This window comes from Nuphar pumila, chromosome 6 (genome assembly GCF_984573655.1).
Source record: "Nuphar pumila chromosome 6, dmNupPumi1.hap1.1, whole genome shotgun sequence".
In the NCBI taxonomy this organism is placed as follows: Eukaryota; Viridiplantae; Streptophyta; class Magnoliopsida; order Nymphaeales; family Nymphaeaceae; genus Nuphar; species Nuphar pumila.
This window is the reverse complement of record NC_143254.1, coordinates 36,922,646-37,066,824: the sequence shown is the minus strand read 5'-3', so window position 1 is coordinate 37,066,824 and position 144,179 is coordinate 36,922,646. Positions and strand designations below refer to the sequence as shown.

Here is a 144,179-nt window from a genome sequence, read left to right as displayed (position 1 = left end):
ATAGGTCATTAGTTGTTATTAGTTATATTGTTTAATGTTTTAGTTTATTTGTTTGCTTTGAATAGCTTAATTACATATATCTTAGTTATGTCAATTCATGTTTTGCTTAGTTGTTAGCTAGGTAATTTAGCCATTTTAATTCAGGTTGCTATAATTAATTAGTCTATCATATTGTCGTGTTTTATCTCACGTTTTTAGTCATTTGAGTTAAAGCATTAGTCAATTGCATAGCCATGTCTTAGTTAGATTGTTGATTGATTGTGTTTATTTTCTAATTCATCCATCAAATTGTTATTTTAGTTGGATTCGAGTTTAGTTAGTCTGATCTAATTTATTTGATTAGTGGATTTGTTAAAGAATATCATAGTTTGTTATGCAGTTGGTTGTTTAGGTAGTTTTAAAATTTTGTCTTTTAGTGTTAGGATAGATTAGTTGTTCATGTTTAGTTTAGTTACTTAATTCAAATCTTGTATTTGTTGAATATTTTTAGTCATTAGTATTAATTTCTTGTTTAGTTTCGCCGTACTGCTTTGTTTTTGTGTTTTTGTGTTTTGCAGGAAAGCATTGGAACGTGCGGTAGAGCCCTTTTTGTGCCCTAAAAGGTCCCCTCAAGGGACCCTCAGAAAGGTCCTTAGGGAGCCCTCAGAAAAGCAAAAGTTCAAGAAAACATACATTACCTCAAGAAGAGACAAGAAGACTCAAAGCACTGAAGCCTTTCTTTTCTTTTTAGATTAGGGTTTTATTTTATTTTATTAATTGGGTTTGTAATAAAACCATTTATTTATTTTGTTTAAGCCCTTTGCGTAGGGTCGTACTCCCTTAGTTAATTATTTAATTAATTCTTTTTATTTTGGCAATAAAGAGTAGTTTAGATTGTGTGTTTGAATACGAAGTATTTTCCGTTCCCTGAGATCGACCCAGACTCCACCATTTGTGCGAGCTGGTTTTTATATTTTTGGTGTCTGGCTTTCATTGGATTTTTATTAAAAATATTGTTTTAAAAAGGGTTTTCATAAAACTCACACCAAATTTTGGCGTCGTTGCCGGGGAACGGCGTAATATTAGTATTCACTTTATTGCCTAGTGTTTGTTTGCATTTAGGTTTAGAACCACGTATGTGCATATCGTAGAGATAAGCTTATTTTTCTGCACAGCCTACCTACTAGGATCCCCTTAGAGGTGACTGTGTATGATTGGTACCGTACACATAGATTTTATATTTCTTATGCATAATCTTTGTTATGTGTAACTGCGTGGTGTTTGTTTAGTTTTTGTTGTTTTTAGTCTACTCGCTTTGTGGTTTGCGTGGTTTGGCCGCTAGCGCATTAGTTAGGTAGAAAACCTTAAGTTAGGACGTGTGCTACACCGGTCTACTCCAAGGTGTACGCAATGGCTGACGATCATCATTTGATCCATCCTTTAAGGGAGTACTTCATGCCAAATACGTATACTCCCGCCTCCTGCATCACGAGACCTGATATAGGAGCAAGCCATTTTGAGATTAAGGCCAGCGTTATCCAAATGCTACCTTCATTATATGGCCTTAGCAACGAAGACCCCTACCATCATCTTGATGAATTCCTCGATATTTGCTCGACTGTGCGAATCAATAACTTTGGAGATGACGCGTTAAGGTTAACGTTGTTTCCGTTCTCCCTCAAAGATAAAGCCAAGCATTGGCTAAAGGCTCTTGAGATGGTTCAGATTACCACTTGGGAAGAAATGCAACGCGAATTCCTTAAAAAGTACTTCCCAGTTGGTAAGATGAATCAGTTTCACAAAGCCATCACCAGTTTTTCACAGATTGAGGGAGAACAATTTCATAAAATTTGGGAGAGGATAAAGGATCTTCTCCGCAAGTGTCCCCACCACCAGGTGCCTCGTTGGCAACTGGTGCAATATTTCTATGACGGTCTTACTGAGAAGAACCGTCAAATGGTTGATTCGTCGTGCGGGGGCACTTTTATGCTCAAGAGTGAGGACGAGGCTTGGTCTTTATTTGAGACCTTGAGTGAGAACATGATGCATCATGCCTTGTCTTTACCGGTCGATAGGACCACATCTGTGTCTAGTGGTCTTAGAAAAGTTGGGATTTCTGAAGTTGGGTCTGAGTTAGATTTGCGTACCAAGGTTGACCAGTTGAATAGAAAGTTAGATCAATTCCTAGCAAACTCTTCGAGAAGTCCAGTAGGAAAAGTGTGTGGGCTTTGTGCTAGCCCTGCACGCTGTATTTCTGATTGTCCGACAACACTGCTATATCCTGAATTCGTTCAGGAGCAGGTAAATGTTGCCCAAAGTTTTGCTAGACTCATGCCTGATTCATTTACACCATCATATAACCCAGGTTGGCGAAACCATACCATTGCCCCATCCCATCAGCCCTCCCAGACACAGTTTAGACACAGTAACCCTTCACAAGGTTACTCGCATCCCATTTTTCCACAGGTTCATCCCCAGTCTAGTCTACCTTCTCCTCAAGAGCTCACATCGAGTCCATCATTCCAGCAGAAGATGTTAGAGGCCTTTTCTGATATTAAGGCCACTCTTTGTTCTCACACGCAGTCAATAGCCAAGCTAGAGACTCAAATGGGACAGTTGGCTCAGGCCTTCAGTAGGCAAAGCGAGGGGGGCCTATCTAGTCAGTCTGTTGTCAACACAAAGGAAAAGGATCCTATGTCATTTGACCTACACCCCGCAGATTCATATCCTGCGCAGGTTAAATCTGTTACATCTCTTAGGAATGAGAAGGCGTGTCACCCCATTCAGGAATCGATTCATGAACCCAATGTCATACTCATTGATGAGTCGATCTCCGCCATTAGGCCCTAGGAGAAGGGGCAAGGCCCACAACCTCTACAATCATCATATATTCACCAAGCCCCAGTCTCCCAGGCATTTAGACCGCCGATCGCTTTTAGCAAGCAAGAGGTGCAGATGCAAAAGATGCTTGACCTAGTCAAGAAGGATCATGACCACCACTTGTTTGAGGTTGCATATATCGATAACCGATCGGTTCTAGACTCTCCTTTTGAGAGTAGTCTCTCAGAGGAGACTAACCTCTGTTCTTTCTGTAGCGAGAGTCATGATATTATTTTTCAGGGTCGAGTGGGCGGGAATACAGTGCGTAGTGTCACAGATGACACTCTTTTTCATATAGAGCCCGATTGAGCCTGACTTTATGTCCATTGATCTCATGGACGATGAAGGATTTTTCCAGAGATCCGTTTGGCTGGGAACGTAAAACTTAGCGCTTTATGGGAGGCAACCCATATTTGTAATGTACCATTAGTAGGTTTAGTATTTTTCTGTTTTTAGGTAGTTTTTCTTCATGAGCGTCAAGTCTAGATCATGTATGCATTGCATTCTTTTGCATATTTCTATGAGTTATAAACTGTGAGACAGGTGGAACCTATGCAAAGCTATTCACATGTCGTATCAGGTAAGATTCCACAGTGTAAATTAGGTGACTTCTACTCCTTTTTCTCCCATTTATTTTCGTTCTCATATGCATTCACTAAGTTTCATGCCAGCATGGGGGAGTGCCACTGAGGACAGTGTCATTCAAGCATGGGGGAGGGTGTAGTTTGCACACCTAAACTTTTCATGTCTTTGTACTTGCATTTTTTTATGTCAACTCATTAAAATTAGGCTTTTAGGGAATGAGTTTGAACTTATATGACTGCTTTGCAACATCTAACGTTTTTAGAGAATTTTTAAGCCCCACAAAAAAAAATTCTAACACGGATCTAGAAAACCATGGTTGTTTATGTGGATTTCAAAGAAATGATTATAGATGCATGTTAGAGTCTATTTTGAATCACAAGTATGAATATGCACAATTTCTTTTTGAAAACTAAGTAAATGAACAATATTGCGTTTATGAGCTCAAAACGTGAAAAAGAGCATATGTTTAGTTGATTGATATCTTCGTACTTTCTAGTAGCTGGGCTTAGACACAAGTTGAAGTGTTTGCGTTTCATGTCGAAAAGGATAATGAAGGAAGTCAATTCTTTGTCTACATTTATATCTGTGGCCTATTTTGTTTGAGCAAGTAGAGCCTGAGGGGTGTTTACACCTGGTGCCCTAAAGCCATCTGGTTTGGGAGTCATCATCCTGAAAGCCCGTTAAATGGACTTTGTAGATAGCCTAATAGGTATTGGCATTGCACATGACAGAGAAGTAGACTATACATAAACTATAAAAATTGAAGGTCTAGTGACTCGAGCAATTAAGTCCGAGGGATACTTTGTATCTGGTGCCCTAAGGTCGTCTGGTCTGGGAGTCACTGACCCAAAGCTCGTTACACGGGTCACGAAAACTGGAAATTTGATATAGTGCTCAATAAAAGAAAAAAAAAATGTGTGAAAAATTGAAAATCAAGAAAAAAAAAAGAGCGTAAAAGAGAAAAGTTCATTGCTTAGAAGCAAATATTGAAAAAAAAAACTTTTGTAGAACACATATGAGTGAAAATAAGTAAATAATAACATGTATATATTTGAATTTCTGAGAATGAAACATAAATGACTATGCTATTTAGAAAAGTGAAAGAAAATATTTTATTCTGTGGTGGCAGGTAGAAGACTCTAATCATGTTTTGATAATGCAATGGCATGAAATAATTGTGAAAACAAACTCCTTAACTGCCTAATGTTTTGTGTTCTAAAATTTTTATGCGTACATGACAAAGATGTTTGTGGGTAGCATCACTGCAAACCCTCACGAGACCTTACTCGTCCACTGAGGTAACCCAGGGGTTTAAAGGGTTTGTTGCATATGCTAAATGCAACCGTGATTCCTACGAAAGTGAGTTAGGTTTTTGTTTTGATTAGTTTATCATTTTTGTTTTTGCTTCAGTTTGCTCGAGGACTAGCAAACGATAAGCATGGGGGTATTTGATCATGCATAATTTCTACACATAAATTCATATATTTTTCATGCATGATCATGTCATTAATTGCTTAAAAAATGCTTGTTTGCAAAGGTTTTCAAAGTTTTTTATCAGATATTAAATTGAGCAATATAAACCCTTTCTGAGCCTTTTTGAGAAATTAATTAAGATTTTGGAAAATACTTTCAAAAAATGAAGTTGTTTGAAATATTTGAAAAATATACAAACTCCTTTTGAAAAAAAAAATCCAAAACCTAATTAAAACAATATAAATTAGATGTTTGAGAGAAGAAAGGGGTCTCTCTCTTTGGAATTCACGCCTCCCACCTCTCTCTCTCTCTCTCTCTCTCTCTCTCTCTCTCTCTCTCTCTCTCTCTCTCTCTCTCTCTCTCTCTCTCTCTCTCTCTCTCTCTCTCTCTCTCCTTCCAGCCACTTTCTTCTTCCCCTCTCTCTCTTCTTCTTCTTCTTCTTCTTCTTCTTCTTTATTCTACTTCTTTTTCTCTCTTTCTTTCCTTCCTCTACCCTTTTTCTTCACCGGCATCTTCTTCATTGTCTATCATCAAGGTGTGTAGCGTGACGGGCATAGATCGTGAGAGGCCGCTCTCTCCCCAACCCCTCTGTTGAAGGCAAACCTCAACGGTTCGTTCTTCGACCTTGTTTTTCTGTAGATGTAGGGGCATAGCTTAGTATATTAGATCAGTTCATCATATCCCCATCAGCGTATCCAGTTAGCTTAGTTTAACATCTGAAAAGAAAAAAATAGGTGTCTTCATCTTCTTGACGTGCATGTAGATCGTTAGATTCATATAGGGTTTGTGTTCATTCATAGTGTTGATTCACAGTAGCATTAACATTTTTTATAGATTATTTGATTTTCATATAGTTTAGGTTGTTGATTTTTAGTATAGGTTAGTCAAGCAATATTTTAATCATTTTCAGTTCCATTTTTGTTTTTTTTTATCAGTTGGTCATGTCCTCCAGTATAGCTGTGTTTACAAAGTTTTTATTCAGCCGGTAGTCCTTCTTTTCAATCGTTTCAGCATATAGCGTTTCAGCCGTTTCGTGCATCTTAATTTTTAACATCTAGTTCAACGTTTTTTTTTTCACTCTGTTTTAATATTTACTTTCAATCGATTCTTTAGTCAAAAAAAAAATTTTATAGTAGGTTTAGTCGCTTTGTGTTATTTAGTGTTAGCGTTGTGTAATATTTAGGTTTAGTGTTTGTGTTAGTTCTTATTTAGTAATGTTTATATCATAGTTTTTATTCAGCATTTGTTTATTACCTACGTTAGATAATTCCATTAGTTGTTTATTAAGTATTTTATTGCATATGCTCTTTACTCATTAGTTGTTTATGCTATTAGTAATTTTAATTCATTAGCAATAAGATAGTTAGTTGTTTATGTTGTTTTGTTTACATAGGCAAAATAATTTAATTGTTAGTGAATAGGTCAGTTTGGAATTTGTCTTTGTGTGTGACGTTAGTTTATTTCAATAGGTTAGATTAATTAATGTCAATAGGATAGTTGACTACTTGGTTCAATAGGTCATTAGTTGTTATGAGTTATATTGTTTAATATTTTAGTTTATTTGTTTGCTTTGAATAGCTTAATTACATATATCTTAGTTATGTCAATTCATGTTTTGCTTAGTTGTTAGCTAGGTAATTTAGCCATTTTAATTCAAGTTGCTATAATTAATTAGTATATCATATTGTCGTGTTTTATCTCAGGTTTTTAGTCATTTGAGTTAAAGCTTTAGTCAATTGCATAGCGCTGTCTTAGTTAGATTGTTGATTGATTGTGTTCATTTTCTAATTCATCCATCAAATTGTTATTTTAGTTGGATTCGAGTTTAGTTAGTCTGATCTAATTTATTTGATTAGTGGATTTGTTAAAGAATATCATAATTTGTTATGCAGTTGGTTGTTTAGGTAGTTTTAAAATTTTGTCTTTTAGTGTTAGGATAGATTAGTTGTTCATGTTTAGTTTAGTTACTTAATTCAAATCTTGTATTTGCTGAATATTTTTAGTCATTAGTATTAATTTCTTGTTTAGTTTCATCATACTACTTTGTTTTTGTGTTTTTGTGTTTTGCAGGGAAGCATTGGAACGTGCGGTAGAGCCATTTTTGTGCCCTAAAAGGTCCCCTCAAGGGACCCTCAGAAAGGTCCTCAGGGAGCCCTCAGAAAAGCAAAAGTTCAAGAAAACATACATTACCTCAAAAAGGGACAAGAAGACTCAAAGCACTGAAGCCTTTCTTTTCTTTTTAGATTAGGGTTTTATTTTATTTTATTAATTTGGTTTATAATAAAACCATTTATTTATTTTGTTTAAGCCCTCTGCGTAGGGCCGTACTCCCTTAGTTAATTATTTAATTAACTCTTTTTATTTTGGCAATAAAGAGTAGTTTAGATTGTGAGTTTGAATATGAAGCATTTTCCGTTCTTTGAGATCGACCCGGACTCCACCACTTGTGCGAGCTGGTTTTTATATTTTTGGTGTTTGGCTTTCACTGGATTTTCATTAAAAATATTGTTTTAAAAAGGGTTTTCATAAAACTCACACTAGAAAGGCAATGGGTTAACCCCTTGCGTTTCCGACAGGGGGTTAACCCCGTGCTGTTCCGGCAGGGGGTCGACCCTGGCAGGGGGTTAACCCTCTGCCTGTTTCGACAGGGGGTCGACCCCGGCAGGGTGTCGACCCCCTGCCTTTCCGGCAGGGGGTCGACTCACTGGCGGAAAGGTTGGGGGTCGACCCCCTGCCCGAACAAGGGGTCAGTTAACCCCCTATGTTCCGTAAGGGGGTTAACCACCTATGTTTCGTAACGGGGCCGACCCCCTGCCAGAACAGCAGAGGAGTCGACCCCTTGCCGGAACAACCTCTTTTTTTTTTCATGGTGACTATTTTAAAACAACATTTTTTGTGCAGATTTTTCAACGGAATCAGCTCGTGCTCAGCCACCTGTGTTAAGTAAGTGACAAAAACAATGCAAATCGGGTAAATACCCGTGGTGAGTAAGTGATGCAAGCGTATCACATGTTATTTAATTTGTTAGATGTAACACTTTATTGTTCACACACTCACTTAGTTGTTGATATTTAGGGTTACTTTGTTGGAGTTCGGAGATCATGCTGAGCATTATTTTAATGTATGAATATTGAAGTGTTCTTATTTTTGGAGTACGGAGTCCATGCTAGGCATGGTAGTAGTTAGTAAGATATTGAAGTGTGTTTGCTGCATATACATGTTTGCCATTTGTTTGATATGAATGATTACGTTGTATTGAAATGTTTGATATAATTGTATCCATGCTTGCATGTAGTTACTTTCAATTTGATTATGACTTCCATGTGAAATTGTATAATGAAAGCATGTTTCAAATGATTGTATCGTGTCATTAATAGTTTGCACATGAAAATATTAAGTTATTAATGCATGCATCAAAATTCTTGTTATTGTATGACATCATATATTGCATGATAAATTTGATATTTTCTTCATCGTAGCATTCTGTTTGTTCTCTTTTAATTCGTTAGGCTATTATTCGTAACATCATAAGAAAATGACTGCAAACCGTGAGTGGATGTACCGTAGGATAGTGGACAATGAGTTATCGCATGAATATATGGATGGTGTTGACAGTTTTATTGAATTTGCAATGGCAAGTGTCAGTACAGTGGATCCCACAGGTCAGATTAGGTGTCCCTGCAAGATTTGTAAGAATAATCGATTTGTAGAACCTCATAGCGTTAGACATCACCTATACAGGAAGGGTTTTGTGAGTGATTATCAGAACTGGAGGTTTCATGGAGAAGAATTCAGAAACGATTTTGATGCACGGGTGAATGTGGTGCACAATAATCCATATACAAATTTGATATTTGATGCCGCAAGAACAAAACTGAGTTCTGCTATGTGTTTTAGTGATGTAAGAATTGTCGTAGATGAAGAATCACCAAACAATGCAGCTAGTAGATTTTATGATTTACTTAGAGATGCTGATGAGTCACTTTGGAACGATTGCGAGAGTCACACTATCTTGTCTGCAGTTCTTCAACTAATAAATTTGAAGTCCGAGTATAATTTGAGTCAATCATGTTTTGACCGTTTGTGCATGATTGTGAATAGTATGTTGCCCAAAGATGAGAAATTACCACAAAATTTCTATCGTGCGAAAGTTATGGTCAACGCTCTAGGTATGGGTTACAAAAAGATTGATGCTTGTCCAAATCACTGCATGTTGTATTTCAAGGAGCAAGAAAACAACATATCATGTCCGTCATGTAGGCATCCACGGTTCAAGTCAAAGACAAGAGGCAATGGTTGCACAAGATCAAAGAAAGTTTCATACAAGTCGCTCTGCTACTTTCCTATCACTCCTAGATTGCAGTGATTGTATATGTCTTCAAGGACAGCTAAACACATGAGATGGCATGCAAATAAAGTTCGACACGATGAAAACAAGATCACGCATCCTATTGACGCTGAAGCTTGGAAGCACTTTGATCGTACTCATCAGAACTTCACAATGGAAGTGTGAAATGTTAGACTCGGTCTATGTACAGACGGATTTAATCTATTTGGAGGTAGATCAATTTTATACTCATGCTGGCTAGTATTTGTAACTCCATACAACCTTCCACCAAGCTTGTGTATGAAACATTCAAATCTTTTCTTGTCTCTGTTGATCCCTGGTCCGACCTCACCTAGCCAAAATCTTGATGTATATTTAAGGCGATTGATTGATGAACTAAAAGTACTGTGGGATGACGGTGTTACCACGTATGATGCCCACAAAAAACAAAATTTCAACATGAAGGTTGTTGTTCTATGAACAATCAGTGACTTCCCTGTATATGGTATGCTATTTGGTTGGAGCACACATAGGAGGTTGGCATGTCCATATTGCATGAAGGATTCCAAAGCTTTTAGATTGAGGCATGGAAGGAAGCCTTGCTGTTTTGAGTGTCATCGTCGATTTCTACCCAACGACCATCCGTTCCGACGACAAAAGAATGTGTTTAAAGCAGGCACAACTGAAACGGAAGGTCCATCCTCAAGATTGTCTGGCATAGATATTCTAAGAAGATTGCGATACTTTCCAGATGTATTAACAGATGCCTGCAGTTCTACACCCTTCCGTGGTTTTGGGAAGGATCACAATTAGACGAAGAAATCTATTTTTTGGGAACTACCGTATTGGCCGACCCTATTGATACGACATAATTTGGATGTGATGCATGTGAAGAAAAATGTGTTTGATAATGTGTTCAATACAATAATGAATGTTAAAAGAAAAACGAAGGATAATCTGAAGGCCCGTATGGATTTAAAATTAATATGTAAAAGACCAGAATTGGAACTCAAAGAGTATAATGTCAAAGTAGTGAAACCAAAGGCAAAGTACGTGCTCGGACCTGATAAAATAAAACATGTATGTCAATGGTTGAGACAATTGAGATTTCCAGATGGATATGTCTCTAACATTGCTCGAGCTGTAAAGATTGACGATGGACAGTTATATGGGTTGAAGAGCCATGATTGTCATATATTTATGCAACGATTGATACCCCTAGCATTCCATGATATGTTAGACAAACCTATATGGGGGGTATTGTCTGAGTTGAGCAGATTTTTCAAAACATTGTGCGCATCGGAGGTCGTAGTATCAGATATAAAGAATCTCGAGGACTCTGTCATCACCACTGTTTGTCTGCTAGAAAAGATATTTCCGCCAGCATTTTTCGATGTTATGAAACATTTGATCATACATCTGCCATATGAACTAAGGGTTGGTGGTCATGTGCAATATCGATGGATGTACCCATTTGAAAGGTATATGTTTTTTTATATTTGTCTCTTTAATACAGATATTTAAAATTTGTAATGTATATTTTTGCCAGATGCATGTTCGATCTCAAAAAAATGGTTCGTAATAAAGCAAGAGTAGAAGGCTCTATTTGTGAGACGTACACTTTAGAAGAGATTTTAAATTTCTCATCTATGTACTTCGAACCTCATATTCCAACACGTTACACATGCCCGCCCCGTAACGATGATGGAGAACAAGTAACTATAGCTGACAAGCTGTCGATATTTCAACCACTTGGGCATGCATTTGGTAGTTGCCAATCAAGGCTCTTGACAGATCGAGAGCAAGACGCAACACACATCTATATTCTTTTTAATTGCTCAGCGATCGACCCATACATCGAGTAAGTATATGTAGACGCAACACAATTATAAATCTTTTTATGTTCTATATATGGATACATGGCTCGGTAATGTAAGTATTTGTGGTTTGCAGACGATTTGATCTGGAGTTGCAAAGAGAAGTTTCACATCTCACTGATGCAGAAGTACAAAAAGAACGTGAAACTAAGTTTGTGGAGTGGTTGAAACAGTTGGTAAAGAAGCTAACATAAATTTTGTACTTATAAACAACACTAAGTTACTTAATTGATCGTGATTACAATCATTGTTTATGTCTGTGCATAGGTCCGCCATGGTGATGTTAAAGATCAAGGAATATGTGATTTAGAAAATGGTCCGACCAAAGTTGTGCAATGCTACAATGGGTACATCGTAAATGGTTATCGATTCCATACAAAAGATTACGGTATAAACAAATCAACGATTAATAGTGGCGTGTGTGTCAAGGGTAGCAGCTACGGTGAAAATGAACATGATTACTACAGTGTTATAGAGGAAATAATGTAGTTGACTTACTTAGGCATAAATAACAGGGTAACTTTATTCAAGTGTCATTGGTTTGATCCAACTGCAACAAGACTCAACAAAGCTTCAGGCATTGTGGAGGTGAATCATAAATCCAGGTTTGGAACATATGAACCATTCATATTAGCCTCGCAAGCTCAACAAGTATATTATACTTCATATCCGAGTATAAAAAAGTCAGATAGAAATGAACGGTGGGCAGTTTGCAAGGTGAAGTCTAAACTATACCCTGAGTATGATCAGTTAGAGGAAGATGAGTTAGTTGAAGACAGCGATTACTATCAATTAGATGATGTCTGTGACTTTGCTTATGGTCACGATGTTGCGCATGATATGCATGTCATATCTCCATTGGTCGATAAAACATTTATAGAGGAATGTGATCCAAATGATGTACCAAATGGATGGGCAAACAATGAAGAAGAAGAAGAAGAAGAAAGTCAAACAAGTGACGAAGAAGAAATCTCAAGCTAGTGAGCAAAATCTTGTAATACAAAGCTCTATTTAAATGCATTGCAATACTTGATGTAAATGATTTGAATTATTTGAATGTATTGTAATACTTGATGCGAATGAATGAGTTGTATTGCAATACTTGATGTGAATGATTAAAAATTTTATTTAAATATATTGCAATACTTGATACGAATTATTCGAATGCATTGTAATACTTGATGTGAATGATTTGAATTATTTGAATGTATTGTAATACTTGATGCGAATGAATGAGTTGTATTGCAATACTTGATGTAAATGATTTGAATTATTTGAATATATTTTAATACTTTATACAAATGATTTGAATGCATTGCAATACTTGATATGAATGATTTAATTATTTGAATGTATTGTAATACTTGATGCAAATGAATGAGTTGTATTGCAATACTTGATGTGAATGATTAAAAAATTTATTTGAATGTATTGTAATACTTGATACGAATTATTTGAATGCATTGTAATACTTGATGTGAATGATTTGAATGTATTGTAATACTTGATACGAATGATTCGAATGCATTGCAATACTTGATGTGAATGATTTAAATTATTTGAATGTATTGTAATTTATGCAACGAATGCTTTGAATTATTGCAATACTTGATGTGAATGATTTGAATTATTTGAATGCATTGTAATACTTGATGTGAATGATTTGAATGCATTGCAATGCTTGATGTGAATGACTTGAATGCATTGCAGTACCTGATATGAATGATTTGAATGTATTGTAATACTTGTTGCGAATCATTATAATGTATTGCAATACTTGATGCGAATGATTTGAATTATTGTAATACTTGATGCGAATGACTTGAATGTATTATAATACTTGATGTTAATTATTTGAATGTATTGTATGACATATGTTATTTGTTAGAATATGGTTCGTGGAGGTTACAGTGGTCGCTCATCCAGTAGTAGTCAGGCCCAGCCTTCATCTTCACGGGCTCCTGTGATAGGTATATCATTTAACTAATTGGATGCTTGATTAGTTCAAATGCGCATTCTGAGAATTTCTAACATATTTTTTTACAGATGATGTTTCGCCTGTACAAGACCCACCTACACCAGTTGATCACACAAGTCATGAGCCAACACAGGAAGCAAGGTCTTCTTAGTCTGGCACAAGAAGACTCATTCGAATAGTGTATATCGATAATCGACCATAAGTATTTCGTTTTCAATTATTGCATATCTTATAAATATTTTGTATTGATATTTATTGTGTACCAATTCATGTGCAGCACGAGGTTTGAGTTACAAGAAGTAGTACGAGAGATTAGGAATTCACTTCTTCAACATCTATCAGGACCGGTTGCTCAATGGAAAGAGTACCCAAAGGAGGTGTTAGACAGCTTGTGGTCCTCATTCACAGTATACAGTTGTTCCTCATAGTTAATGTGTTTCATATTTAATTTTTTTAAGTAATATCTATTAACTTTCTGAAAATATTTGTAGGCTTTGAATCGCTTTGAATCGCTTTGCAACTACGGTGGAAGAAAATGATGCAAGGAAGGTGTGACAGAAGGTAGTTGTCAATCGATTTGCAGACATGCTGCACAATATGAAGACTGCAGCAAAAAAAACATCTGGCGTAATAGATGATCCACTACAGTGGAAGGGCCATGGCCCTATTACTATCAGGAGAGATTATTGAGATGAAATGTGTGATAAGTTGGCGGAATATGCATTTCGAAATCGCTCTGCGAAGGCTGCACAAAATCGAGCGAAAATGCCCGAAGCCCATCTACACACAGGTGGATCCAAGACATTTGGGTGTTACCTGAAGAAAATGGTAACTCATTAATATATAATATTAATTTTATAAGTATTGTTGCAAACTTGTGAACTAAATCTTTTGTCCTTTAACTTTGCAGGAAGCAGAAAAAGGAGGCATTGTACCATATAAGGATGTGTTTGTTGAAACACATAAACGGAAGGCCACGGGAGTCTTCGTATCAGAGAAGGCGAGAACGACAACGGTATGTATTTATTCTATTAATAATCATTGCAATATGCAAGTTATCATAATGTTATCATTAATTATTAATGTATACTTTAAACATTATTTTGTAGGAGGCATATGAGCAACAGATGATAGAGCGATATGGCGATGACGCTACTCAGCATCCATCATTTGATCTTGCAGCATGGGTGACTGCAGCATGTGAACCTAAAAAAGGTTGCGTGTTCGGGTTTGGGAGTAATCTGAACACTTCACCAGTTATTGCTTTTTCCAATTACGGCTCACATACTTCTTTCGTCGACATAAGCTCTAAGCAGCAGCCTATTCTTTCCGGTGATGATGTACGCCAGATCATTAAGGACACAATGAATGACTACTTCCATGACACCGTCGCCCCTTTCTCTAAGATGAGATCAACAATCTTGTGTTGAATAGGGGATCTTCGATTGCAGGTCCCTCTCAGGTATAATCACATATTCAGTTTTTTGTCTGCCTTAGAACACATATGAGCATAATCGAATCACATATATAATTTTTTGCCTGCCTTACAGCACATATGAGCATGATAGAATCACATATACAGTTTTTTGCCTGCCTTAGAGCACATATGAGCATGCTATAATCATATATAAAGTTTTTTGCATGTCTTAGAGCACATATGAGCATGATAGAATCATATATAAAGTTTTTTTGACTGCCTTAGAACACATATGAGCATGCTATAATCACATATTCAGTTTTTTGACTGCCTGAGAACACATATGAGCATGTTATAATCACATATTCAGTTTTTGACTACCTTAAAACATATATGAGCATGCCAAAATTACATATAGAGTTTTTTTACTGCCTTAGAACATATATCATTCATGATAGAATCACATATAAAGTTTTTTTCTTTGCCTGCCTTAGAGCACATATGAGCATGATAGAATCACATATAGAGTTTTTTTGTCTGCCTTAGAACACATATGAGCATGCTATAATCACATATTCAATTTTTTGACTGCCTTAGCACACATACGAGCATGATCGAATCACATATATAACTTTTTGCCTGCCTTAAAGCACATATAAGCATGGTAGAATCACATATAGAGTTTTTCTAGCTGCCTTAGAACTCATCGGAGCATGATATAATCACATATAAAAAAAATTAATGCCTTAAAACACATATAATTCATGATAAAATCATATATAGAGTTTTTTGTCTGCCTTAGAGCACATATGAGCATGATAGAATCACATATAAAGTTTTTTTATTGCCTTAGAACATATATGAGCATATGATAGAATCACATATAGTGTGTAATTTATTTCATTATATTTTGTTTATCAATACTGACTGTTCTTTTCTTGTGTAGGTTGCTAGCGATAATTAGCGTAGCGGAGCTGAAGGGATAGATAAAGGCAATGAAGAAGACGACACACAAAATCTTGGCGATGATTAGAGAACTGTGTTGAAGAAGTTCTATTTTTTTTTGTTTCTTAAATGTAATTGTTGAATTGTAAATAATTAAACTTGTTAATTTTAAGGTGGAACGATTAATTGTTGCAGATTCCTTTTATATGGAATTTTTTGTGTAGTTTGTTTTTTATTTACAGAAAATATAAATTGTACAGGAAATATAAATTGTATCGTTCTCGGTATTTAATTTTCAAATAATTTTTTTTATTTTTTTTCGTGTTTGCGACGAATTAGCGACGAAACCATCCGTTGCTATGCATATAAATCTAGCGACGACTTAGCGACGAATGTAAATCCGTCGCCAAGTCGAGGTCGCCGTTTAGTACCGGCGGATTGGCGGCATAATACATCGCTCGTTATTCCGTCGCAATTAGCGACGGATTTATTCTGTCGCCAGTTAGCGTCAAAAAATTTGCGACGTAAGCATACCGTCGCCTCATCGTCGCTAATCCATTGCTAAGCTGGTTAGCGACGGAATGTGATTGTCGCTAATCCACTGCTTTGTTGTGGTGGATGACATCTCTAACAATCTGGTCTATCGATCACGTCAACATAGAACCAAAGTGATTTTTATTACATTCATCATAATAGACTCATCAATGATCACGTATATTGATGTAACCAATGACATAGATCAAGTATGGATGTGAAGCATGAAAATTACATGTAATGTGATCTGAACATGCCTTTTTCCAACTAGTCCTATCTTATTCTTTAGTGAGATCACATTAAATGAGTGCAAAGTGAAACTGAAACTTGAGCCTTATATTGCAGTAATAAAATAAAACTTTATTTTATTTCAGAACATCCAAATACAAACTCCAACTAAACCAACATATTATTAAATTATATAACACCCATTCGAGCAATATGCTCGTGAAAGACCTTGGGTGGTAAACCTTTGGTAAGTGAATCTGTAATCATGGAGTTTATGCCAATATGTTTAATAGATATTTGACCATTCTTCACTATTCCTTTAACAACAAGGAACTTAATGTCTATATGTTTTGACTTTGATGAGCTCATGTTGTTGTTGGAATATAGTACTACCGAATTATTATCACAAAACAACTTTAATGATCATTCAATGTTATCTAAAATCCGTAGCTCAGTGACAAAATTATGTAACTATATTCCATGATTGGATGCCTATTAATAGGCTACAAACTCTGCCGCCATAGTGGAAAATGCAATGAGTGTCTGCTTAACACTCCTTCAAGAAATAACTCATTCAGACGTGGATCTATGACTATCTTGGCACCTAGCAAAGTCAGAATCAGAATACCCAATGATTTCTAACTGATTTGACTTCCTGTATGTGAGCATGTAATTTTTTGTTCTTTATAAATATCGCATAACCCGTTTGGCTATTTTTCAATGATCCATTTATGGGTTACTCAGATATCTGCCTAACATCCCAACAATGTATGTTATATTTGGACATGTATACACTTGAGTATACATAAGACTCTCTACAACAGATGCATAGAGAATCTTTTCTATATCCTTAACTTCAAACTGGTGTTTAGAACATTAAGTGAGACTAAACTTGTCTCCCTTAGCAACAAGGGTGTCACCTGGTTTACAATCCTTTATGCCAAATCTGTCAAGAATCCTTTCGATATAGCTCTTTTGTGATAATTCAAAAATACCTCGAGAACGATCTCGATGTATTTAAATTTCTAATACAAAAGAGGTGTCACTAAGATCTTTTATTTTAAATTTATTTGTCAAAAATCTCTTTATTTCATACAATAAGCTTATATCATTACTAGCAAGTAGTATGTCATCGACATATAAAACCAGACAAATGTATTTACCCTCACTGAATTTATGGTATATGCATTTATCAACCGCATTCATCTTAAAACCAAATGAGAGGTTAACTTGATAAAATTTATGATATCATTGACGCGAAGCCTACTTAAGTGCATAGATGAATTTCTTTAATTTGCAAACCATTTTCTTTCTATCGTCTGAGACAAAATATTTTGGTTGCACCATATATATTGTTTCATCAATATCACCATTAAGGAATACAGTCTTTACATCCATCTGATGTAGTTCCAAATCAAAATGAGTCACAAGCGCCATCATTATTCTAAAAAAGTCTTTCATAAAAACTGGAGAGAAAATCTTTATATAGTCAATTCCTACCCTTTGAGTAAACTCTTTTGCAACAAGACAAGCCTTATATCTTTTCACATTACCCTTTGAATCCCTCTTGGTTTTAAATATCCATTAACAACCAATGAGTTTCACACTTTCAGGTAATGAGACAAGATCCCATACAACATTGTTTTTCATGGATTTAAACTCTTCATGCATGACATCTATTCACTTTTGAGAGTTAGAATTATGTATAGCTTGATGAAAGTTAATTGGATCATCTTTCTTTAAGTCAGTATCACTCTCATGTTCTTGGAGAAGAATAATATAATCATCTGGAATTGCCCTTCTCCTCTCTCTAGTGGATTTCCTCAATGGCACTTGTTCTTGAGTTACTTGATGTATTTCTTGAGATGTTGAGTTTGTACTTCAAGAGTAAACTCTTGATTTTGGATAGGGAGATCTTGAACATTGCCTTGTTCTGAATTTGTTTAAATAATGTCAGAAATTGAAATCTGATCATTGTTAACAACAATTGTAGGAAGAGAAACATATTATTCTTCAAAAGCAATGTCTTTTACCTTATCACCTCTCACAAACTCAACATTCTCAAAGAAACAAGCATTTTCTATCTCAAAAAATGACTTATTTATAGGGTCATAAAATTTATAACTCCTAGACTTTTCAAAATATTCAACAAAATAGCAGCTAACCACCCTTTAGTCAAGTTTTCTTTCATATGGCCTTGCATCAGTTGAACATCCCCGAATATGAAAATACTTTATACTAGGCCTTTTTCCTGTCCACATTTGAGATGGAGTTTTGGTTACTGCTTTAGTTGGTACTCTGTTCAGTATATAAGCTGCAGTCTTTAAAGGCTCTCTTTAGGGGGATTCTGGTAAAGTAGAATGACAAATCATACTTCTTACCATATTTTTTATGGTCATGTTTCATCTTTCAGCAACACTATTCATGCTAGAACTGCTTGACATGGTATATTGTAGAACGATACCATATTCCTCGAGGAATTTAGCAAATGGTCATCAACGTTGTTCACCTAATCTATCATAGTATTCACTAATACGGTCAAATCTGACTGCTTTAATCCTTTTTTCCAAGTTGAGTTTCAACTTCAACCTTGAATTATTTGAACACTTTTAGTGACTGAGACTTTTCATGAATCAAATATAGGTACTCATAACGTGAATAGTCATCTATGAACGTAATAAAATATTATTGATCATTCCATGTAGCGGTAGAAAATGACCCACAAATATTCGTATGAATAAGTTCTAAGATGTATATTCTTCTGTCAACACTTATTTTTCTTATGTTTGTTTGTTTCTCTTTTATGCACTCAACACAAACCTGAAAGTCAGTGAAATCAATAGAATCAAGAATTTCACTTGTCACAAGCCTTTCTATTCTTTGTTTAGAAATGTGACTAAATCGCTTATGCTATAATATAGCAGAATTCTCATTGGCTAATTTATGTTTTATACCTCATGAACTTTCATGAAAGGTTTCATGATATGAGGCAACCGTGTCAAGTAAATATAGGTTATCGATTATAGATAAAGAACTAGTTTCAATAAGATTTATATTAAGAAACAACTTAAATTGGTTATTTTTAAATAAACAAAAATAACCAAATTTGTCTAATTTGAAAATAAAAATCAAATTTCGTCTAAATGATGGTATAATGTATGTTTTTTTTTCAAATCTAAATAACAACCAGTCTTTAATAATAACCTAAAAGTCTTTATTGCCTCAACTTGAACTGATTTGCCATCGCCTACATAGATGAATCTTTCAGCATCAATTGACGTTCGACAACTTAGGTAACCCTGCATAGACACACTTATGTGAATGGTAGCACCAGAATCCATCCACTAAGTGTGCTTAGGTACAAAAGTTAAATCAACCTAAGAACAAACCAAAGTGAGGAGGGTACCTTTCTTTTTATGCCAAACACGATATTTGGTTTAATCCTTCTTCATATGACCCTCGCTCTTGCAAAAGAAATAACTAAACTTTGCATCCTGGTGTTTCTTCTGCAATAGAGGGTTTACTGCAGCTTCCTTATCCTTTTTCCTTTTCTTATATTTGTCTTTAGAGGTAACTGCCAAGTGTGCACTTTCTGTCTTTTCTTGTTTCATCATTTACTCTTCTTGCACACAATGGGAAATGAGCTCATTTAGAGTCCATTTATCATTTTGGCAGTTATAACTGACCTTAAATTCACTGTATTGTACATAAAGAGATATCAAAACTAAATGCACGAGTAAGTCCTCAGACAACTCTAACTTTAGTGCTTTTAGTTTTAAAGCAAAATGAGACATTTTCATAATATACTCCCTTATGTTCCATTTACTTTTATACCTCATTGAAACAAAACTCGAAAGGAGAGTGCTTATCTCAGCCTTTTTGTTTTTAGCAAAATATTTTTTAATTTTCTCAAGGAACTTCTTGGCATTAACCTCTTTAGTCATAGTGCCACTGAAGGTTTTCGAAATTGCACGTTTCATGATCATAAGACTCATGTGATTGGATTGATCCCACTTATCATGGTTCCTTTTATTCTCAACGGAACTCCTATCTCTAACAGTAGGTGGTTGATCATCTCAAAGTGCAAGATCCAAATCCATACACCTGAGAACAAACATAACATTCTATTTTCAGTTTTTAAATTTTGTGCCATTCAAAACGGGGATTGAATTGATGTTTGCAAATATTGAAAAAAAAATATTGAATCAAGAACAAAACAAACCACAACAAGCTCAAAATCAATATACATATTCACATGCATTATCATTAATTGACATATTTAAACCATGGTACGCCCCATCACAAGATACCCAGCACAACATTAACATTTAGTCTTTTGATAGAAATGTCAACTTGTAAGTGATACTTTTATTACAGTAATCAAACATGATAATTAATCCTGTCAAACAACAAGTCTTTCTTTGGACCGACTCATTATTCACATGAAAAACTTGATAATCATCCCATATTTATTACCGAATATATATTTGAATTCAACCAAATAGTAATCTTCCTTTGGGCCGATCACTATTCATATGAATTTCAAATATACAAATATATTAATATTTCAAACAAGTCAATCTTCACAAGAGAGGTTATTTTGGTAATATATTGTTTCAATTAACTCATTTTAGAATATTAGACCCTTATTCTAAAAAAGAATACCAAAGTTTGAATATTATATGTAAAAACATGCATATGTAAAAAAAAAATTAAAATCATAATCCAAATTGGGTCAAAAAAATATTTGGAGTCAATCGTCTAAACTGACCCAAATGGCATACCTGATGGCTTGGACCCAATAAAGAAATATTTTTTTTTAAATTAAATTTTTTTATTTATGGTCCAGAACATATGTGATCATGCATATATTTTGTATTTTATTCATACTATTCTATACATGATCCATCGAAAAATCGCATTAAAAACTCATTCTTATCAGTGTTTTTAAGAAACTGCTTTAAATTTGAAAATAATGTAAAATTGCATTTTTAAACCTTTCCCTGTATTTTTTCAGTGTTTTGATTAGTTTAGGACTTTTGCAGTTTCTTTTAATTCTTTTTAATTTTTGTAAGTAGATCTGAATATTTTCTATTTATTTTTAAAATTAGGTTAGTTTAGTTATTGTTAATTCATGTTCTTGTTTTTTAATTGCTTTAGTTAGTTTTTATTTAATTAATAGCTTAAATTAGAAATTGATAAATAAATACATTAGTTATTTTAATTTTTATTATTTCAATCGAATAGATAGTTTTATTTACTATCTTTATTAGTTAGTTAAATTGTTATTTATTTTCATAAATTAATTTTTAATACTTAGATTAGAACATACTTGTTTAGATTAATTATCATTTTTATTTAAATAGATTAATTTACTCGAATGAGATAGTTATCAATTTCTATTTATTTAGCAATTTTAATTCACATATAATTTTTGTTTGTAAGTTAATTAGATTAGTTTACATTAGTTTACATTACATTACATTAATTCACTACAAGAAAAATGCTAATTAGCGACGACAATTTGCGACATATTTTTTTTGTCGCAAATTTGCGATGGATTAGCAAGAGAAAACTATTTGTCGCTAACATTCGAAATATTTGCAAAATTAGCAACGAAAACATCTTCGTCGCTAAATCCGTCGCGAATCAGCGATGGATTAGCGACAACAATTTTCTGTCGCCAAAACACTACAAAAATGCTAATTAGCGACGAAATTAGCGAGAAAATTTTTTTGTCGCTAATTAGCGAGAATTTTTTTTGTCGCTAATTAGCGACGAAAAAATTCTCTCGCTAATTTTTTATTTAAACCGTCCCACCTGAGGCGCAAAATTTTCCCTCCCCCCGTTCGATTTAAATCGTCCCCAATTGAGGCGCTTCTCAGAATGCCAGAAGCCCCACCCTTCCTCTGACAACGCGCAGTGGCCTCTCACACCGCAGAGGGCAGTTGGAAGAGGGCATTGAGCCGGCTGAACCACAGCGTGGGCAGGAGCAGAGTGGGTCGCTACTTCAAGCTCAAGGAGTACAGGTCCAGCTTCACCACCAAGATCAGGGTGGGGATGGCCACGTTCCTCACCACGGCCAACATCCTCGCCATTAATGCCAGCATCCTTACCGACTCCAACGGGCCCTGCTTCGTCTCGGATTGTGTGCCGCTCTGCAGTGATCCCTCCGTCCCCATCTCCTCTTGCTCGGGCACCAACAACACCTCCATCCTCCGCGTCGTCGTCCAACCCGACGCCTCCTGCAAGTTCTCCCCCGTCAACTCTGGCCAGTCTCCACCGCTCCTCTCGGCGGTGCCCCTCTCCAGTCTCCACCGCTTGTCCCGCCTCTCCCTCGCCGGATCCCGTCTCCACTATGACCCCTTCTCCCGCCATGACTGGCTCGCTGCGAAAGAGCGTCCCAACGCCGGAACGCGCAGGTTCTGTGAAAAAAAAATTGCTCCTTGCCGAAGAACGAGTCGGCAGAGAGCAATGTTTTTTAATTTTTTTTTTTAATTTAATGACAGATTAGCAACGAATATTATCCATCGCTAATTTAAAATAGTGAAGGACTCACGATGGATCATGTTCATCGCTAATCCGTCGCAATTAGCGACAAAAGTAGCGGTGGATAAGTTCTGGCACTACTTAGCGTCGAAAAATTCGCGATGAAAGTTATCCGTCGCTAATCTAACATTAATCTGTCGCTAAACTATTTAGCGACGGATATAGGTTGTCCCTAATCCACAGGTTTCTTATAGTGATTAGATTAATTAGTTTGTTTAACATAAAATAGATTAGATTCAAAACAATTTAGCTTATTCTCTTTTATTTATTCCATTATCATTTTTTAGCATAGTTAATCTTGATTTTCTTTTAATCAATGCTATAGTAATTTTAATTAGATTCAGTTCTTCATTATTTCCAGCCCTCACATTCAAATTCTTTTAGTTGGTTAGGTAGTTTGACATTTACATGTTCTTGTAGTTAATTGAATTCTTGCATAACCGATTAGTCTTGTTTTATTGTATCCTTGATGTAAGTTAGTTTTCTTTATTTCTAGATTGTTAAATTTGTTAAAATTCATACAGCAGTGATAGATTAGTTGTTATCTTGTCATTTAGCTAGTTTGTCATTTAGTTAGTTCATTATTATGGTTAGTTTTAGTTAATGGTCATGATTTCGTTCTTGTTTCTTGTCATTTAGTAATTAATTAGTTAGTTAGCAAATTAATACTTGATTTCTTGATTCTTTAATAGCTAGATCTTGAAGTTAGTTCCAACATGTTAGTTATAAATTAAATTAGTTAATTTTTAGTTTGTTACTTATTCTTGTTAATTAGTTATTCGTTAATAGTTAGTTTTAGTCAAGTCTTGATTTTCGACTAGTATAGTTTTCTTGTGTTCTTAGTTAATTTGTTATTAGTTTGTTACAAATTAAAAAAAAATTTATTTAGTTAGTTTGTTTATTATTTTGTCTACTAGTGAATTAGTTTGTTACATGTTAGTATGTTATAGGTTAGTTAGATTCTTATTTTATGATTTTTGATCAAACTAACATTGAATCTTTACCTAGTTTTTCTTTATTTCATTTTCGTTTTGTGTTTGTGTGTTACAGGAAATTGGTTATATGTGCGGTGAGCCCTCAAACGAGCCCTCAAAGACCCCTTTGATGTCCTTAAAAGGTCCCCTAAAGGTATATTTGAGCCTTCAAAAGAGCCCTTTTAGCCCCTCAAAGGCCCCCTTAATATAACCCTTATCACGTGAGGGAAGAGTATATGAACCTATAGATCCAGGTTATTGTCATACACTTATAGCTCTGGGTTCATCTGAAGCAGTAGCAAATTAAGAGACTAGAAGCTCAAGCACTGAAGACCCTATTTTTCTTGTCTTTTAGATTAGGGTTGTTTATTTTATTAATTTGAATTTGTAAAAGGCCTGTAACTAATTATTATTTTTTAAGCTCTCTACAGAGGACCGTACTCTCAACTGATTAGTTAATTAATTATTTTTTATTTTCAAGGCAATAAAGAGTAGATTTTTGTGAAATACAAAATTTTCTCCCATTCCCTGAGTTCAACTCGGATTCACCACTAGTGTGAGCCGATTTGTAGTATTTGGTGTTTGGATTTTACAAACATTTTTTTATCAAAAATATCTTTTAAAAATCTATTTCATAAAACTTACACCAACATGTGTCAAGGGTCTAGGGTTGTCGGGTCAAACCAGATCTGACTCGTGGGTTAGGTCAAACCTGACCCGACCATGGTCAGGCTCCGCAAGACCTGACAGGTGGGCCGAACCCATCCTCGCCGTATCTAGGTCGCCCTTGCCAAACACCGAGCGAACATTTGGCCTATCAAGGGCGACCTGATGAGGGCCAAACGAACCTTTCGGTCGTCGAATCCCAATGGTGAAGGGTTGATTGGCCCTCCTCCAGTTGTGCGCAGCCTAACGGCATAGGGAGGGCCATTCGACCCTCCTTCGCTTGTGTGCAGCCATACGATGTGAGGAGGGTTGTTCAGCCCTCCTTCGGCTGCACCCTGTCGCCAAACGGAGGAGGGGCCATCTGGCCCCCTTCCTGAATACCGTGAGAGATCGGGGAGGACCGTCTGACCCTCTCTCTCTCTCCTCTCACCTTGTGTAAGCACCCGACGGTGCTTGCACATAGCCGGACAATGTCCGACAATCTGCTCATTGTCTTTTGGTGGTCTGTGGCCACCGAAGGGGTGCGTCATCCCTTTCGATTGGTCATCGGTCCCATCAACCCTCAAAAAATGCCACCGACTACAACAATGAAGAAGATTTTTTTTATATATATAAACGGTCCCTAATGCCGGCAGTCAAAAGGAAAAAAACTGAATCTAATGGGATTCCAGAGACCCAGGAGAAATATCAAGGCAAAATCAAATATTTCAATGATTTAACAAGAACAAGAGGCTCTGATACCAATTGTCGAAATTTGATTTAGGGAAAACATCTTTATTTGTCCCTAAATTTGTTCATGCTAAATCATTAAAAATATAAAAAATAAATAAAGCACCCTAATCCATCATAGCACCGATAGATCTTGATGTGGTTAGATCTTCCAAAACCTCTATAGGTGGTCTTTTCTTCTTCTCTAAACCTAATGAGAAAAAAACAATTTTCTTTCTTGATGGGAAGGAAAAAGAGAACAACCACTATATATGGTTTTAGAGACCATAACCTAATTGTAACCACCCTATAGTCTTCTTTTCAATTTAACCCATCATAAAATCAAAAATTGATATATGAGGGCACATATAACGTATCTATACATTATTATAATCATATTTTATAAGATGTCATATGGCCCAACCGTATAAGATCACTTTAAATGGGCATTCACATTAGACAGTTTATAATGAGTGATTAATTACATATGTAGGCCCACATAAAATATCTAACAAAAATACTTTCAAGTTTTAACTATAGTTAGCAATACAACATGTGAAACGACAAACACTAAATATATTATTTGAAAGGTCTCACATTCAAAAAAGATGGCTGAGAAAAATGGCATAAAAGAATCACTAAAAAAATGGGCAAACAATACATACGGGTTTAATCACGTTTTAATTTTATAAAATAGGGTAAATATGAGAAACAAGTTAGGGTACGGATACAAGAACAATGGGATTTTTTTATAAAGAATGTCAACAGTCACTTTTTTGTGCACTTTATTCTTTAATGGGGTTGAGAATTCAGATAAATAATTAAATGAAAGATATGATAGAGAGGCTAATAGCCAGGAATATAAACGGGTTGGACTCGGATCAGATCTTATCAGATGTTAGATAATTGGACTCAAACTCAGATGAAGCACGCTTATATTAAACCCGGATCCTATTATGTCATATACCATAAAAATCTGACACATACATATAATTAGGTTGTATCTTGTCGAGCTCGAATCTTGTTTTTCTTACTTGATCCAACTAAAGGGACTTAGATTTAATTGAATACCTAGCCCAAACCCCAACAATTTGCATGCCTACTAATAGAGTCATGATTTTGAGCACAAATCACAAATATCATGATCTTATTGTGATATTAATGCAATACTAAAGCACTTTATAAATTTTTCATGTTCTTCCAATTATTCTTTTGTTTAGAAATGGATTTTAGGTAGGGGTGTCAATGGGTCAGGTTTGGTTCATACCCAGGTGAAACCAGACTTGAACCAGATTTTTGGGTATGGTATCGGGTCCAGACTCAGATCTAATCAGGTCAATTATAAAAGAAACCATACCCAGACTCCATAAGAACTACATGAACCAGAGCCAGACCATACCTGATAAACTAATATTTTTTATCATTTTTACATTGAAAATTTATGGGTCTTAATCAAAACTCAAGTCGGGCCCAGGTCTGGTATAAAATTTCACAAACTATACCCGGGTCCATGTATTAATCAGACTTTTGAGTCCGGATCTGGGTCTTAATTGGGTCTTCTTATTTGTCACCATACCCAGTCCCTACAGGGTTTGGTTCAGGTAAAACCCACCTTATGACACCCCTAATTTTAGGAAAAGGGTGTGTTTGAACTATCTTGAATCATAGATGTGAGATCCTAAGATCTTAGTTTCCTAGCTTTCTGGTCTGACCCATTCTCCTCCAAGATAGGATCTTTGTAACAAATATCGCGATATTTATAAAAATATTGCGAGAAATTGCCTGAAAGCTTAAAACAACAATTTCTCACAAGATTTTCAAACTATGACAAATATCGCTATATTTACCATTTTAGCAGATATTTATCACGAGGTTTTCATTTTTAAATATATTTTATTTATATTTTCTTATAAAAAATATTTTTTTAAATCTTTTAATTTATTTTTTATTGCCAAGATTTGCCAAAAAAATGCGAGATTTATGAAAATTTTCAAAATCTTGGAAGTTTTTGACTCATGAGAGTTTGTCGTTTTTAACTTTTGTCACTATGGATAAGATTTGCTACGTGAACAATCAGACTGGACAACCCTGGATTTATGTGGTTTTGGTATGTGGGCCCCATGCCAGATCTACATCCAGCCAAGAGATCTGAGGACAATCAAAAGTGCCCCAAATATCATCTTGATATGGGCCGATTTTCAAAGTGGAAAACAAAAAAAAAGTTTTATAGAAGTTGACAAACCAGCAATTTCAGTAAGTGCGTATGACAATAATCAGTCAGAACTTGCTCTGATGCCGTTCATCCATGCGAACGACATCCCAAATACCAATACCATGGATGGACTTTGTATCTTATAGATGGGTCTTACATTTTTTTCAGAGCCATTGATGCTCTAGATGAATGACATCTAAAGTTTGCAAGATGAACGGCTGAGAAGTTCAACATATGGTTCATTGCATGGATGAAAGGCATCACCGACAGATCTCAGTCTGACCTGATACTCACTAGGACTCGGCATACTCAGCTAATCACCATATTCAGTGTAGTGGTAAGATCAAAGCTGACTTCCATGTGCCATTCCTTTTGATTGCCAAAATCTGAAGACTTCACACTAGTGCGTTGATTAAATCACATCATTTCATCAGAAGTTAGTGAGTGGAAAAGTGCATAAATATGACTCAAACCAAATATCTTATCGAGAAGCTACTTTTGTTGGTGGCCATCAAAACAAAGTGAAAATCAAATATGTTATTAGAATATGTGATCTTTATGCATGATCTCACAACCATTAGAATGGCAGCAAATGAAAATAATAAAATGCCATTTAGGGCACGTTTGATGGCATGTCCGTGTGTCGCGCAGGACACGACACATCCAAACCAACCACCTCCCATGATGGTGAGAACAAGATGGGGGACGTTCATTAAAAAAAAGTCGGAGGAGAGGGGTCTCTCTCTTTTTCTCTCCTTTCTTCTTTGTTCCTCTCCCTCTCCCCTTCTTCGTTCTTCTTATTCTTAGTTTTTCATTCTTCGTTATTCATTTTTCGTTCTTCTTCTTCTTCTTATAACTTTGATTAGTTTTTGTATTAATTAGGGTTTTTTCTTTGATGTGTATTGTTTAGAAGTTTTTTCTTTCATTTTCATTGATTAGGGTGTTTTTCTTTGATTTTCATTGATTAGGGTTTTGAATCAAATTTCTTAAATTAGAGTGTTTAATTTTATTAGGGTTTTTTGTTTGATTTTTGTTGATTAGGGCTTTGAATCAAATTTTTTTAATTAGGTTTTTTTATAGTTAATTTGATTATGGTTTTCTCTGATTTGATTATTGTTTTTCTCTTTGATTTTTTATAATTAGAGCTTTGATACATTTTTTTAATTAATGTTTTTTATAGTTAATTTGACTAAGGTTTTTCTTCTATTTGATGATGGCTATTTTTTTTTATTAGCGTTTGAATTAAGACTTTTTCATTTAATTTTATGGTTAAAATTTTTTTATAGTTTAGGGTTTTTGGTTTATTTATGATTTATTATCTTGCATTTTAAGGTTTTATGTTTTAATAGGGTTTGATAATTTAAAATGTATTGTTAATTTGATTTTAGAGTTTGATATTTTTATGACAAACTTGCATAATTAGATGTAATATGACATTGATTAAATAATTTATAGTTGTTTTGTCAGCATAAAACTTCGAGGGCTTATCCTTCGACCCTAGGGAGTTGCCAAGCTTCGGCTTATGCAGGAGGTGACAAGCATGGGATTTGAACTTAGACGGTCCGCCAAAAAGCCTAGGCTCCATCCCACTGTACCGCCAAATCCATTGGGTCTTTATGTAGATAGAGAGTTGATGAAAAAAGTTGTCAACCCTTTTTCTTTTTCTTTTTCTTTTTTTATGTGGGAAAAAAGGCACCAATCTTTTGAAATCTAGAGGTGCAATGTTGACAATGCCTTTTTTTTATGTTGTTAGTAAGTAAAACTCAACGGGTATTTGGTTGGTCCTAACTGGTGCTGTCATAGACTGAAAGAATAGCTGCTCTTGGTTGGTGTGCTCTTTAAATCTTCCTGAGTCTCTAGAGTTGTTAGTGGGTGAAGTTCTTAAAGGACTCATAATTGAATCAAGGAGCCAAGACACAAGTCTAAACCACCAAGGTGCCAACAGACCGAAGACAGGTCCATCATGTCATTTTTTTGCTTTTTGAAATAAAATTAATTTTTCAAATCAAATACAATTTCTTTTCAATTTTTATTATGAGATTTTGTTAGGTAGTACACTATACCAATAGTGTGATGCAATACATTTAAAAGGGCATACTAAAATATTTAAATGAGGTTATAATTCTAATTATAGAGAAATATTTATTACAGAAATGCCATAATTATTCACCTTTTATAGTTGAGAATACTATGTTATATTATATATAAAACATTTATTATATATTTACAGTTTACAATTATATTATATTTATGTTGTAATATATAATTATATCATGTCTTATATTATTTTATAATTAGGATTTTAATATTATTTGTATATATATAGAAAATTGGTTCATTCTATACTTCACATGCTCCGCAAAATGCTAATTTTGGATTTTTTTCTATGATGAAGTTAGCCACTCGAGCGAATACCCGTTATATATGCAGGTGGTGGCCCCATAAGTAGGGATGGCAGTGGGGCGGGGCGGGGCGGGGGACAAGGTCTCCACCCCCACCCCGCCTCAAGATTTTATCCTCCACCCCCGCCCCGCCTCCCTGCTGGGATGGATTTTATCCTCCACCCCCGCCTTCATCCCCGTTTCATGTCCTCCATCCCCGGTTCAAATGGGGATGAGGCGGGGCGGGCAAGGATATTGCGGGGAAAAGTGGTGGGGGCGGGGATGAGGCAGGGACGGGGCGGGGCGGGGAAAAATGCGCGTCCATCCCCGCCTCCACCCCCGGACGGGGGATGGATTTTAACCTTCGTCCCCGCCTCCATCCCCGTTTCATACCCTTCATCCCCGGTCCAAACGGGGCGAGGCGGGGCGGGGCCCCACTTTCCCTCAGTCCACTGCCATCCCTACCCATAAGGGCTTGAATGTTAGTGACTCCACCCTACGGCTACCCATCAATCTTGGATGTTTTAAGTCATGTTTTTCAAATCAAACCTTACAAATGTGTTGAACATATTTTATTTTCTATAAATCAATGAATGGTTTGTGTTTTTTAATAAAATTTTGATTTTATGAGCATTAAAATTTATAAGAATTTTGAATCATTGATTTTTGAAACCTTATAGAAACATGCTCATGTGTCATACTCGAGTTACCTAAAAGTTGATTCTTCTTCTACTAATGAAATTTTAAAACTATTTTTTCAAAGTGTCTCAATTTTCAAAAATATTTTTTCAATGAGTCAGGGTTTCTTAGAATATTGCTTTAAACTAAATTAATTTTTGAAAATATTCTTTCATTGAGTCTGAATTTTTAAAAATATTTTCAATGATTTAGAATTTGCACAAAATTAATTTATAAAAATACTTCTTCAAAGAGACGGGATTTTTAAAAATAGTTTTTTCAATGAGTCTAGGTATTTTAGAATAGTTTTTTGCAATGAATGAATTTATGAAAATAATTTTTAGTGATTTCGGATCTTTAAAAATATTTTGAATGAGTCAGGAATTTTTAATATATTGTTTTGTGCTAAATGAATTTTTAAAAATATTTTTCAATGAGTCTAGATTTTTTAAAATATTGTTTTTCTCTAAAACAATCTTTAAAATTTTTAGTGATTCTGGATTTTTTTAATTATTTTTCAATGAGTTAGGATTTTTCAAAATATTTTTTAATGCGAGCATATGAGCCTAAAAGAGCAACAGAGATGAACGAGTTTGTGAGCATTAGATGAGATGAACAACTCATATATGGCTTGTTAAGATGACAAGCCTAAACGAGCCAAGCTGAGATGAACATGCATTGTTCGCACTTGTTTTAGTAAGGTATGTCGAGCCAGCTCATGTTGGATTAGTTAGCTAAATGAGACGAGTACAAACAAGTTTGGGATGAGCTGAACTACAAGTGGCTCAATTCATTTACCAGCCCTAATAATTTATGTTTATGTTTGATGAGATAAAAAAAATAATCTCATTGGTTGATTTTGTTACTATTGTGTTAGTGAAGAATGTTGTTTTTGTGGATAAGTGTGCCATATTTCAACTCTCCAAAACATTCTTTTAAGGGCAAAACATCAAGCAAATGAATTAGAAGACTTTTTTTTATATTTGAATTGTAGCCGATGCCTAAGTGATTTCCTATTTTGGGAATTCTTATTCTTTTTAGATACTTTTGGTGCCTGACCCTTGTTTTCTTGCTTCTCCTACTGAAGACAAGAGGATAAAACCTGGGCAAATAGCTTTATGGCTTAGATTTTAGGGAATTAACAAAAGTAACACTCCTTTGCTATGGCTCAGCACCACTAGAATTTAAAAAGATCAAGCCACTCACGATCCCATAAGTTCAAGTCGAGCTCATAGGATCTCACGAGCTGAACAACCTTCATGATCCTATGAGTTTAAGCTCGAGCTGAGCGAAAACTCAACTTGTTTAGTTGTTAGAACTGTTTAGAAGACGAGTATGAACAAATGATCATCATGACAAAGATAAGCGAACACAAGCCAAGTTTGAGTTATTCAAAGAGTTTAACGAGCCTAGCCCAAACACCTTGTGTTTGGGTCGTTTACCATATATATATATATATATATATATATATATATATATATATATATATATATATATAGAGAGAGAGAGAGAGAGAGAGAGAGAGACCCATAACATCGAATGGGTAAGACATTGGACGCACGTCGAACACGTGACATCGATTTACATAGAATTAGCGGCAGTCGTGACCTTTGCTAATGTGCTAGGTGGAAAGACACCCACCACTAATTGCCCATGATCAATAGTTGGCACTCATTTGATAAAAATAGATGAAATGTCCATCCACTGTTAAGGGTTTATATATATATATATATATATATATATATATATATATATATATATATATATGCTGTGTTAAATGAAACATGCTAAACAACTTTTTGGGTTTTTGTTTTATTTTTAAAATCTGGCTGTACATATGTGATTTATGTGCTTGTTTTTATAGGAATCAGTTGTTGAAGTGTTCAATTCGGACACATGGGTGGGTTTTTATGAGGTTCGAAAAAGCAATGGTCCAAAATTTTTGTATATTTTTAAGCTCCAAATATAAATTTTTTTATCGAAAACACATGATCCACAGGTGTGGATTTCTAGTACATCTACCATGCCCAACACATTTATGGGCTCAGAACTGCGAAAAAAATATTGAAAAAGCCAAAAATACTTATTTTAGCATATTTCATTTAACACACACACACATATATATATATATATGTATATATATATATATATATAGGGTTTATATTTGGTACAATCGATTAAACTTACAATCTTGTTTGAATATCATAATGAGAGTTGTTTTGACACAATTTAACATCATAGATGTGTTCAACATGATCTATTTAGTAGGAATCGATTCTTGGATCATGCTTTTTTGACAAAAAAATATGTTTTTATGAGTTAAAAAATTGATGCTTTTTATATCCATTGATTTTGGGATATCTAGAAAACCTCTATATAGGTCAGATTTAGACAATCAAAAAGCCGGTTCCACTAAACAAAACCTATACATCACAACTATGGTGTTAGATGTGAGAAAAAAAACTCAAACAAAGGGGTTCCACCCCCATTTGCTAGGTCACTTGCACCTATAAATAACTATAGCAAATCTTAACACCCTCTCTCTCCCCCCACCCACCACCACCACCACCACCACCACCACCACCACAGACACACACACACACCAATTGATATTTTCTGCAGTTGATTGTATTTACAATTGTCTTAGCACACAATGTTTTTATTTTTTTACTTTTTTTTATAAATGTGATCTACATGTTTTTAATAATTAGGTTTGACTTTGTTTAGCCGAATTCATGTGTGTATACAGGGAGGGGGGGGGGGGACTGTCCAACAAAAGAAAGGTCTACATCTATAACTAATGACTATAAGACAACTCTCTTTCTCCAATGCATGAGCATCTCATTGATTGAACCTCATATTTATTTTTTATAATTTATTTAGTAATAAATATGCTTCACACAAAGACTTTACCACAAATAAGCATGTTTTTCAAAACAAAAAAAATCAACTCACAATGCATTTAAAACTTTATAATACAAAGTATTATGGCTGCTGATTTTTAGCATTTTCAAGAACACATCTAAACATAGAAAATTCATAATCTAAAGCATGTCGCTCACTAAATTAATGATAAATATTCAATATGTAAAGTCTGATCGATGAAAAAATTGATCAAATGGCATTGATTATAGATTTTGAACCTTCCTTTTAGTTGGATGGTCTTCCTTCTCTCTATATATTGATGGCTATCTAATTTTTAATTTATTTTATATTTGAATAATCACTTATGGTGTAAACAATGAGCTGCTTCTGCTCCACTAGTGAAAAAGGTTGGCTGCTTTCAAAATGGTGTAGTCTTTAATATTAAAATATTATGAACTTAGATACAAAATTTTGTTTTCTGTTGGACCAAACAGAGGTAACAGCCGCCCAAGGAAGGGGGCCACTTGAAAATTGATAGTTTTTAAGGTAGCGTAGGTGGAAGTACGGGTGGGCTTTTGGCCCGGCCTGGCCCGAAGCAGGCCGACACGGGCTGGCTCGCGGCCCGTGTACATATATATTTTATATATAATATAATATATTATATATTATATAATATAATACAATATATAAATAATATACATTATATATAACACAATATTATATATTATATAATAAGCTCGGCCCGATTAGGCCTATGGGCCTAGTGGGCATACTCTGTGCCAAGGTTTTCCCATCGGCCAGTCTCAACCAGGCCTTTGACCCGGCATGCCATTGACCGGGCCAGCCGGTCCGCCCGGCCAAAGTCCACCCATATGTGGATTAACATCATCCTATATATATGTATATATATATATATGCCTTTATTTACTATTGTTACCATTACTTACAAACGTCCCTTATTTTCATTTTGTAATTTTTTTTTCATAAAACGAAACTTACAGATGTGATTTATGTGATTTGTTTAGTGGGAATCGGCTTTTGAATCATCCGATTAAACACATAAAAGGTTTTTATATAGTTTAAAAAATCAATGACATACATTATGCCATACTTTTTGGGAATCATAAAATCATATTTTTTAATCGAAAAACATGATTCAAAAGTTGGTTCCTATTATTTAAACATGTTGAATCCATCTATGAGGTCAGATTGGATCAAGACAACTTGCACATAAGAGACCAAGAGGCGGTTGCATGCAATGTTACCATTATTATTATTATATATAAGAAAATAAAAACCCTCTCACTAGAAAACCTTTCAAACCTACCCACTAAAAAATATTTTCTTAGATTTTTTTTTGTGTTTTTTCGAAATTCTGACATACAGACCTGATCTATGCACTTGTCTTTATAGGAATCAGTTCTTGTAGCATTTGATTCGGATGAAGGGATAGGTTTTTATATGGTTTCAAAAATCAATGTCCTATAATTTTCATAAAATTTTGAGGCTTTAAATACCCTTTTTCATAAAAAATGCATGATCTAAGTAAGGTCAGAATTTCTAAAAATTACGGAAAATCTGATAAAATGTTAGGTTTTATAAGTTCTCTAGTGGGTATGTTTTCAAATATGTAAGGTTTTATATATATACATGCCCACCAAATATGTGGTATGGAAAATGAAAGCTTGTTTGATCTTATGTCCCTAGGCTATTTTGGATGAAAATCACACTGACAACATGGTGATGAAACAAACTTTGGATGCGGGAGCGAGTCCATTGCGTAAAAAAAAAACATTATAATTTTCGTAACATCCCCTGTTACTTTTAGAACATGGACGCGGAGAACGGGGGAGGAGGTGTTATGAAAAAAACAGGTCAGGGAAGGGGTCCCCCCGAGTTGCGTGTCTGGTCGAGACGTATCTTTGTGACTTATCAGAGGGTATTAAAAAATAAAGGCTATGGTCCCCGACGACACTAGTCTTCGTAAGATATGGAAGACCATGAAGCATAAAACAAGCAATCCTAAATGCCGAATATGGTGTAATGCACGAAGCTCTCAGAGTATTAGGAGCCACATACTCGATAGTGCGTCCACATTCACATACGGGAGAAACTATGAATTTATTTTGTGCAAACCATGCAGTAACACTTCCTTACAAGGCCAGGGAAAGAGGGTATTTGTTGGAGTGGTCCAAAGATCTAGGGGCGTTGGTGACTTCAAGAGGTGGGGGGCTTCACAGGAAGGTGGTAGGGATGTCTATTAGCGGGAGTGCTGCTGTGGGGAGGCCAGAGATTGAGGGGATGATGGGTGGCCTTGAACACCCACCAGTGAAATGTAGCAAGGACGGGAGGTACGATAGGGAATTGGATGTTGCAGTCAGGGTGGTTCAGTTGGCTTGCTCTGTCTGTCAGAGGGTTCAGGACAGGCTGGTTCAGAACAAGGAACAGGTCAAGTCCAAGGAGGATGAGTCCCTTGTCACTGTTGCAGGTAACCCAAATCTTTTGCTCTTCTACAATCCTTGTATCTTTTGATTCTGTGATGATGGTGTTTCTTAATTTGTCTTATGGTTGGTGGTTTTATGTGGTGGGCGTGATCTTTAGACAAATGGGTTTCTTCCATTTTCCTTATTGATGCATGTTGAATGCTTAATTATCTGATTGACCTTTTCCATCTTCGTGGTCTCCACCCGGAATTTGAAATGTTTTCTTGTTATTTTTTTTCATTTTATTTAGGTTTTGATTTGGGTTTCTTTTAATTTGTCTTGGGGTTGGTGGTTTTATGTGGTGGGCATGATTTTATGCAAATGGGTTTCTTCCCTTTTTCCTTATTGACACATGTTGAATGCTTAACTATCTAGTTGCTGTTTTTCCATTTTGGTGGTTTCCACTCGAAGTTTGAATTGTTCTTGTGCTATGAATTGTTTTCTTGTTATTTTTTCCATTTTATTTAGGTTTTGGTTTGGGTTTCTTTTGTTTACCGGATAAGGCCTTTTTAATTTGTGATCGGAAAGTGTTTGTGTCGTAGACTAAAAGAAAAAGCCTTATACGGAATTTGCTTTTTGTGTATTTGATTGGGGAATATTATTGATCTAAATAATTTTTGCTGTCCATTGTGACTATTTGAAACATATGTAGGATGTAGAAAGTGATAAATTGCCTTGATAAAGGAACCTGCGCGTTGTTATGCATGAGTCATGTCTTAGATGCTTGGCACAAAAGAAAACATTTTTTCTTCAATTAATCCATGCTAGTTTTTTGAGTCCTTATGAGGAAGTTTTTGCCTGATATAAAGATAATCTATTCCATTTGTTTTTTCATTTGAGATTTGCCTGGGATGACAGACTAAAATACCATGCTTAGTTTATTGCAAACATAGAGTAGTGATACTGAATACTGATACCATTAATTTCATGCCTAATCTGCATTTCTCTGTCAAGAAATTATTTGTGGATGGTTTTCTTGTTATTGCGGATTATCTTGACACTTTAGAGTGCTTGTTCCTACTGATGTCCAGTGGCATGTAACCTACTACATTTTAGTTTCATGCATGTTAGAAGGCAAGGATTGTAAAAGAATCAGAGTTATTTTTTTTCTTTGGATGAATCTCATAAAGCTTGCACATTGTTCACTCTGGAGATATACATATATAGATAATCTTGTTCAAAGGAAATATCCAAATGTTTACATTTAAGGTATCAATGTCTTCTAGTTGGGATTCTCTAATTAGTAACTGGATTTTGTTTTCACTTTGTATTGATCCCATGAAGGGTTAGAGTGGACTGTAACTCAAAGGCACATAACTAGCAAAAGTCCTTTGCCTTCTCGATTATCTCATCAAGTTGAATAAATGCTGAACAACTTTGTTCATGTGTATGTCTATTGCTTTTACTTTTTTTTTTCAAAACCTCTTAGAAACATCCTACCTGTGTAGAAGCGTAAAACTGAATGCAAACATGTGACTCTTTATCTGCAATACATCTGATATGTGACTTGTTCTTCTGCTTTAATAACTTCAAAATTTTAAGCCTGTTTGATCTTATATAAGAGTTTCTATAGGAATTTAAATAAGGTAGGGCTACTTTTCATTTACTTAGAAAAGGTAGATGAGACAGTGCTGAGAGAAATCTCTGCAAAAAAGTGCTTCTTCATGTGTCTTCTCATATATGGTACCATAAAGTTGTGTATTTTCAATAAGTACCAGTGCCCTTAAACATGTGAAAGATTAGTTGATAAAAACTCTGTTATTCATACTGGATATATTTAGAATTTGAATTTTGCCATCTGCCATGGGATTTGGCATAATGAGTTTGATTGGATCTGGTTTGGCCATAATTGCAGTTGTTGAATGTTGGGCACACATTGATGCATGACAATTGGGGGATTGGCATACACTGGTCCCATTAACATACGCACAATTTGTGGATTTGGCATCGAAGTACATTGAGTGTGTGGTTTCATTCCTAGCACCAAAACCTCATCATACCTAATAATGCAACTTAGACTCCTGAATTATTGATTCAGATCACTTGTCCAAACTCTGAATGTTGTCTTCCAGTTTTGGGTGAAACATTAATTCTTTTCGCATTCACCTTCTTGTTGTGCCTCTTAGTTCTGTGCCTCTTCCACAATGTTTTAGTGACTCAGCAGTGCCCGACAGTGATTCGGCGAGTCAACTCGGTGATTTGGCCGAGTCGTGCTAACTTTTAAATGTATCAAATCAAATAGATATACAGGTAATTATATATATATATATACATGCTATACAATTACATAAGTATACTTACATGTACGTTATGCAAAATATATATTGTAACTCATACAATATATGAATAAATATATAAAATAAAGTACATATACGTTTGACTCAGCTGAGTGATAAGTTCACCCAACCGAGTCATGGCTGAGTCATATGAAAAGTCGGTTGACTCGGTCGGGTCATGTGGAAAACTTGGTTAGACAAGTTTTTTGACCAGGTAAATGAACAAGTCAAGCTGAGTCAACCGAATGGGAGTCTTAGTTATCAAAGGTGGTAGGCGGTGAGCCCCTAAAAAGACTAGTCAGGGACTAGGTGGACTAGTAGGTACCCTAATTAATTTTTTTAAAAAAATACACAAATTATGTAAATAAACTGCTAAAATTAATAACATACATGTATATGACATAAAATCATTCAACAATGAGCAATAAACAAAACACATGTCGTCGAACACTGTAAAGCAATTATATTAAATAACCTGCTCAAAAAAATTAAAAATAAATGAAAAATTGAATGAACAAACCATACAACTAACAATGTGAATAAATATTATACAAAAAATAAAATCATGCATACAAAAACATTAACACTAGATAAATAGGAAAAAGAAATAAACAATTGATTAAACAAACCATGCAACTGAATGACAATATTAAATTCACATCCAAGTCATACTAAAATGTCATAATTTATAACTGAACTACTAATATAGTTCATGATAACTAAAAACATCACATTTAACCAACGTCTCATATTGCTAATCTTTATCTCTAAACTATAAATTGTCAACCAGAAATATAACTCAGAAATAGTCAAACAGATTATATATGAATCACACACACAAATATATATATATATATATATATATATTATAATAACTGAAATACAGAATATATAATATATAACTGAAACACAAGATTATCAGTTATATATATAACTGAAAAAACAGGAAGAAGAAAACAAAGGAAAAAAGAAAAGGGAAGAAGGAAAAAAAGAACAAAAAAATGGGGGGAAAAAGTGGTGGAAGAAGAAAAAGAAAACCAAGAGAGGGATGGAGAGAGAAAACCGAGAGAGCGAGAGTACCTGATTTAGTCTTCTTCTCGCCGCAACAAACTGAGAGAGAGAGAGAGAGAGAGAGAGAGAGAGAGAGAGAGAGAGAGAGAGAGAGAGAGAGAGAGAGAGAGAGAGAGAGAGAGAGAGAGAGAGAGAGAGAGAGAGGCCCTTGGCACAATTGATCAGGTGGTCAACAAAGTAAAAAAAATGACAAAACTGTCCTTAAGCCTAGTCAGTAACAGCTTAGGCGGCGAGCTAAGCGGATCCTAGGCAGTAAAAAAGGGCTCCGCCGCCCAAACCCAAAAGCCCAGGTGGTGGGGCTGCACCTAGGTCAACTAGGCAGAGCCTAGATGCCGCCTTTGACAACTAAGGTCACAGTTCACTTGGTGAGTTTTTAAACATTGCTCTTCCATACTCCCCCTTTGGTCTAGCTATCAACAAGTGATACCAGTTCTCTAGGATTGTTCTTGCTCAAGGCATGGATTCTTCACTTATTCAGAAATGGCTGTTTTGCAAAACACAGTGATATTGGCTTGTTAAAAGGCTTTTCATTGGATGCCTAGTTAAGATTTATATGTCTACCAGAAAGCGCGACATGGTAAGTAGCAGGTGCTCGTATTGAATACGTGAATTTAATAAATCACCACAGATTTCTAGCAACGTTGTGGAAGTGGCTTCATAGTGTACTCATGAGATTTCGTTAGAAAGAAGGACATGAACTTATTATTCTCATCAGGTTTTGGGTCACTGAAACCAAGATGTGTGTCACGAGATACCTATTAAGTTATTAACTCTTCTTCTTTGGGGTAGGGTAAGAAATCAACATATATATGCATAATTAGTTTACTGTTGCTTTTATAGAACTTCAACTCACCGATAAACATAGCCACAGATGTAGAACAATTTCTATTTTTGTTATTATTTTTTTAACTTGAAGCTAGCGCAGGTTGTCAGAAACCCACAGCATGTTGTGACTAAAGTGTCTGGTAGCTGTGGATAGGGATGGACAACATGAAACACTGGTCATCTTCTATAGGACAGATTGTAGTCCAAAAGAAGTTAAATTTCAAACCTTTCATATGATGAACTTCAATAGCATTTCAATTCATTGTCAATGTTATGATGCATTCTGATAGTCTGAGAAGACTTTGATCAAGTGAAAATTCTTGTGATATTCAGTTTTAGGTGCAGTTTGCTTGTTATATGGGCTATGTAGTCAAAAGCGCCGATTAGTCTGCCTAGTGGCTAAGTAAAGCGCGTAGGCTTTGCAATTCCTAGGTGGGCACCTTAAAAGGTACCAATTTTGCTGAATAAACACCGACTAAGGCGCCTAGTCGGCAACTAATCTGCCTCCACCTAGGCATGAGGGCAGTTTAATTATTTATTATTCATATATATATTGTTATTTTTTTGTATATATATATATATATATATATGTGTGTGTGTGTGTGTGTGTGTGTGTGTGTGTGTGTGTGTGTGTGTGTGTGTGTGTGTGTGATTTGTTCTGTGAAATCATGAACATATGCTTAGTTATTATATTTATATATGTGCGTGTGCTACTTTGCTTTTGGGATTTTTTCTGTGAAACATTGAAACATGCATAATTAATTTTAATTGATTATGTTTTTTATATATTTGTATGTTACTTTGTTAAGTCTGAAAGCATGCTTAGCATTATGAATTATGTAATATGTTATTTATATATGTATGTGTTATTGTGCTTTTGCGAAAGGTTGAAAGCATATTTTGTTTATTATACTGAATATGTTATGAATAATTGCAAATATATATATATATATATATATATATTTGTGTGTGTATAATTATATATATGTATAGTATATTAATATATTTTGTGAAAGCATGTGTAATTTTTTACTTGTAAAGAAATCATCTTATTAGTAAAAGAATTAAACATATTTTTATGTACTTTTTAATATTTAATTGGGGTACCGACTAGTCCTCGACTGGTCTTTTTAAGGGTCTACGCCTAGTGCTTTTGAGTACATAGCATATGGGAGGAACAAGTTTCCAGTGAAACTGCTTTGTTCAATTTTATGTGTGATGTACAATTGTTGTGGTGACCTACCTCTGGTGATGGCTGTTCTGAATGTAGGAAATGACTGAAGGAATCATTCTTAAGTTATGCTTTTCCTTAGGCTGATGTAGCATAAACTTGATCATATATTATTGTGGATTAGAGAGAGAACTTTCTGTGGCAAAATTTAGTTTCTTTTTGTTGGGATGTGGTTAAGAACTGCTGATCATTGTTCAAGTCATGTTTTCTTCTGAATATTTATGGTAGCCTTTTGGGCTTAATGCATATGCATGTTTGTGTGTTTGTGCTTGTGTGCACAGGCATGCACTTTGTGTAAAAAATTATCAAAATTCCTTTAATTAGTTAGGTGTCAAATATGTTCCTAGGACATTAGAATTGTATGATAGATATAATCTAACTAGCGATTTCTCTTATGTGCAAACATGAAGTTACTTTTCTTTTCCTTGCTGGCATATCTTTATGAAATTCTAAAGCATCTTTGTTTTGTTATTTATATCTTGGGACCATATTTGGTACAAATGATTGTAGGTACAAATGCCTATTTTTTTTTCATTTTTTGGTTGTTTTTCATGAAACTAACCTTGTAAATGTGATCTACATGTTTTTCTTAGTGGGAATCGGCTCTTAGATCATCTGATTATGACACGTAGGCAGGTTTTTATAGGGCTTCAAAAATTAATGGTCTACAATGTGTGATACTTTCCCGGGTCATTAAATCTTGTTTTTCCATAAAAAAAACACCATTCAAAATCTGATCCTATTTTGGACATGCTGAATCCATCTATGAGGTCTGATTGGATCAAAAGAACCTGTGCCATGGAGATCTAGAGGCATTTGTACCTACAACCTTTTGTAATAAAACATTACCCTTGTCTCTTTATGTGACACGTACATATCTTTCGTTACTCTCCCTTTCTCTCTCTATATATATATGTGCGTCATAATAACAATTCTGAATACCTTATCTTGCATGCTCTCTGACTTAGACCGCTCCAATCATCATAAGGCAGATCTAGGCTTTGAGATATGTTCTTTATGGTCTGTTTGCTATTCTGGTAGGTTTGGTCAAACACAATTGGTAATAAAATATACTTTTAGAAGATGAAATATCAGCAGCCCTAGTTGGTCTGATAGGAAACTCCCTATAAAATAGATCTTAGCTATCTATATGACAGAATAATGTATATATGAAGTGGAGTAAATAAAGAAAACAAATTTTTAGTGCCTAGATAATGACATAAAAAGGAAAAAATTATAATATATATGAAGTGGAGTAAATAAAGAAAAAAAATTTGTGCCTAGGTAATGACATAAAAAAAGAAAGATTTTGGCAAAAGACTATAAAATCTAGTAACGTAATGAAAATTATGCTATTTCAGAAAAGATTCTATTATGATCATATGATCATATATTTATGATTGATTATACTTTCAGAATATCTTGATAAAGTATGTTTAGAGTTTTTCTAAGAAAAGATAAGAACACTATCATGATAATTTCAAATATATTGGGGATATTTGTCAGTGCACTCATGCACACAGGCATACACATGTAGACACACATACAACTAAATGATCAAATGCTCTTAATCTGTTAACTAAGTAATTAAGTAAATAACAAGTAATTGAAAAAAATGTTCTTTGACCATGATATTACTGCAGACTAGGTCTCACAGATTCTTGGTTTTGTCTCCCATCTCGTATCCCCTTGAGTACATGTTATGTTGAAAAACATCATAAAACTGGTCACATCAATCTGTTTACAGCTGTGTCCATGTGACTGAGCTGCCAATTTGTCCACGTCTGACACTTTTTTTTTTTTTTTGAAAAAGATGCTGGGGGTTTACCTCGAATTTCTTTTAAGTTAAATATAAAAGATTACAATCGATCTCCCATGACAGGTAGCCAATCCGGTGGCTTGTCCTTCCAAAGAATATTATCACTAGAACAAAGCATGAATAGAATCTGGCCCATGGCCAACAAAGGTGCTTTACATAACACCTTATCAATATGAAAATGATTGATAAGCATATCAACAGTGGGAAGACGCCCATGTCCCTCCAATGCAGCAGAAATAACAAGACACCATCTATGATTATTAGAGATCAAGACAATATGTGAAGGCTCAACTTCAGATAAAGCACTACATCCATGAACTTCAATTGGCACATATGACTTATTCCTTTTGAGACCACCAATCAAAAGAATCTTGTCCTGAGAATAAACAGCATATACAAGAATATCATATGCTCTAAAAGATGCAGAAGCAAACCACACTACAGGGAAGCAATCATCCGCCATCCAAAAATTGCTAGAAATATATCACATTTGATAAGAAGTTGAACTTGATTTCTAAACTCATCCGCCCACTCACATGAAGCAAAAAAATCGATGCATGCCCTCCACATAAGCTTAGGAATGACCTGATAAAAATTGTATATATATATATTTATATATACTATTACGTAAATATTTTTATATAAATATATATATTTTTCCTTTATTTTTCTCTTTTTCAATAGATATATAACTAGGTTAGGATAGTTTAATTTTTAATTTTTTGTTTAAATTGAACTAGTCAACATTTGTTGACTAGTCAACCAAAAGCGACGGGGAGGTCCAACAACTCTATTTAGAGCCGTTGGGCCTTTCCCAACATCTCTTTGGAGCTCCTCTTGCTTGTGTATATATAGGGGTGAAACCCACCTCCATTGGTAATGCTTCTTGCATAAAGGCTATCAATAAAATATTATTTATTTTAGCCTCTTGTTATTGCCCCTTGTGTGGGTTTTGTGAGTGAGCCCATTTATGGCTTTTTGTGTGTTCGCTTTAGCATTGCAGTGGATCTTGTTGGAAGTTTTCATTTCTTTACATGATATCATAGCAAGGTTCGCTCTTGATTCTTGAGGATTGTATATTGCCTCGTTTTCCATGCTCGTGAGAGAAAAAAAGAATTTCTTGCCGATTCAAGTACTCGTGTATTCGTGGTGGTGTGCTCGTACTACTATTTTCTCCTTTCTTATCTATTATATTTTTTTCTTTTCTTCTCTTTCTCTCTACTTTGTAAGGATGGATGACAATGATAAAGTCACCATTGTACCCATGAAACTCAATGCTACTAATTTTGTAATTTGGTCTTCAATAACGAAGCATTATATATGAGGAAAATGATTATGGGGATTAATTGATGGTTCCGATCCGGAGCCTAAACTAGTCCTCACAAAGGTAGAGAACAAAAAAGAGGTGCCTCTTGCGGATGGTGAGAAGACTAAAGCACTTGCCATTTATGAAAAAAAGTGGAAAGAGTGTAGAATGGGGTATGCCAAAATCATGTATTTGTTAATCAATAGCGTGGATATTAAAAAATGCTCTAGTCACAAAATTTAAGCATGCCAATAAAGCTTGTGAATGCCTTAAGAATATGTATTCTCTTAAAGATATTGCTCATGTGTGCAATCTTCAAAATAAAGTTCGGACAATGACTCAAAAAGACAAAAGTATTAGGGAATACTATAATGAATTGTCCGAACTTTGAGAAGAATTATCTATTCTTGAGCCTAAGCGACATTGCGTAAAAGATATAGAGCTTCGACAAAAGCAATTTGATGCGGAACATTTCTATCAATTTATAAATTACTTGAGGCCACAGTTTGAAAGCACCAAATCGACTCTTCTTTATAGAGGAAAAATACCCTCTATTATTGACACTATTGAAGAATTGAGTATGGAAGAGAATAGGCTAAAAGGGCACTTTTTGAAAAATGAAGACGACCCATTTTGGCAAAACTACATGTGCTCCTACAAGCTACCTCATTGGAAATGAGGAAATGAGCATGATAACAAGCCTTATTGGAAACAAGACAATGATTATGACTGGAAAAAAATTATTTGTTATAACTGTCATGAACTCAGACACACTAAACCTCAATCCCCAAAGTTTAGAACAAGAGAGAAAAAGCGGGTGGCTTCAGTTGGCTCTTCAGAGAAAACTAATGATGCACCCGTATCAATGTCACAACTTATAAAAATTCTCCAACCACTTCTCAAAGGGGTATCTTTTTCAAATGAAGCTTCAACTGGAATAACAGTTTCATCCTTCTCCGATCTTGGTAAATCTCCTTGGCTTCTTGATTTTGATGCTTCCTTTCATATTATCCCTAATAATAAAATTTTATTTGAATGTCATACCAACTCAAGCATGTCAAATGTTTTTTAGGTCGATAGTATATCTCTTGAAATAGAAGGAATAGAGAATTTTGAAAAGATTTTACAAAACCCCAAAAAATTTACCATTCCAAAAGTTAGATATATTTCTAAATTAAATTTAAATATCTTATCAATTTCATAAATATCTGACCATGGATATAATGTCTCCTGTTGGGTATAGGATCGCCAGTTAGGAAAGCTGATTGGGGAAGACCATAGAAATGGAGGTCTCTATTATATGGATTTTTTAGAAATACCCAAGGATACCTTTTGTTATAATGTTAAGAAATCAGAGTTGAATTTATGGCATAAACGACTTGGTCATCCTAATGTATCCAAAATTCAACACTTTTCAAATTTGAAAAAAATTTGTAACTCTAAAAATTTTACATGTAAAGACTGTGTTCTTGGTAAAATGAAGAGATTATTATTTCATGAAAGAACTTTCTTTTCTTCTAAACCGCTTGAGCTGATACATTTAGATGGTTGAGGGCCAGCACCAGTTATATCAAAGGGTGAATGTGCATACTATATAATTTTTGTTCATGATTTTTCTAAGTATACTTGGATCTACTTTCTCAAACATAAATACCAGGTCTTCTCACATTTTTAAATATTTCACGACTTGGTCAAAAATAAGTTTGAAAATGATATTTCTATTTTTCGCGCAGATTTAAGGGAAATTTTTTTATCAAAGAAATTTAAAGGTTATCTAAAATTGCAAGGTATCACACGCCAAAGATCTTGCTCTTATACACCACAACAAAATAGTTTGGCTAAACGAAAATACATACATATTATGGAAACAACCAGAACTCTACTATCAACAAATCAAGTGCCAAAAGAAATTTGTGCTGAAGCAACCCTAATGATGCAATTTTTTCAATAAATCATTTTAAAAATATATTTTCAATAAAAATGTTTGTGCAAATCGTGCATCAAATAATAAAAACCGGTTCGCACTAGTGGTGAAGTTCGGGTCGAACTCAGGGAACGAGAAAAGCACTTTTGTACTCCACACAATACTACTTTGTTGCCTTCAAAAGAAAATTAATTAATTAATTAAAATAAATAAAAGAAAGTGTTGCCCTCTATGGAGGGCTTACAAAAGAATAACAAACGATTTTATTACAGACCCAAATTAATAAAAAAAATAATAAAAATCCTAATCTAAAATAAAGAGGAAAAACATCCTTCTATGCTTGAGCTTCTTGTCCCTTCTTTGTTTTTCTTTTTTCTTGTTGTTGGTGTTTTGAGGGCTCCCTGAGGGGCCTTTTGAGGGGACCTTTTTGGGACCTCAGAGGGCTTTTTGGGGTTCACTGTGTGAAAACTGCTGCAAGGATTGAGAAATGAGAAGAGAAAAAGAAGAAAGATAACTCGGGTACCTGTTAAGAATCGGCCGCCACGCTAATCTCTCTATTCTGCTGTTAAGTTTAATAGGGTTACAACTTCTTTTGCATGGACAAAACTGCCCTGCATTAGTAATACAAAATACATAAATATACATGTGATATGGATCCTTCAATGGATCCATATCTGATCCATATTCTAATACCCTCCCTCAAGTTGTGCATGGGATTGAACCATGTGCAACTTGTTCTTCAGATACCAAAAACGATTACTTGTGAGGCCTTTTGTGAACATATCGGCGACTTGGTCTTCTGAAGTCACATAAACTGGTTCAATCTCTTTGTCTGCTATCTTTTGTCTGATGAAATGCTGGTCAATCTCAATATGCTTAGTCCGACTGTGATGAACAGGATTGAACGCAATTTGTATAGCACTTCTATTATCACACATAAGAGTCGAACTTGAGATATTCTCTCCCATCTCTGTAAGTAGATGTCTAATCCAGGTCACTTCTGCTGTGGTAGCTGCCATAGATCTATACTCTGCCTCTGTACTAGATCGTGCCACAACCTTCTGTTTCCTGCTACTCCATGAGGCTAGATTTCTTCCGATAAAAACACAGTATCCTGAAACAGACCTTCTCTCATCTGGGTCCCCTGCCCTGCATCTGTGTAAGCCACTATGTCATGTTTCGGTGTCCCCCATGAAGATTGTACATATGTGAGTCCATCACCTACTGTGCCTTTTAGGTAACGAAGAATACATTTAACAACATCCATGTGACCAGTCTTTGGCTCATGCATGAATTGGGATACCTGGTTTACAGAATATACAATGTCTGGTCTAGTAAAAGTAAGATACTGTAACATGCCCACTAAACTGCGATACTTGCTTGCATCATGGTATAACTCACCATCACAAATACTGAGCTTTTGACTGACAACACTAGGTGTAGGTAGAGGTTTGCAATCTATCATTCCTGCTTTGGTAAGAAGATCAAGAGTATATTTGTGTTGGGTTAATGACATTTTTCCATCCTGTCTGTCCACCTCTACACCAAGGAAATATCTCAGTTCTCCAAGATCTTTCATCCTGAATCGCATACTCAGCAAATCTTTAATTCGTCTAATATGGTCTGGAGCATTACCAGTGATCACGATATCATCAACATATATAAGTAAAAAAACTATATTGGATCCATCTCTGTATATAAATAGCGAATGATCTAGTTGGGAGCGGAGGAAACCGTGGTTCTGAATCTCTAAGGAGAAGCTTTCAAACCACGACCTGGAGGTTTGCTTTAAGCCATACAAAGCTCTGCTCAATTTGCATACATATTCTTTTGGGTCTCCCTCTGCATAGCCTTGAGGTTGCTCCATGTAGACCTCTTCCTTTAAATCCCCGTGAAGGAATGCATTTTTAACATCAAGCTGACTAAGAGTCCACCCATGTTCAATGGCCAGGCCAAGAATAATACGAATGGTTCCCATTTTCACTACTGGGCTAAATGTCTCATCATAATCTTGACCGTATTCTTGAGTGAAACCTTTGGCAACAAGACGTGCCTTGTATCGTTCAATGCTACCATCAGGTTTATATTTAATCTTATATACCCATTTTGAACCAACAACATTTTTATCTGGGGGACGACCAACTATCTCCCATGTTTGACACTCATGAAGTGCCTCAATTTCCTCATTCATTGCTTCAATCCATTTGTTGGATTGAATAGCTTGACGAAATCCAAGTGGTTCCTCGTGTTTTTCAATCTTGGATAGAAAAAGCTGAAAATCCATAGAGAAGTTATCATAACTCACCCATTTTTCAATGGGGTGCCTTATCCTGCCTGATCTTCTTGGTCCCTCTTTGTTACTGGACAATGCCACCTGTCCTTCTATAGGTACATCAGTTTGTTCTCTGGGCCTCCTGGTATAGACATTTCCTTTATATCTTTGACATTCTGTTCCTGATGCCTCATCTGAAACTATCTCATCGTTTATGCTTCCAGGAGCCAAAGTAGTATGTTCTGCAGCATGTGAGATGAGTTCAGCACTTAGCCATGGATCATACCAATTGACAGATGCGTCAATATGTTCATAATCATGATCTGCTTTATTTTTCAGAAAACTATTTTCATCAAAAATAACATTTCTAGAGATTCTGATCTTCTTGTTGGCAGGGTCATAGCACCTGTATCCCTTGTGTTCATCTGCATAACCTACAAATTGGCATATAGAAGCTTTGTCCTGAAATTTAGTTCTCACGGATTTATCAATATGTACATAACACATGCAGCCAAAAACTCGTAACTCATCATAATCTGGATGTACTCCAAAGAGAACATAATAAGGGGACTGATTCTCAAGAATAGGCATAGGGAGACGATTTATCACATGAGTGGCAGTATGAAAAGCTTCTGTCCAAAGACTAATGGGCACGTTAGAGCCATGCATCATGCTCATTGCACTCTCCACAATATGTCTATGTTTACGCTCAGCAACTTCATTTTGCTGTGGAGTGTATGGGCAAGAAACTCTACGATGTATCCTATTATCTTGAAGAAAATCTAAAAATTCTTTGGAGGAATACTCACCACCCCCATCACATTGGAGAATTTGAATATTTTGAGAGAATTGGGTATTAACGTAGGCATGAAAATGACGAAAGATAAGGGAAACCTCTGATTTGTGTTTCATAAAGAATATCCAGGTAAAGCGAGAAAAGTTGTCAATAAAAGATACGTAATATTTACTTCCAGAAGAAGAAGGATTGGGGGTTGGGCCCCAAACATCAGAACATATTATCTCAAAAGGCATGGAGGCTCTTTTATTTATTTGATGAAAGGGAAGTACATGACTTTTGCAAACCTGACAACTGGAACATATCTTATTCTTCAACGAAGGTGGAACAGACTCTGGAAGAAATCCATTGGACACTAATTTTTCAATAAAGACTTGACTACAATGACCAAGACGAGAATGCCAAATTTCTGGCTTATTACATTGAGATATACTTAAAACACTTCTAGAGACGTGATCGGAGTTGGAAGGCTTCAGAACATTGGAGGCTGGATCTTCATTGAAGATATACATGTTTCCACGTCGCTCTCTTTTAGTGAACGTCTTCTTCGTTTGAAGATCCTTGACAAAGACAGAAGTAGGAGTAAATTCAACGGATGAATTGGTAGAATCAACAAGCTTGGAAACATAGACTATATTTTTCTTTATATTTGGTGCATGCACAACATCAGATAAAGGAATGGACAAAGATTCAGACAAAGGAATGAAGACGTTGCCTACGTTTGAGATAGAGTGGTGAGTTCCATCTCCAGTTACAATATTAGATTTTCCAAAATAAGGGATCAAGGTAGAGAACTTACCTGCATTGCCAGTGACATGAGCAGCTGCCCTAGAGTCGACATACCATATTCCATCATCATTCTGCTTCAGGTTCAAGTTAGCCATAGCTGACAAGAGAAGATCCTTAGCATCATCACTGACACGAAAGGTACCCGCAGATCCTGATGTAGCAACATTTCTATTGTTTTGTATTCTATTGCGATTTTGAGGATTCTGAGGATTGAACCAACAATTGGCTTTGATGTGGCCACGTTTGTTGCACTGGTAACATGTGGGAACATTCCTTGTCAGACTGAGAGTGACATTTGGTGTAGGTAGCAACCCACGTCCACCTTGGATTTGTACTCCCCTACCTCTGTTGCCACGCCCTCCTCGTGTACGATCAGCAGTCATCCCGGTGGCAAGAACATCATGCATAGACGATTGCCCTGTTGAAGCATCAGAAATGCTTTTCAAGGACATCTCATACTGGAACAGTTTAGCACGCAAATCTTCAAAACTAGGTAACATAGGCAAGCACAGTAAGGAAGTCACAAGGACATGATACTCTGATCCCAAGGCATTCAGGGTCTGCTGCACTTTTTCTTTATCGGACACTGGATATCCAACAATGGCTAGTTGATCTGTGATGCTTTTGACTTGATTTAAGAACTCAATAATAGTCATTGTCCCTTTTTTTAAAAGTTGGAATTCGCGCTTGAGAAACAACACCTTAGCCTCTGATATTTGAGCATAAGTCTGAGCTAGATTCTCCCACAATTCTTTAGCTGTACAATCATCAGGAATAGAAACAAGTACTTCTTGTGTCAGTGTAGAAGTAATGTACGCGACGAGAGCTTGATCGCGCTTCATCCAAGTAACAAAAGTAGGATCACGAACAATGTTTGGTAAGTTTCCATCTTCTTTTGCTTCTTGTGGAATAAATTTTGGAGGCATTGGAGTAGAGCCATCCAAGTGGCCTAAAAGATCTTGGCTTCGGATGAAGGGAGTGATTTGACGTTTCCAGGTCAAATAATTATTGGTATTCAATTTTTCAGAAACTAGCTGTCCAAGAAAATTGGAGGAAAGCCCCGAGCTGACTGAATTGTCCATTTGCAAACTTATGATAGAGAACAGTTTTGTGGTAGGGCCCGGCACGCAAAGGAGATTATGTCACTGATGGCTAGAAGACAAGGGTGCAGCTTTATTCAGATGAGACAAACTTGATGGCTAGAAAACCAAGAAAACCAAGTGCAGCTTTATTCAGTCAGCAACCTTGCGTGAGACAAACTGGAAGACACGAAGTTGGAGAACACAACTTTGATGAGAAGGGGAACACAGCTTTTCTCTGTCCCGATGAAGGCTCTTTTTATTCCCAGAGGGGTCGATGCTCTGATACCATGTGAAAACTGCTGCAAGGATTGAGAAATGAGAAGAGAAAAAGAAGAAAGATAACTCGGGTACCTGTTAAGAATCGGCCGCCACGCTAATCTCTCTATTCTGCTGTTAAGTTTAATAGGGTTACAACTTCTTTTGCATGGACAAAACTGCCCTGCATTAGTAATACAAAATACATAAATATACATGTGATATGGATCCTTCAATGGATCCATATCTGATCCATATTCTAATACACTGAACGTCTGAACATTCTCCTGTAAAAATAAATAGATGAAATACAAAAATACGAGAGAAAACTATAAGAAAATCACAAGTTAGTTTTAAGAAAAATCACAAAAACACTAAACAACTATGAAATACACTACACTAAAAGACAAAATAATATAACTAATTCTATAACCTATGTCACATGGGTGCGGGTGCGAGTGCGGGGGTGCAGTACTTTAAAAAACCTTGGGTGCGGGGGTGCAACAGGGCAAAAATGTAAAAATAAATAAATAAATATATATATATTATATTATATATATATAATTTTGAAGTTTTAACAGTTAACATTGTCATAATATCATTCATCATGCTTGCAATATATCAACCTAAATATCAATCAAATAAGTAAAGCAATTACATAAATCAACCTAAATATCAATCAAATAAGTAAAGCAGAAAAGAACTAAATTACATACCAAAAGTATATCCTACAATGTATATGACAATGAAGTAATGGATCTTAATAATTTTCTTCTTTATCATCAAATGCATCATTAGAAGGAATACTCAGCTAAATCCGTGTTTGTCATGTTGAAATCATGCTCTCCCTCGAAGTCACTCTTCTGGGTTTACATCACAAAATTTGGATGTTTCTTGTCTGCGTTACAAGCCCAATTTGAAAATGTTAAATACAATACAAGTATATTTAAATAAAAAACTAAGAAATAATCAAATAACTAAGAGAGCAAATTAGTACTTGTATTCATCATTGGTTCACGAAAGTAGTCGAAGATTTGAATGAACATATACTAAATCCTCTGCATGCTTGTTGGTGAGTTTGTTTATCTTCATGTTGTGAATTTGAGAATATGTGCTCCAATTTCTTTCACTAGCAGACTGCGATAACAATCTTAATGCAAGACGTTGGAGAAGAGGTGTTTCTGATCCAAATGTTGATCACCATGTGATAGGATCTATATTATCCTCCTCTCTCGCGAATAATGCCGGTTCATATAATCTCGAAGATGAAATTTTTTTAAACTCTTGTGTGACTTGATTTAGAAGATATGCTTTTGGAAAAAGTCTTATCATACACATTTCTATGTCTTGATAGCTCTGGGTCTAAATTTGGAGGGACACGACCAATACCACATGCCCGCCACTTATTTGCATAATATTTTGGATTAAGAGAATGTGTCATGCAATGCAAATGAGTGTTGCCCTTATCCCATCTTCTGACTAAAATTGAATGAATATGGTTAAAAAATTCTGAATCATCCAATGTAGGATTTTTTTCTTCATTCTTGAAAACTACATCTTGTATTTTTCAATCATATTATCCCATATTTCATAAACTCTGTGAAGCATGGGCTCATTTTTATCAGCTTCTCTTAACATTTCCCAAAAAGGTTGCGTAAATTAAAGGAAGTATACCCACTTTATCCCAAAACTCATCATCAATAATGAATTTCCTAATTTCTTGAGCCTTGATATCATCATCAACATGATAGAATGTTCAATTTTCATCAGTCACCATGCTAACCAAAGCATTCTTCACTTTTTTAATCATCTTCACCATCACAATGATGAACGCAAAATGTGTTTTAGTCAAGGTTTTAAAACCCGTGACTCGGAACTCGACTCGTTCTTTATTGACTCGTGACTCGGCGGGTCAACTCGGTGACTCAGACCGGGTTTTGTTAACTTTTGATTTTAAAAGAAAAACAATATATAATTTGTCTGAAACCATGTTTTTGAGTAAACATAGTCTCCAAATGTCTGTAAGAATATAAAAACAACTGCAAAGAGCTATAGAGGTTTGCTTGAATAATTGAATTTGATATCTATACAAGCACTTTGACTAATTCATGACTTGAATTAGAGGATTTGGTCACCATGAGTTCAGTCTGCTACTACCTAAGGTTCCTAAAATGGCCAATCATATATGCTAGCTTGTTTTAAAAGTTTTAATTCCCTCTCTAACAAATCCATAAATGTAAAACAGGGATATATGTGCATATTGAAAGTTTACAGAATGCCCAATATCAACATAAATAAGCAATTTTCTCATGTATAAAACTATGCAGAAAATATATTAATGGCACAACTATAAAAAGACTACTAATATTTGAATATGTACAATGCTTGTTCACATAACAAATGGATGATTTAACCTAAATGTGACTTCCCATAGGCACAGTTGACCCACCATATATAGTGAGAATCATTTCTTTAAAATATTTTGCTAGAATAAGTTGATAACACAGGGTGAACAGTAGTTCGAACAACATGGTGATTTTATTCTATGGATTTAAATGCTTTTTTATCTTTAAATGATTTTTATTTTTTTTATACAAAATCTGGGGGTAACCCTTGTTAAAATATATGTACTTATATATTTCGAAACTGTAATTTGAAACTCAAAAAACAAATTTCAAACATCCCAAAACTCGCCCGAGTCAGGCCGAGTCAAGCCGAGTCAGGCCGAGTCAAGCCCGAGTCAAGCCCGAGTTTTGGCAAACCGAGTTTGCCTTGCCGGGTTGACTTGCTGGAGGGGCGAGCCGAGCCGAGCCGAGTCAACGAGTTGACTCGACGAGTTTTAAAACACTGGTTTTAGTGACCTTCAACAATTTCAGGTCAGAATGCCTATTAAATATAGCATTAGCACGATGGTGGTTAACAACAAAATTCCTAATGCTTTTGACATTTCTTTATAAATCTTCAATCCATAAACATAAAACATATGCTTGTAAATTTTCTTTTTCTTTGGGGTTGCAGATGCTCTTTAGGGCCAGATTTAAGTTGTGTGCTACACAGAGAGTCCAAAAAATATGATGGTACTCACTCTCCAAACTCAACGCTGCACTTTTATAAACTGGAGTGTTGTCTGTAATAATTTGTACTACTTTCTGATCACCCACTTCTTTTATGACTTCTATAAACAATCCCTTCAAATACTATGCATTTTTATATTCCCCAGGTGCATCAACTGCTTTCAAGAATATTGAGCCACTAATCGAACAAACAATAAAATTGATCAGTGGACGCCTTTGAATATTTGTTCATCCATAAAAAATAATAGAAACTCCATTTTGCTCCCATGAATATTTTTTAATCTTCAGCAACCTCTCCACATTTGCCCTCTCTTCTGCCAGAAATGTGGTTCGTAGTTTTTCTGAGCTTGGAGGCACATAGCCACTCAAATCACAATTTACCAAAGATGTTACTAAATCCTTCAAATAAGGATTTCTAGCCGCATTAAATGGGAGTGAACTAGAATAAAAATATCTCCCTACTTTTCTATCCATATCCTCCCTTCCATATGTATTGAATGCTGCTTGTATCGTACCTCTACCTCCTACATTGACTTTTTTTTTTCAGCATATTCTTGGTGGCTTCCAAATGACACACTAATTGCATAAGAATCACTCATTGTCTTTCTCTTCTCAATTTCTTCTTGTATTTTCTTGTATTGTCTTCGCATTGCCTCATCAACTTTTCTGCATCCTGAAATGCTATGTCCTGGTATTTTCAACAAATGAGCCTTCACTCTCGTGTAAGACCCAACAAAATTTCTTTCACGGAACTTGCATCGAAATCTCTTGTTTTTACTACCTCCTTCTCTAGTTTTTGCAAGCTTATCTACATGTACCCATACTGGCCCTACATCATCACTCCCTGAAAACACAAAAAAATATATTAAAATCAATTATGTAGACAATCAAGATTTATAATATCGAGTTCAACTCCCGGCTCACAAAGGAGGGTTGAGGAGTAGGCTCGGTCTGTCAGGCCGAGCCCAGCTCCCGGCCCGTCCAGGGAAAACGAGGAGGAGGAGGGGAAGGGTTGGGGCCTCGCCCCACCCTTGACTGTCGGAAAAACAGGGACCAGGTAGGACTCACCCCCCCTCTCCTGCGAAAACAGGGAAGCAGGGAGGGGCTCGACCCCTCCCCTGAAATTAGAGGGAGCAGGGAAGGGGGCTCGGCCCCTCCCATGCCGAAAATAGGTGGGCCGTGCAAGAAAAGTAAGTTGGTATCTAAGGCGCGCAAGCAACGTGGTTCTAAAATCCTAAATACATAAAGCAAACAAGCAATCCTAAGTTTTGCAGGAAAGGAAACTAACAACCCTAAATATCATGAAATAGGCAACAATTTGGGTACTCAATTCTTAATTCGCCGTTACTCAACAACGGCGCAAAAAATTTGATGCAACTTTTTCAATAAAGCATTTTAAAAATATATTTTCAATAAAAACGTTTGTGCAAACAATGCATCAAATAATAAAAACCAGTTTGCGTGCAGTCCTGGTCAAACTCAGGGAACGGGAAAAGCACTTTTGTACCCCACACACTACTACCTTGTTGCCTTGAAAAAAAATAATTAATTAATTAAAATAAATAAAAGAAAGTGCCCTCCTCTACGGAGGGCTTACAAAAGAATAACAAACGATTTCATTACATACCCAAATTAATAAAAATAATAATAAAAATCCTAATCTAAAATAAAGAGGAAAAACATCCTTCTATGCTTGAGCTTCTTGTCCCTTCTTTGTTTTTCTTTTTTCTTGTTGTTGGTGTTTGGAGGGCTCTCTGAGGGGCCTTTTGAGGAGACCTTTTCGGGACCTTAGAGGGCTTTTCGGGGGCTTGTTTTGGGACTCACTGCACGTCTGAAAATTCTTCTATAAAAATAAATAGACGAAATACAAAAATACGAGAGAAAACTACAAGAAAATCACAGGTTAGTTTTAAGAAAACTCACAAAAACACTAAACAACTATTAAATACACTACACTAAAAGACAAAATAATATAACTAATTCTATAACTAACATGAAATAACTATGAATCAAACTAGCTAGAGGACAAATTAACATAGCTAATTAACTACTTAAAAGAAACAAACTATGAAATTAACTAAAAACAAATAACAAGAAAGAAACTAAGCTAATTAATTTGGGATGAAGGCGTTGTTGTTGTTGTAAACTAAGCTAATTAATTAGTTATCAAAAGAAAACGTGAACCATAATGAAATAAACTAATTTAATGTGAAATACTATCCTTACCGAATTTAAAAAGAAAATTTAATTGACTAATTAATCAAACAATAAATCAACCTATCTACGAAAATCCATAGTTTAAGTGCAAGAATATAAAATCAGTTAACGTGATTAAACTAAATTAAATTAACTAATTAATTTTTAACTATTCTAATGACATAAATTGAACTTAAACTAATTGAATTGCTAAAAAAAATACAAATTTAACATGAAATTAAAACTAACTAATTGCAAGAAATAAACTACCCAAATTGGCTAAACTAATTCCATTCAGGGAAAATGATAATCAATTAATACTACACCAACAACAACAACTACGCCTTCATCTCAAAACAATTGGGGTCGGTGATATGAACCAAACAAGAAAATCATTCTGGGTCTTCCACATGAATCCTTCTCCTGCAATCATTTCTATCTAATGCCATGTCCTCGGTGTGGTTGAAAGCATTTATATCCTTTCCTATCATCTCCATCCAAGTCTTCCTAGGCCTACCCCAACCTCTTTTAACTAATATATTTTCCCATTTCTCCATCCTTCTAACTGGAGCATCATTAGGCTATCGCCGAATATGTCCAAACCACCGTAAACGATTCTCTCTCATCTTATTTTCAATGGGTGCAATGCCTACCTTCTTACGTATCTCTTCGTTCCGAATCTTATCTTTTATTGTATTTCCACCAGAGTTACCAGTCGAGGAAGCGGGAGCGGGAAGCGATACGGGAAGCGGGAGCGGGAAGCGAGGCACTTTAAAAAATTTAGGAAGCGGGGAAGCGTGGGACCACTTAGAAGAAAATTCCGAACCGTCTCGGAAACGACCTAGGAAGTGAACCGGAAGCGACCTAGGAAGCGAACCGGAAGCGAGGGGAAGCGAAAAAAAATGAAAAAAATGGGGGAAGCGAGGGGGAAGCGAGGGGGAAGCGTGGGGGAAGCGTGGGGGAAGCGTGGGGGAAACGTGGGGGAAGCGTGGGGGAAGCGTGGGGGAAGCGTGGGGGAAGCGCGCTTCCCATTTATGGGAAGCGCGTTTCCCATAAAAGGGGGACGCGCTTCCCATAAAAGGGAAGCGCGCTTCCCAAAAAAGGGGGACGCTTCCCCTCACGCTTCGGAAGCGCGACGTTTCGCGCTTCCGAAGCGCGCTTCGGGGAAGCGCGCTTCCCCTTTTGCCTAGGCGCTTCCGGTAACTCTGATTTCCACACATCCATCTAAGCATACGCATCTCGGCTACACTCATTTTTTGAATATGATGTCTCTTGGCAACCCAACATTTCGTACCATATAGTAAAGCGGGCCTAATAGTCGTCCTATAAAACTTTTCCTTCAACCGCAATGGCATTCTACAATCGCACATGTAAAACCCGAAAATTTTTGTTACAAAATATTTTAAAATATGCAAATTGGGCCTAGATCCACATTTCGGATCTAGGACCCATAAAGGGGTAATTAGGAATACATAATATCAAACATGATTTAATAACATTATTAATAATAAATAGATAAAATTTTAATTATAAAATTTATTCATTTTTTATTAATCCGAGGATCTACAGTTGGATCCATTTGGATCCAACTTGTGGATCCATATTGGTTGGGGCCGGGTTACGGGTCTCGGGTCCGGACTTGAGCCGCGCCCTGTAGCAGCCCTTTTAAAAGAAAAGGGCAACCCGATAAGGGTTGCCCAATAATGCTGTAACATAAAAAGAAAGGGGGGCAAGGGGGGGTTACGCAGGGCGTAACCGACCCCGCACCTCTCGGTAGAGGAGGGGTTTTGGGGCCGATAAAGGGGAGTGGAGAGAGGGTTTTGCTCTCTCCACTCAGTCTCTCTCTCTTTCTTTCCTCCCGTCTCTCTCTCTGTCGAGTTGGGTGTGCATCGGAGAGGTGGAGGTCGCCGGAAAAACCTGCGGCTAACAGCAGCCGAGTCTTTCTGTCACGGCAGCAGTGAGGGGCTTCGTCCACTCACAACCGTGAGTGGAGCTTTAGCCACCACCGAAGGCCGAGGCTAACAGCAGCTCGGTACACCCGCCACGGCAGACCCCGATCGCCGGAAAAGCTTCAAAAAAAAGGTACGGGTCTTCTTGGAATCGAGGTGAGGGATCGAACATGGGTTCGATTCCATGTGGGGGTTTGAGGGTAGCAGTGACCTGTTGTTGGGGGTTTCTTTGCCTAACCCTGAACCGGAAATCCCAAACCCAATCGATTTGGGGATTTTCTTGTCTAAACCCTAACCTGCAAAATCCCCAAATCAAATCGATTTGGGGTTCGGCTGAGGTATTGGATAGCCCCAATCGTGGGGTTTCCGATTTCTATGAATGGATAACCCCAGGTTTGGGGGTTTCCTATTTTGGGACTCGATAAACTAAATCCGAAATCAGTAGTTTGGTTCAATTAAATTTTTGTTTTAGCGTGATGCCCAGTTTCAACATCATTTGCTACAAAAATCTTGGATTTTATTTGGGTAATAAATTTGTTATAGTTTCCTGAGTTGTTGGTTCATGCTAGTCATCGATTGATTTGAGATGATTCACATGCATTGTTGGTTCCATGTGAATCGATGTTTCTGGAGAGGTGTTTGAGAATTGTATATACAAAACTGATTCTGTGCTTATTATATACCCATTTCGTTGATTTGATTTTGATAGGCCTTAAACTCGAATCTCTACTGAAACAAATAGAAATGAAGTCTCTGGTTTTTGGTTAGAATTGATATAGTGAACTTTACCCTACCTTGCATTTTCTTGATCTGAGTTCAATTGGTATATTGACATATTGTTTACATGTATGGTGTTAGCTCTAATGTTGAAACGATTTTTAGTAATGTCTAACATTTCTATAAATGGGATCTGTTACATAATGGCATTGATGTATGCTAAGGCATTTATGGAACTTTACCGAGAACCTGTTATACACAATGAGATCAACCTTGAGGAGTGAGCCTATTACCTTTCCTCTCTTGTTGCTGTCATCTAGCCCTCTCTTCTCTGATCTTTCATATGAGAGGTCTTATTTTGGTGCAGGTTATCACCATCCAACTTGCATAAACGGTTAATTGTTTATAAAATGTGCTTTAAGAAACCAAGAATTTCATTCCTTCCTTTTCCCCTCAACCCAATCTCCCCCCGCCTCTCCTTTGCATGTTAGTTTGGTATGGTCTTCACTTGCTGGCTTGGTGATAGTGCTTAAATTGTAATATATCTATAAGAACTATTCATCACTTTCTGCCATCACTAAAAGATTTTGTCATTGTGTAACTTATGTGGTTTTTCTTTTGTTTCATCTCATGCCCCCAAGTATTAGTCCTCCAATATTTTTGGGCACACAGGCACACTGTGATTGCATATAATTGCTTAGGTTTGATAAAAATAATGACTATTCTGATCTAGTTTTTGATGAACCCAAATAACATTGTACCAAGAAAATTCATTAGCAGTCAGAATTATCCGGTATATCAGAGGGATGTTAGTCATTTCTGCCACTCACCAAAGATACTAGGAAATGCAAATAATTCCAGAAATGCCAGTGGCCGTTAACATTTGTAAAAAAAAAAATGGCAATAACTTAGGAAGTCTAAGTTGATTGCAAGCACTTTTGGAAGGGCAGTTGGTATAGGCGCATACATGATATGAATGCGTGCAGTATTGAAATTTCATTTTCTATATATCCGGGTGATGTTCGTGTGTGCAGATGTTAACACGTGTTGTGAATGAAAAGTTTCAGGTGCCTACATTTATGGGACATGTTTGATTATCGTGCATCTATGAATTGGTTTCCAGTACATCTGCATATATGAAATCAATGTGTGTTTGGCATGAAAAATCATGCATAAATGTTCTCATGTACTTATGAATTATGGCCGAATGTATGTGTGTTAAGTGGTTACATGAAAGCACTTGCACATGGATGGTGAACACGTGCATATGGTTGGGTTATGTTTACATGAGTGCACATGTTTTTGGCGTTTTGACCTAGTGTTATAATTAAAACACTACTTTTGTTTTATTATGTGATGCACCGATGGCCTAATTGGACCATCATCGGCCTGAAGAGCCGTGGGTTTGGTTTTCTTTCTCATATGTTTTTAACTGCATCACTTAAACCAGATAAGATGGTTTGACACATTACTACACTGTTCTAGTGGTTTATACGGGCAGGAGTCTCGTAAAGGTCCCCGCAAGGGAGGATGCGAGTTTTTACTTTACTTTTGCATATGGTGTTGCAAACTTAAAGAAATTAACTTAAATAAAAATATAATGAATAAGAACAATGTAATATACCTTCTAGGATATCTCATCTGGAGTACGAGAATCTTAGATATCCGGTCTTTGGGAGACTGTGAGGATACAAAAACTCCGTGTGTTGAAATTCTGTCCCCTGAACCCGATATTGAGGTTCTTTCTTCTGACCACGGTTTTAGGGAGAGTCCGCCACTTTACCTGGGAGTGGTATGTTTGACACAACTGTTGTTTATGGTACCAAGGAAGTGGTACATGTGGGCGTGGGGTGTCCCTTGTGTCCTCGACATTAAATGTGGATGTCTAATGTTTCGAAGGTGATTCGGTCGAGGGCTAAGTTGGAACCCAGTAATAAAATACAAATTGTGTTAAGCTACTCTGGAACCTACTTGACCTCGGGGATTGTACCCGTTTGGTGTATCCGCGATCAACGGTAATTAAAAAGAGGAACTTAAGGTTGCGTGCATTTAATAGGGCATGCATATGGAAAGATGAAACTTAAATGAAAGATAACAGAAGAAATCATGCATTGCACATAATCATGCATTTTTCTGTTATGCATTAGATCATGCATGTTTGAATCATTCTTTATATCATGACATGATTTGGTGGTAGCATATGATTTACTTCTTGAAATCATGCTGCAGTGTTTGGTTATTTAGTTCTTGATATATGGTACTGCTTTACTGTTCTTGACTGGTGAGCATATGTAATTGTTGGTAGGTATGAATATTTGAATGTTGCAAATTTTATATATGTACGTTCTCAAATCATTGCATGAAATCTTATCCATATTCTTTGTCTCACTTGGTTTCTTTAGAAGTAGCTGTGCTCAGAATTTCGGTTCTGACACCCTACTTTGTTGGTTTTTCACAGGACATGGTGAACAGTGAGGCTGGACTGACTACTGGGGATGGATGAGAGTCATACTTGCGCTTGTCAGTTTCAGCAGGTGACATAGTGGCTCTATTTTCGCTTCTTTTAGTTCTTTCGAATTTCTGCAGTTGTTACTTCACTTTTGAGTTGTGTATGAGACTCTTATTGGTTCATTAATAAAAGAGTTTTTTTGTTATGGATGATGATTGCAACTTCGTTTGTGGTAGTTGGGCTATCCAATGAAAATTGGAACTGTGAGGACCTCGGATCTCTGGGAAGGTTTCCGCATTGAAAAAAAAAATATTCCGCATTTTTAAAGGGTATGGATTGGGGTCGTTACATGTTTGGTATCAGAGCCCACCACAAAGACTTGTAATTTTGATCATCTTTTGAGTATTAAATTTTTATTTTTGGTATATGAGCCCTGTCCTGAAGCATCGACAAGTGTGACTCGTTCTCCAGAGCAGTCCTCTTCACTGGTAAAGCCATTTAATACTTTACTTAAAGTATGTGAATTTCATGTGATTGATTCCAATTATAGTGTAATAAGTCTTGGTGTGATTACGTGAACGATTATTGTTCGTGATCAACCCTAAGGGGGTAGGATAAGTAAAAGTCTAATTTGTAGAAAGGATGTGCGTTGTAGATGTCGCATTATACCTGTAGAGGTGCTTCGTCCTCTACTGCTGCTCCCGCGAACTGGCAGGAACAAAGAGACTTTATGATGGAGGCCATTCACACCCTGACCGAGACTATGACGACTCAGGCAACTCAGACAGCACAGGCGATGCAAGTGGCTCAGGCTATACAGGCGGCCCAAGCGACGCAATCGGCACAGGCTGCGTAGGCAGCCGCACATGCAGCATCTCGTGATCCTCCTGTCGATATTGTTCCAAACGCGGGTGGCGTTTCCTTCGAAAGGTTTCTGAAGTTGGACCCGCCTACCTTTTCAGGGAAGACCGACCCAGAGGCAGCCGAGAGCTGGGTCGAGGAGATCGAAAGAGCGTTTGACGTCTTACCTGTCCCTGAGGACAGAAAGACACCATTTGGCACGTACCGTCTGAAGGGCGATGCCAAGAAGTGGTGGGACACCCTGCGAAGGGTGAAGTTCGCCGATTGGGACGAGATCCCCTGGGAGACGTTCAGGGAGGAGTTTCTGGACACATATTTCCCCGCGTACGCCGATGAACAGATGCAACGGGAGTTTCTTGATCTGACTCAGGGAACCATGAGTCTGGTAGATTACACTACCAAGTTTCGGAATCTCGAGAGGTACTGCCCGACTCTTTTTAAGAATGAGAAAGCGAGGGCGGCAAAGTATGTGCACGGACTAAAAGATGGGTTACGGACTCGCGTACTGTCAGGTCGGCCTCCTACTTTGACCGATGCGATTGAGTCAACCACTGTTCTGACCAAGGACTGGGAGAGGTTTATGAGTGTATCACAAAAGGGAGGCACAAATGGAGGGGATGCTTCGGGCGGAAAGCGGAAGGACCCACCTACAGGCGGAAAGACTCAGGGTGGCAAGAAGCAGCGGGCCTATAATGGGCAACAACAAGGAAATGCCCCGCCAACATGTCGTAAGTACGGCAAGAATCATCCATTAGGTTTTTGCCCGTTCTTCAAGGGAAATTGCTATCAGTGCCGACAGCCAGGGCACATTGCTCCTTTTTGTCTGAACAAGCCAGTGGCTCAGGAAGAACAACAACCACCACCACAGCAGCCACTGCAGATACCTCAGCCGCAACAAGGTCAGCGGAGGACTAACGGGAGGGTTTATGCCGTTACGACTTCTACTCAGGATGATCAGACTGATCTGGTCTAAGGTATCTCTTAGTGTTGATCATTTGGCTCGTGTGATAATTGATTTTAGTACTACTCACATTTAGTACGTTCTAATTTCGCGGACGAAATTCTTTTAAGGGGGTAGGGATGTAAAACCCGAAAATTTTTGTTACAAAATATTTTAAAATATGCAAATTGGGCCTAGATCCACATTTCGGATCTAGGACCCATAAAGGGGTAATTAGGAATACATAATATCAAACATGATTTAATAACATTAATAATAATAAATAGATAAAATTTTAATTATAAAATTTATTCATTTTTTATTAATCCGAGGATCCACAGTTGGATCCATTTGGATCCAACTTGTGGATCCATATTGGTTGGGGCCGGGTTACGGGTCACGGGTCCGGACCCGAGCCGCGCCTTGTAGCAGCCCTTTTAAAAGAAAAGGGCAACCCGATAAGGGTTGCCCGATAATGCTGTAACAGAAAAAGAAAGGGGGGCAAGGGGGGTTACGCAGGGCGTAACCGACCCCGCACCTCTCGGTAGAGGAGGGGTTTTGGGGCCGATAAAGGGGAGTGGAGAGAGGGTTTTGCCCTCTCCACTCAGTCTCTCTCTCTTTCTTTCCTCCCGTCTCTCTCTCTGTCTCTATCTCTGTCGAGTTGGGTGTGCATCAGAGAGGTGGAGGTCGCCGGAAAAACCTGCGGCTAACAGCAACCGAGTCTTCCTGTCACGGCAGCAGTGAGGGGCTTCGTCTGTCACAGCCGTGAGTGGAGCTTTAGCCACCACCGAAGGCCGAGGCTAACAACAGCTCGGTACTCCCGCCACGGCAGCCCTCGATCGCTGAAAAAACTTCAAAAAAAAAAGGTACGGGTCTTCTTGGAATCGAGGTGATGGATCGAACATGGGTTCGATTCCATGTGGGGGTTTGAGGGTAGCAGTGACCTGGAGTTGGGGGTTTCTTTGCCTAACCCTGAACTGGAAATCCCAAACACAATCGATTTGGGGATTTTCTTGTCTAAACCCTAACCTGCAAAATCCCCAAATCAAATCGATTTGGGGTTCGGCTGAGGTATTGGATAGCCCTAGTCGTGGAGTTTCCGATTTCTATGAATGGATAACCCCAGGTTTGGGGGTTTCCTATTTTGGGGCTCGATAAACTAAATCCGGAATCAGTAGTTTGGTTCAATTAAATTTTTGTTTTAGCGTGATGCCCAGTTTCAACATCATTTGCTACATAAATCTTGGATTTTATTTGGGTAATAAATTTGTTATAGTTTCCTGAGTTGTTGGTTCATGCTAGTCATCGATTGATTTGAGATGATTCACATGCATTGTTGGTTCCATGTGAATCGATGTTTCTGGAGAGGTGTTTGAGAATTGTCTATACAAAACTGATTCTGTGCTTATTATGTACCCATTTCATTGATTTGATTTTGATAGGCCTTAAACTCGAATCTCTACTGAAACAAATAGAAATGAAGTCTGTGGTTTTTGGTTAGAATTGATATAGTGAACTTTACCCTGACTTGCGTTTTCTTGATCTGAGTTCAATTGGTATATTGACATATTGTTTACATGTATGGTGTTAGTTCTAATGTTGAAACAATTTTTGTTCTATAAATGGGATCTGTTACATAATGGCATTGATGTATGCTAAGGCATTTATGGAACTTTACCGAGAACCTGTTATACACAATGAGATCAACCTTGAGGAGTGAGCCTATTACCTTTCCTCTCTTGTTGCTGTCATCTAGCCCTCTCTCTTCTCTGATCTTTCATATGAGAGGTCTTATTTTGGTGCAGGTTATCACCATCCAACTTGCATAAACGGTTAATTGTTTATAAAATGTGCTTTAAGAAACCAAGAATTTCATTCCTTCCTTTTCCCCTCAACCCAATCTCCCCCAGCCTCTCCTTTGCATGTTAGTTTGGTATGGTCTTGGTTTTTCTTTTGTTTCATCTCATGCCCCCAAGTATTAGTCCTCCAATATTTTTGGGCACACAGGCACACTGTGATTGCATATAATTGCTTAGGTTTGATAAAAATAATGACTATTCTGATCTAGTTTTTGATGAACCCAAATAACATTGTACCAAGAAAATTCATTAGCAGTCAGAATCATCCGGTATATCAGAGGGATGTTAGTCATTTTTGCCACTCACCAAAGATACTAGGAAATGCAAATAATTCCAGAAATGCCAGTGGCCGTTAACATTTGTAAAAAAAAAATGGCAATAACTTAGGAAGTCTAAGTTGATTGCAAGCACTTTTGGAGGGGCAGTTGGTATAGGCGCATACATGATATGAATGTGTGCAGTACTGAAATTTCATTTTCTATATATCCGGGTGATGTTCATGTGTGCAGATGTTAACACGTGTTATGAATGAAAAGTTTCAGGTGCATACATTTATGGGACATGTTTGATTATTGTGCATCTATGAATTGGTTTCCAGTATATGTGCATATATGAAATCAATGTGTGTTTGGCATGAAAAATCATGCATAAATGTTCGCATGTACTTATGAATTATGGACAAATGTATGTGTGTTAAGTGGTTACATGAAAGCATTTGCACATGGATGATGAACACGTGCATATGGTTGAGTTATGTTTACATGAGTGCACATGTTTTTGGCGTTTTGGCCTAGTGTTATAATTAAAACACTAATTTTGTTTTATTATGTGATGCACCAATGGCCTAATTGGACCATCATCGGCTTAGAGAGCCGTGGGTTTGATTTTCTTTCTCATATGTTTTTAACTGCATCACTTAAACCAGATAAGATGGTTTGACACATTACTACACTGTTCTAGTGGTTTATACGGGCAGGAGTCTCGTAAAGGTCCCCGCAAGGGAGGATGCGAGTTTTTACTTTACTTTTGCATATGGTGTTGCAAACTTAAAGAAATTAACTTAAATAAAAATATAATGAATAAGAACAGTGTAATATACCTTCTAGGATATTTCATCTGGAGTACGAGAATCTTAGATATCCGGTCTTTGGGAGACTGTGAGGATACAAAAACTCCGTGTGTTGAAATTCTGTCCCCTGAACCCGATATTGAGGTTCTTTCTTCTGACCACGGTTTTAGGGAGAGTCCGCCACTTTACCTGGGAGTGGTATGTTTGACACAACTGTTGTTTATGGTACCAAGGAAGTGGTACATGTGGGCGTGGGGTGTCCCTTGTGTCTCCGACATTAGATGTGGAGGTCTAATGTTCCGAAGGTGATTCAGTCGAGGGCTAAGTTGGAACCCAGTAATAAAATACAAATTGTGTTAAGCTACTCTGGAACCTACTTGACCTCGGGGATTGTACCCGTTTGGTGTATCCGCGAGCAACGGTAATTAAAAAGAGGAACTTAAGGTTGCGTGCATTTAATAGGGCATGCATATGGAAAGATGAAACTTAAATGAAAGATAACAGAAGAAATCATGCATTGCACATAATCATGCATTTTTCTGTTATGCATTAGATCATGCATGTTTGAATCATTCTTTATATCATGACATGATTTGGTGGTAGCATATGATTTACTTCTTGAAATCATGCTGCAAGGTTTGGTTATTTAGTTCTTGATATATGGTACTGCTTTAATGTTCTTGACTGGTGAGCATATGTAATTGTTGGTAGGTATGGATATTTGAATGCTGCAAATTTTATATCTGTACTTACTCAAATCATTGCATGAAACCTTATCCATGTTCTTTGTCTCACCTGGTTTCTTTAGAAGTAGCTGTGCTCAGAATTTCGGTTCTGACACCCTACTTTGTTGGTTTTTCACAGGACATGGTGAACAGTGAGGCTGGACTGACTACTGGGGATGGATGAGAGTCATACTTGCGCTTGTCAGTTTTTGCAGTTGTTTCAAATTTCTGCAGTTGTTACTTCACTTTTGAGTTGTGTATGAGACTCTTATTGGTTCATTAATAAAAGAGTTTTTTTGTTATGGATGATGATTGCAACTTCGTTTGTGGTGGTTGGGCTATCCAGTGGAAATTGGAGCTGTGAGGACCCCGGATCTCTGAGAAGGTTTCCGCATTGAAAAAAAAAATATTTCACATTTTTAAAGGGTATGGAACATTTCATCCACCCAACGTTTATCCTATGATTTGCATCTCCATCAATTTCTCCATACTTAATGATAGATCCCAAATATTTGAAACAATCATCCACCGGTATTTCTTGCTCATTAAGCTTCACTACACTCCCATCACTATTTCGTTGCTTACTAAACCGACATTCCATATATTTTGTCTTACTCTTACTCAACTTAAAACCTCTTGATAATCAATTAATACTAATTAAATTAAATCTAATTGCTGGAAATATAAATTCTGAAAATAAAAATAAACTAAACTAATTACTGAAAACAATAATTTTATCTACTTTAATTTGCTGAAATAAATAAATAAAAGAAACAGTTAGCTATCTATTCTAATTTACCGAACAAGTAATCTAACTGTTCTGCAATTAAAAGAAATAGCAAAAATCAATCAATGCGACTAATTAAACATGTTAGAATACACTAACTAAGAACTAAACAACTAATTAATTAGTTAGTAACTACATAAAAATGCCAACTTTATATGAACCATTTTTTTTAAATAATGAGAAAATCACAAATACTAAAGAAAATGCTATTCAATAGAAACAATTATTCCACTCTAATTCTAATTAAACTAATTAACTAAAACACAACAAGTAACGTGAAGAAAACTCAGAAATTAAATTAAACACACGATTATCTATCTTGGCACCCAAATCAAGAAAAATGCTTATTTGATTGTTTTCTATTTTTTTTCTTCTTTTTCAAAACGATAAACAATGGCTATATGATATGCTAAAATTAAATCATGCAATATGCCATGAAAATAATGAAAATCTAACTACAATACATGCTATGAAACTAAACTATGGAGAAAGGGGAAGAAGAAGAAATTAGTTTTTACCTATGCAATCGAACGAACTCTACTTTCTCTCGACAGAGGGGATGCGAAAAACCAGCGACGATGAGGTTTAGAAGGAGTAAAAATCATAGGAAGCAAGAAGAAGGAGGTCGTTAACCAGTCGATCGAACAAGGAGGAGAAAGGAAAAAGGGAGGCAGAGAGGAGAGAGAGAGGGGGGCGCATGCTACACACAAAAATGTTTTCTCTGGTCCTCAAAGATTCTATTTATAGTGTGTATTTAGGTTTTGAGAAATTATTTCAAAAAGAGTCAAATAAATTTTTAATATTTCCAAAAGGCCTCTCTTTTAAAAAGTAATTTCTAAAAACTTAATTATTCTTCCCTAATTACTCCAAGAAGGCTCAAATTTGCTCAAATTTCAATTTTGATAAAAACGCGAAAACCTTCACAAACAAGCATTTTAATTAATTATCACATATGTTAATGCATGAAAATGTATGAATTTATGCATAAGAATTATGCATGATCACCTAACTGCTATGTATCTTATCAATAAAATGTCTTTTTCTTCTTTGCGAAATATAATACCAGTTGAAAAACTCTTTAAAGTATCACTTGATTATGCTAAACTATGAATTTTTGGGTGCAAATATTTTGTTTTTACTAACAAAAATGATAAACTCTCCCCTCGTGCTATTCCTTGTGCCTTCTTGGGTTATGCAGATAACAAAAAAGGTTACAGGTGCTTTGATCTTAAAAATAAAAAATTATATGTTTCATATAATATGACCTTAGAAGAAAAAAGTTTCATTGACTTTGAAATGGCGAATGAAGTAGATGAGTATTCTTTTTTATTTGATTTAAGTTCAAGTCATGAAAAATGTGATTATGAATGTGACCTGGATAATGGTCTTGATATAATAGATGAATGTGATATTGATAATGGTCATGATGATATAATTATTGAAGAGCAATCTCATAGGAACAAAAACTATTTACAATATTCTGGGCGTTGGGACCTTAACCAACCGTGCGCATTGGAGAAATATGTTGAACAACCTTAAGTTCATACTAGAAGGTCATTTAGGATTTTCAAACCACCTAGAAAGTTTGTATCTTATGATTCTTTTTCTCCAAAATACAAGACATTTATTGCATTAATTCATTTATATGTGGAACCTTCAACCTATACTCAAGTTAAAGAACATTTTTGAATGGGTAGAAGTCATGATAATAGAGTTAGAAGCTTTAGAAAAGGCTAATACTTGGACCATTAAAGATGTTTCAAAAGGAAAAAAACCTATAGGTTGTAGGTAGGTATACAAGATTAAAAAAAAGAATGATGAAACTCTTGAAAGATATAAAGCCAGATTAGTTGCCAAAGGATATTTTCAAGAATATGACATAGATTACAATAAAACTTTTGCTCCAGTCACTAGAATGACAATTGTTAGAACTCTAATAGCATTAGCCTCTGTTCGAAAATGACCTATATTTCAAATGGATGTTAAAAATGCTTTTCTTAATGAAAACCTAGTTGAAGAAGTTTATATGAAGGCATCATCAGGTATAAGTGTTTCTAAGGGTAAAACTCTTCGTTTGGAAAAAACTCTTTATGGACTTAAACAAGCACCACAGGCTTGGTATGACCGGTTTAGTCGAGTTATGCTTGATATTGAATTTAGAACTTGTTTAACTGACATGGCGCTGTTTATTAAGATTTCTGATGCAGGTATTCTTCTTCTTCTTCTCTATGTGGACGACATAATCATCACCGAAGGAGATAAACATGGAGCTGAAAATATTAAAAAACTTCTTAAAAAATATTTTGAAATGACTAATTTAGGCTTCTTAAAATATTTCTTAAGAAACAAAGTTGCTTTATCTTCTAGAAGATATTTATTATCTCAGTCTAAATTTGCTTTTGACATTGTCTTCATGTCTAGCATCACAGATGATAAGAGAGTATATAGTCTTGAGATTGTCAACACCAAGATGCAAATTGATGATGGAGAACTTCTTGAAGATCCTACTCCTTACATACAACTTATTAGAGTACTCTCTTATCTTTCAATTACTAGACCTGACATAACACGCGTTGTACACACAACTAGTCAAGTTCAGCATGCTCCCACTTTTGTTCATATGAGAGCAGTTTTGCATATTATTAGATGTATTAAGATTTCTCATAGGTCTCTTTCTATCTGCTTCATCTTCTTTAAATTTAATTACTTATACTGATGTTGACTGAATAGGTGATCCCAATAATACACTCATCCATAGGTTTTTGCGTTTTCTTAGGTTAATCTTTGATTTCGTGATGATGCAAGAAGCCACATAAGGTTTTGCTTTCATCAACTGAGGCTCAATATTGGGCCATGACAACTACAACGATGGAGATAGCCTGGCTCAGAAGGTTGTTGGCTGATATGGAAGCTCAAGTGACAGGAGCCTCCCACATATGTTGTGACAACAGGAGTGCAATCTACGTTGCCAGCAATTGTACTTTTCATGAACGTACTAAACATATCGAAATTGATTGTCACTATGTTCGAGAGGAGTATCTACGTGAGACCATCGATTTGCCTTATGTTACATCAGAATACCAGTTATCAGATTTCTTCACTAAACCTCTTGTGGCTCCCCGTTTCCACTTTCTATTAGACAAACTTTTGGTTATTGTACCGTAAATTTGAGGGAGAGTATTAAAAATTATACATATATATTTGTAATGAAGTATGCGAAAATATAAAAAATGCTTAAAGCATTCACAATGTCCTACAATGGACACATACAAGAGAGAGAACAAGAGAGAAGTCCACTATGGGACAATACAACTAGTCTTAAAGGTAACACATAAAAAAAATATGAGCTTTACTAGAGAGGAGATCTAAAAGCATAAAAATACAAGGGGAAGCCCCTATTTATACAAAGTGAAAAGGGAAAAAGGAAAAGGGAAAAGGGAAAAGGGAAAAGGGGAGCACCATTGGGGGCTCCCCATCGAGTTGTTGGGAGCCCTCAACGGCTCTATGTGGGGCCCCTTTTGCGTGGAATAAAAAATAAATAAATAAAAGAAAATACAAAAATTAAAATGAAATAAACTATCCTAAAATAAATAGTTGTTTCTAAAACAACTTATGAAAAAGATGAAAACCCCTATCGGGTATTATATATATATATATATATATATATATGTATTTTAACACCCCCCATCAAACTTTACGAGGTGATGACCGAAAGTTTGCTAAGAAGAAAAATGAAACAGAGAGTAGGAAGTGCTTTAGTGAAAATGTAACGCCCCGAAATTTTAACCCAAAATTTTAAGATTTTTTTTTTCAATGTCACAGCGGAAACAAGAAATACTATAGGGTTAAGTATTTCGGAACATTACAGTGGAGATAAAACCCAAAATATTTGTTTTATTTCAATATCAATGAAAATTAACATTAGAGTTTTAGAAGCATAAGAGGAACCCAAGCAATCCCTGGAACAATAAATCCAAAAATCTTGATCCGAAGCCTCATCCTGCAGCCGCTTATAAACCCTATTCTTTAGCTGAAAAATAGTAAATTGATTGGAATTAGACTACCATGTCTAAGTAGGAAAACTGTAATTTTTTTCTTGCAGGTATATCATGTGTCTAGCATGTGATGTGAGTGTCAAGTGTGAATCTTTAACATACACCAAAGCACATAAAGCAGACTATGTAATAGCAATAACAGACATACATCTAAGTAAATAAGCAGGTTATACAACAGCTATAATTAAGCAAGTAAAGCTTTTATACAACAACAATAACAGTAACATGCACAACTTTCAGGTAATGGTCACAATATGAATTCAATTACTTCATATCCACACATTTCAGGATTTGCATTTCATCACAATTACTTCATATCCACACATTTCAGGATTTGGATTTCATCACAATTACTTCATATCCACACATTTCAGGTTTTGCATTTCATCACACGCTCAGAACATAAAGCATGCTAGAAAGAATATGAAATTACCTCTTTAGTAACTCCACTCACTTGATACCTAGCTATTCTAATTGTTTATCTTTTCTTATCCCGTGGGTACACACGGGCCAAGGCAACCATCATAGAAGAGAATGTTCGGGGGTATATTATTCAAAGTTGTTTTATTAACCCGAACATTCTAACTGAGACTGAAAATCCTAAGGGAGCGGCCAGTGACCGAGAGAACCTCCCAAAGGCCAAAACCAAAAACAGGATGCATCCCTAACTTCTGCAGAAGAACAAAGAGCTACCACCTAGGACACATTGGTAGTCTGGGTCCCCCCCAACTCCGAGGACTGGTGACCAACGAGTCACTTTAACTCGAAACAGATAAACATGTCCCCGGAGTTTTGTATCACCTACCCTCTCCAAGGTAAGCCCGAATCTGAGTGGGTTAATCTTTTCATTTAATTTATTTCCCGAAGTACAGGGCATTTCCCCAACTTCCTTCTACTACCAGAGCAGTAGAATTCCCAATCTTAGTCATTTTACCAAGGTGTATAGAACAGTCCAAATCCTTTGTCATATTGATTGCATAACCCACTCAAAGTGCTTCGGTGCCTTTAAACCAGTCAAGCACGAATGCCCCGGTGCCTTTAAACCAGTCGGGTAACAACATTATATTTTCATTTTCATGTGGATTCACATCATAACTTCGATGGTCTATGCATGACCCTCAACACACTGGCTTGACATTCATATGTCCACAACAAACTAACCCATAGGTTCGGTTATCAGATCATCATTCATCATCATTATTATTATTTATTTATTCTTCAATAGCAAATTGCCACAACGTACCATTAGGTTTTGACTTGTAACATCCCAACACAGGGTGACTTGTATTAAAAGCTCCGCCAAACAAACAAAGACACTGTTGGTGTCGTTTATTGAGCATCCAGTGTAATCCTAGAGATTTGGTAATACAACTAGATACTCTTCTCCAAATACATTCTCATTTGAACATTCCACAAGATATACAGCTTAGTTGGCATTTGATACTTTCAGCAAATATGTAGTGTTAGGCAATAGTACTTCAGAAAGATATACAACTTAACATGCATAAGAACATTGGAGAATAAACATCTTAATGGCCATTTGAACCTTCTAGATGATATACACTTAATATGCATTTGAACATACTGAATTATGCAGCTTAATTTAACAATAAAGATTTTGTCACTTAATATGCAATTGAACAAACTTATCATCAGCTAAGTACACACATAAGGTATGGCTTAATATACAATCGAACATCAACCTTATATGTGATTAAATCTCCGGATTTGAAAATCACATATTTCTCCATGGTGACCACAAGGATTGATTTTACTGAAAACGTACCTGTACCAGTCGTGGCTTTACCAATAAGATCCATTTTTTTATATATATATGTCCTATGACAACCACAAAATACAATACTATGCATTTAAACCAATATTTCCACGTGTGTAATGTTCTTACAATCTGATCAGAGATTTACCTATTTATCAATGCGGAGTACTTTTTGCATTTTCTCTATAGAAGCAGAGTACTGTATTTAAAGTATGTATTATACTGTGTATTCATAATGTAGGTGCAACCCATGACCCTTTGGGGAAGGCCACTGCATCTTGCCATATACCAGCACAACACCTATATGATGCAGATACTTGCTGCATCATCTCTATTACCGTACTGACTTGCTGTATTCACACAAACGCCAACTTTGAACACTTTCCATGTGGAGAGGTAGCTTGACCACAATCTAGGTACCCAGATTTATTTGGCAAGATTTTGTGAAACAATATACCCGATTATAGGTCATGCACGACTATTAAACCAACAATCCACAGAATCAAAAGACATCCTCTAGGTTGAGTTGTCACTTAATGGAATGGAAAAGTATGCAAAGTACCCAACAGAACATAGTAACACCGTTACAACATAGCCTTGAGCACTTAGAAGGTGTAACCGGAATCAAGATCCTATATGCAAATCATTTATGAAAATATCTTTCCATGACAAACAGGAACCTGTCGGACAGAGGTATACGACCTGCAATTTCAGGATATATATATATATATATTCCATTAACATGCATGATTAATAGTATTGAATACACAGAACCAGAGTCATGAATAGTATTAGACAAACGTAACACTCAATCATATGCACCAAACTTACATCAGGGGACTTATTCATACTCAGGGACCTATATAATACTGTTTTCAGAAACATCCACGTTCATAAACAGGATGTATACCAGGAATGCAGAGGAAATCCTATCATTCCAAACCAAAACCTTCATTCACAACACTAGGCATATAAAGTACCCAAAAAAAATGACACAAGAGGGATTTCACCTAAGATCCATACTTACTGAAAAGTAAATTTGGGTAGAGCATGCTTACAGAACCAATCACACAACTTACGTTATGCAGAAAATAGCAATTTGAGAAATTAAAACTTTTGAGAGAGACGTATATACAGACTCGGTCACGCCGATTGGCTCTGCAACAACTCATTCCATTATTTGCAACATAATATACTACAGAATCATTTAACCCCCCCCCCCCCCCCCCCCCCATTTTTTTTTCAAAAAAGGGGAAACCCACCCTTAACAGCAAATCCGAAAACTGAGCAAAAGGAGGAACTCGATTTGGGGTTTTCCGCGGTAATCTAAATCCCCAACTTGATGGATTTGGGGGTCCGGCCAACCCACATAGCATGCATGACCCCATATTATACTAGAAAGAAAAATACAGTACCCTACCTCTTTTTGAAGCCTTTTTCCCTTTTCGTCGACTTTCCTATCATTGTGCTATCGATCAGCCATGACTCCACAGAGTCTCTTCCTTGAATCATGAAAGAGAGAGATAACGAGAGTACACGAGTGAAGGGGAAATGGCAGCGATGCTGCTGGCGGCTGGAAAGGAAACGGGAGGGGAAGCGAGGGTGTTGGCTGAGGCCATCGGTGAGCGAGAGGGCACAGAGTGCAGGGGTGAAGGCCTCCCCTCATCCTTAGGCGTTGATCAGGAAACCCCAACAGAAAGAGGAAGAGGGAGAGCGGCGCAGGGGAAAGTTTTAAAAGAAACCCCTGGCCATGCGAGCTTTAACCCTAACGGGTTGGCAGATCCGGGTCGGATCCAGATCTGACCCGGGTCCAAATGTGTGTGTGTGTTTTCTTTACTTAATGCACCAGTGGGGTGCAGGCTCAGTTCGACTGGGTCCGCAACCCACGAACCCCATGCATTTGGGCCCATACGGGTCCAACCGCAGATCTAGATGTATATATATTATTATTATGTTTTTATTATTATTATCATTTATTTTATATTATACATAGAGAGAGATATATATTAACACTCCCAATTTGGGTACGGTTTTGGTTTGGCCACACTCATGACCCTCAACCCAAATCTTTTAATGAAACCACCTAGTTGGGCAATTTGGATCCGTCTGAGGATTCAATATATTATAAGCTTTAAAATACTATATTCTTAATACAATTGGTTTATTTTTTTCGATACGATCTTGTGGGTCTTTCATAGGTTAATATAGATCCATTTACGTTATCCAAAAATTAACATAAATTAATATGGATCCAAGATCCATTGTGCTTCGTCAATCCTTTTAATAAATTCGGATCCAGAAATCCGAAGTTTTGATCATACTCTGATTTAGAACTAGGGATCCAAATGAATTATTATGGATCCAGCTAAATGTACGTTGATCTTTATGGTTTCAATACAAGGATCCAGATTAATATTGAAATTCTGATATCGAAGATCCAAATGCAATATTGTGGATCCGAACATCGCCTTAAGCTATACCAATTCCCACTAAAGTGTTGTAGAAATTTTCTCATTAAAATCCAATTTACTTCAAGGATCCAAATAGGTTATCCAAGATCCAATTACGAATAAATAATTAAAACAATAAAATATTCGTGTATCACCTTAATGACTTAAAATCTAAATTTATTTATCTAATAAAAATCATGGGTATTACAGAAAAAGTCTTGCCAATTGATATCCTGATATGACATATGGTAGGGCAACTGTTCCTCTTAGATATTCATCACGAACATAGTGGCAGTCCATCTCTATATGTTTGGTGCGCTCATGGAAGGTGTGATTGCTGACGATATGAATTGCACTTTTGTTGTCGCTACATAGCTTCGAAGCAAAAGAGATGTCAACACCCATATCTTTGAGAAGACTTTGAATTCACACAAGTTTCATTGTAGTAGTTGCCATAGCCCTGTATTCAGCTTCGGTAGACGACAACGAGACTTTCTGTTGCTTCTTGCATCTCCATGGAATTAAGAAATCTCCTAAAAAGACAAAAACCAGTAGTTGAGTTTCTATCATTAGGGTTACCTCCACAATCTGCATCGGTATAAACAAGTAAATTTAATGAGGAAGATGATGATAGAAATAGCCCTTTAGAGATGGTATTTTTTATGTATCTGACGATTCGTAGCACGACACTCATATATACAGTTGTAGGAGCATTCTGAAACTGGCTAGCAGAGTGAACGACATGCACAATATCTGATCTGGTGATAGACAGATAAGTGAGAGAACCAATAAGTTGTCGGTAGGGTATAGGATCTTCTAGAAGAACCCCATCCTTCAGTCATAATTTTGCATTGATCACTTCAGGAGTCTCTACCTTCTTGTCACCTGAAATTCCAATTTTAGTACATATATCTGCAGCAAGCTTCATTTGTGAAAATATATATCCTTGAGGAGAATATGCTACTTCAATTCCTAGGAAGTATCTTAAGAATCTTAAATCAGACGTATCAAAGCTATCTTTTAACATGTTTTTAACATTTCAAATACCAATTGGATCATTTCCTGTGATAATCATATCATCAACATAAAGTAAAAGAACAACAATATTAGCTTCTGCACTTTTTACAAAGAGAGTAGTGTCAGTATAAAATGAACAAAAACCCAGTTTAATCATGACATCACTAAATCTATCATACCAAGCCTTGGGGTCTTTCTTAAGACCATACAATGCTTTGAAAAGTTTAAGAGTTTGACCTTGTCTAATGTTGTACCCCGACGAAGGATCCATGTATACTTCTTCGTTTAATTTTTCATTAAGAAAAACATTTTTTACATCTAATTGATATATAGGTCATTTTTTAGTTGCTATAATTATTAAGGTTCTAACATTAGTCATTCTTGCTACAGGTGCAAAGGTTTTCTCATAATCAATTTCATATTCTCGTGAATATCCTTTAACAACTAATCTTGTTTTGTATTGTTCTAAGGATTCATCACTTTTAGTTTTAACTTTAAAAACTCGCTGACATCAAATGGGTTTTTGGTTTGGAGGAAGTTTAGCTATTTCCAAGTGTTAGCTCTTTTGAGAGTATCTAGTTCAATTTTCATGGCTTCGATCCAATGGGCTATATTTTTTACTTGATGATAATGTGCGGACTCATGGTATGAATGCAAAGCTATTAGACAAGCCCTATAATTTGGTGTAAGTGATTCATATGATACAAACCTATTTGGTGGAATAGATTTTCTAGAAGATCGTCTAAGGGAGGTTTCTCCTATAGATTTATTATTTTGAAAATATTTTTCTAGTGCACTTATAGGTTTATCTTGTTCACGCCGGGTATAAACATGTAGATTTTTATCAATGATGTCATCACTACTTGGTGATGTTTCAATATTAGATACTTCATGATGTGTATCATTCATAATTTCAAAATGATTCAAAGATTCATCATACATATCTTCCGTTGGGGAAAGATCATACAAGAACATGTTGTCGATTTCATCTTTCTTATCAAGTATTTTAAAACCATTTTCATCTTCTAAGAAGGTCACATCTTTTGAAACATAAAGTTTATTATTTTTATAATCAAAGCATCTATATCTTTTTTTATTTTTATTATATCAAAAGAAAATACATTCAATCGTTTTAGGAGACAACTTGTCTCTTTTATGCAGGAGGACAAAGCATTTGTAACAAAAAATACAGAGGCGATTGAAATAAGGTGTAAATTTAAAAAGTCTTTAAAAGGAGAGATATTTTTCAAGTTTGATGATGACATACGATTTATTAAATATGTGGAAGTTAAAACGACTTCGGCCCAAAAATTCTTAGAAACATTTTTGGAGATAAGTAATGTTCTAGCGGTTTCTATCATATGCCTATGTTTTCTTTTCACTAGCTCGTTTTGTTGTGGAGTTTTAGGACATAATCTTTGATGACAAATTTCATTATACTTTAAATAATTTTAAAAATCATTAGATAAGCATTCTCCACCTGAATCAGATCTAAGAATGGATATACTACTTTGAAATTAGTTTTGAATTTTTATGCAAAATTCTTTAAAGAAAGAGAAAACTTTCGATTTAAGATTAAGAAAATAAATCCACACATATATAATAAAGTCATCAATGAATGTTACATAATATGAATAACCACCTTTAGATATAACCGGTGATGGACCCAAAACATCCGAGTGCACCAATTCAAAAGGTCTTGTTAAAACAAAAGTTCTAGTTGGAAATGAAATAAACTTCATTTTTCTAAAAATGCAATCTTTGCAATTTATATCTTTTTTTTTACAAAATTTGTTTCCAAAAGAAAAAAGATACATTTTAGAGTAACTTGGATGTCCAAGTCTTTTATGCCAAGTTTCAATACTTTTATCTTGGACATAAGTACAAAAAGAGTTTGTAGGAGGAGACAAATGATCCATATGGTAGAGGTTTCCCTTTCTATGGCTTTGCCCAATCTGCTTCTCGGACTGGAGATCCTACACAAAGCGACCCTTAGATGAGAAAGATATTTCATATCCATGGTCGACAATTTAGGAAACCGAAAAAAGGTTTAGGTTTAATTTTGGAACCACTCTTACTTTTGAAACAAAAAAGTTTTGAGTTTTTAGAATCTATTGTTCCTATACCTTTTATTTTTAGAAAAGTTCTATAGGCCGTAAAGACAAAAGACATTTTTGAATTGGTGCAAACTTTGGGAGAGGGTGATTAAGTCTAGGTTGAGGAAGGTTGTCATGATATCAGAGAATCAATTTGGTTTTATGCCTGGAAGATCAACTATGGAAGCTATACATCTTCTTAGACAACTTATTGAGAGAAATAGAGAGAGGAACAAAGATTTGCATATGGTTTTTATTGATTTAGAGAAGGCATACGATAGAGTACCTAGGGACGTTCTCTGGTGGACAATGATGAAGAAAGGTGTTTCTCTCAAGTACATTAGTATAATTAAAGATATGTATGAAGGAGTAGTAACCAATGTCCGCACTTGTGGAGGGGTGACAACCAATTTTCCTATAACGGTTGGGTTACATCAAGGATTTGCTTTAAGCCCTTTCCTATTTGCTATAGTGATGGATGAGCTTACGAGATCAATTCAAGAAAATGTGCCGTGGTATATGTTGTTTGCTGATAATATTGTTTTGATTGTTGAGTCTAGAGCTGGGGTTAATGCTAAGTTAGAATTATGGAGATAGACATTGGAAGCAAGAGGTTTTAAGTTGAGTAAGAGTAAGACAAAATATATGGAATGTCGGTTTAGTAAGCAACAAAGTAGTGATGGGAGTGTAGTGAAGCTTGGTGAGCAAGAAATACCGGTGGATGATTGTTTCAAATATTTGGGATCTATCATTCAAAAGTATGGAGAAATTGATGGAGAGATAAAGGTTGGGTGGATGAAATGGAAAAGTGCAACTGGAGTGTTGTGCGATCGTAGAATGCCATTGCGGTTGAAGGGAATGTTTTATAGGACGACTATTAGGCCTGCTTTACTATATGGTACGGAATGTTGGGCTGCCAAGAGACATCATATTCAAAAAATGAGTGTAGCTGAGATGTGTATGCTTAGATGGATGTGTGGAAATACAATAAAAGATAAGATTCAGAACGAGGAGATACGTAAGAAGGTAGGCATTGCACCCATTGAAAATAAGATGAGAGAGAATCGTTTACGGTGGTTTGAACATATTCGGCGAAGGCCTAATGATGCTCCAGTTAGAAGGATGGAGAAATGGGAAAATATATTAGTTAAAAGAGGTCGGGGTAGGCCTAGGAAGACATAGATGAAGATGATAGGAAAGGATATGAATGCTTTGAACCTCACCGAGGACATGACATTGGATAAAAATGATTGGAGGAGAAGGATTCATGTGGAAGACCTAGAATGATTTTCTTTTTTTGTTTCATATCGCCGACCCTAATTGTTTTGGGATGAAGGCGTAGTTGTTGTTGTTGTTTGTTGCAAACATCGGTTAAAGCATTTTCATGAGGAGTCATATGAAAAGATGATCCAGAATCTAGAATCCAAGAATACGTACCTGGTGGAGATGTAGAGGCAATGACGACACTCGATGTAGAGGATGTAGACTTGAGTAATTGATGAAGAGCCATGGATATTTGACCAAGAGTTTCTTTGAGATCCCCGTTCTTGCCTTCATCTTCCTTTCTGGTGATGAATTCTTCAATGGAAGCCATCTTAGGCTTGAAAGTTTCATTTAATTTTGGGTAAGCGGGTTTAATATGACCCGGCTCGTAGCAATAATGACATACGATCATCTTTCTACCTCCATTATAGTTTCCTTATTTTCCAAAATGTGATGGTTTATATGTTTTGACATTGTTGTTGGGTTTAGATACGACAAGGACTTTATCTATACTTTTACTCATGCCAAGCCGTGTTTCTTTTTGAGTGATTTCGGCAATGACATTTTCCAAAGGAGGAAGAGTGAATCTATGGAGGAGTGGGGATCTTACTTGTTTAAATTCGGGATGAAGCCCAAATAAAAATTGAAACAATCTTTCTTGTTTCACTTGCTTTTGTCTAAGTTCAACATCCTCTAAGAGAGTCAATTCATTCCATAGTGGATTTAGAGCACTATAGTAATCTTGAATGCTCAAATGCCCTTGCTTAGTGGTTCTTACATTTTCTTACAAAAAGTAAGCTCTTGCAAGGTCTTTTTGGATTTACATACCCTTCATAAAGAACCAAGCCTCATTGCCTCGATGAAATTTAGCTATGTTTGCACATACCTTGAGTTCAACGTTATTCATAAACCACATTAAGATTTTTGCGTGATTGCTTTCCCAATCTTTCACTTTTCTTTGGTGTTCTTCAATTGCTTTGAGGCGAGCATCTCCCTCAAGAGATTTTTCTTGATCTCCTTCGATCTTGGTAAGCTTTAATTGGGGTTCCGGAATAAAACCCATTATATAACCTCAAAGTTTCTTTCCTTTGAGATTATTCTCCATCGTCGATGCCCACATCATGTAGTTCTTGCCATTGAGCTTGAAGGATAAGTCGATTTTGGATTCCATTGCACCAACAAATTATGAGAAGAAGAATGAAGAGCTTTCAACTTTCAAGAACCGTATGGTTCTAATACCATGTAATAAAGTATGCGGAAATATAAAGAATGCTTAAAGCATTCACAATGTCCCACAATGGACAAATACAAGAGAGGGAACAAGAGAGAAGTCCGCTATGGGACAATACAACAAGCCTTAAAGGCAACACATAAAAAAGAATATGAGCTTTATTAGAGAGGAGCTCTAAAAGCATACAAATACAGGAGGGAAAAGCCCCTATTTATACAAAGTGAAAAGGGAAAAAGGGGAGCAACATTGGGGGCTCCCCATAGAGTCGTTGGGAGCCCTCAACGGTCACATTTCTGACTGTTGGGGGCCCCAACAGCTCTATGTGGGGCCTCTTTTGCGTGGAATAAAAAATAAATAAAAAAAGAAAATATAAAAATTAAAATGAAATAATCTATCCTAAAATAAATAGTTGTTTCTAAAACAACTTATGAAAAAGATGAAAATACCCCTATTGGGTATTATACATATATATATTTATATCATATATATATATATATATATATGTAGGAATACATGTATTTTAACAATATTTATATATATATATATATATATATATTTATATAAAAATATATTTTTCTCCTTTATTTTTCTCTTTTTCAATAGATATGTAACTAGGTTAGGATAGTTTAATTTTTATTTTTTGTTTAAATTGAACTAGTCAACATTTGTTGACTAGTCAACCACGTTTCTCTTTGAAGCTCCTCTTGCTTGTATATATTAAGGATGAAACCCCCTCCCATTGGTAATGCTTCTTGCATAAAGGCTACCAATAAAATATTATTTATTTTAGCCTCTTGTTATTGCCTCTTGTGTGGGTTTTGTGAGTGAGCCCATTTGTCGCTTTTGACGTGTTCACTTTAGCATTGTGGTGGATCTTGTTGGAGGCTTCCATTTCTTTACATGACCCTCTTCTCAGGAAGGTCACCATCATGATAGGCTTTGTTATGCATCTTTCATAAATTCCAGCATAGAATATGAAAAGTCATGGTCCAACATGATTTGACCCAAGGCATTTCAAAACTAATAGACGTCCACCATTTTAATTCAGCGATAAACCTCATATGCGGAATTCTACTTTTTCCAAACAATTGTCATACATATTTCCAAATACTCTGAGTGACTGACATTGCATGAGAAAAAACGGATGATCGTGAGATTCCTCCTCATTGCAACAAAGCGAGCATCGATTTGGTAAAGAAATACCAAATCCTTTTAATCTATCTTGGGTTAAAAGCCTATTGTAACATGCTAGGAATATAACCCAAGAGTTTCTGGGAGGGACACTTTTTATCCAAACCAGATTGGACCATTCACAGCGATTGAAATCCTTCCTAATAGAGTCCCACAAACAACACCTGGTAAGCTCAGCAGCACTTTTGATTCCCTTCCCACCATGAAATATCAAGTACTTGAACTTGAACTTTTCAAAACGATGAAAAGAGATCATAGGTTCAATAATGAACATTTCGGGATGGGCAGAGGGCTTCGCAAAGCCTCGAAGATTCCAAGATATAATCTTCATAAAGAACTAGAATTGATCGGAGCACTGCCTCTGCAAGGCCTAAGATTAGTGTTACTTACCCCTATCGGATCTGAATTGGAAGATCCCTTCTTAGGTCTGCCAGGTTTCCTCTTAGTTACAGAAATCGAAGGAACATCTCCACTTATTGTGGGTGTTACCTCTCCAACCACAAGCTGCATATCACCTTCGGCAGAGGGAGGCAAAATCGCAAACCTACCCTGTTAGTCTTCATCTGACGCTAGTTGAGGTAAAGGCATCATCTCCAATACCGGGTTGTCGCACACATCTGGTCCAGTCACACTTTTAGGATCCAAGACAAATCCCACTTCCAAAACAGGAACATGAGAATCAGCCACTGGGAGTGGTGTTAATATATATATATATATATATATATATATATATATATCTATAATACCCGATAGGAGTATTTTGGTCATTTTATATAGTTATTTCTAAAAACAACTATTTAAATAGGTAGTCTATTTTTATTTTTTCTTTTCTTTTCTTTCTTTAATATGCATTGGGGGTCCCACAATATAGTCGTTGGGACCCCCCAACGGTCATAAATATGACTGTTGGAGGCTCCCAACGACAACATGTGGGAGCCCCCAATGGCTTCCTTTTGCCCATTCATTTTGTGTATAAATAAGGGTGTTCTCCCCTTGTATCTTTAAGCTTTTGAGAGCTCCTCTTCAATTAATCTATTTACTTTTTATTTGTGTAGCCTTTTTAAGGCTTGTTGTATTGTCCCATAGTGGACTTCTCTCTTATATATCTCTTGTGCCTTTGTGTTTGTCCATTCTTGGACATTGTGAATGCATTAACATTTTTATATTACATTTTCGCATACTTCATTACATGGTATCAGAGCTATACGGTTCTTGGAGTTGAAGTCGTGACAACGCTTTCTCTCTCTTTCCTATCGTATCCTATCCGTGCAATGGAATCCAAGATTGATCTCTCCTTCAAACTCAATGGCAAAAATTACATGATGTGGGCATCCGCAATGGAGAATAATCTCAAAGGAAAAAAACTTTGGGGTTATGTAATGGGTTCTATTCCGAAACCGCAACTAAAGCTCACCAAGATAGAATGAGATCAAGAAAAAGCTCTTGAGGGAGATGCTTGCCTCAAGGCCATTGAAGAATATCAAAGAAAGGTGGAAGATTGGGAGATCTATCATGCAAAAATTCTTGCATGGTTCATGAATAATGTAGAACTCAAGTTATGTGCTAATATAGCTAAATTTCATAGAGCCAATGGGACTTGGTTCTTTATGAAGGGTATGTATACCCGAAAAGATCTTGCAAGAGCTTATTTTTTGCAAGAAAAAGTAAGAACCACCAAACAAGGTGATTTGAGTATTTAAGATTATTATAGTGCTTTAAATCTTTTATGGGATGAATTAACACTTTTGGAGCTTAAGTGGGTGACCATTGAGGATGTGGAACTTAGGCAAAAAAAAATGGAACAAGAAAGATTTTTTCAATTTGTATTTGGGCTTCGTCCCAAATTTGAGCAAGTAATATCTTCCCTTCTACATAGATCCACTCTTCCTCCTTTGGAAGATGCTATTGCCGAAATTACTCAAGAAGAAACTCGGCTTTGCATGAGTAAGAGATGAAGTCTTAGCTGTGTCTAAACCCGGCAACAATGTTAAAACATATAAACCCCCACACTTTGGGAGACAAGGTAACTATACCAACAATAATAACAATGGTGGAGGTAGAAAGATGATTGTTTGTCGTCATTGTTATGAGCCAGGTCATATTAAACCCGCTTGCCCCAAATTAAATGGAACTTTCAAGCCTAAGGTTACTTTCATCGAAGAATCAACCACCAAAAGGAAGATGAAGAAAATAATGGAGATCTTAAAGAAACACTTGGACAATTTTTCATGGCTCTTCAACAAATTCTCAAAGCTACCTCTTCTACATCGGGTGCCACCATTGCCTCCACATCACCACCCGGTACGTATTCTTAGATTTTGGATTCCAGAGCATCTTTTCATATGGCTCCCCATGAAAATACTTTAACCGATGTATGCACCAATTCAAAAATATCTTGTGTCTCTACGGCCGATGAAACTTTTTTAAAAATAAAGAATATAGGAACACTAGATCTCAAAAATTTTCAAATTTTTTTTGTTTCAAAAGTTAGAGTTGTTCCAAAATTAAACCTAAACATTTTTTTAGTTTCTCAAATTGCTGACCATGGATGTGAAATATCTTTCTCATCTAATAGTTTCTTTGTGTATGATCTCCAGTCCGGGAAGCGGATTGGGGAAGGCCATAGGAAGGAAGAACTCTATTTTATAGATTATTTGACTCTTCCTTCAAACTCATTTTGTACTTATGTTCAAGACAAGAGTATTGAAACTTGGCATAAAAGACTTGGATATCTAAGCTACTAAAAAATGTATCTTTTTTCTTTTAGGAACAAATTTTGTAAAAAAAAGAGATATGAATTGAAAAGATTGTATTTTTGAAAAAATAAAGTCTATTCTATTTCCAACTACAACATTTATTTCAACAAGACCTTTTGAATTGGTGCACGTGGATATATGGGGTTCATCTCCGGTTATGTCTAAGGGTGGTTATTCATATTATGCAACATTTATCGATGACTTTAGTAGGTATATATAGATCTATTTTCTTAATCTTAAATCAGAAGTTTTCTCCATTTTAAAGAATTTTGTGTAAAAATTAAAAATCAATTTCAAAGTAATATATCTATTCTTAGATCCGATTCAGGTGGAGAATACCTATCCAATGATTTTCAAGATTATGTAAAGCAAAATGGAATTTGTCATCAAAAATCATGTCCTAGAACACTTCAACAAAACGAGCTAGCGGAAAGAAAACATACGCATATTGTAGAAACCGCTAAAACACTACTTATTTTTAAAAATATCCCTAAATTTTTTTGGGCCTAAGTCGTTTTAACTTTCACTTATTTAATAAATTGTATGCCATCATCCAATTTGAAAAATGTCTCTCTTTACGAAAAACTTTTCAACATGGCACTCGACTACAATCGCTTATGTGTTTTCGGTTGCAAATGCTTTGTACTTTTATATAAAAAAGATAAGTTGTCTCCAAAAGTGATTGAATGTGTTTTCCTTGGATACGATGAAAATAAAAAAGGATATAGTTGCTTTGATTTCAAAAATAACAAACTTTATATTTCCAAAGATATGACATTCTTAGAAGATGAAAATGGTTTTGAAAATCTTGATAAGAAAGATGAAATTGACTATATGTTTTTGTATGATCTTTCTCCAACGGAAGATATGCATACTAGTGATGATTCATTGAATCATTTTGAAATAATGGATGATACACATCATGAAAACTATAATATTGAAACATCCCCAAATAGTGATGATATCATTGATAAAAACCTTCAAGTTTATACCCGGTGTGAGCAAAATAAACCTATTAGTGCCTTAAAAAAATTCTTTCAAATCAATGAGTCTCTAGAAGAAACCTCTCTTAGACGATCTACGAGAAAATCCATTCCACCAAATAGGTTTGTGTCATATTAAACTCTAACACCTAATTATAGAGTTTGCTTAATAACTTTACACTCCTATCATGAGACCGCACATTATAGTCAAGCCAAAAATATACCACATTGTATTAAAGCCATGAATATAGAACTAGATGATCTTAAGAAAGCAAACACTTGGGAAATAGTTAAACTTCCTCCAAACAAGAAACCTATTAGTTGCTAGTGAGTTTTTAAAGTTAAAACTAAGAGTGATAGAACTTTAGAACCAATATAAAGCAAAATTATTTGTTAAAAGATACTCACAAGAATATAATATTGACTATGAGGAAACCTTTGCACTTGTGGCTAGAATGACTAGTGTTAGGACCCTAATAGTTGTGGCATCAACTAAAAAATGACCTATATATCAATTGGATGTTAAAAATACCTTCCTTAATGAAAACCTAAATGAAGAAGTCTATATGGATCCTCCACCAGGATTTAACATTGTACAGAGAAAAACTCTTAAACTTTTAAAAGCATTATATGGTCTTAAGCAGGCTCCCAAGGCTTGGTATGATAAATTTAGTGATATCATGACTAGTCTGGGCTTTCGTTCATGTTACACTAACACTGCTCTCTTTGTGAAAAATACAAGAATTAATATTGTTATTCTTCTACTCTATGTAAATTATATGATTTTAACAGGGAATGATCAAATTGGTGTTTGTAATGTTAAAAATATTTTAAAAGATAATTTTGATACGTCTGACTTAGGATTTTTAAGATATTTTTTAGGAATTGAAGTTGCATATTCTCCCCGCAGATATATACTTTTTTAAATAAAACTTGTTGCAGATATATGTACTAAATCTAAAATTTCAGATGATAAGAAGGTGAAAACTTTCGAAGTGATCAATGCTAAATTAAGACTGGAGGATGAGACTCTTCTTGAAGATTTTACACCCTACAGGCAACTCATTGGCTCTCTCACCTGTCTGATCATTACCAGACCAGATATTGCTCATGCCGTCCACTCTGCTAGCCAATTTCAGCATGTTCCTACGACTATCCACATGAGTGTTGCGCTAAGAATCATCAGATATCTTAAGAATACCATCACTAAAAGGGTTATTTTTATCGTCATCCTCTTCATTAAATTTACTTGCTTATACTGATGTTGATTGAGAAGGAAACTCTAATGATAGAATCTCAACTACTGATTTTTGTGTATTTTTAGGAGATTATCTAATTGCCTCGAGATGCAAGAAGCAACAGAAAGTCTCGCTTTCCTCTACTGAAGCTGAATACCGGGCTATGACAACTACTACTATGGAACTCGTTTGGTTACGAAGTCTTCTCAAAGATATGGGTGTAGACATCTCCGGTCCTTCGAAGCTATGCTGCGATAACAAAAGTACAATTTACATTGCCAACAATCACATCTTCCATGAGCACACCAAACATATAAAGATGGACTGACATTATGTACATGATGAATATCTGAGATAAACAGTTATCCTGCCATATGTCACATCAGAGTATCAGTTAGCGGATTTCTTCACTAAAGCTCTTCCTGCTCTTCGTTTTATTTTTCTTCTTAGCAAACTTTCGGTCATCTCTCTGTAAAGTTTGAAGGGGATATATATATATATAGGGGTATTTTGGTCATTTTACATCGTTGTTTCTAGAAACAACTATTTAAATTTGTAGTCTATTTTTATCTTTTCTTTTCTTTTCTTTTCTTTCTTTAATATGCATTGGGGGTCCCACAATATAGTCGTTGGGACCCCCAACGGTCATAAATATGACCGTTTGGGGGCTCCCAATGACAACATGTGGGAGCCCCTAATGGCTCCCTTTTTGTGTATAAATAGGGGTGTTCTCCCCTTGTATCTTTAAGCTTTTGAGAGCTCTTCTTCAATTAATCTATTTACTTTTTATTTGTGTAGCCTTTTTAAGGCTTGTTGTATTGTCGCATAGTGGACTTCTCTCTTATCTATCTCTTGTGCCTTTGTGTTTGTCCATTCTTGGACATTGTGAATGCATTAGCATTCTTATATTACATTTCCACATACTTCATTACAAGTGGGGCTATAGGTTGAGGGGCCAACTCGATCTGCAGCTGATTCTCAACTTTTCTCTTCTCCTGAACAGGATTTTTAATTGAAGTCAGATCAGGAACATCATCAGCTGTGGGAACCACTGCAACCACGGCGTCATGAACGTCACCAGCAACATCTTCTAATGAGAGAATAGTGAATGGGTTGCTATCCTTGGAAGCGTCTTTAGGCATCCAAACCTTGGCATCTTTTTTAGATCGAACAGGCTTCTACCCTTCATCACCCTTCTTGGTATTAGGATCCTTAGAATTATTTTTTGGGCAGCGATCAGTCACATGAAGGCGTGATTGACAAACCCCTCACACTTTGGATGAAGATTCAAACTCGAATCGTAGATCGCCAGAATACAAATCTCCCAGCATAATAGGAAGTGTATCACACAAATCATAATTAACTGGAAACTCAATAAGGATCCTAGCGAAGTGAAGCCTGACCTTAGAGGATGTGCATTCATCAACTGTGATCAATTTGCCATCAAGTGCATGTATCATTATCCCACATTGCAGGAGCTAGACCAAGAACACAAACCCATATACAAATAGACTGCAGCCCGTGAAATTTAGGAATGCGAACACCGCCCCACTGTTCCATAAGCAGTGTCTTTCCCACAAGATTCCAAGGGCCTCATTGAAGGACTGAATTAAGATCGTCATGACAACCAAATCGAACTAGAAACTCGCTATCTGGCAATGAAGAAAAACTCTGGTTTCGAATTCAATTTCCATCGCTTGCATAGTTCAGAAGTATAATATTTGCACTCCATGGGACGAGTATCCCATTTACAGATAAGAGAAAATTTGAAACATTTAGCCTTCTCATCATAGATGCTTTGCGGAACACGCAGCATCTTTTTGCCATCAACAATGCAAATCGGAGGCAGATCTGACTTACCGAAGGACGAACAGCCCACGATCTGAGCCCAAGAACGTGATGATGAAACTAGAAATGCTTGTATTCAAGGGAACGTGGGCTCCATCAAGGCCAACCTGCGCAGAAGCATGAGCACCATCAATGCTAACGTGTTGTGCCTTATTCACCAACACTGATGGAGGTGGATCTTGATGGGGTGACGCTGTGTGAGGCGCTGCAGCACTTGCTCCTGCAGGGACGTCCTTAGGGTGAACGTTAATGGTAGAGGAAGGGCGATCACTGGGAGCCAGCAAGGGTCTGCCATTGATGGCCTCAGATGTAGTCTTGGCAGCATGTTGAGGGTTGCCAAAACTCAAAAAACTTTCCAAGATCTGAGGATCTTGGAAGGAAGGAATGCAGGAAGAGACGCTGCACCCAAGATCTATTTGATGCTACACCATGGAAGGATCCACCTCCCCCATAGATGGAGGCGGAGGGAGGGTCTCACTCACTTTGATGGAAGGTATTAGCACCCATGTCTGACACTTGAAAACAGCAACGCTGATACTAGCACATCTTCTATGCACTCCATTTTTAGTTTATACTTTATAGTGATTATTCTTTTTACTTATGCCTTTAGGCCTTCATGTTTTAGATTGAAATATATATTTTATTTTAAATTTATTAAAATTGCATAAAATTACAACCATTTAAATACTCACACAGTCACACGACTCACACCTAGTTTCTTAAGACCTGACCTAAAAAGGTGCTATCCTTGTGCACACAAGTAAAGGCACCTCTATTGCTAATTTGAAATCAACCTCTTTCTATAGGTAAGGAGTAGCTTGATATGTCTGGCTGACTTTCTTTCCCTTTGCTGACATTTATTGAGAGAGCAGAATTTATGTTCCACCTATTTTCCTTCTTTTTCACCCTTTTTTTTGGTCCGTCATAATTCTATTCAACTTATTATTTGATACACTTATAGGAAAATTAGTAGTGAATAATAATCTTACGGGGAAAATGTTTTAACAAAATAGATATCTTGATATAGTTAGGCAAACACCACTGTGAAACCTTATTTATCTCGTGGAGATTTTTACTGGGAAGAAGAAAAGTGACTGCAGATGTTTGAGAAGGAGGCTTTATACTTTACTCGTAATGGAACAAATTGGCACAGTAGTCTAGTAGGTCAGGCAAAATTTAGGCACAGCTGGACCCGATAATTAAGCCTCCTGGACCAGGTTGGCCCATTATGCAGCCTGTTATAACAAGTGGTTGTAATTAGCTTGATGGTCAAGCCTAATGCTAGGCCCATTTGGTAAAAGAATCGAACTTAAGTTGTTTGGCTTAAGACCTTGACCTGATTGGGGTTGACTTGCCTGTTGGGTCTGATGTGGCTCAAAATTTAGGCCTTGAAGGCTAGATAATCTCACTTTTAGTCATGTTTATTTAGCGATGAGGCTGACAGCTTCAACCTGGATCACTTTTGCCATATGTTGCAGCAGTATTCTCACTCTTATTTCAGTGAACATCATGGTTTATTAAATATTCCTGCTGAAGATGCAGTTTGGGTCGTATGTTGATTAAAGACACTAGCATTTGATGATCATAGATTTGTGGAACTCTTTGATGTTAAACAATCTTAGTACTACTATTTGTTGATATTCACTTGTCATATATTGCTTATCTGCTGCCAAGAACACACTGCTGCACGTGTAGCTGTGGTGGTGATGTTGAAGGGACTTGTGGGACTCTTGTGCCTTTATTAGTTTCCTGAAGTATGCCAATCATGGAAGTTGCAAAATATTGTTATTTGGTAGGCTATAATTAGTAGACATGTTAAATGTATTTGATGGCATAGATATCTTTATTCATGGACGTGATATCATGATCATACCATAGATTGTGCATTAACAGTCATTTATTCCCCAATGACATAAAGAACTGCCTTTTTTTATGCAAGGGGCCTTTATATTGGTACCATCAATTCTGCAGTATGTTTAGCTGATTTCATCAAATCCCTTTTGATTGGCAGATTGGAGTGTGCAAGCAATTGTTAGTTGGGTACTGTCAAACTGCTTTGGTGGTGAAAGCTTATCAATTGTTGCTGAAGAAGATGTAATAGCCCTCACGAGACCAGATGCTGCAAAATATTTGGAAGCTGTAGTCGATACTGTTAAGGAGTGCCTAAATGATGCTCCCCGTTTTGGATTGAAGGGTCCAGAGAGAGGAGCATTGGGAACAGATGAGGTTATTGAAGCTATTAGCAGATGCAACTCAAAAGGTGGTCCAAGCGGAAGACACTGGGTCCTTGACCCAGTTGATGGTACTTTGGGATTTGTACGTGGGGATCAGTATGCTGTAGCTCTTGCTCTGTTAGAGGAAGGAGAAGTGGTCCTTGGAGTCCTTGGTTGTCCAAACTATCCAATGAACAAGGAGTGGCTCAGTTATCACCATCGCTATTATCGGATGATGGCTAGAGTATCATCTCCATCATCTGAATCCTGGCACCAAGGTTGTGTGATATACGCTCAGAGAGGCATAGGTGAAGCTTGGATGCAACCATTGGCCTCTGAAATGAATAAAAATTTGGGATCGAACTTGGCAAGGATGATTCATGTCTCATCGGTTGAGGACCCAGCATTAGCAACATTCTGTGAACCTGTTGAAAAGGGAAATTCAAGGCACTCGTTTACTGCAGGACTGGCTCAAAGCGTAGGGCTAAGGTGCCCTTTCTCTCTTCTTATTTGTGCAGTTTCAATTTTTGCATTATATATCTTGTTTTTCAGTTCATTTTAAGGTGATTGATTCCTTCCAGAAAGCAGCCACTGCGTGTGTATAGTATGGTGAAATATGCGGCCATAGCTCGAGGGGATGCAGAGATATTTATGAAGTTTGCAAGGTCTGGATATAAAGAAAAAATATGGGATCATGCTGCTGGAGTGCTAATCATCCAGGAGGCTGGCGGAATGGTCACTGATGCTGGAGGTAACCCTCTGGATTTTTCGAAAGGAATGTATCTAGAAGGTCTTGATCGGGGCATCATAGCTTGTTCTGGAGCCATAATGCATGAGAAGATCATCAAAGCTGTTGATGCTAGCTGGGATTCATCCAATCTATAACGTTTTTTATTAGTCTGAGTTGTGAACTCAACATTAGATTCGATATAGACGGGAATTTTCTTGATCCACCAGGCAAGAAAAATGACTTCTTAAGCATAGCTTTGGATGCTTTCTGTTTTGCAGCCTATTGCAGCTTCACTTTCATACTAATCTCTTTGCTTATTTTGTTGCAGGAAATTGATATTCAGACATCTCTCCTGAACAACCATGTATTGGAAATCACTTCTAATCATACTTGTATGGAAGTGCTGGTACTACCAGAGGGAGTTCATATCATTCTTACAATTCACAGCAAGCTAAACGTGTAATTTTTCCCTCTGTGTTATTAAGCTGTTTCTGTTTTTTTACTGTTTGAGAAACAGTTTGATACTCTATGTTGTAAGAGTCATTGTTTATGATGATCAATAATCCTCAAAACAATTAAAGGATTACACTGTATAGTTCACCATACTTTCATAAGGATGTATTTCAAAATCTCCTTGTCTAAATAATGGCTATGAATTTGGCCTTCTCTAAAATTTTTGGATTATTGAACTTTTGTGATGTGTTCTAGTGTTCTTTATTTCAGGGGGTAAACATAATTGGTCTTATCTCTGTGATTTTAGTTTGCCTCTCCTTCTGGATTCAAGTCTACTTATTCTTGGTCAATTGTTTACAACATATATATGGGTTTCTAAATGAATAGAAGTAATATTTCTTATGAAATTGTGGCTTCTGTTTGCTTGCTTGGCCTGCATTTTTTTTAAACAAGTGCGAAAACAAATTCAAAAATCCGGGGCCTTTACAGTTAAATACAATCACCACCGCAAGGGATATTATACTTATCTTGCATACCAAATCAATCTAAACTTTATTTATTCAAATGCATATAGTTTGAGACATAAGTAAATAAAAGTAAAGAAAGCAAAAAAAAAGAGTCACGTCGTCCCAAGAATCTGTCATGCAGTCGTGTAGTCTCCTCGTGACTCTTCTCAAAAGCAAGTCCTCCCCATTAGGCGTTTGAGGCTGCGAAAAACATAAAAAGTAGGGTATCAGAATCCAAAGAATCTTGCATACAAATCTCTCTAGTGAAACAAACAGGTAAAAATAACATAAATTAGATTAATGTAATATTTTAGAGGGACATAAATATAACATATTCATAATTCAACTAATTGTTCATGCAATAGGGAATAATTATTAAGCATGATGAAACATTTAACAAATAATATGAACCATAATTTAAGCCTTAAAGATATTCAACATGCATTAATGAACAACTTTATGCATTCACTAATATATCATCATTCAAGGAACAAGTAAATATGCATGATGTAATACATAACATGAATATGGATGATTTCAGTACAATGCATGAATAATTTATTATTATCTTTTATCAGAATTTTTTTTCATATATATGTTTTTATTAAATACACACAATTTAAGTTTTTCTTTTTAATTACCGTTGTCCGTGGATACTCTAAATGGGTAAAAGTTTTTGAGGTCAAGTAGGGTCCCCAAAGTAACTTAGCACACAAGTTATATTTTATTACTGGGTTTCAAACTTAGCCCTTGACCGATATCAAAAATCAACATCATTCATTGAAACATCGAAAATTAACAACCAATGTCGGGATACTATGAAAATCAACAACCATAATGTTATTTTTCTTGGTATACCAAAATAACAGTTGTATCTACACACCATCCATAGGCAAAGTGACAGACTCTCCCTAAAACCGTAACCAGGAGAAGAATCTCAATATCAGATTCATGGGCAACAACAACACACACAGAGTTTTAGTATCCTCACGATTTTTCTAAAACTGTAATATCCAAGATTTTTTACACTATGAAAGAGACATCAAGGAAACGTAGATTACAATGTTCTTTAATTTCTTTTATCTTGTTATTAATTCATCTTTTTTAATTTGCAATTCAACATGCAAAATTAATAACATAAGCTCGCAAATCAATATGCAAAGCTCTTCACGGGACCACAACCCGTGATAATATGAAACAATGCAATAAGACAATAATACTACCTTTGATTTTTGTGATGCATTTAACAACTAAAACAAAGAGCAACACATGCTCAAGGCTTACACAACTCAGGATGATCCATTTGATCATCAATGCATTCATATGCAAAAATCATGAATAACATGTCAGTATGCATTCTTTCAATGCATATTCATGTATACAAATTTAAAGATGTGCATGAAATAATAAAATTCATAAGCATATGCATGAGTGCACATGTATCCAAGTTAAATGCATGCTTCCATTCAATACACATTCATGTCCAGTTCATGCTTTAATTCACATGTTCATGTCGCATGCAAGCTTTCATGAAATACACATTTTAATTAAACATGTGAACATTCAAGTAATAGCGCATGTGCCAAACACATCAACTTAATGTAAGTATGCGCATAAGATGCAGCCTTACAATATTACCTTGATTCAACATATCATATCAAGTAAAAAGTTTCATTTTCTAGCATGTATTAAAATGCACCCACTCAATAAAAATCTGGAATTTGAATTGCACCACACAATAAATTTTTTTTTTTTAGGCAACTGGGCCTGGCACGTAGCCAAACCCACCCAGCCGACCCAGTTGGATGGGTCAGTTTCTCAGCCCAGTCGACTGGGGCTGACTGCTCATGTCTTAGCCGACTGCAGGTCGGTTGGGCCCAGCTGTTTTAAACTTTTTTTGTTTTATAAAGAACCAATTGCACCCAGCCGACCCAGTCGGCTGGGGTTCGGTTCAGGCCCAGCTGGGTTTGATCTGGACAGACCTAGCATGTCCTGGCAGGGGACTGCTAGGTCTGCCAGGTCCAGTCGCAGGCTGGACCTGCTGGGTCTGGTTCAGACCGACCAGACCCTGAGACCCCAGCCACGCCTGGCAGGGTCTGGCATGTCAAGCCAGATTCGGCTGGCCTGACAGCCAGCCCACCAGGGAATGAAAAAAAAATACCTTTATATATAACCCCCCCTTTTTTTAAGAATACATTTATGTTCAGAAAAAAAAGTATTTAAGCATGCACATAGATGCTGGTTTATGAGCAGCTATGCTTAAGTATACAGATTCAAAGCCCAAAACACATATCCACGCATATTCACGTGCATCATATAAACATGTTCAGATTTTCATGAGTTCTTAAACCGATAGACAATGGGTATGCAGACTTGCAGTTATGTATGCATGTATAAACAAGTCATTTTCAAACATACAAGCCAATGTTTCTTTTTTTACACCCCGTATCCAAGGTTTTACCATTCATAAAATATGGGCCAGATTTGCACATGGTACAAATATGGCAAATCTGTCTCGATCCAGGGATCCATGAACACAAACCTCAATATATATACATATTCCCTAAAATAAATCCTAAAAAAGAGAAAGGTATAACACCCATCTTAGAGTAAATATCTAGATTTACTCTTTTCCCATGGTCTTTCACTAAAATCTCGCATGAAAATCTCATTTATGCTATTTTTTCCCGTTCGTATCAAGAGAGAAACCCGTACCATGAGAAGAAAAATGATGGTAGATATTGAAAAACATGGATGAATGGCTAGAGAAGATCGAATCTCCTCTTCTTCTTCCTCTCTTTTCTCTCTTTTTCTCTCGCTTTTCTTTTTTCCCATTCCTTTTTTCTCTCCTCTTTTTTTTGACTATTTATAGGTTAATTTTGAAAATTTTATTGAAAAACATAAGAAGATTTGAGAGACTCAGAATCTATTTTAAATAAAATTTTAAAAAATCAACTCAAGAGTTCCAAAATTTTCGGAAAACCCTTAGAAGAAAGAGTTCTTAGAAGAGAAAACTCTCTCTTCTCCAGCCCATCTAGATTGGTCCACATAGTGCTAGATAATCTCTGGAGACTCCACAACTCTCACTCCAACTTCATCTCAGCACATGGGGATCTACATGGTCGGCCATACAAAGCTTCGTACAAAGCCATACCAATACTGACATGAAAGTTGTTATTGTACGAGAACTCTATAAGCATCACATGCTTGTCCCAATCGCCTGCTCAATCCAAAATACATGCTCTCAACATGTCCTCGAGCGTTTAGATCGTACACTCTGTCTGTCTGTCCGTCTGGGGATAAAAAGTTGTGCTGAACTTCAAGGTAGTGCCAAGGGCCTTCTAAAGCTGATGCTAGAATCGAAACGTAAAACGGGGATCTCGATTTGACACTATCAAACGTGGCACCCCGTGAAGTCTAATGATCTCATTCACGTACATGTCTGTTAGGCTCTCCAAGCTCTGACTGATCCTGATAGAAAGAAAGTGGGCACTCTTCGTCAGTCTGTCTACGATCACTCATATAACATTGTGTTGTCGTCGGGTTCTCAGCAATCCTACGATGAAATCCATCGATATATCATCCCACTTCCACTCTGGGATATCAAGAGGCTGCAGAAGTCCACCAGGTCTTTGGTGCTCGATCTTCACCTGCTGACAGGTGAGGCACCAGGACATAAACTCTACGATGTCTCGCTTCATCTCATTCCACCAGTAAGTTCTCTGAAGATCTTTGAACATCTTGGTGGAACCAGGGTGAACAAAATATCTAGATATGTGGGCTTCACTCATTAGCTCCTCCCACAACGCCTTCGGGACCCACCATTTGTCTCCGAACATGATGGTTTCATCCTCCTCTCAATGAAAATGTGCCTCTGGCTTCTACACAACCTCTCAAAATCTGGATCGGCTGACTGAAGCTCCTCGATCCGATCTAAAATCTCTGGTTGCGCCTGCATCCCAGCACAAAGGATGCATCCTGAGCCATAAAAAAAAGGTTGTCATCTAACAAACTCCTCGATCAGATCAGACTGGCTGTCATGACTGACACCTTCCTGCTAAGCACATCCGCCACCACATTCGCCTTACCAGGGTCGTAGACGATGGAGAAGTTATAGTCCTTCAGAAACTTCAACCACCTACGCTGCCTCAAATTCAAATAACGCTGAGTGAATATGTACTTGAGGCTCTTGTGATCAAACATGACCTCAAATTGCTCTCCATAAAGGTAGTGGCGCCAAATCTTCAACATGAAGACCACTGCTGCCAACTCCAAGTCTTGCATGGGGTAATTCTTCTCATGCACCTTCAGCTGTACGCCATAATTTTTCCGTACTGCATAAGGACACAACTCAGTTCGATTTTTGAAGTATAGTTGTATACAATGAATCCTCCCATCCCAAAAAGCAATGCCAACACTGAGGTTGTAGTCAACCTCTTCTTCAGCTCCCGAAAGCTCTCCTCACATTGAGATGACCACTCGAACTTCACTGCCTTTTGCAATAATAAAGTCATCGGGACAACTATAAGTGAAAAGTCTTGGATGAATCAACGGTAGTAGCCTGCCAATCCCAAGAAACTTCTTATGTCAGACACCGTATTCGGCTGCTCCCATAACAAAATGACCTCCACCTTGGTTGGATCGACCTCAACGCCCTTTTAAAAAATCACATGGCTGAGAAACATCACTCTATTGAGCCAAAACTCACACTTTGAGAACTTCACATAAAGCTGATGTTCTCTCAGTGTTTGTAATACGATCCAAAAATGCTCTCGGTGCCCCTTTACACTCTTCGAGTATACAAGAATATCATCGTGAACATTATGACAAAAGAATCCAGCTATAAACTAAAGACCCGATTCATAAGGTCTATAAACGCTGCAGGGGCATTGGTGAGTCCAAAATACATCACCAAGAACTCATAATGCCAGTATCTGGACTTGAACGTAGTTTTCGGAATATCCTCCGCCCTGATCCGCAATTGATGGTACCCCGAACAAAGGTCGATCTTCGAGAACACCTTTGCCTTTCTTAGCTGGTCGAATAAATCATCAATCCTAGGCAATGGGTATTTGTTTTTCACCGTCACTTGGTTTAACAAGCGGTAATCAATATAAAGTCACATCGAATCATCCTTCTTCTTAATAAAGAGGACCGATGTACCCTAGGGAGATACACTCGGCCTGATAAAACCTTTGTCAAGAAATTTTTGCAACTGCTTCTTCAGCTCCACAAGTTCAGCAGGTGCCATGCGATACGAAGCTTGAGAAACTGGTGTCATACCAGGCACTAACTCGATCGAGAATTCAATCTCTCTATGCGGTGGCAATCCTGATAAGTCCTCAGGAAAGACGTCCGAAAATTCACGAACAACGTCTAACTGCTCCAAGGGTACTGTTTGACTGTCCTGTGCGAACACATTGGCCAAGAACACCATACAACCCTGATTGTGGTACTTGGAGATCTTCAAAGCGGAAACTAACTTTACCTCACTCGTCGGTCTAGTTGAATGAAATAATAATATAGACAAATCAGGATGCTCCAAAAGGACTTTCTTGCCCCGACACTAGAGGATAACATTATGTCTCGACAACCAGTCTATACTCAGAATGACATCATAAAATGTCATACTAGTATGACCAAGTCGGCAAACAATTTCTGCCCCTCGATCATCACACAGACTGCAGGAAAGTATTTCTCGTAAAAAGAGGTTGCACCCATAGGTGACATCATATCAAGAGCCTTATCAAGGCTAGATGAATCTAAATCAAGTAAATTCACAAACGATGCGGCTATGAAACTGAGTAGCGCCAGAGTCAAACATAACACGTGCATAATGATATGCAACTAGGAAGATACCTTTGATCAAATCAGGCTGATCGTCCTGTATGGCTGCTGTAGCAGCGTAGACTTGTCCATTTGTCCTTCGCTATCCCTGCTGTGCCTGCTGATGCTGTCCTCCCTGACCCGTCGGCCTGTTCAGGCAGTAAGTTGCAATGTGCCCAGGCTATTGGCACTGGTAGCAGACTCCTCTGAATATAGGACAAGTGCTCTGAGAATGGCTCTTGTTGCACCGTCGGCACACAATTGGGGCCTTCCCCTATTGTTGCCTCTGCTGGGGTCGACCTTGTTGGGTTTTCTGCTGAGTTCGCTGCCTCTTACCCCTGCATCTTGGCGCCCACAGGTGGGTTCTTCCTTGCTCTGCCCGCAGAATCACCTTCATTGTCGCCTCTCTATTGTGACCCATCCTTGTACCGCTCCCATTCCTCGTTCAGGACGGTCGCCAACTCTATTGCGCTGCTGAGAGTGGTAGGTCGACTCATCATCACAAGGACTCGAAGCCTGTTCTTCAGCCCACGACCGTACTTGGCCGCCTTCGCCTTGTCGCTGCTGAATAGGTTCGGGCAGTACCTCTCCAAGCTCCTGAATTTGGTGGTATATTTCACCAAACTTATACCTCCCTGGGTCAGATCAAGAAACTTTTGCTGCATTCGCTCCCGCGCGTAGGAGGAAAAGTACGTATCCAAAAACTCTTCTCTGAAAACATCCCAGGGAATTTCATCCACTCCATCGTACTTTACCCTTCGCAAGGTGTCCCACTACTTCTTGGCATCACCCTTCAGGCTGTGCCAAAAGCGGTTTTCCTGTCCTCGGGGACAAGTAGGACATTAAATGCTTGCTCAATCTTCTCGACCCAGCTCTCAGCTACCTTTGGGTTGCCTTTTCTGTGAAGGTTGACGGATCCAACTCCAGGAATTTCTCGTAGAAAACCCCACCGAGGTTCGGGACAACCTCGGGAGGATGGATGCAAGTGGCTGCCTGTGCCGCGTGTGTCACCTGTGCTGCCTGATCTGTCTGCATCGTCATTGTCTCGGTCAGGGTGTGGACATTCATCATGGAGTCCATCCGCTCCTGCCAATCCGCGGGAGTACAATAAGAAGTCGAAGCACGGGTACGGTAATACGCCTATCACGAAAATTTAAAAGTTAACCCTGATTGATCCTACCCCCCTAAGATTAGTTTCGTACATTGACAATAAATACAATTATTACACGCACCTCAACATTTCTTAATTCATATCACAAGATTAAGAATTAAATCATGAGTACATAAGAAATTTGCATACTTTCATAAAGGTACCTCATAGCCTTATCGATGAAGGAGACTACTCTGGAGTACAAGGCACGACTTGCTGACATAAGTTTCTTTTTGTTAAAGGAAGAATGCATAATAGAGAGATATCTATAAAACATATTGGCACAAATTCTATGATTGTGGATCCAGTTACCAAGGTTTACCACCCAAGGTCTTTCATGAGCATACTGCTCGAATATGTGTTATATTATTTAATGATATGCTGGTTTAGTGGAAGTTTGTATTTAGATGTTGTATGATATAATAAAGTTTAATTTTACTACTTCAGTATAAAGTTTAGGTTTCAATTTCATTATGTACTCATTTGTTGTGATGTCACTAAAGATTAATGCATGACTAGTTGAAAATAGACATGTTTTAATCACATTACATGTAATTTCTATGCTTCACATCTATACTTGATATATGTCATTTGGTTGTATCAATATACGCAATCATTGATGGGTTTAATTATGATATTTGTAATCAAGATCACTTTGGTTCTATGTTGATATGATGAATGGACCAGATTGGTAGAGATATCAATTGATAATACAATATTTTTGAACTCATAAGGTTACAATGTGTGATTATAAGGTTACGTATGTGGCCCAAGTGAAAGATTGTTAGATAAATCGTGTGGGCCTACATATGATTAATCACACATTATAAATTATCTAAGATTGAGGCTTGTATAATGCGATCTCATACGGTTGGGTCATATGATATCTCATAGAGTATGATTATATTATGTATAGAGACTTCATATGCCCTCATTTATCAATTTTTAATTTTATAATAGGATAAATTAAAAATAGACTATAAGATGGTTACAATTAGGTTATGATCCCAAAATCATATATAGTGGATGTTCTCTTTTGCCTCTCTATCAAGAAAAAAAATTGTCCTTCTCTTATTAAGTTTAGAGAAAAAAGAAATGACACATATAGGTGTTCTAAAAGATGATACCCGTAAAGATCTATCGAAGCACCAATGGATTTAGGTACACTTTCGCATCAAGTTTCATTTATGATCTTTTTAATGATTTAGCACGAACAAGTTTAACGATCAAATAAAGTGTTTTATCGAATTTTTAAATCCATAAATAATGAAGCCTTGAAACCACATTTAGTAACAATGATTTTTTTAAATCTGATAAGATTCTACAACTTTTGGCTCATATTAATTTATGACATAATTTTGAAAACACAATAGAAATCATGCAATGATCGATCTTGATGAAAAACAGAAGCAGCGACATATGCATTGCATCAATTGCATTACTTATACAAAATTAGGGGAAAAAATCCTATACATAATAAAACAGGAACATATGAAAATAAAATTGAGAAAAATAAGCTTAAAACCCAACTTCACAAAAAGAAAAAAAATCCTAAAACACAAAAGCCCTAAAACCTTAATTATTGAAATGCAACTATCTAAGAAAAAGCAAATAAAAAACCTAAATACTCATCTTTATGAACAATAATCGTAATTTCATATGTTAATTGAAAAAAACCATAATAAAAAGTTTAAGTCAAATGCTAATTAAAAAAATCACCAAAAAATCTAGCCCTAAAAAAAATCACAGAGAAGAGAAAGTCTTGCCGTCTGCCGCGGAGAGTCGAACCGCGGATGGGTAGATATAAGGCACCGGCCTGAGAGAGAGAGAGAGAGTTGGGGTGGGCTGCCTTTGCGTCATCAAGCCCACCTTGACCCGGAAAACCTCTAATGTGCGGTCCGGATTAGGCCCCCTGGACCAAGTTGACAGCAACTTCCCTGCCGTGTCCATCTCAATCATCTTCCTTTTATATAGGAAAAATATGCATATGGCTATGGAGGCTTTAAGGTCATCGAAAATGGCACGTTTCATTAGTTTGACAACTTGCATTCTCATGTTGCCAACTTGGTCCAAAAGAAGATTTGCTGTTTAGCCAACTTGTGGCACAAACGATAAGACCAACATGAGAAAACTTCACCGAATGCCCTTCAAGAGAGGAAACAACAGTGACGAAATGAGAAACCTTTCACCCGATTCGATGAGCGCCACATATTAGATAGGGTATATATTTCTTATGAACTACTGTACCATACTGTCTAGTCACAAGTCATGAACTCAAACTCTGCCTAGCAAATCTGACCTCATATAATTATTCAGCGTGATTTGTTTGTTAGAGCTTGTAACTTGGATTGTATCGTTTTGAAGTAAAAAAAATATGTTTTCGAGTAGGTGAAATTTTGGTGCATTATGAATTTTTTATTTTGTAAAATTTTGAAAAACCTATTTACACCTCACAATTGAAAGGCCCAATAAATTAGGATTTTCTTATTAGGTCAGAGCAATAAGATCATTTATTATAAAGATGATAAGCTTCACAACAATGGTTTAGAGTTAGTGAACAAGATTTTTTTTAAAAAAACAAGCCAATTGATTTAAAATTATCAATTCTTTTCCAAAGATTAGCCCTTTGTCTCTTTGTTGTCACGTCAAGAATGTTTTTTTGCATAGATGAAGAGATGTCAAACCATAGTATTTTGTGTACCACTGGAGTTTGAACCTGCAACATCCCATCACAAGGAGGCGTGCACTGTCAGCTTCTAAAGTGGGCTCCACCAATGGTGACATGGCAAATTTGTTAGACTGTTGAAAGGAGCCACTTGGGTGACAACTACTATATCATGCATGCACATGGTGTGGATTTATTGTTTCACTGGTAGAGAAATTTCAAGTTGAGCAGCAAAATTTTCATGGTCCCTTGCATCATCATGCATGTCCCAACGTGACTTATAACCCCCATGGATGAACCTAGGATGGTTTTAATGACGGTTCATGCAACAAAGATGGATCACTTCTCATGTGGAACGTGAAAGCATTGTAAGGCATGTGGTAAGTAGGTAGGTTGGATCCTTTCATTGAAAGAATGGATTGATTGAAGGTTATGCGTGTAAGGTTCCTTGGATCTGATCCATCTCCTACCAACATGGACGTTGGACCATGACTTATTTGCCTTGTCATTAATGCAAAGCAGCGTTTGGCCTGGACATCTCCTCCTGGCTCTACATACCTGTTGCTTACTTACTACCATGGCAAACTCCATCTAAAAACTATATGGTGACATGGATTTTTTTTTTTTTTAAATTTTAAATCAATAAAAACCATTTTTTTTTATAATTTAACATATACAACTGTATTGACATTGAAATATTATTAAAAGATAACATAAAAAAATAAAAATTGTTAAAAAATGATATTTTTATGCGTCCGAGTCATAGTGCGCCCTCTAAAATGTCGTGTCATTGTGACATAGACGGCCATTGTTGGCTAACCAGGGGGGCTCATATTTGCGGTTGGAAATAAGGAACTTGTAGCTCTAGATCAATCAGCAAGGCTTCTGTCAGCCAGTAAACAATGGGCCCCACTTGCCTGTCCCACAGTTCCTGATATTCCCACAGCCGGTATACCGTGGGACCCAGACGATGTGAAATTCTGAATGCATGTACTCATTGGGCCAAGGAATTTTCTAGCATTTGCTCTTATTGTGAAATGTCAAGTTAATGGACTTCACCAAGTTTTTTGTGGGACCAATGCAACCACAACCACAATATGTCACATGCATACATGGCCCACACTTGCACCCACACATTACAAGGGTTGGGTGGGGCCCTATGTGAGGTTTTATTTATGATCACTTTGGGTTTGGAGCCTGATTCAATTCATGGTTGGTATGGATTACAGCAGTCTCTTATTGTCTTGAACCTTTCATACACACATTTTGCTATCAGTAATGAAGGGACCTATGTAAGTATTATAATCCTTTTTTTTAGAGTAATATTGTAGTATAATCCAACTTGATCATACTAGTCCAATTAACTAGGTTTGAGTGTGCAGTATCCATATCCAAAACTGAGCGCAAAACATATGAATCTTAGCCATAGTGACAAATATCATGATAATTTTTTAAAATATCACGAAAATATGTGATGTTTTAATTTTGCCTATAGTCTTAGACTGTGGCAATGTTTAGGGCCTGTATTAGGTAACCATTTTGAATTAAGCTACTGGATCCAGATATAGGCCACATGAAAAGAAACTGAATTTAAGAACTAGTTGTTATTTTGTTGGGTATTATGAAAGATTTAGGGGTTATAAATTTTATGACTGTGAATACGTTATTTTTTAAGACAAAATACACTTGTTTCTTTGAAAATACTGAGTTTTTTTTTTGGGGGGAGGGGGGGGGGAGAGGGGTGCTAAGCTAAAAGACATTATTTTGAAGAAGAATTTGTTTATCTTCCTACAATTGTTGATAATGATCGAATTTTTATTTTTAATATTATTCAAACAAATCCAGAATAAGGTAATGTTCAAGATTCTACCTATCTAGAATCAAGATTTTACTCATAGAGTACAAACTCAACAACCTGAAGTAACTCAAGAACAAGTGTCTTTAAGAAAATCTACTAGAGAGAGGAAAAGGTCAATTCCAGATGATTATATTTTCTCTAAGAACATCAGGGTGATACTGGCTTAAGGGAGGATGATCCAATCAACTTCCACCAAGCTATACAAAGTTCAAACTCTTAAAAGTGGATAGATGTCATGCATGGGGAGATTAAATCCATGAAAGATAATGACCTATGAGATCTTATCCCATTACTTGAAGGTGTGAAGCTCATTGGTTGCAAATGGATATTTAAAACAAAGAAAGATTCAATGGGTAATGTAGAAAGATATAAGGCTCATCTTATTACAAAAGGATTTACTCAAAGGGTAGGCATTGACTATACAAAGACTTTCTCTTCAGTTTCAACGAAAGACTTTTTCAGAATTATGATGTCACTTATGACTCATTATGATTTGGAGCTACATCGGATGGATGTAAAAACTTCATTCCTTAATGATGACATTGATGAGACAATATATATGGTGAAAACAAAATATTTTATCTCAGGCGATGCAAAGAAAATGGTTTGCAAACTAAAAAAATTCGTCTATGGACCTAAGCAAACTTTTCGTACGTGGAATCATAAATTTCATCAAGTTATCCTCTTGTCTGATTTTGAGATGAATGTGGTTGATGAATGCATATACCATAAATTTAGTATGGGTAAATATATTTTCTTAGTTTTATATGTTAATATTACTTGCCAGTAATGATATAGCCATATTGCACAAAATCAAAATATTTCTCACAAAGAAATTTGAAATGAAAGATCTTGGTGACGTCTCTTTTGTATTAGGGATTCAGATATATATAGATCCTTGTTGTCTTTGTTGTCACATCAATTTTTTTTTTCATAGATGAAGGGATGTCAAATCATAGTATTTTGTGTTATGAAAGGCAAACTGCCACTTATTATTCGACGTACCACTGGGGTTTGAACCTGCAACATCCCATCACAAGGAGGCGTGCATTGTCAGCTCCTAAAGTGGGCTCCACCAATGGTGACATGGCAAATTTGTTAGACTGTTGAAGGGAGCCGCTTGGGTGACAACTACTATATCATGCATGCACATGGTGTGGATTTATTGTTTCACTGGTAGAGAAATTTCAAATTGAGCAGCAAATTTTTCATGGTTCCATGCATCATCATGCATGTCCCAGCGTGACTTATAACCCCCATGGATGAACCTAGGATGGTGTGACGGTTCATGCAACAAAGATGGATCACTTCTCATGTGGAACGTGAAAGCATTGTAAGGCATGTGGTAAGTAGGTAGGTTGGATCCTTTCATTGAAAGAATGGATTGATTGAAGGTTATGCGTGTAAGGTTCCTTGGATCTGATCCATCTCCTACCAACATGGACGTTGGACCATGACTTATTTGCCTTGTCATTAATGCAAAGCAGTGTTTGGTCTGGACATCTCCTCCTGGCTCTACATACCTGTTGCTTACTTACCATGGCAAACTCCATCTAAAAACTATATGGTGACATGGATTTTTATTTTTATTTTTAAATCAATAAAAACCAATTTTTTTTTTATAATTTAACATATACAAATGTATTGACATTGAAATATTATTAAAAGATAACATAAAAAAATAAAAATTGTTAAAAAATGATGTTTTTATGCGTCCGAGTCATAGTGCGCCCTCTAAAATGTCGTGTCATTGTGACATAGACCGCGATTGTTGGCTAACCAGGGGGGCTCATATTTGCGGTTGGAAATAAGGAACTTATAGCTCTAGATCAATCAGCAAGGCTTCTGTCAGCCAGTAAACAATGGGTCCCACTTGCCTGTCCCACAGTTCCTGATATTCCCACAGCCGGTATACCGTGGGACCCAGACTATGTGAAATTGTGAATGCATGTACTCATTGGGCCAAGGAATTTTCCAGCATTTGCTCTTATTGTGAAATGTCAAGTTAATGGACTTCACCAAGTTTTTTGTGGGACCAATGCAACCACAACCACAATATGTCACATGCATACATGGCCCACACTTGCACCCACACATTACAAGGGTTGGGTGGGGCCCTATGTGAGGTTTTATTTATGATCACTTTGGGTTTTTGGCGCCTGATTCAATTCATGGTTGGTATGGATTACAGCAGTCTCTTATTGTCTTGAACCTTTCATACACACATTTTGCTATCTGTAATTAAGGGACCTATGTATGTATTATAATCCTTTTTTCTAGAGTAATATTGTAGTATAATCCAACTTGATCATACTAGTCCAATTAACTAGGTTTGAGTGTGCAGTATCCATATCCAAAACTGAGCGCAAAACATATAGAATCTTAGCCATAGTGACAAATATCATGATAATTTTTTAAAATATCACGAAAATATGTGATGTTTTAATTTTGCCTATAATCTTAGAATGTGGCAATGTTTAGGGCCTGTATTAGGTAACCATTTTGAATTAAGCTACTGGATCCAGATATAGTTCCTACACGACCAGGATGGTTATTGTTTTTTTTAGGAGTTCTTCACTACTGAGTAGGCAACCAAGTAATTGCTAGTTGCTACTTGTTTCTGTTTCAAATTCTCACTGTTAAAAGTTGCTTACTATCAAAGAACTTCAAAAAGATGTTAAACATTTAGACAGGGACAGATTGCAGAAATTTTTAGCACAATACCATAACTTGCAGCGAACTAAAAAAATATAACAAACATGGCCGATCTACTGTTTTATTGACAGTTTTGCTTTTGTTTTATTGAAATCATGGTGCCTGATTTTTTTTCTAGCAATAACTTACATGACCTGACTTTTTTAGGTCACACAGCTTACATGACATGCGCCTGATTTTTCTAGGCGACAACTTACGCATGGTAACTTTTTCCAGGCTATAACTTAGACAAGTAGTTTGATAAGGGTGCCACAATTTTCAGACAATAAAAGGGTAAATTTGTCAAAAAAAATAATAATTAGCCAGATTTGCATATTTTGAATAGGGATGGCAGTGGGGCGGGGCGGGGGACAAGGTTTCCACCCCCGCCCCGCCTCAAAATTTTATCCTCCACCCCCGCCCCGGCTCCGCGGCGGGGATGGATTTTATCCTCCACCCCCGCCTCCATCCCCGTTTCATACCCTTCATCCCCGGTCCAAACGGGGATGAGGCGGGGCGGGGTGGGGCGGGGATATTGCAGGGAAAAGTGGTCGGGGCGGGGTTGGGGCAGGGATTAGCCGGGGATTAGGCGGCGATCGTGGCGGGGACGGGGCGGGGAAAAGTGCACGTCCACCCCCGCCCCGCCTCCGCGGCGGGGATGGATTTTATCCTCCACCCCCGCCTCCATCCCCGTTTCATACCCTTCATCCCCGGTCCAAACGGGGCGAGGCTGGGCGGGGCCCCGCTTTCCCCCCGGTCCACTGCCATCCCTAATTTTGAATCATGAAGTGTGGCCATGTTGTTCATATTTTTTGGTCACATGCCAAAAGTGAGTGTCATCTATGTCTTTATCAGTAAAAACTTCCAATTAACCACCAAGGTTTTAGTCCTTACAAATATGCTGACAAAGTTCTCTAATTTCTTAAATACCCCCAAATTTTTTTCACCCTGGTTAAGTAGATAGCCTTAAAGGTGGCTATCATTCAACTCAAAATTGCACTTATGAAAATAACTAAAAGTTCATTTATGTTCTTACCTTTTCACTCATTCTTGACCCAAATTTCGAACAACAAAAACCAATCGAACGATAAAAAATTTGCCGTTTCGAACAACAAAACCAATCGAACGATAAAAACCTAGCCTTGTTTTTGGTAATCTTTAACACAGTTCGTTTAACTCCATAATTGACAATACCTAAGTTTGAACTAAGGGTGGTAGAAAAAGGAAGACGTCTGTTTAAATATGGGAAATGTATGGGAGTCATTTGAAAAGTTTAAAAACCATGCTAGGTATGTCAAATTTAGTAATAATTTTGGGGGAAAATTGAAATTACCCTAAAAAAACCTTATGAAAAGGTGGTATGGTACCTGCTGCTGTATTGATTGTAACAACAAGGTTTGATTGTGTTCTTGTTGGGACATGGATCACAAAAGTTAGATCCAGATGTAAAATGGATAAAAACAAACTGGACCTAAATCCTAACCTTGGTTGGATCGAAGGGTCAAGATCCAGGTTCAACCCTACTTGGACGGTTCCAGGTTTTATCTAGTAAAATACAGTTAGACTCGCACCCTAATCAATCGGGCATATTATCTCGGATATAGATGTTAAAATAATATCCGAATGTATATTCTGATTGGATTCAGACCTACGTGTGTTGGATCTGGATTTAAAATTCGGTTTTGCATTTACATTCATGTTCGACTCAAATCTGATCTGTTTTTGCATTCTTTACATGCAAAACCCTTTTTTTTTTAACATTTTTAGTTCGCATGAACATTTAGGGTAACTTACATATAAACACATAATATATGGGGCCTAGGATGGGTAACTTACATAAAAATTAAACAAGTTCTAAGGGGTTTGGCTGCTTAGGATGGGGCCTAGGCGGTTAGGGGGGTGGTCTAAGTTCAAATCCCATGAGTGTCACCCCTTGCACAAGCCAAAACTTGACGACTTCCAAAGGGTGAGGGGTAAGCCCTTGGAGTTTTTACTCTACCAGAACAACGTAAGGCGGGCAGGCATAGCACTAGGTCAAGACTTTAGTAAACATAGGTTTGCCACATACGTTAGGCACTCATACATAAATTACCCTAACTTTTAAAAATTGGATCAGAGCTCAAACTCCTTTACCACTCTGGATACGATCCACATTTTTGGTTTGGATTATGACTTGCTGGTATTTGAATTCGGATTCGGATCTACCACGTCCATTTCAGTCAATCGTCGGACAACCAGGTGTCGGACGTACCTAGCAATAAAGACCGTGCTCAATTGGGTTCGGATTACGACTTGCTATGTCCATTTGAGTCACTATCACCCACATGGCACATGGCACATGGCACATGAACTTAGAATGCCCCCAACAGCTACAGATCGCGTGCCTAGCAATAAAGTCCAGGCTAAAAAAATATTATGTTTTAGAGATTCAGCCACGTGTAACCTCAACCAATAAGAGCCGTCCATCAACTTCCAGGAGCCCCCCCGTCCTCTCCCTTATAAGGAGAGCACAGTTAGCCGAGAGTTCGACACTCCCAAAACACGAGAGAGAGAGAGAGAGAGAGAGAGAGAGAGAGAGAGAGAGAGAGAGAGAGAATGGTGTTCTTCTGCTGCTTCGTGGACCAGAAGAGGACGATGGGGAGCACCAAGCCTGCGGCAGGGCTCTGTTCGCGTTGTGGATCCGGGGCACGGGTCGCGGATATGAAGACCTCAACCCGATTTCTCACAGTCCCCTTCTACTGTCGCACCTGGAGGGCCATCATCTGCTCCTTCTGCGGCTCCATCCTCAGGTCCTATGCCTGAATCACCACCACCACCACTACTATTTCCTCCACCTCTTTGGCGATCTCGGCGGCCACCAGGAGTGAAGTTTATGGAGATCGCAGAGTTGGAACTGCAAAGGGATCTTCAAAGTTATAATGGTGTTCTTTAATGGAATCAGTGGTTAATTAACCACCAATATTGGAATATGTAATCAAACAAAATATGTATGATCTGAGATTTTCATAGTTTTTTTTTTCTAAAATTTTACCATGCAGTCTAGATGGTTGGTTTTTATAGAAAAGACTCTTTAGATATTCGGATTACCATGTATAAGAAGGATCTTTTAATATTTAAAAATCAACGGTTCAGATTTTTCATAAATATTCAAGAATACAAAAATCACATTTCTTGACCCGATTAGGATGATCCAATAGTCGATGCCAAGCAAATGGACCACGCAGAATGCATTTGCATGAAAAAATATAAATCATTGCATGAAAAAATATTGGCAAATAATTGCTAGTACCATATACACCACTAAAATCTATCATTTTTTAATGTTTTCTCTTTCTTTTTTTTTGTATTTATGAAGCCTTACAAATGTGATCTACATATATTGTTTAGTAAGAAAAAAACATGTTTTGAACGGTCCGATTGTGGGGAGTTGGTAAATGAAGTTGGAATTGAAGACGGATGGAGAAAGGAAATGAAAATAGTGTGGAAACTGCCTGCCTTTTGTCTGAAAAAGGATGGATCCATGCCAATGAAACAAAAAAAATAAAAAACGGAAAAATATCTGCAGCCAAAAACTCACGAGAAATAGATTTAAAAAAAAAACTCACATTTTGGCCAAAATATCGGCAATTAAAATATAGACAAATAAATTTGTATAAAAATGCAAATAAAAAATTTTCATGATTTTTTTTCGATAAATAGTTGATAAAAACATAAATATCACGTTTAAAATGTGTTAATTATGTTTCTACGGAAAATCATGCTATTTTCAAAATATCGCAAGAAATTAAAGCTTAAAACTTTTAGGTAATTTCTTGCGATAGTTGTTTGAGTTTTTCATAAATCTTGTCACACGGGTTGGGATCCACCAGGTAATTAGGAATTCGGATCAGGTACAAGGGATCTAATTAGACGCCATTCATCGCAAAGATGAACGACACCCGAAAGCCCACCAAGTCAAAAGTGTTCTAAAGAAATCCTAACCGTTCGTTTTTGCATCCGCCCATGTTGTTCATCTAGAAAATGGACGGCATCGGTGGGTCTTGTGTGTCATTCATCTTGGGAAACATTGGTCTAAACAGAAACGGATCATGCATGATGTGATCCAACGGCGTTTAGGAGAAAAATTCAACAAGATCACGTGGTACAATTTACAAGCTTTACATGTGAGTTTAAATAAGACCTGCAGAATATATTATATAAAAAAATGAAAATATAAAAACACTAGCAAACTCATTAATATCGTATGAAAACATGGTCAATAATTTAAAAATATCTTTTTTTTTGTACAATAACAATATTCTTTGAAAATATTGTGATGAAATTGTAATGTTTTCAAATTTCCAGCAACATCTTTTTTAAAGGAAAATATTGGCAATATTTGTGACAATGGTTAGCCGGTCTGGATATGGATTTGCAATCCATATCTAAATTTGCACTAAGCTTCTTGATAGATTAAGTACACAAAATACTTAGAGCATATGACAACCGTAAATCTAATCATCACCAAGTCTTATCCCAACGATATGAGGTCAGCTTTATAAGTCTTATTTCTATATTCCTTTTAATTTAATAGTCTCAAGACTTATAGTCTTTTTTTTTTGAAGTCCAGGAACCCTCACCCAGAACCGGGTGATTTAATGGACCCGTCCCCAGCGAGGCAAATCCCCTAATGGATCCCAATTGGTGTAAGGTTAGGGATGCAAACATGTGGTTGAGGTTAGGATAGACCCAGCACTAGATCCAAAGTTTGAAGAGTTGGTACAGTTCTGGACCAAGATCCAACTCAGATCTTGCAATAAAGTTGTAGGTGTGGTTCAAAAACGAGACCCTACAGCATTGGATCCTGTGAAAAAAATGAGACCCTCAACTCCTGTGCTGATAGTAGGGGTCCAAGTGGTTTTTACACTGGCTGGATCATAAATTCATAATAGAGCTGATAAAAATCCAAATATTGGGTAGCAAATCTGACTGGATCCAGATTCTAAGTAGATTTGATGTAGTAGAATTGAATCAGGACACAAATTTTGAATGATAAGGCTAGATTAAACAAGAAAAGGCTGAAAAATGGATCAGATGTGGAGAACTTTCAAATTGGTAGAATTTTATCCAGATCTGATTATAGATACGACAGATAACACTACAAGAAAATTTTTAATTAGCGATGGACATTTGCGACGAAAATAATCCGTCGCCAAATTGCGACATATTGGCTAGAGAAAACTATCTGTCACTAACATTTGCGTAATTAGCAACAGAAAACTTCCGTCGCTACTTGACGATGGATTAGCGAAGAAATTTTTTTGTCTCAAGTTTCTTCGCACTTTAGCGACGGATCATCGGCAAAAATTTTCCGTCGCTACTCTGTCGCCAAGTAGCGACAAAGTAAAGACGAAATTGTTTCATCGTTAATCCGTCGCTAATTTCTCCCATAAAACCCTAATGCGAGCCCCTTTTTCTTTTCTGTTTCATCTTTCGCCCGCTCGCCGCCCGACGACCTCCTCTCTCGTTCCCTTTCCCGTTCTCTCTCTCGTTGCTCCCCCTCTGTGTTTTTCTACGAGCCCCGTCCGACGACCTCCTCTCTTATTCCCTCTCCCGTTCTCTCTCGTGTTGCTCTCCCTCTGCATTTTTGGTGAGCCGACAAACCGAGCCCGCGATGACCCTGCCAGTGACATCTCATCGATTCCTCCGGCAGGTAACCCTTCTGCTTTCCCCCTTGCTCCTTTTCCTTGAAATAAGGGTCGATGGCGGTCCGACAGAGGGCCACCAACCTCTGGTGGAGCCTCCCCCTTCCCCCTATAGTTGTCGGAGGGTCAGCAGAGGCCCAACAGCCTCTGTCGAGCCCTCCCCACCCCTCTGTAGTCGACAGGGGTTGGCAGAGGCCCCAATCGCCTCTGCCAGGCCCTCCCCTTGCCTCGATCTTCGACAGGACAGGGGGCTTCGCCTCCTGTCCTCTTGACTTCTCCAGCAGTGGGGCTCTGACCCCCTGTCCTCATTATGATCGGCATGGGGAGAAGCCCTCTACCCTTTTGTTTTCCTTGGCAGGGGGTGGCTTCGCCCCCTGTCCTCGATAATTTTGACAGGGGGAGAAGCTCCCTGCCCTTTTATTTTTTCTAGCAGGTGGTGGCTTCGCCCCCCTGTCCTCGATAATTTTGATAAGGGGTGAAGCCCCCTGCCCCTTGTCTGTTTTCTCGGTAGGGGGCGAGACCCCCCTGCCTCATGATTGATTCCCGGCAGGGGGCTCAACCCCTGTCTCCCGATGCTTCCCTTCGAGGGGTCCCACCCCTCCTGTAAATGTTCCGACAGTGGGTTTCTCTCCCTACCTTGAACTTACTGCTGGCAAGGCCAGCACCCCTACCTGTCTCGCTTTCAGCAGAGGGCTGCATCTCCCTGTTCGGGCTCATGTCCAACAGGGGGCGTCACCCCCCTTGTCATCGGGTAATAAACTTTATTTTAACACAGTGTCCCCTACATATTTTGCAACGGATTTCACTTGTACCCTGCGGCCCACGGTGAGTAAGTGACAAAAGCAATGCAAATCGGGTAAATACCTATGGTGAATAATTGATGCATGCGCATCAGAGGTTATTTAATTTTTTGGAAGCAACACTTTTCTGTTCACACACTCACTTAGTTGTGGATATCTAGGACTGCTTTGATGTACTTCAGAGATCATGCTGAGCATGATTTTAATGTATAAAAATATAATTGTTCTTATTTTTGGAGTTCGGATTCCATGCTAGTCATGGTAGTAGTTAACAGGATATTGGAGTGTATTTGTTGTAGGTACATGTTTGACATTATTTTGATATAAATGATTTGAATGTATTGCAATGTTTGATGAGATTGTATCCAGGCTTTCATGAAGTTACTTTCAATTTGATTATGACTTCCATATGAAATTGTATCATGAAAACATTCTTCAAATGAATGTATCATGTTATTAATGAGTTTGCACATGAAAATGAATGATAAGTTATCAATGTTTCAAACATGCTTCAAATGAATGGTTTTGCACATAAAAATATTAAGTTATCAATGCATACATCATAGTTCTTGTGATTGAATGATTATATATATATATATATATATATATATATATATATATATATATATATATATATATATATAATCATTACATCTACCACGAATGCATGATAAATTTGATATTTTGAATGTCAAAGAAAAAATAAAGAATATTTCGAAGGCCCGTATGGATTTAACAGTAATATGTAAAAGACCAGAATTGAAACTCAAAGAGTACAATGACAAAGTACTAAAACTAAAGGCAAGGGAGGTGCTTGGACCAGATCAAATAAAACAGGTATGTCAATGGTTGAGATAATTGAAATTTTCAGATGGATACATCTCTAACATTGCTCGAGCTGTGAAGATAGACGAGGGACAATTATATGTGTTGAAGAGCCATGATTGTTATGTTATTATGCAACGGTTGATATCCCTAGCATTCCATGATATGTTAGACAAACCTATAAGGAGGGGGGGTATTATCTGAATTGAGTAGATTTTTTGGAACATTGTGTGCATCGAAAATCATAGTATCTGAGGTAAAGAATCTCAAGGATTCTGTCGTCACTATTATTTGTTAGCTAGAGAAGATATTTCCGCCAACATTTTTTGATGCTATGGAATATGTGATCATACATTTGCCATATGAACTAAGGGTTGATGGTCTTGTGTAATATCGGTGGATGTACCAATTTGAAAGGTATATATATTTTTATATTTTTTTCTTTAATGCTATTGAAAAATTTATTATAATCCAAGATGCATATTATTGACATATGTATGTTTGACCTAAAAAAAAAGGTTCAGAATAAAGCAAGAGTAGATGAATCTATTTGTATGGCATACACTTTAGAAGAGATTTTAAATTTCTTATCTGTGTACTTTGAACCTCACATTCCAACACGTTACACATGCTCACCTCATAATGATGATGGATAAGAATTTACTATAGCTGACAAACTGTCGATATTTTAACCACTTGAGCATGCCTTTGGCAGTTGTCGGTCAAGACTCTTGGAAGATCGAGAGCAAGACACAACACAAATCTATATCTTTTTTAATTGCTCAACGATCGACCCATACATCGAGTAAGTATACTTAATATGTAACACTAAGTTCTATATGTGTGTACATGGTTCAGTAATATAAGTATTTGTTAAGTGTAGACGATTTGATCTAGAGTTGCGAAGAGAACTTTCACATCTCACTGATGCAGACATACAGAAAGAACGTGAAAATAACTTTATGGCATGCTTGAAAGAGTTGGTAAGGACGATGATATGTATTTTTTCCCTATAAACAAAAATAAGTTACTTAATTGGTCATGATTATAGTCATTGTTTATGCTTGCAGGTCCGCCATGGTGATGTTAAAGATCAAGAAATATGTGATTTATAAAATGGTCCGACCAAAGTTGTGCAATATTACAATGGGTACATCGTAAATGGTTATCAATTCCATACAAAAGACTACGGTGTAAACAAGTCAATGATGAATAGTGGCGTGTGTGTCAAGGGTAGCAGCTACGATGAACATGAATATGACTACTACGGTGTTATAGAAGAAATAATGGTGTTGACTTACTTAGGCATAAATAATATGGTAACTTTATTCAAATGTCATTGGTTTGATCCCATAGCAACAAAAGTCAACAAAGCCTCAGACATTGTGGAACATATGAACCATTCATATTAGCCTCACAAGCTCAATAAGTTCACTATACTTCATATCCGAGTACAAGAAAGTCAGATAGAAATAAATGGTGGGTACTTTGCAAGGTGAAGTCTAAACTATACCCCAAGTATGATCAGTTACAGGAAGACAAGATAACTGAAGAGGGTGATTACTATCAATCAGATGATATGTATGCCTTCTCTAATGATCACAATTTTGCACATGGTATGCTTGTTATATCTCCATTGTCTGATGGTACATGCATGAAAGAATGTGATCCAAATGATATACCAAGTGGATGAGCACTCAATGAAGAAGAAGAAGATTACGAAGAGGAGAAAAAGGAAGAAGAAGAATATGAAAGTCAAACAAGTGATGAAGAAGCATTTTCGAGCTAGTGAAATACAACTTGTAATACATACCTCTATTTGATGTGAATGATTTGAATGATTTGAAATATATTGCAATGACTTGAATGATTTTAAGGTATTGCAATGTTTGAATATATTGCATGAAGTTATTTTCGATTTGATTATATATCTTCGATAGGTATAGAGTTATGATTTAAATGTATTGCAATGATTTGAATGTATTACAATATTTAAATATTTTGCATGAAGTTATTTTCGATTTGATTATGTATCCATGGAGATATAGAGTTGTGTAGCTGATCCAATTGTATTGCAAGTTAAGGATAAGTTATCCATGATTAGCAAGTGATGTCATATCTTATGTTTTAATGTATTGCAATATTTGATGTGAATGATTTGAATGTATTGAAATGTATTGCAATGATTTGAAGGCATTGTAATATTTGAATGTATTGCATGACATTTTTTATTTGTTAAAATATGGTTCGTGGAGGTCACAGTGGTCGAGCACTCAATGATAGCCAGTCTTAACCTTCATCTTTATGGGCTGCTTTGATAGGTATATCATTTAACTAATTGTATACTTGATTAGTTTAAATATGCATTTTTTGAATTTCTAACTCATTTTTCTATAGATGATGTTTCGTCTGCTCATGACCCACCTACACCAGCTATTCATACACATCTCGAAACAATACCGGATGCAGGGTCTTCTCAGTCTAACACACGATGACTCATTCAAATAGTGTATATCGATAATCGACCGTAAGTATTTCATTTTCACTTATCTTATAAATATTGTATATTGATAGTTAATATATACTAATTCATGTGCAGCGCGAGGTTCGAGCCACATAAAGTACTACAAGAGATTAGGCAATCACTAATTCAACATCTACCAGGATCAGTCGCTCAATAGAAAGAGTACTCAAAGGAGGTGTTGGACAGATTGCAGTCCTCATTCATGGTATAGATTTGTTTCTCATAGTTAATGTGTTTTATATTTAATTTTTTGTTATAGTCATGTCTACTAACTTTTTGAAATTATTTGTATGCTTCAAATCACTTTGCGACTACGATGGAAGAGCGGGACGTGAGGAAGGTGTGGCAGAAGGTGGTTGCATGTCGATTTGCAGACATGCTGCATAATATGAAGACTGCAGCAAGAAAAGCATCTGGCGGGATAGATGATCCACTGCAGTGAAAGGGTCATGACCCTCTTACTATCATGTCTGATTTTTGGGATGCAATGTGTGACAAGTGGGTATCATGTCTGATTTTTGGGATGCAATGTGTGACAAGTGGGCGGGGCATGAATTTCGAAACCGCTCAGCGAAGGCTGCACAAAACCGAGCAACGATGCCCGATGCTCATCTACACACAGATGGATCTAAGACTTTTAGGAGCCACCTGAAGAAAACAATAACTCATTAATATATATATATATATATATATTGTCAAAATTATAAGTATTGTTGCATGCCTGTTAAATAAATTTTTTATCATTTAACTTCACAAAAAATAGAAAAAGGAGGCATTGTGCCATACAAGGATGCGTTTGTTGAAACACATAAATGTAAGACTATGGAAGAGTTCGTATCAGAGAAGGCAAGAATGGCAACGGTATGTATTTATTATATTAATAAACATTGTAATATACAAGTTATCATAAACATTATAATTCTTAATTATTAATCTACACTGTAATCATTATTTTGTAGGAGTCATACGAGCAATAGATGGTAGAGCGATATGATAATGACTCCACTCACCATCCACCTTTTAATCCTGCAGCATGAGTGACTGCAACAGGTGAACCCAATAAGGGTCGTGTGTTCGGGTTTGAGTGTAATATGAACACATCACCAGTCGTTGCCTCCTCCAATCATAGCTCTCAGAGTTTTCCCGCCAGCATCAACTCCAAGCATCCGACTGACCCGCCTAATTCTTGGGATGGTGTTTGCCAGCTTGTTAAGGACACAGTGCATGACTATTTACATGAAGTAATTTTTGACGTTGTCCGTAATGAGTTGTGCATTTTTTTTTGAAACAGAAGAACTTCGTCTGCAGGTGCGTGTCAGGTATGAAAGTTTCATGTCGTTAGATTTCAAGCTAGTATATGCATGATTTCATGACATATGAGCATGATTTCATTACTATAAAAGTTCTTGACTGCCTTGTAACACATATATGCATGATTTCATCACTATTAAAGTCTTTTTACTACATTAGAACACATATAAGCATGATTCCATCACTATGAAAGTTTTTTCACTACCTTAGAACACATATATTCATGATTGAATCACTATTAGAGTTTTTTGATAACCTTAGAACACATATTTGCATGATTGAATCATTATGAATTTTTTTCTGTCAGCCTTAGAACACATTCAAATTCTGTTAATATCCTTCACTTTATTGCTAGCTAGACTATGTGTAATTCACTCATGTTACTTTGATTGCCTTATCTTAGGTGCATTGCATATAATTTATTTCATTATATTTTATTTATCAATACTAATCTTTCTTTTCTCTAGTAGGATGTTGGAGATACTCAACGTAGAGGAGCTGAAGGGGCAAATTAAGACAATGAAGAAGATAACGCACATAATCTTGGCGATGATTAGCTTCATGTGTTGAATTTGTTATACCTTGTTGTTTCAAAATAAACTCTTTGTAAATGTTCACTTGTAAATAATTAAAACTTGCCGAGGATTATACTGGATCAATAAATCGTTTTAGTTGCTTTGTATATATATTTATGTGTACTTTGTTTTTTATACACAAGATATATAAATTGCATCACGAGATTTTTTTTCTCAATATTTATATTTTAAACAAATTTTTTTATTTATTTTTTGTGACGGATTAGCGACAGATTTTATCGGCCTCCAATTTAGCGATAGATCAGAGGCAAATATTTAACCGTCGCAAAACTAAATCGGTTGATGTTAAAATCTGTTGTAATTCTGCCAATACAATAGCAATAAAATTAGCGATGGATTCATATCTGTTGCAAACCCAAATCTCTGCAGATTAATGACGACCTTGCGATGAATCATAGCATTCGCTAATTCCTCACAATTTAACGACGGAAGTAGCGACAAATATGTTTCATTGCTAATTAGTGAATAGAAATTTATGATGAAAGTTAGCCATCACTAAACTCTACAGCGACGGATTGACGATAGATTGGCAACAGATTGCGGCCGTCGCTAATCCACTGATTTCTTGTAGTGTAATGTGGATACAAATTTGGATCCAAATGTAAAAAATTTGACGTATTAAGTTCAAAATCCAATTGTCAGGGTTATGCATCCTCCTAATTTCCTGTTACGAATAGTTTGAGTTTTCGTGTTTCTTCGTGGGTGGTATATGAATTTTATGTTTCTTTGTGGGTTTGAACCATAGTGACAAACGTTTTTATAGGCAAAATCTCATTTTTCAAAAAAATCGGTAGAAATTGAAACTTTTTCTTAAATCTTGCATTTTTTCTGCAAAATCTTGGCAATAAAAAAATTAATTTAAAAACATAAAATTTATTTTTTATAGGAAAATATTAATACAAATTATTTAAAAATAAAATAACATGATTTTTTACGATAAATAGCCGTTTAAAACATAAATATCATGTTTAAATTGCGGTCTTTTTGTTTTTTTCATAAATCTCACGATATTTTGAAAATCTCACGAGAATTTACTGTTTTAAACTTTCAGACAATTTCTCACAATATTATGCAAGATTTTCATAAATCTTGCCATATTTGTCACTATGGTTTGAACTGATTTCCCAATTTTTATATTTGGAGAACTCATGTTTGGGCATTTTGTTGGATGAGATTTGTAAAAAATATATTTTGTTTCAACTTTTAAATGTTGCTTTCACTTCTTCTCCCCATGTTTGCCACAACAAGGGCGCCCTGGTTGGGTGCTCATTTTTGGGTTTTATGTTGCCTTTTCTTTTATCTAGCAGCAGTAAGCATTTACCTGATATTTGCAAAGTTACGATACAAGAAATGTGAATTTGACTGGTATTTGCAAAGTTACAAGATTTTTGTTTTAACAAAAGGTTCACAAATTACCAATGGGGGCTCTGATTGTCTAGCGTTGCAAGTGTTAACCCCAAATGGCATGGTTGCATAACTGGTAGGGTCTACCTAACCCCAACTTTGTCAATAAAAAAAAGGAAAAATAAAAAAAAAAGTTCGCAAATTTGGATATGCGAAACTCGTAAGTTATATGTGAATTTAGTATAATATTACAAAGTTTCAAGGTGATGTGATCCACACGAGGTTCGCAAATGGTTGTGCAAATTTTGTACCATATATTCAAATTTATTATTTTATTTGTAAAGTTATGGGGTTTCAAATCAACACTATGTTTGCAAATAAAGCTTTTGCAAAAAACTGGAGGTCCGCAAAAAAAAAAGTGTGAATATACATTATGTGAGAGTTAGCGATAGATGATGAGTGAAACGGTAGATCTCACGAACTTTGTGAGGTTCACTAGTGCGAAGGGTAAAAAATCCTAAAGAAATTACCAATTAGTGGTTTTGGACATGGGAAAATTTGAAAACATTTTGAAAAAAGTATCATTTTTATCATACAATACCGTTATCATACAACTCCGCATGTGTATAACTGTTTAGTTATACACTGCCGATCCCAAGCCCGGATAAAGGAGGAGGGTTGCGGTAGGCCAGTGACAGCCAACATAAAAACTTAGTCATACCCTATGAATATGAACCAATATGAGAATTCCGTTGGGGCGTTCCCTACTGAGTGACGCGTGCGCGTTACTCTATAGGCCCGGAGGCAGTGATAAATGGGCAAGGGTTGCTAGGTCATCGCCCAGAAGCGACGCGTCACACCGGCGCCCGGGTGTGGTGTCAAATAGACAAGGGTTCCCTCACTTTGTTGGACGGGTGGGGGTAAAGAAGTTTGTCCAAGACCATAAAATTAGGTTAGCCACTTGGAACATAGGGTCTTTAACTGGTAAGTTGGTAGAGTTAGTATATGTTATGTGTAGGAGAAAGATTGATATTTTATGTCTACAAGAGACCAAATGGGTAGGTGAGAAAGTAAAAGTGATAGAACGTTAGGGATATAAGATTTGGTATATAAGAATAAATAGGAATAGGAATGGAGTAGGGATTGTTATGAGTCATGAGTTTATAGATAATGTAGTTGAGGTTCGTAGGAAGGGTGATAGGATTTTACTTATTAAATTAATATTAGGTACGGATATTATTAATATTATTAGTGTTTATGCACCTCAAGTAGGTTTAGATGATTCCATTAAGCATTAATTTTGGAAAGATTTAGATGGAGTAGTACAAGGGATATCTTATGGAGAAAAGCTTTTCATCGGCGGTGACCTTAATGGACATATAGGCATTAGTAGGGATGGATTTGAGAGTATCCATGGAGGCTATGGTGTAGGAGAAAAAAACGAAAGTGGAGAAATGATTTTAGATTTTGGTTTGTCCTATGATATGATCTTAGCAAACACTTGGTTTAGAAAGAGAGAGTCTCACCTAATAACATTTAAAAGTAGGGTTAATACGAGTTAGATAGATTTTTTCCTACTTAGAAAGAGAGATAGGGGTTCTTGCATCAATTGTAAGGTTATATCGGGAGAAAGTGTCGCTACACAACATAGAGTCTTAATTTTAGATCTTAGAATTAGACAATGCTGCAAAAGGGATAGATATATGATAGATCCTAGAATTATGTGGTGGGCACTGAAAAGAGCTAAAGAAGGAATGTTTGTAGAGCAGGTAGTTAAGGAAGCTGATTGGTGTCTCGAGGAGGATTAAGAATCAATGTGGAATAAGATAGCGGGTGGCATGAGAAAGGTGGCTAAAGAAAGAGAGAGAGAGAGAGAGAGAGAGAGAGAGAGAGAGAGAGAGAGAGAATGGTGTTCTTCTGCTGCTTCGTGGACCAGAAGAGGACGATGGGGAGCACCAAGCCTGCGGCAGGGCTCTGTTCGCGTTGTGGAGCCGGGTCGCGGATATGAAGACCTCAACCCGATTTATCACAGTTCCCTTCTACTGTCGCACCTGGAGGGCCATCATCTGCTCCTTCTGCGGCTCCATCCTCAGGTCCTATGCCTGAATCACCACCACCACCACTACTATTTCCTCCACCTCTTTGGCGATCTCGGCGGCCACCAGGAGTGAAGTTTATGGAGATCGCAGAGTTGGAACTGCAAAGTGATCTTCAAAGTTATGGTGTTCTTTAATGGAATCAGTGGTTAATTAACCACCAATATTGGAATATGTAATCAAACAAAATATGTATGATCTGAGATTTTCATAGTTTTTTTTTTTTCTAAAATTTTACCATGCAGTCTAGATGGTTGGTTTTTATAGAAAAGACTCTTAGATATTCGGATTACCATGTATAAGAAGGATCTTTTAAGATTTAAAAATCAACGGTTCAGAATTTTCATAAATATTCAAGAATACAAAAATCACATTTCTTGATCCGATTAGGATGATCCAATAGTCGATGCCAAGCAAATGGACCACGCAGAATGCATTTGCATGAAAAAATATAAATCATTGCATGAAAAAATATTGGCAAATAATTGCTAGTACCATATACACCACTAAAATCTATCATTTTTTAATGAAGTTGGAATTGAAGACGGATGGAGAAAGGAAATGAAAATAGTGTGGAAACTGCCTGCCTTTTGTCTGAAAAAGGATGGATCCATGCCAATGAAACAAAAAAAATAAAAAACCGAAAAATATATGCAGCCAAAAACTCAGGAGAAATAGATTTAAAAAAAAACTCACATTTTGGCCAAAATATCGGCAATTAAAATATAAAAAAATAAATTTGTATAAAAATGCAAATAAAAAATTTTCATGATTTTTTTTCGATAAATAGTTGATAAAAACATAAATATCACGTTTAAAACGTGTTAATTATGTTTCTACGGAAAATCGTGCTATTTTCAAAATATCGCAAGAAATTAAAGCTTAAAACTTTTAGGTAATTTCTTGCGATAGTTGTTTGAGTTTTTCATAAATCTTGTCACACGGGTTGGGATCCACCAGGTAATTAGGAATTCGGATCAGGTACAAGGGATCTAATTAGACGCCATTCATCGCAAAGATGAACGACACCCGAAAGCCCACCAAGTCAAAGGTGTTCTAAAGAAATCCTAACCGTTCGTTTTTGCATCCGCCCATGTTGTTCATCTAGAAAATGGACGGCATCGGTGGGTCTTGTGTGTCATTCATCTTGGGAAACATTGGTCTAAACAGAAACGGATCATGCATGATGTGATCCAACGGCGTTTAGGAGAAACGTTCAACAAGATCACGTGGTACATTTTACAAGCTTTACATGTGAGTTTAAATAAGACCTGCAGAATATATTATATAAAAAAATGAAAATATAAAAACACTAGCAAACTCATTAATATCGTATGAAAACATGGTCAATAATTTAAAAATATCTTTTTTTTTGTACAATAACAATATTCTTTGAAAATATTGTGATGAAATTGTAATGTTTTCAAATTTCCAGCAACATCTTTTTTAAAGGAAAATATTGGCAATATTTGTGACAATGGTTAGCCGGTCTGGATATGGATTTGCAATCCATATCTAAATTTGCACTAAGCTTCTTGATAGATTAAGTACACAAAATACTTAGAGCATATGACAACCGTAAATCTAATCATCACCAAGTCTTATCCCAACGATATGAGGTCAGCTTTATAAGTCTTATTTCTATATTCCTTTTAATTTAATAGTCTCAAGACTTATAGTCTTTTTTTTTTGAAGTCCAGGAACCCTCACCCAGAACCGGGTGATTTAATGGACCCGTCCCCAGCGAGGCAAATCCCCTAATGGATCCCAATTGGTGTAAGGTTAGGGATGCAAACATGTGGTTGAGGTTAGGATAGACCCAGCACTAGATCCAAAGTTTGAAGAGTTGGTACAGTTCTGGACCAAGATCCAACTCAGATCTTGCAATAAAGTTGTAGGTGTGGTTCAAAAACGAGACCCTACAGCATTGGATCCTGTGAAAAAAATGAGACCCTCAACTCCTGTGCTGATAGTAGGGGTCCAAGTGGTTTTTACACTGGCTGGATCATAAATTCATAATAGAGCTGATAAAAATCCAAATATTGGGTAGCAAATCTGACTGGATCCAGATTCTAAGTAGATTTGATGTAGTAGAATTGAATCAGGACACAAATTTTGAATGATAAGGCTAGATTAAACAAGAAAAGGCTGAAAGATGGATCAGATGTGGAGAACTTTCAAATTGGTAGAATTTTATCCAGATCTGATTATAGATACGACATATAACACTACAAGAAAAACTTTAATTAGCGACGGACATTTACGACAGAAATAATCCGTCATCAATTTGCGACAGATTGGCTATAGAAAACTATCTGTCACTAACATTTGCGTAATTAGCGATGGAAAACTTCCGTCGCTACTTGACGACGGATTAGCGACGAAAAAATTCTGTCTCAAGTTCTTTCACACTTAAGCGACGGATAGCGACGGAGTAAAGGCAAAATTATTTTGTCGCTAATTTCCTCCGTAAAACCCTAATGCAAGCCCCTTTTCCTTTTGAGTTTCATCTTTTGCCTGCCCGCCGCCTGTCGACCTCTCGTCGCCCGCCCGACGATCTCCTCTCTCGTTCTCTCTCTCATTCTCTCTCTCGTTGCTCCCCCTCTGTGTTTTTCGGTGAGCCCCGTCCGACGACCTCCTCTCTCATTCCCTCTCCCGTTCTCTCTGTTGTTGCTCTCCCTATACGTGTTTCGGTGAGCTGACGACCCCAACCCGCGACGACCCTGCCAGTGACCTCTCGTCGGTGCCTCCCACAGGTAACCCTCCCTCTTTCCCCCTTGCTTTTTCCCCTTGAAATAAGGGTCGTCAATGGTCAGACAGAGGGCCGCCAACCTCTGCTGGAGGCTTCCCCTTTCCCCTATAGTTGCCGGAGGGCCAGCAGAGGCCTGACAGCCTCTGTCGGACCCTCCCCACCCCTCTGTAGTCGGCAGGGGCTGGTAGAGGCCCCGATCGCCTCTGTCAGGCCCTCCCCTTGCTCTGATCTTTGGCAGGATAGGGGGCTTCACCCCTGTCCTTTCTAATGCCGACAGGGGGCTTCGTCCCCTGTCCTCTTGACTTCTCCGACAGTGGGGCTCTGGTCCTCTGTCCTCGTTATGATCGGCATGGGGAGAAGCCCCCTACTCTTTTGTTTTCCCTCGCAGAGGGTGGCTTCGCCCCTCTGTCCTCGATAATTTCGATAGGGGGCGAAGCCCCCTGCCCCTTGTCTATTTTCTCGGCAGGGGGCAGGACCTTCTATCGAAAAATTTTGCCTCGGCAGGGGGCGAGATCCCCTGCCTCATGATTGATTACCGGTAGGGGGCTCAGCCCCTGCCTCCCGATGCTTCTTTTTAGGGGGTCCCACCCCCTGCCTCATGTGAATGTTACGGTAGGGGGTTTCGCTCCCTGCCTTGACCTTACTGCTGGCAGAGGCAACACCCCTGCCTGTCTCGCTTTCAGTAGAGGGTTGTGTCTCCCTGTCCGGGCTCGTTTCTAACAGGGAGCGTCACCCCCTTGTCATCGAGTATTAAACTTTATTTTAATACAGTGTCTCTTGCAGATTTCGCAATGGATCTTGCTTGTGTCCCGCGACCCGCGGTGAGTAAGTAACAAAAACAATGCAAATCAGATAAATACCCATGGTGAGTAAGTGATGCATGCGCATCACAGGTTATTTAATTTCTTGAATGCAACACTTTTCTGTTCACATACTCACTTAGTTGTGGATATCTAGGACTGCTTTGATAGAGTTCGGAGATCATGCTAAGCATGATTTTAATGTATGAAAATAGAACTGTTCTTATTTTTGGAGTTCGGATTTCATGCTAATCATGGTAGTAGTTAACGGGATATTGGAGTGTATTTGCTATAGATACATGTTTGACATTATTTTGATATAAATGATTTGAATGTATTGCAATGTTTGATGAGATTATATCCATGCTTGCATGAAGTTACTTTCAATTTGATTATGACTTTCATATGAAATTGTATTATAAAAATATGTTTCAAATGAATGTATTATGAATGAGTTTGCACATGAAAATGAATGATAAGTTATCAATGCTTCAAACATGCTTCAAATAAATGGTTTTGTACATGAAAATATTAAGTTATCAATGCATACATCATAGTTCTTGTGATTGAATGACATTATATATATATATATATCAAATCATTATATCTACCATGAATGCATGATAAATTTGATATTCTGAATGTCAAAGAGAAAATGAAGGATATTCTCAAGGCCCGTATGGATTTAGAAGTAATATATAAAAGACCAAAATTGGAACTCAAAGAGTATAATGACAAAGTACTAAAACCAAAGGCAAGGGACGTGCTTCGACTAGATCAAATAAAGCAGGTATGTCAATGGTTGAGACAGTTGAGATTTTCAGATAGATACGTCTCTAACATTGCTCGGGCTGTGAAGATAGATGATGGACAATTATATAGGTTGACGAGCCATGAATGTTATGTCATTATGCAATGATTGATATCCCTAGCATTCTATGATATGTTAAACAAACCTATAAGGGAAAGAGGGGGGGGGGTATTATCCGAGTTGAATAGATTTTTTAGAACATTGTGCGCATCAGAAATCATAGTATCTGAGGTAACACTATAAGAAAAATGCAGATTAGCAACGGAAGCTATCTGTCATAAAATTCGTCACTAACGTGTTTAGCGCCAGATTCACGACAGATAGCGTCTATCGCATAATCCTAGTCGCTAAATTGCGACGGTATTTATCTATCACCAATCCGTCGCTAATTAGTGATGGCTTAGCGACAGAATTGTTCCATCGCTAATCCACCGCTAATTAGCGATGGCTTAGCGACATATTATATCCGGATATAATCCATCGCTAACTTTTGGTCGACAATTTAGCGATGGATTAAAGTCTGTCGCAACCCATCAAAATTGCACTGCATATATCAAATTAATTGCACTGCATATATAGGTCGACAACTGATTTTAATTGGCGACAGATTAGCGACAAAAATATCCATCGCTAATTTAAAAAAAAATTAAAATATGAAACTCGAGAAAAATAATCGTCACAACCCATCAAAATTGCACTGCATATATCAAATTAATTCAATAAATAAACAATGCAGAATAATTTTGATAAACAAAAATCTAAACCTATCATAGCAACTGAACAATACCTATTAGGTTAAAGAAACAGTTGAACCATATCTCTGACTTTTGCTCTAGATTCAATAAAATAAAAAATGGTTTCAACAAACAAAACTTAAAACTATCATGCTACACAATACCTGTTGGGATCAAGAAACAATTGATCCATGTCTACAACTTCTGCCTTGGATAGCCGAGCAACAACTTCTCTCTCTTGGATAAGCTCTCCATTTCCTATAATCAGGATAGCAATTCTAACATTCTGCCATGGAAAAATTCACCAGCCTTTCCATGTCATTGCTAATGAGGTTGTTGCTTATTCAATCCCTCTATAATGCAAGAGAACACTCCAAAAGTAATAACTCTGGAGAAGAGCATGAGGTGCACCCGAAAAGGCGACCAGAAAAGTAAACACAAAAATATGCTACATAACAGTACATGTAAAGGTGAATGCACTGAACTCTACATCATGCAGTTGTGAGGTCTCTTGAAGTACAACAAATTTTCTTAGCTTTTGCAGCTGGAAAACAAAAACTCTGAGCTTGGCGAATAATAGACACTCTTTCATGAATGGCAAGTGGAAGGTTGCTAGTAATGAAAAATATAAAGATAAAGCTAGCTCCCACGTGCTGCCACATCTACAAAGTCTTGGTGTTCTGTATCAAATATTGTACAAAAAGGCGGAAGCGGTTTAACACAACTGTTTTTTGGAAAAGATTTTGTTTCGGACAGTGATGCCACTTTGGTCATGAGGTCACTTTTTATGTAGCGGAGCTGCATCCTTATCATGTTCCACTACGGCTGACCATCCATCTCAACATTTTTTTTTAGATGGAAACCACGCTCATCTTGAGAAATACTTAGATGGATACTGCATGCCCACCATAAAGCAACATCTCTCTCTCTCTCACACACACACACACACACATATGTAAATATTGCCTACTAATGAGTAGAAATCATATTTTAATTCAAAAGATTTCTGACTTTTTGTAGATCAAATAGTAGGAATATGATTTACATGGTTTGTTTAGTAAGAAACTTAGTTTTGAATCATGTGATTATGACAAGTAATTAGGTTTTTAAAGGAGTCCAAAAATCAATGGCCTACAATGTGCCAAAATTTCACAACTCAAAAGATCATATTTTTACATCAGAAAAGTATGATCCAAGGCTTGATCCCTAGCAAACAAACCATGTTGAACACATCTATGTGGTAAGATTGAGTCGATACAACTTTCACCTATGATTTCTAGATCATTAGTTGTGTACCTTGGTTAGTAGCCAATATTTTACCCTATATATAATATATTATGTTCAGCTCATAAAGTTCTCATTTGAACTCGTAAAATAGACTCGGCAAGCTGAATATGAACAATTGGTACTTGGCTCCACACTACTCTTATAAGCTAGTTAGGTATCAAAAATATGTATTTTAAATATATTTTACACAATTTTTTTATAAGTATTTTTTGTAATTTTATTTCTTCTAGTTCTAAACCAATGTATTTTTTCTATAAACAAGCCAACTTAAACTTGGTTTGTTTAACTCATGTTAATTATGAGTTGAACTCAGCTTTACTCATCACAAGAATGAGCCAAGCTTGAACACTTCAAGCTCGGTTCGTTCAACTCATTTACAAGCATTAACCAGTATTTTAGCCCCAAGGGGTTTGGCATTATGACCCTAGGTTTTACCAAAGCAAGTGGCTCCTACATTATGACCTTTTGGTGAAGCAAGTAGCTCCCTTGGGGTAAAGGGTGCACCACAAATTTACACGGTCCGTAAGTACTGCAGTTGTTCCTTAACACGATCCTCAATGGCTAATAAGCTACTGTAAATTTATTTTCCAACAGAATTTTCATCCAAAGCCACCCCATATTTTTACCTTCATCTTAAACGTTTAAATAGTCTGCTTGATATATTTTTTTTGGATAGGCAAGCTGGGGTTAGGAACCCCCTACCACTTTATTAAAAATCAAATAACCACAAATACATTTTATTTTTGCTGTATCAGAGGGTGGTCTGCTTGTTATTTCCTTCACCTAAACTGCATTTTCCTCACTTGGCGCCCTCAGTGCAATCTATTTGATTGCATCCAAAGGATCAATAAATTGAACATTTCCATTTCAGTTGAAATGCAGATGAGGTAATCCGTAGTAGGGGTGGCAATCGTGTCGGGTTGGCGGGTCAGCATACCTCAACCCGAACCCGACCCGTTTATTAAATGGGTCGGTTGTGGCAAACACGAACCCGACCCGTTTAATAAACGGGTAACCCGACACGACCCGCCAACCCATTTAATAAATGGGTTGGGTCGGGTAAATGGGTTCTCAGGTTGGCGGGTCGGGTTGACAGGTTAACGGGTCGGGTTGACGGGTTGACGGGTCGACCTACCCGCCTAACCCGTTTATTAAATGGGTCAGCCGGGTTGGCATACCCCAAACCCGAACCCGACCCGTTTAATAAACGGGTTACGCGGGTCGACCCGTTTATTAAACGGGTTGGCTTAAGCCCAACCCGAACCCGCCTAAGAGGCGGGTTGGCGGGTCGTGTCATGTTTTGCCACCCCTAATCCGTAGTGATTCACAGAATATCAATTTTCAAACAGAAATAAATGTCGAAAAGTTTCTAGCTCATGACTAGTCACCTGGAGATAGATGATCTCAGGCTTCAGCTCATGACAAACATAAATAAACCTTAACAGAGTTCACCAGACAGGAACTTAATAGCCGACCATCTATGTCACAAGGACCCTCCAATTTACTACCATGTTGTGTCCCCTTATGGACTACTCTTAACAGGAAATTACACAAAAACAACGTGTCCTGTGTCCTTTTAAGCGTGTCTAAGTGACATACCTGGAGGTGATCACTTGGCAAGCACAATACCTTGCTTTAGCGCAAATCAACCAATGTTTTGTGTCGCCCAACATAAGCCATGCTACCTATGTGCTTCAAAAGGATCACAAAGAAGAACATCTTTGGCAGAGAATGCTTTGTGGTAGCACTTTTCTTAAAGTTTTTTTTGAAAGATATTTTTAATGAAATTGTCAGTGTAAATTATGCACCAAATTATAAATACCGGTTCACACTAGTGGTGAAGTTTGGGTTGAACACAGGTAAGAAGATTAAAAAAAACTTTTGTACTCCAAATAAAAAAACACTTTTATTGCCTCGAATAAAATAAAAGAACTGTAAACAATCGCATAAAAACCTATTACAATGGTTCGAGCATAAATAAAAAATATACAACCTGAAATAAAATAAATTCGGCCTAATGCCCTATTCTAAAGAAAACAAAATCAATCTTCAGGCTCGCCTAGCTTCAACCCTTAGCTTAGAATATCTTCAAACTAATTTTAATTAGTTTAAGAAAAATCTCTTTTGAAAAACACATTTTTTAGGAAAACTCGTTTTGAATTTTTTTTGGACTTCCATAAAAAATCATGTTTTGACTTAATTTTTAGTATAAATAGAAATTTTCCAGCAGCAGCCCATATTTTTCCTCCTCTGTAGCCTACGCCCCCTCTCTCTCTCCTCTCTGTCTCATCTTCTTAATTTCTTTCTTTCCTTTTTTTGATCGATTGGTTGCCTACTTCTTTCTTCTTGCTTCTTATGCTTTTCACTTTTTCTTCTAAACTTCATCGTTGTCGGTTCCTCGCATCTCCTCTATCGAAGAGCGAGCGGAGTTTGTTCGATTGTAGTGGGAAATACCATATTCTTCTTTTCAACCCATCCGTCGAAAGTAAATCGTATGGTTTGCTTTTTCTTTCTCGTTTCATCGTAGTTTTAGTTTTGTATATCATAAATCATATCATTGCATATAGTTTTGTTTGATCATTGTATATTCATCATATTTAGATTAGTTTTTTTTTAGTTTCATCATCTAAAAAAGAAAAGAAAAAAATATACAAAATAGTTTAGTTAGCCGATTTCTTCAATTTTTGTATAGAGTAATAGTATTTTAATTGAATCGATGTATGTAGTTAGGTGTTTCCCCACAACCACCATAGATTTCACTTAGATTAGATCAAGTTTAGTTTATATTTAATTTAGATTAAGTTTTTGTTATTCGGTAAGTAATTAGATTAATTAATTAAAGTTTTTTTAATTAGTCGATTTAGGTTTTTATAATAATTTTTTATTCTTTTCATTTTCGGTAATCAGATCTAACTTTAATTCATATGTCCATGATCAATAGGTTAATCAGTTCATGTTATTTCTAATTCCAGAAATTTTAAGTTTATCACTTAGAGTACAAATTAGTTTTTAATTCATTATTCATCATTTTTAATTACATAGTTTATTAGCCGAGTTAGATAAATTGTAATTAGTCTCTTTAATTAGTTGTTTTAATTCACATCAATTATTATTTTTACAGTAATTAGATTCATCTGGTAATTAGCCAATTTCATTGAATTAGTCTAATTTGTAAAAAAAAAATAGTTTAGAATAGATTATTGTAACCAATTTAGTTTTTCATCCAATTATCGTTAATAATCAATGTGTTGTCTTTTGATAGTTTAGCTTAATTAAATTTTTTGTAGATAACATTAGTTCAGACTTATTAAATTAGATTAGATTCACTTACGTCAATCTCAGTTTGCTTTGATTTTTTTAATGTTTTGTATGTAAAGTAAAATAGTTAGTTGATTTCTTGCCTTTTGATTTCAATTCATTAAATTACATAATTTAAGTTAGTCATTAAATCAATTAGATTAGTGTTAGTTTTTTACAAGATAGATTTTTTTAAGTGTTTGTTTAAGTTTATGTTTTATTTTATGTCCTACAAAATAATTGATTTTATTTAATTTAAGTAGTAGTTAATTTAATTCACATTTTTCTTGTTCCAATAAGTAGTTGTTTTATTTGCTTTAAGTTAGTTACTTAGTTGTGTAGTCTATTAGTTCCATAACTCATTAGTTGTTATAAATTAGTTTCTTGAGTGTTAGTTAGTTAGTTTTGTTATTTCGTCTTCTAGTGTAATGGTTAGTTACATGTAGTTAGTTTACTTCATTAGTTTAATTCATGATTTTTAGCTAAAATTAACATTAATTTTTTATGAGTTTTTGTATTTTGTTTTGTGTTTCATCTTTTAATTATTGTAGGAAAGCGTTCAGACGTGCGGTGAGCTCTCGAAAGTACCCCTAAAGAGTCCTTTGAGGTTCCTAAAAGGCCCTTCAGGCCCTCAAAAAAGTCCCCAGAGAACCCCTCAAAGAGTATAAACAAGTAAAGAAATAAGAAAACCAAAGCTCAAGGCAAAAACAAGAAGCTCAAGCACTAAAGACTTCCTCTTTCTTTTAGATTAGGATTTATTTTATTAATTCAATTTGGGTTTGTAATAAGACACTTTATTTTTATTTGTTTAAGCCCTCTGTAGGGGCAACACTCTCTCTCATTCAGTTAATTAATTTTTATTTTCAAGGCAATGAAGAGTAGTTTAGTTTTTTGTGGAATACAAAGTATTTTTTCCGTTCCTTGAGTTCGACCTGAAATTCACCACTAGTGTGAACCAGTTTTTATGATTTGATGCACGGTTTGCACAAACATTTTATTGAAAATATTATTTTAAAATGCTTTATTGAAAAAGTTGCATCACGTATGCTATGTGGACAGTCTAGGTTCAAATCCCATGAGCATCACCCCTTGCATAAGCCGAAGCTTGGCAACTCCCTAAGGTTGAAGGGTAAGCCCTCAAAGTTTTACCTTGATAGAACAATGACCGTAAGTACAGTAGGCTATATAGTAGGCTAAGAAAGCACGTCTAGGTCTTTGCGCTTGGGCAATTTCTCCGGGTAAAATATCAAATATAGGACTTGGCACATCTTTCAGTCGACAACAATGAAAAGTATGGATGAACCTGGCTCTTGGGTCAAATGAAAATCATATTTTTTTTTGCCAGTTTAATACCAAGATAGAGAAAGAAGTAAATACAGATACATTGCAAAATTCATGAGATCCAAATATCTTAAGACCTCAAACCATATTACTCTAACTAGTATCCTCTAATCAAGATTAGCAGCGATTCAGACACTTGGACATGTTCATGGTATGGTAGAATGTATATAGTCGCATTAATCAAATAACATTTACACGTAAATTTTACTGACAACCGTCCCAAGCAGGTGTGTAAACGTTAATTGTTTCCTACAATACAAAAGTCTAATGAGGGAAAGAAATGAAGAAAGAGGTAAAATCAAACATTTTCGCTATCCTCAAAATTTGGATAAAAATTTGACTGCAAACCTACTCAAATCCGTTTAAATCCAGTTAAGATTATCATAGATCCAATTAATTATAATTGGATCTAGGAGCATCTTCAGTTGGATTTTTCATATGTAGATCCATTTGAAAACTTTTTGTATAAACTAAGAAACCATAAGATCTATATACTCCTTTGACTTAGGCCTTCTTTGAATCGGCTCCCACCATATCCAAATCTTCCCAATCCATCCATATCAGATTTTCATGCACGAGGCTATATCAATTCAGTTTGATCGGGTCAAGAGGAACTAAAATAAAACACAACCAAATACAGACTCAAAAGGCAGAGTCTCCTCTAAACAGGGAAAAATGACACATGAAAAGCACACGCAGACACCATTTACACAACAATGCATCCTTGTTTTGGCTTCAATGGTGTAAAACTTCACAAGTGCTCCTCCTTTTCCCACTAGGCATAGTTTTCCATTAGCTTTGACTTTGCAGCGAAGGATGTACAACCCAAGTATCGAACTCATGGCATTTTTCAACTTGAATGCCTTAAGTGTAGAACTCTAAGGATATGTTTGATGCCTCGTCCAAGCTTAGGCGGAACAAATACACGTAACAGACAAAATGCATGTTTCTCCAACAACTGTACACGTTTGTTTCGACTGGACAAGAAATTGTGTTCCTTGTGTTCAAGGTTTATTTTATGCCATGCGAATATCATAAAAACATGTGGATAATGAGCTAGATAACTTCGTTTTGTATCGTACGACTAGATTCGCCCAACCATATGAGTGTTTTAACATGTTTATTATGGATTTTGGATTTGGATACGGATCGTAAATTTAAAAACTAAAAACTATTTAAATTTTAAGTAATTTGAGAAAAAATAAGAATTATATTTTTTGATATATAAATGATTTAATCAATGTCATATTACATCTAATTATGAACATTTGTCATAAAAATATCAAACTCTAAAATCAAATTCACTATAACAAACAAATTAACTATAAAAATCAAATTATCAAACCCTATTAAAACATAAAACCTTAAAATATAAGATAATAAATCACAAATAAACCAAAAACCCTAAACTATAAAAAAATAAATCATAAAATTAAATTAAAAATACCTAATTCAAACCTAATCAAAGATAGAAAACAGCCATCATCAAATACAAGAAAAGCCTTAGTCAAATTAACTATAAAAAGCATTACTTAAAAAAATAATGTTTAACAAGGCATGGCTACTGAAGAAGGAGGAGGAGAGGCGAAGACAAATGAAGAAGGAGGAAGAGAAGGAACAGAATATTCCTCAGTATGAGGAAGAAAAGGAAAGGCGAATGAGGGAGAAGGAGTTTGAGGAAGCTAAGGAAATGCAAAGGCAGGAGAAAGAGAATGAGAAAAAGAATGAAAGGCAACAGAAGGAGAAAGAGGATGAAGAAGAAAATGAAAGAGAAAGAAAGAAGTAGGAGGAAGAATTCTAGGAAAGAAGGAAACAAGAACTGGAAAAGAAAGAAAGGCAGCGGAAGAAGCAGGAGGAGGAAGTGCAGGATAGGTTAAGGAAGAAGCATGAGGAAGAGGCGAAAAGGGAGAGAAAAAGGAAGCAGAAGGATGAGGAGAAAAAGCAGAGTGAAAGGAAGGAGAAGGAGGAGCCTAATTAAAAAAATTTAATTCAAACCCCTAATCAAACAAAATCAGATAAAAAACCTTAATCAAATTAACTACAAAACATGCTAATTTAAGAAATTTGATTCAAAACCCTAATCAATGAAAGTTAAAGAAAAAACCCTTAATCAATGGACATCAAAGAAAAAATCTTAATTAATAAAAAAACTAATCAAAACCCTAGGAAGAAGAAGAACGAAAAATGAAAAACTAAGAACGAAGAACGAAGAACGAAGAAGGGGAAGAGATAGATGAACAAAGAAGAAAGGAGAGAGAGAGACCCCTCACTTTTTTTTTAAATGAACGTCGTCCCCAATCCTGTTCTCATCATCACAGGGGGTGGACCCGACGTCCGGGGCAACACACACGGGACATGCCATCAAACGTGCCCTAAATGGCATTTTATTATTTCCATTTGCTGCCGTTTTAATGGTTCTGAGATCATGCATAAAGATGATTATAATCATGTGAAGTCTTCAGATCTTGTCAATCAAAAGGAATGACACATGGAAGTCGACTTTGATCTTACCACTACACTGAATATGATGATTAGCTGAGTACGCCGAGTCCGATTGCGTATCAGGTCAGACCGAGATCTGTCGGTGATGCCTTTCATCCATGCGATGAACCATATGTTGAATTATTTCTCAGCCGTTCATCTTACAAACTTTAGATGCCATTCATCTAGAGCATCAATGGCTCTGAAAAAAATGTAAGACCCATCTATAAGATACAAAGTCCATCCATAATATTTGGGATGCCGTTCTCATGGATGAACGGAATCAGAGCAAGTTCTGACTGATTACTGTCATACGTACTTACTGAAATTGCTTGTCAACTTCTATAAAACTTATTTTTTTGTTTTCCACTTTGAAAATTGGCCTATATCAAGATGATATTTGGGGCACTTTTTATTGTCTTCAGATCTCTTGGCTGTATGTGGATCTGGCATGGAGCCCACATAGATTCGGATCCATGACCCCCAAAACCACATAAATCCAGGGTTGTCCAGTCTGATTGTTCACGTTCTATATATCTCGGAGGAGGATGGGTCGGACCAGAAAGCTAGGAAGCTGAGATCTTAGGATCTCACATCTGTGATTCAAGGCATCAAACACACCCTTTCCTAGAATTAGGGGTGTCAATGGGTCGGTTTTACCCAAACCAAACCCTATGTATAGGGTCTGGGTATGGTGACAAATAAGAAGACCCAATTAAGACCCGGATCCAGACTCAAAAGTCCGATTAATACATGGACCCGGGTATAGTTTGTGAAATTTTATACCAGACCTGGGCCCGACCCGAGTTCTGATTAAGACCAACAATTTTACAGTGTAAAAATGATAAAAAAATATTATTTTACCAGGTATGGTCCTGGTCTGGTTCATGTAGTTCTTATCGAGTCTGGGTATGGTTTCTCTTATAGTAGACCCGATTAGACCTAAGTCCGAACCCGATACCATACCCGAAAATCTAGTCCAAGTCTGGTTTCACCTGGGTCCGACCCAAACCCGACCCATTGACACCCCTACCTAAAATCCTTTTCTAAACAGAAGAATAATCATACATGAAGAGCATGAAAATTTTATAAAGTGCTTTCTTATTGGGTTAATATAGCAATAATATCATGATATTTGTGATTTGTGCTCAAAATCATGACTCTATTAGTAGGCATGCAAATTGTTGGGGGTTCGGGCTAGATATCCGATTAAATCTGAGTTCCTTTAGTTGAATCCAGTAAGCAAAACCAGATCCGAGCTCGACAAGATACAACCTGATTATATATGTATGTGTCAAGGATACAGGTTTAATATAATTAAGCATGTTTAACCCGAGTTTTAGTCAAATTATCTAACATCTGATAAGATCTGATCGGAGTCCAACCCGTTTATATTCCTGGCTATTAGCCTCTCTGTCATATCTTTCATTTGCTTATTTATCTTAATTCTCATCCCCACCATAGAATAAAGTGCACAAAAAGTGACTCTGGTGACATTCTTTTTATAAAAAAATCTCGTTGTTCCTGTATTCTAACTTGTTTCTCGTGTAAAAATTTTCTTTTACCTCGTTTTATAAAAATTAAACCCGTAGGTATTGTTTGGCGATTTCTGTAGTGACCTTATGCCGTTTTTTTCTCAGCCGTACTCTGATCCCCTCCTTTTTGTCTATGACAAAAGGAGAGAAAAACCCTGTCTCCAACATGGAGAAAAATACTCTTTGACATTTTTCAATACTCTTAGACATTTTTGTAATTTTTGAATGATGAGTGGAAAATTATGTTTTTTAAACTTTTTCACCTTGAATTTAAGGCTCCATAAGTATGCTGGTACTCGTAAACATGTTCATGAATCATCATCAAGTTCTAAAGCAATGACAACCCTCATGCACCAGCAGCATTCGATCCTAATCCTTTCAACTTGATACAAGACCCTGCTGACCACATGGGTAACCACCACAGTGGTAGCATATTCACAAATATCAATCATATTTTCAGAAGACCATAAAATCCACCATAACCGTATTTCAAACTCTAAAAGTTATGTATGCCGACATTTTTGGGCATTTATTAAAAGTTTTGAGGAAGGGGACAAATGAGATAGCTGGATGGTTAAGGATGCAGTATCATAACCAATGAGTCTTAGGATCGAATCCCATGTGGTTATATCCCTGTCCCTTAGCTTGCCCATAAAAAAAGTGTGAGATGCAGGCTGAAGCTTTAGGTTCATAATCTGAGACCAACTTTAGCTTGTAACCACACCATCCCACTATGATGCAATTCATTGGAGTTACCCTAAGAGTAAATGCAAAAATCAAGCCTGACACACAAGAGTACAAATTCAGGGACATTTTTGAAATTAAACATAAAGGAAAGAAGATTTTGGTGAAAAGAAAGGATGCTTTTGCAGCTGGAAACAACAACTCTGAACTTGACAAATAATAGACACTCTTTCATGAATAATATAAAGATAAAGCTAGCTTCCACGTGCTGCCACATCTACAAAGTCTTGGTGTTCTGTATCAAATATTGTACAAAAAGGCAGAAGCGGTTTAATACAACTGTTTTTGGAAAAGATTTTGTTCCGGACAGTGATGCCAAATATGCAAAAGCTTTGGTCGTGAGGTCACTTTTTATGTAGCGGAGATGTATCCTTAGCATGTTCCACTACGGCTGACCATCCCATCTCAACATTTTTTTGAGATGGAAACCACGCTCATCTTGAGAAATACTTAGATGGATGGCTGTAAGGCAGGTTGCTGCATACCCACCATACAGGCACATCACACACAGAGTAAATATTGCCTACTAATGAGTAGAAATCACATTTTAATTCAAAAGATTTCTTACTTCTTGTAGATCAAATATTAGGGATATGATTTACATGGTTTGTTTAATTAGAAACTTGTTTTGAATCATGTGATTATGACAAGTAATTAGGTTTTTAAAGGAGTCCAAAAATCAAGGGTACTATAATGTGCCAAAATTTCATAACTCAAAAGATCACATTTTTACAATCAGAAAAGCATGATCCAAGGCTTGATCCCTAGCAAACAAATCATGCTGAACACATCTATGTGGTTAGATTGAGTCGATACAACTTGCACCTATGATTTCTAACTCATTAGTTTTGTACCTTCGTTAGTAGCCAATATTTACCCTATATATAATATATTATGTTCATGTCATAAAGTTCTCATTCAAACTGCGTAAAATAGACCTGGCAAGCTGAATATGAATAATTGGTACTTGGCTCCACACTACTTGTATAAGCTCGTTAGGTATTAAAAATATATATTTTAATATATATTACACATTTTTTTATAAGTATTTTTTGTAATTTTATTTCTTCTAGCTCTAAACATATGTATTTTTTCTATAAACAAGCCAACTTAAACTTGGTTCGTTTAACTCATGTTAATTATGAGCTTGAACTCAGCTTGACTCATCACAAGAATGAGTCAAGCTTGAACACTTCAAGCTCGGCTCGTTCAACTCATTTACCGGCCTTAACCAGTATTTTAGCTCTAAGGGGTTTGGCGTAGTATAAGTTAAGAGAAGGGCCTTGGCTAATAGATGGGCGGTTATGTAAACTCCTTATGGAAAAGTCATCGAAGGGGATAAACATTGAAAAAATGGGGGGGAGAGAAAGGCGGTTCCCCAAAAATCGGGGAACCCCCTTCCCCCGATCTGCGATGAGGGGGGAGAGGATAAACCTCACCCCCCACGATCGACATGGGGGTGAGGGTTATCCTCACCCCACTGTGAGGGCTATAAATAGCCCTCACGGTGCGCCTTTCCCCTCACTAGAGCAAGAGGAAGCTCAAAGAGGGTGGCAAAGAGAGTGAGAGACGAGCACTTACCGGCGACGGCGATAGTGGCAGTTCGGTGAGTACCTCCTCCCCTTCTCCTTCTTCATCTTCTTCTTCTTTTCTTTTTTCGGTGAGTGAGGGCCGGCAGCCATGGCTATCGGCGATTTACAGAATAAACAAAAAAAAATAGAGATGGGAAAGAGAGAGAAAGAGAGGGAGGGTTTGTCAGCCGACGCCGCTGGTCGATCCCTCTGTCGCAGGGAGGGTCGACCGACACCGGATGCCGACTCGTACCTCTTGGGTACAAAGAAGAGGGTCGGCCGGTGGCCGCCCCCTTCTCTGTAAACGAAAGGGGTTTTCCCCCTTTCATTTTTTTTTAAAGATAGACCGAGGGTCGGTCTGGGTCGCTCCCAGACCGCACCTAAGGTCAGGTCAAAAAAAAAAAAAGGGACTGGTCGGTCTGGGTGTGACCCAGACTGAATCGGGTCGGTTTGAGTTGCACCCAGACCAAGACAGACCAGGTTAAAAATATATATATATATATTGGTTGAATCGGTTCGGGTTGAACCGGTTCATACCAAACCAGGTCTACCCAAACTAGTTTATATGGGTCGGTTCAGACCGGATCAATCTGAATTGAATCGGTTTGGACCAACCCGGTTCAGACCAAACCGATTCAAGTGGGAATTGTTGAGAAACCATATTTTGATGACACACAATATGATACACTGTCATATTTGATATGATACTATATCTTCTTGAAAAATGTTATATTATGACTAAATATGCTTTGCCATGTATCTAACGAGTATTTGATGTAAGGATATCTCATCATAAAGGGATGGAGACCTCATGTTCAAATACAACCGTGGTGCAATCATACTTCTTGAAGAAAAAGCTTGTTGAGCCATGTGTTCTTAAAGATCATCTAAAGAGATCGGCTTCCTCAAGATGAAGACTTTTTTCTTCTTTAGAGTCATATGTAACAGAACCTTCAGAAGCATGCATATTGCATATTACATAAAAGTCACTCATTCCCAAAAGTTATATTTCATAAAAGTATACGATAGTTTCAAAAAGCACCTTTTTGAAAACCAATAATTGTACCCTCTTACAACCCTTTATGAAAAAAGGTATTTTGACATGATAGATTAGCTCATGATTTCAAAAAGTAATAATTGTACCTTCCATCATAAACAAGACAACTTGAAAAAGTAATGATTTTAAATAAGAAAAAGACAAAACATAGAAATCGGCTAGACAAAGAAAAACAAATATAATATGTTTTGAAAAGACTTTAGTTACCTTTTTACAAACTCAAGAATGTCGACTTACTTGAACTCATCATTCTCTTTGTAAAACATTAAATACCTCCTCTAAAAATCTTGTTAGAAATAACTAGGTTAATCCCACTCAAGAATGTCGACTTGCTTAAGACTTCATCCTCTCTGTACACATTGAAATGCACATCATAAAGCAATTCTTGATATGACTAGTTACAAATAAAGATCTCAAAGCATTTATTGTACTTACACTTATTTAAGTAAAGGAGTGACAATTTCTAAATAAAATACTTAAGTACTACAAATCATTAATTAGAATAGAGACAAAACTACATAATAGCTTACACATCCAACGTTCAATGTACTATTGTAAGAAAAAGACTTTTTACATAAACTATATAATACCTAAAATTTTACAACGACTAGTGTACCTCATATACTACTTTTATGGAAAGAAGACTTTTTCGAACATCCATAAATATGGTTTTTGAAATGACTTGACATCTCACATCCCAAAAAGACTATCATTTCAAAAAGGCAACGACTAGTTTTTTAAGGCTATATAAACACAATCAAATTACTTATTTCAAAATGGACATGTGAGCTTACAACGAGAAAAATTCTTATTCGATATTTGAAAGAGAGCCTTGAAAAAGAAAAAGAAAAAGAAAGAGAAAAAGTCAAGAATAACTCTTTGACAAAGAGTATCTTCTGAGTGAAAAGAACAGAACATTCTGAGAATCCTTCATTCGTGCATTCATATCATTCTGAAGGTTCTATAGGAAGTATTGTAACTTTTTGTTATTCACTGTGTCCCTTCTTTGTTGAAAGAAGTAGACCTCTAAGAAAGAGGGTGTTGTCCTTCTCTGTTGAGAGAAGAAGACCTCTGTGAAAGAGGTTGTGCCCCTTCTCTGTTGAGAGAAGAAGACCTCTATGAAAGAGAGTGTTTCCCTTCTCTGTTGAGAGAAGAAGACCTCTGAGGAAGAGGGTGTTGTACTATTTATTCGGTGACTCAGATGTTATAGTGGAAAGCTCAAGTGATTTGCTTGGAGACTGGATGTAGGTCTGGGAATTGACCGAACCAGTATAAATTTTGTGCCTTGTGTTGTGCCTTATTGCATTCTGTTTTTTTTATATTATCGATCTTAATCATATTTCACTATTCACCCCCCCTCTAGTGGAATTTCATTTGGTATCAGAGCAGGTTTGCTGGTTTCGACATAACAAGTCTTCCAGCACATATGACATCTACCTCTTATGCTCGTGATATTGAAGGTCAACACGCATCTCGTCCTCCTTTCTTCAACGACTCCAACTATGGATACTGGAAATGCAGAATGGCTATATTTCTCAAGTCCATAGATTTTGCTGTATGGAAAATTGTTGAGCATCCATACACATCTCCATCCGCAGACTATAACTTATGGTCTGATGAAGAAAAGAAAATGGCAAATTTAAATGCAAAGGCTATGAATGCTTTATATTGTGCCATTGATCAAAATGAATTCAATAGAATATCTATTTGTGAATCGGCTTATGATATTTGGCATTCTTTGGAGGTTATTCATGAAGGAACCAATAAAGTAAAAGAAGTCAAATCTCATCTCTTGTCAGAAAATATGAGCTGTTCAAAATGAACAAAGATGAACCCATCACAGAGATGTTCACCAGATTCACCAACATCACTAACGATCTGAAATCTCTGGGTGTAACCCATTCCCAGACAGATAAGGTGAAGATAATCTTGAGATCTCTCACAACTGATTGAGAGAAAAAGACTACTACTATTGAAGAAGCTCAAGATTTATCCAAACTTACCTTGGACGACTTAATAGGCAATCTTATGGTCTATGAAGTCCATATGAAAGAAAGAAGGGAAGAGGAACAACCTTTAAAGAAAACTCTAGCCTTCCCAGCTCTTTCTGAGAATGAGGATTCAGAAAAAGAATCTGAAATTGCGCTACTCACCAGAAAATTCCAGCGCTTTATGAGAAGGAACCGGCTTCCAAATAAGCACAAGGAAAGAAAAGACCCTAAGGAAGACTCTATGTGCTATCAGTGTAATAAGCCAGGTCACTTGAGACGTGATTGTCCTCTTCTTAAAAGAAAATCCAAGACTGAAGAACCAAATAAGAGGTTCTTCAAGAAAAAGGCTCTGCATGCTCAATGGGATGATTCAGAACCATCCACAAGTGAAGAGTCAAGTGATGCTGAAACAGAAACTGCCAACATGTGCTTCATGGCAGAAAACTCTGTAAGTGAATCCCTTGATTTCTCCTTTGAAGAACTTCAAAATGCTTTTCAAGAACTTTTTGAAGAATCAAGGAAAATGATTCTCAAAAATAAATATTTGAAATCTGAAAATCAAGAGCTTATGCTGAATAATAAAAAAC

General features: G+C 36.7%; 2 protein-coding genes and 1 pseudogene across 3 annotated transcripts; all 3 read left to right on the top strand.

Annotated features, from left to right (window-relative positions):
• Positions 1–35,356: 35,356 nt before the first annotated feature.
• LOC149834652 (3',5'-bisphosphate nucleotidase AHL-like) lies at positions 35,357–93,528 on the top strand. Of its 2 annotated transcripts, none has more exons than XM_090010234.1 (4): positions 35,357–35,744; positions 91,928–92,618; positions 92,711–92,880; positions 93,188–93,324. In XM_090010234.1, the coding sequence occupies exons 1-4, from the start codon at positions 35,372–35,374 to the stop codon at positions 93,193–93,195; spliced, it is 1,242 nt and encodes a 413-aa protein (XP_089866360.1). In that variant the 5' UTR covers positions 35,357–35,371; the 3' UTR covers positions 93,196–93,324. The 2 variants fall into 2 exon arrangements, with proteins under 2 accessions (XP_089866360.1, XP_089866359.1); XM_090010233.1 differs by having other exon boundaries at positions 35,367–35,744; positions 92,711–93,086; positions 93,188–93,528.
• Positions 93,529–110,554: 17,026 nt separating this feature from the next.
• On the top strand, positions 110,555–111,134 carry LOC149834651 (uncharacterized). Its single transcript, XM_090010232.1, has one exon. It carries the CDS (start codon positions 110,607–110,609, stop codon positions 110,811–110,813), a length of 207 nt encoding a protein of 68 aa, XP_089866358.1. The 5' UTR covers positions 110,555–110,606; the 3' UTR covers positions 110,814–111,134.
• Positions 111,135–123,001: 11,867 nt separating this feature from the next.
• LOC149834650 (uncharacterized) lies at positions 123,002–123,574 on the top strand (annotated as a pseudogene).
• The last annotated feature ends 20,605 nt before the right edge of the window (positions 123,575–144,179 follow it).

Coding starts and splice junctions, on each gene's coding strand:
- LOC149834652 (XM_090010233.1), top strand. CDS start 35,372: ATGAATTTATTTTGTGCAAACCATGCAGTAACACTTCCTTACAAGGCC. Junction 35,745..91,927: donor GTCCCTTGTCACTGTTGCAG/GTAACCCAAATC, acceptor TTTGATTGGCAG/ATTGGAGTGTGCAAGCAATT. Junction 92,619..92,710: donor GCTCAAAGCGTAGGGCTAAG/GTGCCCTTTCTC, acceptor GATTCCTTCCAG/AAAGCAGCCACTGCGTGTGT.
- LOC149834651 (XM_090010232.1), top strand. CDS start 110,607: ATGGTGTTCTTCTGCTGCTTCGTGGACCAGAAGAGGACGATGGGGAGC.